Below are 122,888 nucleotides of genomic sequence, written 5' to 3'. Positions count from 1 at the left end.
GGTTGGCCCATGAACCTGCTGCCGCCTCGATTCACTCCTGGGAGGACTCTTGCAATTTTGAGCTCCGGGTGCCGTCGAAGCCCGGGACCCCCTGTGCTGGCTCTTCTGTAGCGGCTGGCTTTGGTCCCGCCGGCTAGCTACGGTGCCCGGCCAGGCTCAACTGATCGTCCTTTCAAGCTTCAAGTATTTTCAATTTTTCAATTCATTAGCTTGAAATCTTATATTTATTTCCCCCATTCTATTCTCATGGCCCTGCGACGCCCGCGTGTTGCGCATTTATTTGCTCCCTCGGTGGTAAGAGCCCAACCTCTCTCCCATCTACATGAACGATTCTTCGCTAAGTGTGGGGGCTAAGTTTTCTAGCCTTATCCTAGCCTTAAGTTGAGCCTCGGGTGCCGTCGATGCCCGGGACCCCCTGTGTTGGCTCTTCCGTAGCGGCTGGCTTTGGTCCCGCCGGCTGGCTACGGTACCCGGCCTGGCTCAACTGTGGACGGGGATTGTTGGCTCTAGAGTTTTCGGCTCTCACACTCGTGTGAAAGTAATCGTCCATGTAGAAGGAAAAGAGATTGGAAGGAGGCCACCGAAAGGAAAGAGCAAACAGAATATGTAGCGTGGGGACACAGGCTCGTGGAAATCTGACCTCGTTTGCTAAGTGGTCACAGGCTTCCCAAGATGGTTCGGAACCCATGGTGGGGGGCCCTCTTCGAGCTAAAGGTTTGTGTTTGCTTTATTCATACAAGCAATTCTTTGCTATAAGTGTGGGGGCTACGATTCCTAGCTCTATCCTAGCCCTGCGTCGAGCTCTGGGTACCGTCGACGCCCGAGGCCCCCTGTGCTATCTCTTCCGTAGCGGCTGGCTTTGGCCCCGTCGGCTGGTTATGACGCTCAGCTTCGCTTGATCGTAGGCGAAGATTGCTGGCTATAGAAAGTTCAGTCCTCACACTCGCGCGAAGATAATCGTTTGCATAAAATTATTATTGATTATATTTATCTCTCGCCCATCTCTTCCTCGCGGTCTCGCGGTACCTATGTGTCGCGCGCCGGTTTGCCTCCCTTGGTAACAAAAAGTTTGTATTCGCTTCATCCATTCAAACAACTCTTTGCTTAAAGTGCGGGGGCTACGATTCCTAGCTCTATCCTAGCCCTGCGTCGAGCTCTGAGTACTGTCGACGCCTGGGGCCCTCTGTGCTAGCTCTTCCGTAGCGGCTGGCTTTGGCCCCGCCGGCTGGCTACAGCGCCCAGCTTAGCTTGATCACGGGTGAAGATTGCTGGCTATGAAAAGTTCAGTCCTCATACTCGCGAAAATAATCGTTTGAATAGATGAAGTAGAACATGAACAGAGGTTAACAAATGGCAGGGGCAAGCGAGGTACGCGGCGTAAGGTCACGGGCCCGAGAGAATATAACAACGTTTGCTAAATATATACAGAAAATAAGTTTACAGCCTAAAGTACGGGCTAGCGAGTCGCCCTCAGGCTAGGCGAAAAAGGCGCATGGGTCCTAGTGTCAGCAAAGAAAGAATAAGAGATCGGGCCCACAAATCATCAAACTAGGAAAGTGCCGTCAACCTTGACCACCTGGGGAAGGTTTTGGTCAGGACTAACGCCGGGGGCTACTGTCGATGATATGGACCCGGGGGTACAAGTTTAGAGGGAGGAGGCTACCCCCCCCCCCCCGATACCACGTGGCCCTCCCCCGAGGGGAGTAAGGCCCGAGGTGGGGTGGTGGCCACTCCTTCCCCAAAGACTAGTCGGAGGAGGCTGCCCCCCGATGCCACGTGGCCCTCCCCCGAGGGGAGTCAGGCCCGAGGTAGGACGACGGCCACTCCTTCGCAGAGACTGGATGGAGGAGGCTGCCCTCCAATGCCACGTGGCCCTCCCCCGAGGGGGGTTGGGCTCGAGGTAGGGCGGCGGCCACTCCCTGGCCGAGACTAAAGGGAGAAGGCCGTTCTAGGCGCCACGTGACTCCCCCCCGAGGGGGGATCGGGCCCGAGGTCGGGCGGCGGCCGCCCTCTCCCGTGACTAGGGGTCGGGCCCCCCCGACCCCCTCTCTAGGTCACCACGTACGGTGGGTTAGGTGTCCGCCTCCAGGTGCCCACCTACCCACATTTATGGCGTCCCGAGCGGTCGCGCCACGCCGCATTTAATACGGCGTGCAGTGCACTCAACCGGTCTGTGACCGGTCGAATGACCGATGGGACTGGCTAGTGCGCCTGTGCGCTGCTCGTGTGTTAGACGGCGTGCAGCCTGACATGTCCCATCAAATAGTGATGGTGAGAGGTTCTCATCCTCTTATCCCAGCCGGAGTCGGTCCTCCCGCTCTGGTCAAAGCAAGGCTCCCGTTTCCCGGTGTAATAGGAGCCTAGAAGTCTTCACCCATTAAATGGTGACTGACAGGGGCACCCCCCATGTCAGGCGGCAAGATTTGACAGGCCCCATCATCAAGACGACGTGCGCTTGGCTTCCCAAGTCAAGAGACAAGACATGCATTTAATGGAAAGATTATAATACTTCTCCACCGGAGTTAGGTTAGGTTGTTGGGCCCATGTGGTAACCCCTTGAGGTATAAAAGGAGGTCTAAGCCTAGTGGTGGAGGGGGGACTTCGGAGCGAACTGGCACTTGGGTCTCGCAACCCCAAGCACTTGTGTTCTACATTCAATCAATCATGCACAGGAGTAGGGTATTACGCTTCTCAGCGCCCGAACCTGTATAAACCTCTTTTGTTTCATCGTCTTGGGGGGCCTAACCCCCTTAAGATCACACAGCTCTGCTCACCAAGCCCTCGAATCTCACCCGTTGCCCCTGGCCGAACTCACAAAGGGGGCCTCACGGTTCCCTGGTGGAGGAGTTCATTCTCCGACAGCGTGAAATGTTCAAAATACCCTTGGGACCACATGTTAACGACCAAATTTGGTAATATCAGCATCGGAAAAGAATATTAGATCGAAGCGAAATCGAAGACGAAGATCGTTGTGGAAACAGAGCAAAAATCGGCTACAATCTGAATCGGCTACGGTCAGGATCGGCAGAGTTCGAGTCAGACAGGGCTAGCCGATACAGCTGATTCCAAGAATACGACTCGGTGCACATCATCGGGTTGAGTTGAGGTGCTTCAAGGTGATTGCCGCACATGGATAGAGTCCTGAGGAGGCAATTGTATCTATTAATTAAGATGTTTTAAGTAATTTCCTTAGAGATATGTTTGGGCAAGACTCTGCCGCAAAGACTTATGGTATCTTAGAGTTTGTTAGAGATAATAGTCGTGTCCGTTATGGACGTATCTTGTAATTCTCGGGTATAAATAGACCCGAGCCCTATGTAACTTGGGACGAACACACACACGCTCAATACAATTTCGGCGCATCGCCACCCTTTTTGCTTTAGTTTTATTTCGACGAGTTCTTGATTTCGGGTTGAACTGCATCGGTTTCGATCTTCAACAAAAGGTAAAACTTGTTATGACGACTTGTATTCTCGGGATTAGTGCTTCCATCTTTATGATACTCTGATCTCGTTTCTGTAATTCGTCGAGTTATCATATATCTTACATAATCTCCGGCAATACCGCTATTTAATCTACAATCGGCTAACATCTGTCGGTAGAGGGCAGCCGATTAGGTTAGATTGCGACGTTGATTTAGATTATATAAGATATCTACCACTCTATGAAACTTCCAACGGCTTGATTGTCTAGATATTGTTCTTCTTTTCATACTTAATGCTGTATCAGTTTAGTTTGATCTATTAAGTCGTGCTTAGAATATCAATCTATAGCATGCCTTTTGGTTGCCGATTAGGGTAGTATTGGAGTTTCATCCGATTTTACCTGATTTAACTATATTTGCCCTATATGCTTTATTGACATGTTAAATCTACCGTTTATTTTAGGATCTTAATGCATTTAAGTATATTAAGCTTTTGTTTGATGTATTCTACCTGCTTTAATATCTTAGTATAGAGTGGTATCGGGGTATTAGCCGATACATGCTAGATCTATCTGATCGACTATGCTATGAACATATATAGTCCCATTATTAATATATATTTCGATCTAAGTGATTTATATTGTCTCGGCATGGCGACCGATCTATCCCAATCACTTGATTTAAGTATATATCGATATAAGGAGTATATATTGTTATTATCTACAGCCGATCGATTAGATTTAGTTCCTTCTTATTTATTCATGAATGCCGATCGATACATATGTGTCATCGGCTCAAAGATAAATGATATGTCATCGGCACCTAGCCGATCGACTATCATTTATAGATTTAATCGCGATTTCTTTGCTTCTATTTCTTGTTGATTACAGGATCAAATCAACTGGCACGCTAACACTCGAAGGCGAGCTTTGGACCTGCACTGGAGTTAAGCAGATCTCCCAGGCCTCGTGTTTTCTGTCAACACTTATCTCTCTTCTTTTCTCTTTGTATCTTCCTCCTTCCATGTTAGCTCTTTGTCTACGAGGCGAGGCGGGGCGTGGAGGCCGGAGCCATGTTTTCGCTGCTGCTCCCGACAATGGCCGACGCGACGTCGTCGACGTTGCTGGGCATCAACTATGCTGCATCGGCAACAACCATCAGCAACGAACGTGCTCGCGTAGCTCGAACTCGACAAGTAGATGTTCCGTCACCACCACGCGCAACCTCGCGCGTGCTCGAGTACGATTTGCTCGAGCCGACCTACGCCGACGTCGCCTCGTGATCTCCTGCTCGAGCTCCACCACACCTGTGTTGCCCGCTGCGCATGGCCGTGGTGGGTGGCGACCACGCCGGCACGTCAGCGCCAGAGGCGTTGGCGTTCGTGGGAGACTAGGCGTTCCTCCTCGAGCGCAACTCGTCTGGCGCCAAGCCCTGCGGCGGCGCCATCCCGCTTTGCATGCTCAACGAGTTCGCCATCCCGCATGTCCATGTCAACCACTTTGTCACCCGCATGCGCGTCCTCTCGCCATCCAACCTCGCCGCCGACTTCTCCTACGCGCTACCACCCAGCGCCCCCATCCCCATGCTCCGACACGAGATGCTCGACTCCGTCCTCCGCCGTCGCGCCGCCTATGCCAGCGCCACCCTCGTCGCGCCGCCGCCGCTGCTGCTCTTGCTACTGTCGTTGCCGCCGCTCTTTGCTGCTTCCGCTGCTGTTGCTGCCGCCGCTACTGGCTGTATCTACAGTTGCCGCTCGTGTGGGGACGGTGTGGACATGGCCTCCTCGGCCTGCAGGTTGAGGGAGAGAGGAGCTTCGGCTCCCTGTCGGTGAAGAGAGGGGAGGGGAGAGGGAGAGGGAGAAAGAGTGAAGAGAGATAAGAGAGCTGACATGTGGGCCCAAGGGTAATTTTGACATTTCACGCGATTTCTCTCTCCTCTTTAACCAGAAATTATTATTTTAATGGACGCGGTGTCTGTTGGCAAATAACATGTTTTGAGAGTGTTTTACCCCAAAAGTGACTTTGTGTGGTGTCCTGGAGCTAAAACTACGAAGTCATAATGTCCTGTAGCAAAATTTGCCCTACATGTAACAGAGGCACGTGAGCTATGACACAGCCTGGTGTTTGGTGACTAGCGCCCTCTCCCGGCCCAGTGTTTACCGAGACAGTTTAACTTCAAGCCCAAAACTCAATTTGCCCTAATCTGGGCCGCAAAGGCTCTGATCGAACGGCTGTAAGATGGCACAAGGAGGTTCGGAGTTAAAAACAAGGAAAAAGTCGACTGACTTTGACTCTCTTAAAAGTAAACTGAATCTAATTCGTACCCCTTAACCATAAACCGGATAAGAAGACTCCCCGATCTATTGAAACCGGTGTAATTTGACTGCACTAGTGGTTTTAGAGGGTGGTTTCGCTGACGTGGCGGTGTTAACTTAGCCTTCGTCCCACGTGGTGTTAACGTGGCGCTTATGTAATATTAGAATTAAAAATAGATATGCGGGACCCATTTGTCATTTACACGTAAAAAATACAATGGACCCACTGACCGTGGGGCCACATGGTCATCATCTCTCCAACCCTTCTTCTTTCTCCCACTCTCCCCTTATGTCTCTCTCTTTCTCTTCCCGTCGGTCGTCTGCGAGGAATGGGATTGGAGCGGTGGTGGCGGGTGATGGAGCGGCGGACGGGGGCGGAGTGGTGGCATCGGGAGAGAGGGTGGGGAGGCACTTTGGGGTGGTGCTGGCGCGGATGGAGGCGAAAGAGGAGGCGGCAGTGGCAGCGGAGACGGCTACGGTGGCAGCGGCGGCGGGCGGTAGCCGGAGTGGTGGCGGGGGGCAGGAGAGTGGGCGGGAGAGAATGGGACGGTGACCATCCGTGCAACGGAGATGGCTTAGCGACAACCCCGTGACACCAACGGACGGAGGGAGAGCGGTGGCGACGCGACACTCCAGAGATCTGCGATAGCGGCCCCGCAAAGATCTGCGACAGCTACGACCTCGCGGCCGCCAGCAACGGGAGAGAGAGGGAGGGACAGACGCGAGCGGGAGAGGGAGAGAGAGGCCACCCCGTGCGCCCTCGCCGTCGTCCACCCCGCGTGTCGTCGGCGTCCCACGAAGATCCACGACAGAGACGACCTCGCGGCCGGGGTGGGGGACGGGGAGGGGTCGTTGGCGCCGGCGTCCGGATGCGACATGGCATGGATCGCCGTCGATTACAAGAACACCGCCGCCACTTCATGACGTGCTTGACCGCAGCGCCGTCGCATCCTGACAGCCAGTCTGCCACCTTCTATCCGCTGATCCGCTCTGTTCCCCTCAAGTACTGGCCGCATCGCTGTATAGCAGGTGGTGACTGCTCCATGTGTCCGTTGCCGCCGTAGAATGATCGATGCCATGGAACGCACAATCTGAGGAGGTAGGGAACCACACATCGCCGGCGACTTCCATTGCCTGCTAGGCTGCCAATGTGAACGAACGGGCTCTGCACGTTCTTTCCAAGATGAGGTGGAACCGGTTGGTTAATGGTTCAGAAGGCGCCGTCAGCCATGGCCATCGCCCATCGGCGAGGAAACGAGGCGGGGATGAAAGTTTACGTCCCATATAAAAGCCAACGCAACCTATCACGTGCATGACATGTGGGGTCCACAAACTATTCACCATCGGATCGCTTATATGGGCCGCAAAGGCCCTCATCGAATAGCTAGCTGTGAGATGGCCCAAGAGGGTTTGGAGTTAAAAATCTACCACGTGTTATAATACGTGCAGTGTTTTTTTTAACTTTTACCATATAAAACGTGAAGTTTTCTAAAATTCATTCATAAATTTTACACACACATGTATGTGTACACTTTAGACCTATAAAAAATATTTTATATATACATATATATACTTTACACATACATACGTGTATAAACTTTATATGTATACACGAGTTCGTACGTACACATGGACTCTCAAAAGTGATTGGCAACTGACAGCTAAGGACTCTTTCGGTAGGACTTTAACTTCTAAATTTAGTTTTAGGAGCTGGGTCTAAAGTGAAATTGTGAAGCAGCCTAAAAACAACTCTATAACTTTAACTCATTTTGTGAGAGTATTTCAACCTGGTTCACCTTTTTAGGTGGAGCTGAAATCGTTTGGTTGGGCTTCACTATTAAAAGAGATGGAGTTAGCGAAGTGAGCCTATCTCAACTGGTTAATTTCTTTGCAGTGGAACCAATCCACCCGGGTTTAAATACTATATTTTACACGGGTGATCGTATTTACAGTTAATTAATTTTTCAGTGGTTGACATACCCATCGACAACGAGTACTTAGGGGTAAAGTGTGCGTATATGCGTTTATAGGAGTGAGTATATACACACTGCAGTGTTTGTTTTTTCAAGAAAAGAAGATGTGGAGCTGTAGCGGAAAATTTGACACCCAGAACTTAAATATAGCGTTTTCGCGGTTTCGCCGCGAAAAACCGAGCCCCCGGCCCCCCGCTCGCGTCCGAACGCCGAGACCTGGGTGCACCGCGACGTGGCCAGACGCCCCGCTCCCGCGCGCCGTGCCGAGACGCAGACCGCGCCGCAGCCGAAACGGATCCTCCGCATATTCTGCCGGATCCCGCGGCCCCCACCCCATACGCCGGCACGCGTTCCCAACACCGCAAGCCATCCTGGCCGTCCGTCTCCCGTCCCCAAACCTCACCCTGATCCAACAGCTCTCGATCTGATCGTCCCCACACCGCACGCTGACCTATTTAACCCCAACAACGCTCGTACCATCACGGCATCATACTCGCTCGTACGAAAGTTTTACGAAGCGAAAATCTCGAGCAGAACAGTCCAGAGAGGATATGGACGCCATGACCAAGCAGGAGATTTTGCTCGAGAAGAAGCGGGTGATCACCGTCCAGGGCCGCGACAAGGCCGGCCGGCCCATCGTCCGCATCGTCGGCAAGAACTTCCCTGGTACGGTGGCAGAAACACGTCACACACGCCAGTACGTTCGTGTTGGGCTCGTGACGCGAGCGGGTGTTTCGTTTTTGTTGGCGTTGCAGCGCGGGAGCTGGGCGGCGGCGGGCACGCGGAGGCGGCGCTGAAGGGGTACGTGCGGAGGCGGGTGACGCCGGCGATCGGGGACGCGGAGTTCGTGGTGGTGTACATGCACTCCGGCGTGGATCGCCGCGAGAACTTCCCCGGCGTCGGCGCGGTCCGGACGGCGTACGAGTCCATGCCGGCGGCTGTCAGGGAGAGGCTACACGCCGTGTACTTCCTTCACCCGGGGCTCCAGTCCCGCCTCTTCTTCTCCACCCTTGGCCGGTTCCTCTTCAGCTCAGGGTACATACGTTACGCGCGATGTTAGGCCGTACTAGAGATTACTCACTCTGGTTCTATATTAATTGACGTTTTGGACAAGATTGAGGTTAAACTTTTATAATATTGATCATCAATAACTGTCAAAATATTTAGTTTAAAAAAACTAGAAAAACATATATAGATTTGTCTTTCAAAATACTATATAAAAATAAACATGCATTTATTTATTGTATATATTATAATAGAAAAATAAGGGAAAGGTATATCTTGTAGAGAGTATCATTGTCTAAATCGTCAATTAAAATAAAACCGGAGGGAGTATCGATTTGCTTACTAAGCGATTTTTGTGTTATTGTTTTTTTTTCCTGAAGATTGTATGGGAAGCTGAGGTACGTGAGCCGGTTGGAGTACCTGTGGGCGCACGTGCGCAAGGGGGAGCTGGACGTCCCGGAGGCGGTGCGCCGGCACGACGACGAGCTCGAGCAACGGCCGCTCATGGACTACGGCATCGAGGCGAGCGAACGGTGCGGCGTGTTCGACGCCGCGTCCATGGACACCACCGCGTCACTGCATTCGCTGCGCTGCGCCTCCTAGTGGGCACCGGTCGTCAGTCGCGGCCACCGGTAGTTGCTCTGGTTTCGATGACCATTATAGCTGCTCTGTTTTGGTGTACCTGGGAACTGGAAAGTCTGTACAAATCGGAGTGTTGGCGGGAAGTGCGCGAATGATAAGATGAAATGGTCCGAGTTTTGTCAGATTCTCGGGAACTTATTTTTGCGCTAAAATAATACGGCATGAGAAAAGATCCGGTTCAAGAAATCAAGATGCACGCGATTCGTCGGTTGGGATTCATCCCGCCACGTTGTTTGAGAACTTTCCACCAAGACTCGGGTGTCTCTGGAGCACCTCCAAAAATGGCCCAAAACCACACTGCACACCTCCGTCTCCACCAAAGCATCGCCGCCATCTCAACCACATGAACATGGCCAGGAGCAACCTCCTCTGCTGCCTCGGCACGCGGCGTGAAGATAATGCTCGGCAACGCCAGACGCGGCCCACGCCTCGGCCTCGCCTACGCCGGTTGATGAGCGGGATGAAGCGTGTCTTCGGTCGGTCTCCTCCGTGCGGCCAGACGGCCGTGGCACCCGACTCCGGCATCGTCGTCGTCGAACCAAGGCGTCAGACGGCTGCGCGTCGTGTGGGGAAAGGAGCGCGCGACGGAGGTGTCAACAACCGTGAGGAGATCTCAAGAGAGGAGGCCGCGGCGGCCACCATCCAGGCCGGCTTCCGCGGTCACCTGGTACGCGCGCACGTTAACCCGGCCGCATTTACCGCTGCATTTCTGCAAAGGCTGCCACGATGATTCAGAAAGGCGTGTCCGTTCATTTCAGGCGAGGCGGGCGTTTCGCGCGCTGAGGAGCCTGGTGAAGCTGCAGGCGCTCGCGCGGGGCTCGTACGTGCGGAAGCAGGCGGGCGTCGCCATCCGGTTCATGAAGGTGCTCGTGCGGCTTCAGGTACGCGTCCGCGCCCGGCAACTTCTCCACAGGTCCAAGGATCAGTAGGTGGAATTTAATAGCGTCGAGCCTTCCATGTCTAGAGATTTATTTATTTTGTTTGAACTTTGAACGAACTTGTCTAGAGTTCAATGGTAACACCTGTTCTGGACCTTCTGGTCTCTGTTTTCTTGTGTCGAACGACAGAACGCTCATTTTTTGTTTCCCCGAAACAATATTAATAAAAAAGTTTCATTTTTGTCAGTGTCCAGGTCGCCTTTGTAAATGAACCATTTCATCTTAAATTTATCTATTTTTACTACGGTTGCCTCCCCTTTTCCAGCACTATGATGTATGCTGCCCAGTTTCAACTGGTTTTTTTTATTCGAGAAACAAAGAAGTGCATGCCTATTTGTAAATGCAAATGCCAAATCCTTCTCAACCTTATTCTAGGCGAAGCAAATACCAGGGCAAAAACAGGAAACAAAAGCATCTGCCTTCTTTTGTTAAGACAGGCCAATGCCTGCTTAACCTATCCAGAGAGCATAAAAATTCCAGGTAAAATGAGATCTAGTACTGTATGCTGCAAGCTAACATTAGATATTTAGATCGATATTCTTGTATTTTGCTGTCAAAATTGCATTCATCTTTTGATGCATTAAGTCATCAAAATTATTAAGTAGCAACATGTCTAAAGTTCTCATAAGAAGTACCCAAACACATAACACTACAGTTACAGGAAAGCACAAGCGGTGGCTGCAAGGACAGTAAGACGGCCTCTTGCTATTTTGGCAAGCTGTCACAGCTCAATCCACTCAACCGAATATGCCCTTGGCAAGAAGGAGATGGAGGAAAGGAGAAGGGCACTTCAGTTACAGTACTACGTCACCTTACTCAAGAAATACGGCTGCCTACCTAGCAACTTCAAACCATAATCTCATCACTGAACTGATCAGGCATGTTTAACTTGGTACTGCATTTCAAGAAGAATTAATACGTTATCCATGTTGATGGCATCCTCAAAGACTGGATCATTGGCGCATTCCGAACGTTGATGTCGAGTGGCAACATCCGGTATTCGATGTCTAGATCTTTCAAGATCTTGATCATTTCTTGGAGCAATAGCTCCCTCCTCTCGAATCTCATCCCCATGTCTTGGAAGTTGATCGTGTGACGGCACCATATGGATACCTTTAGCTTGTTTGTGTCATCCACGTCACGGAGAACAACCATGGATCCAGGGTACCAATGTTCTTTCTTGTTGTCAAGGTAACTGAAATTTCAAATGACATGATTGATAACCCTAAAGCAGTCAATGTAGTACATTCTTGTGCATGGAATGTTCAGGAGAAAAATGATTTAAGACAATAAAAACTGAGGTTAATGCATTGATACTTACTGCATTAGTCTTTCCTTCATCAGGGCCAGTTTCTCCACAGGCGTAGCGACATGAACAGAGAAATCGACTGCATCTCCCATATCAGGACTCCTGTAGTAATTCATGATTGGTTGGATGGCGAGCTGGCTGTTCGGATAATAGACCTTCAGGTTGTCGTATCGGAGGAAGATTGTCGTCATGATGTTCATTTCCTCGACGACTACCTGAATTTCGCAACAGTTTAGAACCAAGTCAGACAGTGTGAAGCAATCATACAATGCAGATAGAACAATGAAAAGAATTGTAACCTGCATCCCATCAACTTCACAACGATCGCCAACATCAAAAGGATGCATCACAAACAAGAACACAATCGCCTCAAAGATGGTCTTCAGAGTGTTGCCAAACATGAAAACCGCAACAAGAAGCTGCGAGCTGATGAAGACGAAGAAGCGTGACGTCGCGATCCCTAGAATGGAAAGCCATAGTGCAATCACAATAACCACAACAACAACATTGGCCATCTGGTGGAGCTTGTTCACTGCAGTTTTTGTGTCGTTGAGCGTTAGAGCAAGAGCTTTGCGCTCTCTGAACGCGCTTACCTGCATAGTTCACATGACAGATTAAGCATAACATTTTGTGTCTCTCAGATTAAAAGGAGCTGTGACTGTGTCAAGATTGACAATATCATTACCACCCAGTTCTTGAGTGACCTCTTGCTGACCCTGTTGTGCTCCTGTGCGCCTTCAAAAAGATCCATTGCTTTCAGAGCTTCCTCCTGCCTCATGAAACGCATCAAATCCGACAAGTATATGTGCCTGCAACACGTTGACATTTCAGGAATGGATAGGCATATAGCCATGAAATTTGATAACAAGATTTTGTACATGAAAAACAGGTGTAGCACTGGTGCGCTGCTACTCACTTGGAGTGAGGCTTGGCGACATTGTGGAAAATCCTCTTGGCAGCAACCTTGGCCTCGTACTCGCTGTGTATCTGCGTGGCCAGCTCGTCCTCTCCGGTTGCATGCTTGATCTGCTCGTCCATGGTGGTCAGCGCCCCGTAACGAACAATCTTCATCAACCTCTTCATGCTCCAAGCTGAGATGTTCTTCTGGCTAAGCCTGTGAAGCTGGTCGATCGTGATCCCGTCGTCGCAATGGCGGTCGGATTTCTGCTTCTGCAGCTGCTTGTTGGCCCCACCTCCTGCTCCTCCTCGCTTCGACGGGTTCACCGTGAGGCGCCCGCTCTTGGCCGGCATGGGCGGCTTGCTCGGCATGGCCGTTGCTTCGAGCTCGCTGGGGATGTTGATCCCGGCGCTCTGCAGCCTCTGCACCTCGGCGAGCATGCGGCTCTCGTCGACCAGCGGCGGGCCGGAGAGCGTCTCGATGACGTACTGGTTGAAGAGTGCGTCCTGGATCCGGTCGAAGTAGGTGGAGACGTGGAAGGAGGAGGCGAGCACCTTGAGCAGCAGCGTCTTGACGAGGCGGATCACGGTGGCGACGAGGAGGCAGCAGAGCACCTTGGTGACGTAAGGGAGCACCAGCGTGTGGGAATCACGCTTGGCGTCCTTATCGAAGAGGAGGTGCCACGAGATGAGCGCGAGGCCGAGCCAGAGCACGTTGCGCACGGCGCGGCGCACGCCGTAGACGAAGTAGAGCACCTTCTTCCGCAGCAGGAAGTTGCGCTCCACGAAGAAGACGCAGATGCGGATCACCCAGCCGGAGACGAGGCGGCCGCAGATGAGGACGAACACCAGGAGCTCCCACTTCCAGAGGTGGAGACCCGAGAGCTTCTTGTTGGCGAGGCTGCGAATGCTGAGGCTGCAGACGAGCGCGCCCATGATGACGATGAGGCCGACCCATTCCAGGATGAGGAGGCAGTCGACCGTGTCGCGCTTGAGGTCGGCGGCGAGGCCCTCGTCCACGAACGGGTCGTCGTCGTCGTCGTCGAAGGCGCCGGGCTTCCCGATGGGGCCTGACAAGCCGATGAGCCCCGACTTGCCGATGAGGCCCGACCGGAGCTGCCCTGACTTGGGCGGCCCCTTGCCGACGAACGACTTGCGGTCGTTGCGCTCCGCCTCGGTGGGGTGACTGATCGTCGGCGGCGGGGGATCCATTAGCCGGGAACGCGTCTTGCTCCGCGCCAACAGGTTGTTTCCGGTGGACATCGACGTGCAGCGGATCACCTCGGCCGCCTCCGCTGTGCTGCAAGCCTGGTTCCTGCTGTCGCCGGCGTAGGAGGAGGTGGAGGCCGACGACGTCGACGGGGAGAACCGCTTGTGCGGGTCTTGGAACGAGACGCGGAGCTCCCTGGAGGCGTTCATGGACGTGGGCGCGCGCGGCGGCCTCCTCATCTCCTCCATCTCCAGGTCAGGGTCGAGCGCCAGCTCGCCGCCGGCCGCCGCCTGCTTGCGCAAGAAGCTGCCAATGAGACGCGTGGGCGGGTCGTCGCTGCCCTCCCCGCCGACGCTCATCGCCGGAGACGCGGGCGACTGCGGCGGCCGGTTCTTGAAGCTGAACGACTCGCCGTTGCCCCCACCGCCTGGCGAGGACGACGCGCTCGACACCGACCCGGACCCCGGGACCACGCCCCCCACCGCCACGCCGCCAGCGCCCGGCGCGTTGGCGGCGTGGCTGCCGCCGGCGTGGAGGTCCACCGGCACGTGGGCCTCGGGCTCGATCTTGACGACGACCTCGCGGCGGTGGGCGTCGTCGTGGCGGCGGTCGCGGTCCGGGTCCTGGTCGTGCTCGAAGTCGAACGAGCCCGACCGCGACGACTTGTCCGACGCATGCGACGTGATGCTGCCCTTCCCCCGCGGATCCATCGCGCGGCGGGAAGGCGAGACCGATCAATCGATCGAGACCGGGCAAATCTAATCAGCGCCCCCGAAACTCGCCGACGAGGCTCGCCGGCTGGCGTGGGTGGACGCGCCGGAGGGACACAGGCATCGATCGATCGCGCGCGTCGACGCACGCACGCACCAGCGGCGGCGAGAGGTGTGCTATTTCGAGGAGGAAGGCTTTTTGGCTCGGCGGGGAGGGCGGCGCGAGAGCAACGGGGTGATGAGCAGTGGTCGTCTAAGCTACCCGGGCGCGGGAGCGTCGCGGGCGAGGATTATATATGCGTGGGGGGGAGCGGGGCATGCATGCGCCGGGCCGGAGACTGCTCGGAACTCGGAAGGAGGGAAGTGATCTCCGCGACCAGCGGCGGCGCACTGTGCTGGTCATTTTGGGCCTCTCGCTCGATCTCTTCATTACGGCTTGAAAAGAAAAGGAAAAGGGAAAAAAGAAAAAGGGAGAGGGGCTTTCGTTCTTCCATTGATGTGCTTCGCGGGATCTCACGTGCGTTTGACCCACTTCTGGGGCAGAGATCCTCCGGAAACCCGTTGCTGATAGCAAAATGTGTCGAAAATTTGACTCCATATGTCCAGTTTTAAGTGTATTTGTGATTTTTTACGTCCAACGTTTAACTATACGTTTTATTTAAAATTTTATCATGAATATTATTTTTATTGTTTTTACATGATAAAGCATGAATAATACTTTATACCTAACTTATTTTTTTAATTTTTTTAATAAGACGAACAGTCATACATTGGACACGGTGTCAGGATTACGGATAAACTATACCCTCTACCTTTGGATGTACGCTATACGGTAATATGGTACATCTGCGCGCGTACGGACGTTCTCTATATACGCTAAGGAAATCCATCACGAAGTCCACTAATGGAAAGGTTCCTACCCGTATAGGACTGGGTCATCACTATATCATGCAGGGTCCGATGTCTCCAAGTCCTACTTGGAGACCACCTGATCTGCGATATAAAAGGGACCCCTGGGAGGACCTAAGGCATCGAATCTTATAGCCAACACAACGACCACAGCCTACGAAGCCGGAGCCTACAGGAGCCAAGTCGCCGGGTGATCTAGTCGAATCAACTCGACTACGATCTCGTGGGTATCGTCGAGTTCCATTTATTCCCTTTGTAATTTGTGGTTCTCTCCATATAATCCCATATTAACTGGATTAGGGCTATTACCTATTGAGGGGCCTGAACCAGTATAATCTATGTCTCTTGTTTCCTTGATGTCGTACTACGTAGATCCTCGTACCAGTGTACCCCAATACCCTCTATATCCGGTCTACGGGTACCCACCGTCGACACACGGAAACCCACAACAAGACTTGAGTTCCGCCATCCTACCGTGGGAGATATTACTACTTCTATAGAGAATTCTGAGATTACCACTATTCTCCTTTCCTCTTTGTGAGGGAATTTGCTCCGGTCCAACTATAGATAGCCAAACGGGCCGCCCGGCCCTACAGGGCCCAGGCATAACTGAACCTGGGCCGAGGTCAGCCGGGCCGTGCCCGGCCGGCCCAAAAGCATGACAACCCATCCTGCTTCTCAATGGAATAAGTCCCTTATCTCTTTTGGGTTGTCTATATGGCTGGAATAAGTCTATGATGCATCCCTCTTCTCTTTGGACCATGCCTTATATGTTTGATTTAAGTCTATTTTGGATGCTTCAACTATTTTTCTTTGATCGTTCCGTGCCGAGCCGGCCCACCGTGCAAAGGCATCGGCCCAAGCACGGGCCAACTGTCGGCTGGCCGACACGGGCCCAACACCAGTCATGCCATGCCGTGCTTGGCCCGGGCCGTGGGGCCTTAGGCCTTATGATCATCTATAGGTCCAACAAGTGGTACCTTGAGGTACCAAATCGAATCTAACCGTCCATTTGTGATGGACAGGATGGGTAGCATCGACAGTCGTCAACCCCATTATCGTTCTCCAAAGACTTCGCTGACGTAGGGGTAGCAAGGGCTTCACCAGTGCCATGTCTGGAAAGGAAACATCTCCCCACCTCCTCTGCAATGGTCCACTGTGCCAACGGGCTCGCCGTTGAAGAGACAGGCAGTGAGATTCGTGGCATCGATGACCGTTGTAGCGAGAAGAGCGCCGCCGAGGAGCGCCACAAATGCGATGATATCACGAAGATACATGCGATGAGCTCTGCAGCATCGAATATTGTTGTGGTGAAAAGGACTCTTGTGAGGAGTACAGAAAGGGTGGTGGCGGTGCCCTAAACCTAAGGATTGCGGCGGTGACAAGAGGGCAAGCACGGTCAAAAGTGACGACTTAGGTTTCAGATTTTTGCAGTTGCCGCACTCAAGTTGATCCAGTCTATACTCCCATGCAAAATTACGTTGATGCCCTTTGCACTTACTTGTTCAACCGTGGTACGACCCGTTGACCTCGATGGTACCTCACAGTACCACCATTTTTAATCCATTGGAGATTCAATTGTCCATATTCGGTACCGCACCATCCTATTAGACCCTAAAAAATCTCTTTTATAAAAAAAGAATTTGCTCCGGTCCAACAAGTGATACAAAGTTACAAACGATGTGAGCTATAAAAAAAGACCACGATCCATTGATTGTTATGGATGCGAGTTGCTTTTGCTGCTCTTTTGGCCCATGTAGCTACAGTGGTTAGCAGGCCCAGTACATGATTGAGAAAAGGAATAAGTTCACTTTGGGTTCCTCTATTTGTCGCTCAGTCCGAATTTTGCTCCTTAACCGCAAAACCAGATACGACCCGTCCCCTAACTTACCAAAACCGGGCAAACGAGGTCCCTCGGCGGTTTTGATAGTGGTTTTGGCTGACGTGGCGCCTACGTGGCTAATTTGACTCGGTCTTTATCTGACGTGGCGCTTACGTGGCAATTCGATCAAAAAATAATAATAAAGCCCGTGGGACCCACATGTCATTTTCACACATAAATAGTATTTAAAAAGTGGGACCCACGTGGGCCCCACATGTCATCCCCCCTCATCTTTTTCCTCCTCCCTTTCCATCTCCCCTCTCTCCATCTCTTTCCCCTCCTCTCTCCAGCCTCCAGGCGCCACAGCTCACTGGGTCACGGGGAGGTCCGACGGTGGTGGCCGGCGACGCAACAGCCGCCGCCGGCGGCGAGCTCCTCCTCTCGGCGCAGCCGTGCAGCTGCGCGCGTTTTTGACCCCGCCCGCGCGTGGCTGTCTGACGGCGTGGGCGGCACGAATGGATTCATGGATCTAATCCCGTGCCAGCACGTAACCCCCCCCCCCCCCCCCCCCCCCGCCGCGACACGACGGCGAGGCGGCGACGGCTGGCGACGTCGCTCTCATGCCTCAGCTCGCTGGGGTTTTGAGTTTTGACCACCGGAATGAACTTTGTTCCGATGCAGTTCTTGCTAGTAATGCCTTTACCTACTCACCTCTCGTCAGTAACTGGTAATTGCTAATTGCTCACAGATCATCACTTAGCTGCGGATGGCCATCATTGATTCTCAGTGTAGCACTGTGTTTTTCGCAAGTTGCAATGCAACAGTGTATGAACTCGAAGCCTGTAAATTACTCCCATGCATGCATGGATCGCTTGTCGATCGACTAATTAATTAAAAGGTATTGTGCTGCATCATATAGATCATGGCTAGGCCGTAGTACATTGTGTAAGCACAGGACTTGTACAGTTTCTCTCATGCAGTCAGTAGCATTTACACGCGTACGTTAGTACGAGTACTCAATTGACGGTAGCTCGTATGATTCAGCCGATGTGTCAGATGGAATCGATCGCCTAATCTTGAGTTCTTGACCCCTCTTCGACGCCGACGATCGATCGAGGCATCGAACTGACTCCTCACATGGCTAGCTAGCTTAATTGCGATGAAACTGAAATGATATTATTTGATGCTACTGCTAATTTTCTCTCTCGATGCAAATTAATGCTGGCAGTTGAAGATGTACTCTCTCTCTCTCGCCGGCATCAGAGCGACGTCGTTGGCCGTCGCATCGCGCGGGAGGGGGGGGAGGGGGGCGCTACGGATAGATCCATGAATCCATCTGTGCCACCCACGCCGTCAGACAGCCACGCGCGCGCGGGATCAGAAACGCACGCGGCTGCACGGTTGCGCCGAGAGGTGGAGCTCGCCGGCGGCGGCGGCTGTCGCGTCGCCAGCTGCCACCACCGGACCTCCCCGTGACCTCGTGAGCCGTGGCGCCTGGAGGCTGGAGAGAGGGGAGAGGGAGAGGGAGGAAGAAGATGAGGGGGGATGAGTATGACATGTGGGGCCCACATGGGTCCCACTATTTTTTTTTATTATTTTATATGTGAAAATGACATGTGGGTCCCATGGGCTTTATTATTTTTCCGGATCGAATTGCCACGTAAGTGCCACGTCAGATGAAGACTGAGTCAAATTAGCCACGTAGGCGCCATGTCAGCCAAAACCGCCGAGGGACCTTGTTTGCCCGGTTTTCGTAAGTTGGAGGACGGGTCGCATCCGGTTTCGTGGTCAAGGGATGAAAATCGGACTGGGCGACAAATAGAGGGACCCAAAGTGAACTTATTCCTCGAGAGAAACGCTCGGGCAACAGGCCAATTTGGGCAAACAGGTTCAGTTTGGTCAAATTGTAATATTGATCTGTTAAAAAAAATGAAGTGGAGCTCCCTCTACTCCGCTTTGGTCACTGCTAACTTCAGAGCGAAAATTCAGAATGAAATTCTGCCAAGCAGAGGAGAGCAGAGCAGACACCTTTGATTGCTGCTATCTACCTACCTGCTCAAGCATCCACCAAGGTAATCTAATTTAGTGGAACTAATGAAGTTATCTATGCACTTTCTTAGCCAACAACATGTCAGCATCCGAGTACGCTGCAAAATAACAAAGGCGACACTCTTTTTGTTGTATGCTAGCGATGACTCTTGTGTAGAAAACTTGTTTTTTATCCCTTGGATAGTTTCCAGGTAGAACTGTTTCTTTATCTTAGCAAAAGTGAGGACAAAGATATGTAACATCAGTTTTTAGTTGTAAGGTCGTTTTCTTACACTTGTTTTCTTTTACCTGTTTCTTGTTTGTTTGATCCCTCGTATTCACAGAACTTGGTTGCCTCTGGACACTTCAAGCAAGTACAGGAAGGGGAAAAAAGATAGAGTAATACTTAAGAGCATGTACAATAGCAGGCTATATGCCAACTATAAACATATTTTAAAGAGATAAAAGGAAGATAGAGAAGAGCAGCAGGCTACAGATCTGTAGCCAGCTGCAGCACGGACTCTAAGTCGTAATATGTCAATGACAGGTGGGACCGAGTATTAATAGTATAGTAAGCAACTATTGTATGAATTGGCTATAGATGATTTGGAGCTAGTAGTGGGCTATACTATTAAACTTACTCTAAGAGGAACTAGCCTTTTTTAAAAAATAAAAACAATGTTCAAGAAGGCCATATTTTGTACATTTGAAGATACAGTGCACAACTGATGTATACATAAGATGTTGCAAGGTTAATCAATTCAAACAGATAAGAGTGTATATGCAAGAAGATTGTTACGTGTGCTGAACAGTATAATGCCGAATAACATTCGTGATACCATCACAGAAGTGTTGGCAATAGCTTCTGATATATCATTGCAAGCACCAACTAAAATTGTTTTTTTTACAATGAATAATAAGTTAAAATGGCCTGCTTTCTATACCACGCAAGGCAACAAGGTTACAAAATGATTAACTTTAAAGTACCATTCAGTTTGGACATACTTATACACTTAAAAACAATGTAGTTTATTCCACCCATAGCATTGCTGATGCATATACCACTTGCATATTTTCTAATTTGCCAATATGCCTCAGCTTATCATTGGCTTGCCCATTTAGAAGATTGCAAAAGTAGTAGTATTATGTTGACTTGGAATCGATGAGAAGAAGTTCATGCATCTCTCCTGTGGGATGTATTTGATGGCGTGCTTCCTTCTGCCGTTCTCATCCGTGGATGTCATTGCTGGTTCATTCAGATAAGCATAAGTGCTTTTTCTCCACCTGCACCCAGGGAGGCAAGATGGTGGTCAGTCATATCCACAGCTATTTAATTAATTCTTTTTTGAAGACTAAGTAATTAAGATTACTTCTGATAGGATGCTAAGGTCGTAATTGCACCAGAATTTTAAGCGATTGCACATGCACACGAAAATAGCCGTCTTGATCCTTAGAACTGTTACAAAAAAATCTTAACGCGTTGCTTCTTATTTTGACTAACTACACGTTGAGCTTGTTAGGTTCTTAATTCTCACATCCATATAATTCTTCTTGACTATAAATTCCACTATAGAATTGTAACAGGAAATCCAACCGTGGAAATGGATGGAAAGTGGGATACAGATTGTTTTCCACATTGGACCATTATCCAACTTCCAAAGAGGATGTGGAAACGCACTATTTAGAAAGGGACGCACTCTGCTATATCAACTTCAGGAAATTTGCAGAAAGAACGGATAGCATAACTCTAGGAAATTTGCAGAAAGAACGGTTACCAATCTTTGATGCCAATCCTTCCCTCAGTGCTCTTGGTGGCAGCGGCGCCGTTCGTGGTGATGTCTCTCTCCGCCCTTGCGCTGTCACCTTTGATACCCTCCTCAAGAATCTCCCTTATCATTTGCTCGAAGATCGCATAATCTTCAATCTGCTTTTCAAACAATTCAGACACCACAAGTCACAGTATTTTTGAACTCCAAATTCATGGTAGGATAATTTGGCCTGTATCTGCATCGCAGATTTTTATTGCCTTACATGCGTCGATTTATCTGCTATGCTAAATACCATACTGAACTTTTTTTTGACTAAGAACCATACTGAACCTGAGCTGGTAAAGGAGATCAGAGGACGAGATAGTGATTGGTAATACAACAAATTACGATTGATCAATAAGAAGAAGAACTGACCATAAGTGTCTTGGCTTTGATTCTTGCAGCTTCCTTCTCGGCGGTGAGGCGCTGCTCCTCTTCTTCCATCTCCTTTCTCCTCCAGAACTCCTCGATCTCTGCCCTTGTGATGCTGTAAACCGGGATCGCCATCTTCTTGTGGGAATATGGGCTATGGCCGGCAGTTTTGGTGTGTCCGCAAAGGTGTCACCTGCTGTCTTCCTTGTTCTTTCTAAATTGTAAGTTCAGGCTCAACAGGGTCATCTGATATATATACACCAACTCTTCAAGGCTTCATGTGTAGGGTGTTGCCTTGCCCACTGAAAAAACCTAGTCACAACTCACAGTCATGGCTACAGCAACCTAATCTTCTAGAGGAATACTACTAGACTGGGTCCCTTCTCGTCTACTCTTCTCAACCAACGGTTATGCAACTAGTGTTTGCTTACATGTTAGTTGGTAGAGTCAGTGTCTTCTAAAGTTAACCAAAGTAATAGGTAGGATTAGGAAGGTGCTTTGGGGTAATAAAGAATAAGACTCAAGCGTGTGTCAAGAAACAAAACGAACCCCTGGATCACACTAGCTTGCATCAGCATACTAGTATTTCTTTTTTCTACTTAGTCAACCACATCTATTAATTTGAAAACGAGTGCAGTTGAAATTCCATACGGCCTTACCGGCATACAAAAGGTTCACATATTCTTCCTTTTTAGTTTTGGTTTAACACAGTGTTCCTTCGTTTTTGTTACTAGGCTTCAAAAGAAACAACGAAAAGCTCCTTTTGTTTTCTGGACTCGAAGTTAGGTCTTCACAAATATATATTAATTAAGGACAAAGAAAGACCTAGACTGAGTTTGCATCAAGAATCATGATGAACCCATTCAGGCCTTCACACCACTCTAGTGCTGCAATTCTGAAAACCAGTTTACTTGTTATATACAACCACAGCTGTTTAATCTGAGAAGAATTGATAACTGAAGAACTGTACCGGTCGGTCACCAAGGGTACTTATTACTGTACTTTCTTACCTTGGACTGCAAACACCACACATATGCTAGCCTTCAAAGGAACTTTTGTATATTGATATCCGTAAAGAGAAGAAAAAAAGGTTTTATGACGTATATTGGAGAGAAACACATGAATGGACTATTTCCTTAGTTTATCTTTTTGGCCTCTTTTCCCATGGAAATGATCTCACTTCGGATTCATGCCCCCAACCCATCCGTGTGGGCGACGAAGTACACTGAACTTCCGAATCGAGTTTGACTCTCCGGATGCTTTATCAGAAGCGCAATGCGGCGTCCCGTCACGGCATATCGGTCCGAAATGGTGCGCGGTGCCCGTCACGGGGCAGGTTGGCGCTGCTGCGTCTGCTACTCTCCCTGCTCAGGCCACGCGCCGCTGAAAGAGATTAGTAGTGGAAGAGGTGGCATCCGCCCGCTCTCTCGCGTAGCGTAGACATCAGCTGAGCCCCTCGCCCCTAGCCGATCGACGCGGGGCGCCACCGGCGGGCGGCGGGCGAGGCGGCTCCGGGTGTTAGCGATTGCCAGAGCGCGCGTCACCGCTTGCTGAGGCCAGAAGCCGTGAAAGCACATGCCACCATGTTAATAAAACGTCTTTTTGAGTCAAGATAGACTTACCAGGTCATTACCTCCAGCCCATAGTTGATTCCGCTCTGAGTTTTGTAAGCCGGAATATCTTCTGGGCCGGCTTGGCTCGTCACATTACTCCGGCCCACTGTTGATTCCGTTCTGAAAAGGGGCGTACTTTGTTAGTGCTGCCTGCGCCTGATTCTGACGATGTTACCGAAAGCTAGTACAGCATATCCCTCAAGTAAAATGGCTATTGCTAGATCAATAAAAGCACGTAGTGCTATGTGTTTCTACACCTCCAAAGCCGAATAAAATCGGCTGTCGCACCGCCGCAAGTATATTGTACTGCCTGCATAAGGTGAGATAGCGTGATCCCGAGGCTTTCTTTGAATCTTCCTTTCCCTCCGGAGATAACCAAACAAGGCATAAAGCTCAAAGCCCGGACCAAAAGCAAACAGCGAAACGAAGGGGTAGGGCATCACGTCAAGCAACTCCGCTCCCGCCGCCCACCGCCCGCGCAGAGAAAGAGAAACCCTTCAAAACCTCGGCTCCTCGTTCTCCCAAACCCAACTCACCATTCCACCCTCGCTTCGTCTCGGCGCCACCCCAGGAGAAGGAAAGGAAACGAGGAGGCTTTGCAATGGGCAACTGCTTCACCAAGACGTACGAGATACCCATCACGTCGGGCACGATGCGGCGGCCGGCGTCGACCGCGGAGCGCAGCAAGGCGCGTGGCGGCGATGAGCCGGGGACGTGGCGGCGGCCGAGCTTCCCGAGGCACGGGGCCCCGCCGCACCGGCCGCCGACGGGCTCGTCTTCGGCGGCGGGGGCGCTGTCCCGGAGGGCGTCCGGCGGCGGCGGGGAGATGGGCCCCGTGCTGCAGAGGGCGATGGTGAGCGTGCGGTCGCTGTACCAGCTGGACCGGAAGCTGGGGAGCGGGCAGTTCGGGACGACGTACCTGTGCACGGAGCGCGCGACGGGGAACCGGTACGCGTGCAAGTCGGTGTCGAAGCGGAAGCTGGTGCGGCGCACCGACGTGGACGACGTGCGCCGGGAGATCACCATCCTGCAGCACCTCAGCGGGCAGCCCAACATCGCGGAGTTCAGGGGCGCGTACGAGGACAACGACCACGTGCACCTCGTCATGGAGTTCTGCTCCGGCGGCGAGCTGTTCGACCGCATCACGGCCAAGGGGAGCTACTCCGAGCGGCAGGCCGCTGCCGTGTGCCGGGACATCCTCACCGTCGTTCACGTCTGCCACTTCATGGGGGTCATACACCGCGACCTCAAGCCGGAGAACTTCCTGCTCGCCAGCGCCGACGACGACGCGCCGCTCAAGGCCATCGACTTCGGACTCTCCGTCTTCATCGAAGAAGGTCAGGGTCGCGATATCACACATAAGCTACACTACCTCTTTCTTTCTTTCTTTTCCCCCCTTTATCAACACCATGAGTTAATTTGGCTGTTAGAAATGCACGGGTCTAAAGAGTAGAAACGTACAATATCAAAGCAGATGCAGAAATGCATCGATCATGCATGTTGAAAGATCTTGCGAGAGATAATGCACGTACCTTAGCTCGCCATAACAAGATATGTACAAGCTAAGGTAAAATTTCCCCAACAACAAAACAACAAATGCAGGTAAAGTGTACAAGGACATTGTCGGAAGTGCTTATTATGTGGCGCCAGAAGTGTTACAACGAAATTATGGGAAAGAAGCCGACATCTGGAGCGCTGGGGTGATATTGTATATCCTTCTATGCGGGACGCCCCCATTCTGGGCAGGTAAATATCCATAGTACATATTTACTCTTTGGCTAATTTTGCTACATTCTATCAAGTATATCGTGGAGATAATTGTCAAATTTGAATATCTGCGCAGAGACAGAGAAAGGCATATTCGATGCTATACTGGTCAACCAAGTTGATTTCAGTACCAGCCCGTGGCCTTCGATATCTGAAAGTGCAAAGGATCTTATCAGACAAATGTTACATAGAGATCCCCAGAAGAGGATTACTGCATCGCAGGCCTTAGGTAGCACACCTGAATTGTGTTTCGCTATTCTAATCTGCGGTTATGAATGTAAAATTTATCTGCAACTGTATATATACATACAGTGTAGCCAACTCTTTAAATGGATGTCTCCATGCTGCAGAACATCGATGGCTCAAAGAAGGCGGTGCATCTGACAGACCTATCGATAGCGCAGTCCTATCAAGAATGAAGCAATTCAAGGCAATGAACAAGTTAAAGCAATTAGCTCTTAAGGTGAGAATCCTCCTTAACAGGGATAACTACTATGCTTTGGCTAAAATCAAATTGACACGCTGCCTCCTTTCATCTCAAGGTAATTGCAGAGAACCTATCACCAGAGGAAATCAAGGGCTTGAAACAGATGTTCAATAACATGGATACAGACAGAAGTGGCACAATCACGGTTGAAGAACTGAAGGTTGGTCTGACAAAGCTAGGATCAAGAATTAGTGAAGCCGAGGTTCAGAAGCTTATGGAAGCAGTAAGATCATTTGCTTTTGCTAACTCTTCGCTGCAGGTTTAGTTTACAAAAGGATTTTACTAGTGATACTGTGGTACAGGTTGACGTAGACAAGAGTGGCAGCATTGATTACTCGGAGTTCCTCACAGCTATGATAAATAAGCATAAACTGGAAAAGGAGGAGGATTTACTTCGTGCATTTCAACATTTTGACAAAGATAACAGCGGGTAAAATAAATTTTGTTAGCCAATGCACATCCTTTTATCTCGTTCAGCACCATGAATAAAGAGCTCTAAATTGACCAACACTGGAACTTGTTCTGCGCAACAATCATGTTCATTGTGTAACGATGTCTAACACATGCTTTCCTTGCATCATATTTTTCTTGCTATAAACTCGTTTGTTAAAAAATCAGTATATATTAACAAGAGACCATGAAAAACAATTCCAGGTACATAACAAGAGATGAACTGGAACAAGCCATGGCAGAGTACGGAATGGGTGATGAAGCAAACATTAAACAAGTACTGGATGAAGTTGACAAAGACAAGGTAAAGCATACCTAAAGTATTTTATTTTCACTAATTAGGGTCATTCCCATGGATTTAATTATTTCCTCCATCGAATTCACAGGACGGGAGAATTGACTATGAAGAGTTTGTGGAAATGATGAGGAAAGGAATACAAACCTGAGGAAACTCTCTGGTCTCTTTGTGAATAAATTTGTATAGACATGTTCGAGTATATGCTGCAAGCAGATGAAACGCAAAAAAGTTAACCCCAAAAGCAGTTGCTTTGGCTGTTGTGGTTTGATCTAGTATGTGTATTTGTTGATAACCAGTATGCAAATAAAAACATATATAGAATCAAGAAATTTACCTACCGCAACTCCAGAAGACTGGATATACCTTCTTTTCTACTTTTTTAATTATTGCTAACTTAATTCAGTTGAAGCGTCAATGACAAAGGTCTGTCAGGTCAATATGCACAACAGTAAAAGAAATATAAATCTCATGATCATACTAAAAGCTGACTTGACCTTTTTTTTTTATGTACGAAAAACTGGTTTGACCTATAAGGGGAAAAAGGGAAGTGAGAACTGGCTTGACCTTTTTTCTGAATGAGTTGTAGAGCATAAATCTCATGGTCATACTGAAAAGCTCCCAGTTATGTGATTAGAGAAAGAACTCCGAGAAAGGAATCTGAGTCTTTAATTCGTTGGCTCTTCTATTGAGATTCCGTGCTGTCTCTATATGAGGCTCGTCTTCTTCAACTGCAATTATTTTCGCAAAGTCGCCATCACCAAAATAGTCCACCACCCTATTAGCAGCTTCGAGTCCAGTCACATATGCCTTTTCCTACATAAAAGTTCTAAATTCATGAATAAATTTGTAATGACTCCAAAGCATTGTGTGACATATTACTCGGTCACCTTTGAAAAGGACCCATGTCGGTTCACTATCCAATCACCAGCAATAAACAAATTTGGTAAGGTAGTTGATCCTCGCACTGTGTACTTGTAAGAACCTGCATGTAATGTAATTTTTATGGCATATGCATCACAGTAGGTATTTCGAAGAGGCAAGAAAGACAGTGTAAGGTAAATTAGAGCGTTATTTTATAAATACTAAAGATGCTAGTGTACAACTGTGCACTGAAAGAGATCACAAGTGTATGTTCTGATTATGGAACCCTATCACATAATCATTTTACAACCAATGCTTGATTATTTTTATCAAGCATGATGCAGTTTAACGAGCTAGCACGGGTGTAAGTCTTGTCATCACGGGTCGTTCCCACGAAGAAAGAGCATCAAGAGCAATATTCCTGTAGGCACTTGTACTGCAATAAGGTTAAAGTTTGACTTTACCTGGAAGGAAGTGCATTGTAGATTTAGGAGATCTTCTGACCAATTGTTGGATCACGGTAGCCTCCTCAAAATCCTGTATGCATTTGATAAGGTGTGATGAAGCCTCAGAAACGATCTGCTCATCATTCAGTGGCAGCAAATGGCTAGCATTGTACTGCAACAAGAGATTGATAACAGTAAGATACCTCCTGGAAGGAAGTGCTTTAATTTGTTATGGGGTAGTTGATTTAAAGTTGAAACATACAAATTCAGCCTCCACAATTGTTGTTGATTTGTCAGCATAATCATCATATATTGAAGTAAGGTCAAAGAATGTCCACCTAGATGGATCATCAAAACCAGAACAAACATTGGCAACCTTTGGAATTGTGATCTGGCATTTCATATCACCAAAAACAAAATATGTGAGAACAATGTGTATTACTTCTTGGCAAATGAAGTATATTTTGTCACTTGCGATTACCTTCTTATCAAACCATAACTTTATAGAGACCACATCAATCGTGGACAGATGAAGAAGATTAACAAATTCTTGCCGAGACTGTAGAAACGGACTACTCCATAGAAGAAATTCAATAGTCAGAGAAGCACTCAAATATATGAAAATAAGACATGTTTCAAGTGAAGAAAAGTGCTGTTCCTCAAGCAGTACGTATTTCTATAGCAATCTTAGCTTCCAAGTTACTGAGAGTAATTAGTGGTGAAACAGGCCCAAGATTCTTGCAGTGACTACCTCTGTAACTTGTATATACCTGTTCTTGATGATATATTGTAGCGAAGAGAGTCCATTAGCCAAAACAAATGCATCTGCCTCATGTACCTCCTCTCCACAGACAATTCCAGAGATACATGCAGTGTCCTTATTTATGGCCAAACTTGTTGGCACTCTGTTTCCATGGAATTTTAAGCCTTGCAGTTCCAGTGATTTCAACCAAGGAGAGAAAATTATGTCTTCCACTTCCCCACGGCACAACAAAAAATCAGAGTTTTCCTGTAAATTTGGGAATTTCTGAGAAATCATTGGAAAGAGCTTTGTTGATCAACGTAAATTTGAATGAAGATAAGAAGAAAGAAAAGGGGTAAAAAGTAAGGGCAAGACAGAACAGAGAACCTGATGAGAGAGCATATAGTAATACAACATCCCCAGTGTTGCAGCTGCACTGCATTGCTCACCTGGAGCAAACAGGGCGGCCTGAATTGCTGGTTGAAAAATTTCCTTGTAGAGTTTTTGAGAGCAACCGAACATCTTAAACAGATCTCTTGCACTCACTGCAGGAAATATGACAATAAGACATGAGGAAGAAATGATCTACTATAACTATAGCTGTCAACTCTTATAAATTGTGCAATATGTACTAAATTTCCTCACTTGCATCATATTTCATCCAAGCAGTGTCTGTGTTGTTGAAGTCAATGACTAGATCAAAGCAACAAATAAGTGGTTAGAACTGAGGCCATTAGCATTTAAAGACAGAACCTGGACAGATGGACGTGCATACCTGCAGCCATGACAGGAATCGATGTCAACCTATCAATTAAAGGAAGACTTGGGAACTGTAACAAAGAAAAATTAGGATAGTATGAGAATATGGGGTGGTTGGGACTGGAGAGATAGGTAGCAGCGAACACATCCAGACGGAATAAATCATACTTCTGGATATGTTAACATTCCAAAGGGAGCTGGTAATCGGGGCTGGTCATGAAAAATGGGAAATTCCACCTGCAAGTGGTCAGAACAATGCAATGCTATCAGAGTTAAAGGAAGAATAATGTCCCTCAGATCATTTAAATTCAGAGCAAAGTTCGGCGTGAAACAACATGATACATGGGGATGGATTGTTACAACATGGCATGCTATCCTCTAATTTTGTGCATGTTATCCAAATAGTTATGAGGAATTTTGAAAGAAAAGAAAACTAACAAAATAAACCTACCACAAAAATATAAGGCTAAATTCAATATGCACATGGTAGAAGAAAATTATTCCTTCTGTAATTCAGATTTTACAATCTTATCAGAAAGCTACTAAAATATACAGAGAAAAATACTAGTTTGTTTCGTAATCAAACTAGGTAAATCCATGCACATCACAATTTTGAGGGCATTCAAGCTGAAGAAAAAACGATTTCGCAAGTAAAACATAGAGAGAGAGGTACTGCAAGCCCTTGTGAAGAGTAGTATGCAGCTTTAGTCCACCCTGTGAAAGGCGAGATCCCGAGCTCATCCACCAACGAGAAAATGTTACGGTATGGGTACCAAAACCCTATGTGCAATGCCACGATTCAAGGATTACTGAATCAGAACTGGCACACCAAGTTTTAACAGTTGTAAACTGAAAGCTGAAGAAAATTTTACCTCTGAGACCAATCTCCTCGGTTGGGCCGCTCTCGGCCCCCAGAAGCGTGACCTCGTATCCCTGATCAATGGAAAGTACAGTGATGAAGAACAAAACCCACCAAAACTTCTCTGCTCCACGTACTGGCAGATGCGTATTTGTCACTGCTGTTTCAAAAGAGACGGCGAAGGAAACAAATTTTGGGAGAAAATTCCGCCGCCGCGAGTGCGCCCACACGAGCGGATAATGCGAACGAGCGCGGTGCCCGCTACGAATCGAGAACGCGAATGCAGCAGGAGCAATCCGGCGCCACGGAGCAGCGAGAGCAGACCTGTTTGACGAGGTGATGCGCGGCGGCGAGGCCTGCCCAGCCGGCCCCGGCGACGGCGACCTTCTTCCGCTGCGTGTCGACGGGCTCCGGGGAGGCGTCCGCGCGGACCGATCTCCCTCGACGACGGCGGCAGCGGAGAGAGGGCGGAGGGAACCGGCCGCCGGCGACGGGCGCGGTGGCGATAGGCGCACACCAGCACATTCCTTCGGCGGGAAGATTCGGGAATCGAGGAGTGGAGGAGCTCCTGGGAGCGAGCGAACGAGTGGCCTGGTTAATCCCCCGCGATGTGTTCGTCTGTGTGCCCCACGGAAAGTGAACATATATTTCCGTTTATGCATATATTTGTAACAGATAATTGGACTTTCCAAGAACAATTTGGTATGCAAGGCGATTAGTAATCGGTAATACTAAATTGTGGCATATAGATAATCAACATAATTATTTCAGATAGATTTGTATAATTAATATTCTAGTTTTATATATAATGTGTAAATCGCATGGGATTCATATGTCAACGACGACATCATTTGAAATTTCTCTCCATAATTTTTTTAAGATAATAGAATATAATTTTTGTCCATAATTGTTATCCTAGAATAAGTTAAATCATTTATCACCCTGTAGCAACATTTTTACTCGAAGAAAATATTAAGTTATGCAGTGAACAACCCGATTAACAAATACTCTGTAGCAACGTTCTCTAATATATTTGTTCTTTTTCCCACAATATAAAAATATAGCATTATTCTCTAATCTATTTGTACTCCATGTTCTTTCATAAGTTGACTTGAACAATGGTTCAATGGGTTATGGTTTATATAATCGTTCCACATCATATCAATATAATGTACATGTAGCTGATATAACGATTTATCCGTAATAATAGTAAATAATTAATGATTTAGTGTTATGGATGGTATTATATGCAGTGATATACTGTATGTGATCTATTAGATCATCTGTTAATTAACCCATTGCATTATTTTCTTCTTTTTCTTTTTCTTTTTCTTTCTTAACTTCACATCATTAAAAATCCGGCTAGACATCACACACAATTATTCATTCCCCTACTCGTGTCCATGTTTTCAGATTATTTACAAGATTTCCCCTGATTTTTTCTTGCTTATAGCTAATCATTTCTTGACGGTGTTCTTAATTCTTCAATAATCAGCCGTTGGCAACAACAGAAACTATAGAGCAGTCAACTCTACGCCACGCTGAGGTGAACTGAACACCCTCATCGAGGGATCACCGAGTGACAATGGCGACCATTCTTCTTCTTCTTCTTGGGTTGCTTGTCGGCCTCCCCCTCCTCCGCGCCCATGGCGTCACCGGCTCCGCGGCCCCGACGCCGCCGCCTCTGCCGGTCCTCCCCGTCCCCTCCTACGCGCAGCTCCAGTGGCAGCTCTCCGAGATGGCCCTCTTCCTCCACTTCGGCCCCAACACCTTCACGGATTCCGAGTGGGGCTCCGGCCGCGCCGACCCGGCCGTGTTCGCGCCCTCCGCGCTCGACGCGGGCCAGTGGGCGCGCGCGGCGGCGGCGGGAGGGTTCGGGCGCGTCGTGCTCACGGCCAAGCACCACGACGGCTTCTGCCTCTGGCCCTCGGCCCTGACGAACTACTCGGTGGCCGCCTCGCCGTGGAAGGGCGGCGCCGGCGACGTCGTCGGCGAGCTCGCCGCCGCCGCGCGCGCCGAAGGTATCGGGCTGGGGCTGTACCTCTCGCCGTGGGACCGGCACGAGCCGGTGTACGGCGACACCGTCGCGTACAACGAGCACTACTTGGGCCAGATGACGGAATTGCTCACCAGGTATGTCAGCGATTGCGTTCGAATTGCGAGATTATTGTTGTATTCGTCAATGGGGATCTTGCAGGTCGACTACTGAATTTTGGGTTCAGGCTGAGGAGAGCTTCGATCCAGATGTGGCTGTGCGCTTGTGGGAACATAAACTAACATTGCATTTCTGCATGATCCTTTTCAGAAATTGGTGATCAAAAGTAGTTATGTTTATTAGTGGGTTTTTTGATTTGGGAGTAGTCAGTGCTTAATTTGTGTTGTTTAATCAAAGTCGCTACACTTTTTTCATGAGTCACTACCCTTATTCCAATTATCTATGATGATGGAATGTTTAATCACTACGCAATTATCTATGAAAATGGAATGTTTAATCCCTACGCATTTATTGTTTTGCTTTGGACTTCGAGTAAACTACATACACTCGATTTGATTACTGTACACGATTTCTCCTGTGTAAAGATTCTGACTATACAAGTGCAGGTATGGAGATGTGGAGGAAGTTTGGCTTGATGGTGCAAAGGGAGAGGGCAAGGACATGGATTACATGTTTGATGCCTGGTTTGCACTTATCCATCAGCTCCAGCAAAGGGTTGTCATCTTCTCAGATGCTGGACCAGATACAAGATGGGTAGGAGATGAGGCAGGGGTCGCAGGTTATACTTGCTGGTCTCCTTTCAATAAGAGCACGGTGACGATTGGGCACATCATTCCTGAGTAAGTAACAGTATTATTGAGCTGGGGAAAAAACAGAGTGCTGTTTACTTCTATTAAGATCCTAATCAATCATATCCCTAGTCCCCTGGATAAAAATGCTAGAATTGGAATTAAGTAACTCTAATAGGTCTGCAGAGTACCTAACTTCTTAAAAGGCTTTTCTAGTTATCTAAATTGTTCTCCCAAATCACATCAATGGAAATTTCAATTATGTAATGCAAATATTTTTTGGGAACAAGACAACTTTTTACTTGTGGGAAGATAAAATTGTATCATGCATAGGACCAAAACTCCAAGCATTCCTTCCAACTGTCTGCCGTGATAAGTTTAAAGTTTAAGCAATTACTGATGTCCTTGCAAAAGTACCTAATGATGACCTCTCAAATGAGTAACTAATTGTAACACTCAAACAATGTGGTTTTCTTCTCTTTGAAGTTAAGGAAGATTACTCATGACAATAGGCTGTTGAAATTATTTGATTAGAGTGCTACTATTCAGCATTATTTTAGTGTGCATGCGTGACAGCGACAGCATGAGTAAGAGACTACTATTGCAAAGCCTGTAAAAATTAATTTCTTGTGTAGCCTCATCAATAAGGAAAATTTACAGTGCAATCAATAGTTTCAGTGGTATGTGGTTTAGACTTTAGATGTTACATTCCCTTAGAGAATGGAATTAGCCACAAGAATGTCCACAGAGTTCAATGAATCCTTGTGCAGTACAGAAATTAGAATGGTGCCCTTGGCTCATTAACTAATTATAGCAGTGATGGACTTACATTTTTCTAGTATGAGATATATTTTGTGCTTCATCTTTATTTTGGAATTTACATCTCATATGAAAATTCTACAGCCTGGACTATTTTGGATTTGATAAACTTTTGATGAGGTAGAGATTTGCTTGTTATTGACAAGCATCCTACATTTCAGAATTCAACAGTCTATTTACTAAGATGCTAACTTCATTATCAGATATTCACGCTGTGGTGATCCTTTTGGGCAAGACTGGGTTCCTGCAGAATGTGATGTTTCTATCAGGCCTGGTTGGTTTTGGCATGCCTCAGAGAAACCAAAAAATGCCACAACTCTGCTTGACATATACTACAAATCAGTTGGTAGAAACTGCCTACTCATATTGAATGTCCCCCCAAATTCGTCTGGCTTAATTTCTACTGAAGATATGCAAGTCCTTCAGGAATTTACTGAGATTCGGCAGACAATTTTCTCTCAGAATTTTGCTGCAAATGCCACTGTCACAGCAAGCACCGTGCGCGGTGGCCTTGGCAATCAGCAGTTTGCACCCTCCAATGTTCTTCAGGAAAGCATATACTCTTACTGGGCTCCAGAGGAAGGGCAGAGCTCCTGGGAAATGCTCTTTGATCTCGGACAATCTGCTTCATTCAATGTGATCCAGCTTCAGGAGCCTATCCAGATGGGACAACGTGTAATCAAGTTCCGTGTGGAAATCTTGGTGGATGAATTGTGGCAAACAATTGTTGAAGGCACAACAATTGGTTACAAGAGGCTGTTTCAATTTCCAGTTGTCGAAGGTCAATTTCTGAAGCTATCTATTGACGGTGCAAGAGCAGATCCACTTATCTCATTTTTCGGTGTTTTCACGGATTCATTTTCAGTCACATATAGCTTAGAGAATCATGAGAAACCATCGGTTGTTAATAGTAGTGAAGTAATAATGTTGAGGACAGACCATTCTTTTGGCAACAAGAGTATTGCCACAATGTAGTATTGTAGTGGGGTAGTACAGTTATGTAAAGTGGTATTACTTCATGAGCATATTGAAGAAATCGATTCAGAATGTAAGAATACATGCATGTTGATTTGTTGTTGTAATTCTTCATCAACTGGATTCAAGAAGCCAAGGGCATTCAACAATGAACCATGTGTATTAGTGTATATATGTTATCACTTACCAGTCAGTTTTGATTGTTGAAGAATCCTCAACTAAAAGGTAAAAACTCTACTTCCTGCAAATCATGCATATTTTTATACTTGGCCATTCAGAGGAAATCACTGAATGGTGCTGCAAGAAACTTCTGTAGTACTTCCAATCCAGAAGTGATAGCATTATATACATGCGGCAAGAATAGTTTAGTTGAAGCAAACATTCCTATTAATTATATCATGGATTTGGGAATCACTTTTGCACCCCAATCCCAATGCACATACTCCATCTGGTTCTATATTAATTGATGTTTTGGACAAGGTTGAGGTTAAACTTTTATAACTTTGACCATCAATAATTTTAAAAATATTTAATTTAAAGAAACTAGAAAAATATATATAGATTTGTCTTTCAAAACACTATAATAAAAGTAAACATGTATTGTATATATTATAATAGAAAAATAAGGTCAAAGGTATATCTTGTAGAGCGTGTCATTGTCCAAAGCGTCAATTAAAATAAAACCGGAGGGAGTAGAGTAATGTTAAGTGAAGTTTGGCTTAGATTTTTAGTGGCATTTAAAACAAAATGAAGTCACTATTAGTACATAATCAATTGAGTATTAATTGTACATAATCAATTGAGTATTAATTATTATATAAACTTGAAAATGTATTTGTTTGTTTTTTAAAAAAAAACTTATATATAAAAAACATTTAAAAAACAAATCATTTAGCGGTTTAAGAAACATGCTCAAGGTTATCGGGGGTAAACAAGCGAGTAGCATCATCCAAACTTACTTTCAAGCTCAGCGGGTGAAAAGCATTCATTATGTCATCCCAATAGTTTGAAGAAATTATTTTAAGGTTTATCTGGGATCAAAGCCTGTCCATCTGACAAGGCTTGATGATGTACAGCGTGGAATTACGTATTCTATCTCAGAAGACGGAAACCAGTACAGCGAAACGGACCCTGGAGCCCCCGACCGTCTTCCACCTCCCGCTAGGTCCCGCACAGCCGCGCCGCGCACCCGACCAGATAGATGGCTCCGACTCGCACCGTTCCCATCCCCATCTAAACCCCCACCAGATTTATCGAGCAGGCGCGCCGGCTTTGCCTCCGCCGCCGGCGACCATGTCTGACCAACCACCTCCCTACACCCCCCTCCCCCTCCTCTCCTCCTTTCCCCCGAACCCCTACCCCGACCAAACCCCCGATCCCGCGTCCACCCCCACCCTTGTCCTCCCCAACCCCGCCTTCCCCAACAAGCGCAAGCGCACCGGCTTCCGCCGCAAGCTCCCCTCCGGCTCCCCCGCCGCGCCCGTCGCCGTCGCTGCGTCTCCTTCCGCCCAGCCGCCGCCCCGCGCCTCCGCCGCCGACGACATCATCGTGATCAACCGGGAGCCGACAGCGGAGGCGGTCACCGCACTCACCGCGGGCTTCCCGGCGGACTCCCTCACCGACGAGGAGATCGAGGCGGGCGTGGTCTCCGACGTGGGCGGCATCGAGCAGGTGAACTACATCCTCATCCGCAACCACCTCCTCACCAGGTGGCGCGAGACCTTCAACTCGTGGCTCGCCAAGGAGTCCTTCGCGACGCTCATCCCGCCACACTGCGACCACCTCCTCAACGCCGCCTACTCCTTCCTCGTCTCCCATGGCCACATCAACTTCGGCGTGGCGCCCGCCATCAAGGAGCGCATCCCCAAGGAGCCCACGAGGCACAACACCGTCATCGTTGTCGGCGCCGGCCTTGCTGGGCTCGCCGCGGCACGGCAGCTGGTGGCGTTCGGATTTAAAGTGGTGGTGTTGGAGGGCCGCAAGCGGTGCGGTGGCCGTGTGTACACCAAGAAGATGGAAGGAGGTGGACGCTCAGCTGCTGGTGACCTTGGCGGCAGTGTGCTTACCGGCACATTCGGGAACCCGCTGGGCATTGTGGCGAAACAGCTCGGCTTGCCGATGCACAAGATCAGGGACAAGTGCCCACTTTACAGGCCTGATGGGTCACCAGTTGATCCAGAGGTAGATAAGAAAGTGGAGGGTACATTTAACAAGCTTCTTGATAAGTCTAGTCTTCTACGGGCATCAATGGGGGATGTGGCGATGGATGTCTCGCTTGGCGCTGCACTTGAGACGTTACGGCAGACGGATGGCGATCTCTCTACTGACCAGGAGATGAACTTGTTCAATTGGCACTTAGCAAATCTGGAGTATGCTAATGCAGGGTTGCTGTCAAAGCTGAGCCTTGCATTCTGGGACCAGGACGATCCGTATGACATGGGCGGGGATCACTGTTTCTTGCCTGGCGGCAATGGTAGGCTTGTGCAGGCCCTGGCAGAGAATGTGCCGATTGTTTACGAGAGGACAGTGCACACTATACGTTATGGAGGGGATGGGGTTCAGGTGGTTGTCAATGGTGGGCAGGTGTATGAAGGCGACATGGCGCTGTGCACTGTTCCACTTGGGGTTCTGAAAAATGGTGGCGTCAAGTTTGTACCTGAGCTGCCACAGAGAAAACTTGATAGTATTAAAAGACTAGGCTTTGGGTTGTTGAACAAGGTTGCAATGTTGTTTCCTCATGTTTTCTGGAGCACTGACCTTGATACCTTTGGACACCTGACTGAAGACCCAAGTCATCGTGGAGAGTTCTTTCTGTTCTATAGTTATGCAACAGTGGCCGGTGGTCCATTGCTGATGGCACTGGTTGCTGGTGAAGCTGCCCACAACTTTGAAACCACACCCCCTACTGATGCTGTCAGTTCTGTTCTCAAGATACTGAGAGGTAAGACCTTTATCTCCTATCATCAGTTTTTTTTTAATACGCTACCATCAGAATTTTTTACTACCTTATGTAAATGGTCATCTAGCGATGTAAAATCTATCATCGTATTTTAGATCACTATATGACTATATGCATAAGGTGGTACTTCAATATGCCTCACCCAAGTGACTCTTTGCAAGTTGCAACAGACTCTTTGTTCCATTAACCTCATACCTCTGCAACTGCACTGAAATATATGTAGACATGTATGTAGTATGTTGTTACAATAGGTTCGACTGCTTAAAACCTTGGTTTTTTGTCTAAAAGGTGAATGTTGTGTATCTCAGGTATCTATGAACCTCAAGGTATTGAGGTCCCAGATCCTCTGCAGAGTGTTTGTACTAGATGGGGCACAGACTCCTTCAGTCTAGGTTCGTATTCTCATGTTGCTGTTGGAGCATCTGGAGATGACTATGACATACTAGCTGAAAGTGTTGGAGATGGGCGGTTGTTTTTCGCTGGAGAGGCCACCACGAGACGTTATCCAGCAACAATGCATGGTGCTTTCATCAGTGGTCTGCGGGAGGCTGCAAATATCACTCTCCATGCCAATGCCCGAGCAGCAAAGAGCAAAGTTGAAAAAGGTCCATCAACAAATACACAGGCCTGTGCTGCTCTACTCATGGACTTGTTTAGGCAACCAGATTTGGAATTTGGCAGCTTCTCTGTCATTTTTGGTGGACAAGCTTCTGATCCAAAGTCCCCAGCCATTCTGAAGGTGGAACTAGGTGGCCCTAGAAAGAAAGGTGCAACTGAAGGGGGAAAGGCGGACCAGCACCACTCAAATAAATTGTTGTTTCAGCAACTCCAATCACATTTCAACCAGCAACAACAACTTTATGTCTACACATTACTATCACGACAGCAGGCTATGGAGCTAAGAGAGGTTAGAGGAGGTGATGAAATGAGGCTGCATTACCTCTGTGAAAAGCTTGGTGTGAAATTAGTTGGCAGGAAAGGTCTTGGTCCGGGGGCTGATGCTGTGATTGCATCCATTAAGGCAGAGCGGAACAGCAGTAGAACTAAAACTAGGCCCTCAAAATTAAAAATTGGAATCCCTAAATCTAAATCTTGAGTTCCTGAATTAGCTGCATTATGATCTAGAGTTACTGATACTTTGATTTAGAAGCTTGACCGCATGATTTTTCTTTATCCTGTCAATCGTGTTTCTACCTGGTAATCATGCTGTTTGTTCGCATGAAGCTTCTACTGAGCGCTGGCTTTGTCCCAGAACATTCTGATATCACATTTTTGGTGATTGTTAGATGATACAACGGTACTAGTTAGATTTTTGAGATTTCCCAGATTTATATGGCACCTGCATCTGAAGGGTATGCGAAGGTAGCAAAACCTGCTTGTATCGGCAGTCAAACTATTTACTTATTACTGAAGAATCTTATAGTGAAGATTACCGGATTCACAAATTGTAGTAGGAGTAGTTAAGCTGATGTAAATGATTTGGTGATTGAATGAAACATATTTGCACCTTCGTTTCAAAAAAAAAGAAAGAAAAGTGAGGTGTTTGTCTAATTGTCTTCTATTCTTAGCTCCGGGCAGGAGTATAAGCGATGGAACTCTGCTCAGGTACTCACAGATGCGTTACTGTTGACATAATAAGTGGCCAGTCCATTTCCACGACACATGATTAGCAGAAATCTGCAGCAGCACCATCGTACAAACTGGACGATACTAAAAATGTTTGCATCGTAATGTCGACGGTATTCTTTCTCAGTTTTGACATAAGCATGAGAGAAAAACCGGTACACCAATTCTGATATATAATGGTGTATGTCACTAAAGATGACCATGATCAACATTACAAACACCAACATAAACCTTGAATTGGCTCAGAGGTTGACAACAAAGCACGAAAGTAGGATAAAAGAGAGAGAGAAAATATTGTGCATGAGACCAACAGCCCGGCAAATCCCTATCAAGAATGCAACCATAACCGGTCATGCAGCCTCTCTTCTCCTGTACCAAGCATCTCATCGACCTTCTCTCCATCCCGGTAGAAATGGAAGGTTGGGGTGTATCGGATGTTTTGTGTTGTTTCTGGGCATTCGTCAATATCAGCATAAATGAAGGTAAGATTCTTGAATTCATTGCTGAACCTGCAGAAGGGTGGAAGAATCTGACTGCAAACACGGCACCTGCATAAACGGAGGGAATGAGTAATTCACAGAGTTAAAGAGATACAGTATCCTATATGTTGTTAACCAATACAGGATTGCTAGGAAAAAAATCCTGGGCTAAACAAATTTGACTTTACACATGTTAATATACAGCAAATGATGACCGATTTTCTATAGCTGTTAGGTGGTCATATTGAGGTCAAACCAATGCATAACATAAATCTAGTCAGTCCTAACTCCTTAGGCAGCTAAATGTCCAATAGTCCATCAGGATAATCAATATTACAGGTTTAAATACTCATACTTGTGCATACATACTCAAATGACAACCGCTAACTCCTAACAGCTGCTGATTACTCAATTGAACTCAAATAGTCACATCAGCAAATATGAATACTAGTATGAAGTTACCAAATAATCCAGAGATTGATGAACCGTTATTTGCACTTCGTAATATATAATCTTCACATCGCTGGATCGTAAACTATGAAGTGACACATGGCGAGAGAGAGGTTACATACCATGAGGCACCATAGTTGATAACAGCCTGCAAAAGAAGAATCCAAAAATTTCAATCAAAATAAATTCCTGGACTTCAACAAATGTTCATCCATACTATAATCACATCAGCATAGTGCATTTACTCATGTTTTTCATTATCATTTGCACCGAAAGCAATCGACCCGGATGATTCAATACGACAGTATGAACACCATACACCAAATTTCTAGAATAGGCTGCGGGCAGGAGGGCTTTGTTTGTGCAGTAGCTAAATTTAATGTGAAAATCACTTAACAAAAAAAAACACAAATTATCCCAATTCAATATTGTGCCTACCAATTGTACCCAAGGACAAAAACGTTGGCAGCCTCTAAACCTGTTCAAGCTGACCAGCATCGGATAATACATGTTGTTCCATGCGTGCTCTTAAAGGAAGGAAACAGAGAGGTGTCGCCGGCGGATGCAGGGGGAGGAGCAGCCATACTTACGGGTGATTTGGACGATTTGAGGGAGTCCAGCATCTGCTTCAGCTGCTGGTCGCTGCCGGCGCTCCGTAGATTGCCGTGTGAGCTGCCCGGGAGCGACAGCCCAGTGCCCTCCAGGCCTGTCTTCTTGGCCTCCCCCTCTTCCATCCTTCCAGCTTTGCTCCCGCTGTTTGGTGTCAGGATAACCAAATCCTTGTTCTTACGACTCAAAACAAACACATAAAAGAAACAAAAAATTCCTCCAAATCTAGGAGACGGCGAGCGCGAGGGGAACCTTGGAAGGCGGAGGCGGAGAGCGCGCACACCGAGAGAGTAGGACGGGAAGAAGGGAGGGGACGACGGCGAGCGGCGCCGTGGAGGTGGCGCACCGCGCACGACGGCAACGAGGCCACGAGGGGATCAGGGGGCGGCGTGCGGCGGTTGGTTGGACTAGTGAAGTGTTCGGGACATCGGCGGCGAGCCGCCGTCCTCCTCGACCGTCGCGGCCCCATCAGCCTGGACATCCGATCTGATCCAGCCCAATAAGCCCATCATGTGATTTGTTGGCAACTAGGCCCAGAAAGCCCAAGAGCTCCTCGCTACGCATCGCAAGTCCGCAACACAAAACATACACACACACGCAAGCGCACGCGGCTAGGCACGTCACCAGCAGAGCAGGAAGCCCTCCTACGTCCTACCAGTAGTGTTTTTATTTTATTTTTTTTTTGCCGGGGCAGTAGCCTCTCCATCCTTCGGCCCGTTTGATTATAGAGAGTTTTTAAAAAGGGATTGGGAGTTTACAGGGACGAGGCTATTAACTGTTTTGTTTTGTTGGGATACATGTGAATTTTGGTGGGATGGGGATGGGAAATTGAGGGAGGAATTCTCTCCTTTTCAATACCTGCGTAGGGGTGTTAATTGGGAGAGAATTTCTCGTTTATTTTGTCTACACGAATCTCAGCCATCCGTTTTCATTAATGATCTAATCTTCAACTGAACTCTCTATCAATTTCCACCACCTCACCAAACAAGATACTGGGATTAAAAATCAAATTCTCATCTTAATCTCACCATCAATTCCCTCGTGTAAACTCCTAATCCTCTTCTCTCACGTTGCCAAACAAATATAAGGGATTTTGATTAGATGTGGTACATCAAAATTTTATATTTAGGGACGGAAGGAGTAGTTTATTAGTACTAGAAATGACACAATCACACAAACTACGCGACATTCTGTACGATCTGGGAGCTATACGCTTTTGTGAAAGGTTGGGACGTTGGTCGTTCGGTGACCCAACCCCTCCAAACCATCGTCAACCCGGGTGCTAGCTGGTGCTTGACACGATCACACGCCTCCGCTTGCTGACGCTCCAAAGGCGACCATGATATCCCTATCCTTTGCCTTCGTCAAAACCACCTCACACCCCCAAAGTCCCAAAACTAGCCCAGACAGTCCGAGAAACCGTTGGTCAGTTGGCCAGTTTCACTCCCCCCGGCCATCTACTCGCATCCGGCCCTGCCGTCATCTGCATGATACTGGCACCTCAGAGCATATTACTATCACCAAATCGCAGTGGAAAGCGTCGTAAAACAGGTCGATCTACTGGCTGATCCTTTTAAAACTTGGCGCGGTTAAAATGCGTCGAGCTACTAGCAAACAACCGGCGGCCGTACGCGCGCCATTGAAATCACGGCTTCAATTCGGTGTGCCGCCCGCCGATGCATTGAATGGCGTAGGTGAGAGCCGCAGCGACCGGCAGGCAGGCAAGCGACGCGCGCGCACTGGCCGCGCCGCGCCTTCGATCGATCGACGGCCACCCAACGGCCCCTGCCGGCGATTTATGGTCCGCCCGGACGCTCGATATATACTGTACCGAGCATGCACTTGCAGCTGGAGTAGAGTGGCATCCTGGCAACTCTGTATATATATATTTTTCCCTTCTGTATATTAATTGCCATCCATCGCATTGCTTCTCGGGCAGGTTCTACTCCTATATATCGTCTCGCTTCTCTCTCTCGATCTCAGGTCAGGGGCGCTAGCTGGCCACTGGCGACTCACACAGTCACACACACACACACTCTCTCGTCCTTGCTGCTAGCTATCTATCGCTGCTTGCCCCGGCCCATGCATGTGAGCTCACTTATTATAGATCGATCGCCATAGCCTAGCTTGGTGGTGGTGGTGGTGATGGAGGCGGGGACGTGGGCGGTGGTCGTGGCGGCCGTGGCCGCGTACATGGCGTGGTTCTGGAGGATGTCGCGCGGGCTGAGCGGGCCGAGGGTGTGGCCGGTGGTGGGGAGCCTGCCGGGGCTGGTGCGGCACGCGGAGGACATGCACGAGTGGATCGCCGCCAACCTCCGCCGCACGCGGGGCACCTACCAGACGTGCATCTTCGCCGTGCCCGGGCTGGCGCGCCGCGGCGGGCTGGTCACGGTGACGTGCGACCCGAGGAACCTGGAGCACGTCCTCAAGTCCCGGTTCGACAACTACCCCAAGGGCCCCTTCTGGCACGGCGTGTTCGGGGACCTCCTCGGCGACGGCATCTTCAACTCCGACGGGGAGACGTGGGTGGCGCAGCGGAAGACGGCGGCGCTGGAGTTCACCACGCGCACGCTGCGCACCGCCATGTCGCGGTGGGTGTCGCGGTCCATCCACAGCCGCCTGCTGCCCATCCTGTCCGACGCCGCCGCGGCCGGTGGCGGTGGCGGCGGCGCCACCGTCGACCTCCAGGACCTCCTCCTCCGCCTCACCTTCGACAACATCTGCGGCCTCGCGTTCGGCAAGGACCCCGAGACGCTCGCCCGCGGCCTGCCGGAGAACGACTTCGCCTCGGCGTTCGACCGCGCCACCGAGGCCACTCTCAACCGCTTCATCTTCCCGGAGTGCGTGTGGCGGTTCAAGAAGTGGATGGGGCTCGGCATGGAGACCACGCTTGCGCGCAGCGTCCAGCACGTCGACCGCTACCTCTCGGCGGTCATCAAGGCGCGCAAGCTCGAGCTCGCCGCCGGCAACGGCAAGGGCGACGCGTCGTCGGCCACGCCGCACGACGACCTCCTGTCGCGCTTCATGCGGAAGGGGACCTACTCCGACGAGTCGCTGCAGCACGTGGCGCTCAACTTCATCCTCGCCGGCCGCGACACCTCCTCGGTGGCGCTCTCCTGGTTCTTCTGGCTGGTCTCCACCCACCCCGCCGTCGAGCGCAAGATCGTCCGCGAGCTCTGCACCGTCCTGGCCGCGTCGCGCGGCGCCGACGACCCGGCATTGTGGCTCGCCGCGCCGCTCAACTTCGAGGAGCTCGACCAGCTCGTCTACCTCAAAGCGGCGCTCTCGGAGACCCTCCGCCTGTACCCCTCCGTGCCGGAGGACTCCAAGCACGTCGTCGCCGACGACGTCCTCCCCGACGGCACGTTCGTGCCGGCGGGGTCGTCGGTCACGTACTCCATCTACTCCGCGGGGCGCATGAAGACGGTGTGGGGCGACGACTGCCTGGAGTTCCGGCCGGAGCGGTGGCTGTCGGCCGACGGCACGAAGTTCGAGCCGCACGACTCGTTCAGGTTCGTGGCGTTCAACGCCGGGCCACGCATTTGCCTCGGGAAGGACCTCGCGTACCTGCAGATGAGGAACATCGCCGGCAGCGTGCTCCTCCGCCACCGCCTGGCCGTGGCGCCGGGCCACCGCGTCGAGCAGAAGATGTCGCTCACGCTGTTCATGAAGCACGGGCTCCGGATGGAGGTGCGCCCGCGCGACCTCGCCCCGATCGTCGACGAGCTCCGCGGCGCCGGGGAGTACGCCGCCGCGGCGCGCGCCACCGCGGCCTGCGCTTAGAAGATCCCGGGCGTTGGACGAAGTCAATTGGAAATGGCAAAAAAATATGTAGATAGATGAGAGTCCAAGATAGTAATTACTAAAGGGTTTGTATGGTTGGTGAGGTCATTTAAATCACTTGCTTTTACAGTTCATTACCAGTCGATAGAGGAAATGTCTAAAGAAAACTCCAAACCTAAGATTCTTAGATCATGTAGTACTATGATTTTGGTTGTGCAGCCACCAAAATTAAGGAGCAATAATTAATAATTAATCTCCTGTGTGTAACCCAAACTGGCAAGTCCAAATTCGTCTGGGCGGTTTGTGTTAATGTGCCGCCAATTGTTGTTGGATGGTTGCTTGTTCAGAGAGCTGAAACATGTCGATCAATTGGTTAATCTCTCTTAATTTTGGGCATTTTAATTGTTGATAGCTACTCGTCAAACACTTCATTGCATGCATGTAGTGGGTGTTCACGGTTCTAGCTTCCTCTCTCTCGATGGAAGTCTCGATCGATCGACCATGTCGATGAACATGAGCAGTACAGCAGTCGCTTTCCATGTAAACACTCTAAATTTTTTCTCTAAACTTTCAACTTTTCCATCACATCAAAACTTTCCTACACACAAACTTTTAACTTTTCCGTCGCATCGTTTCAATTTCAACCCAACTTTTAATTTTGACGTTAAACACACCCTAAAGATCGCTCAGGACTTTCTTCGATGCATTTGGCATTTCGTCGATCTAATCATTTTTGCAATCGGCGTTTCAATGCTGCTGCTGTCTGCACCGTCTTCACTGGTGAGCTACCTGCAATACCAACTTGCCAAGTTTCAATGAATAAACTGGCTGATCATGAAATCTGCTGATGGCGATGTCGCTTGACAGCTCTTTCTCTGCGGGTCATTTTACAGTACCTTTTACTAGCGATGGCAGTAGGGTAGTATAAATCAAAACTGACCGTTGATTTATACGATAATTTTTACTTTATCCTGTAAATTGTAAGGGTATTTCTGACCATTTATCTATTAGAGAAAGTTATATCGCCGGTGTAGCCGCCGAGAAACCCGGAAGGGTCAACCTCCCATTTGTGCGACCCGTTGGACGGCGTCGGCATCGCCGATTATGCTGGCCACATTTCTTGTGTGTGCTCTGCCGGCGAATTACTGCCGCATCGAAGACTGGTCCAGCTGCCGTCTGATAATTTTTGGCCATCGCGGAGACGAATTGGGACCACCTATACATTTGTCGACAAATTTTCTACTAAAAATATAACAGATGTAATTATAGTATAATCGTAGTGTAATTACAATGTAACTTGTATGTAATTACACTGTAACTTGTATGTAACTACAGTGTAACTTATATGTAAGTTTCACGTAATTTTGAATCGTTAGATCTATTACAAGATTTGTTCTATGGAGGAAGAAAAAAATCACATCACACACATATATGAAAGAATTTGTTCCCACGACCTCTATTTTACTGAAATAACATGTTACCGAGAGATTCTTGAAAGTTACATACAAGTTACATTATAGTTACAGTGTAATTACATGCAAGTTACAGTGTAATTACACTACGATTGTACTGTAATTACATCTGACAAATATTAGGGGGAGAAATTTGATGACAAATATCTAGCAAAATCGGACGAATTAACTGGTACTCCGTAATAGAACTCCATCACTCATGAATCAAGATTAAGTCTTCATTAACGGCATGTGAATCTAATTACAATCGAGTTAGCTTGTGCGGATTAAAACGGCTCCTGGCCGGGCAGCTTCTGACCTCGTCTGGCTGGGCTTGCGCGACACAGCCACAATGCGCTGAACCAGCGAGTGCAAGCATCAAAATTAAATCTGTATATGGCAGTAGAGGAAGGCCGGAAGAGCGACGGCCACCATACGGCGACATAGATGCCGATCTCATCACATCCTGCCTTCGCCGCCGCCGCCTTCTCACCGCACATTTCGAGCCCATTCCATCTAATCACCGATAAAGCGTAATATTACTGTGTTTTTTTCTTTACGGTTTTGCCCTCCACGTGGTTTCTACTGCACATACTACTACTGACAGTAGAAGAAGATCAGGTCCATTAGATCGATAAGAGTGGACGGCCAGTATTACTCTAAGGGTACCTTAAAAATATCCTTCTCTGCCGTAGTGCCGTTCCCCATCTTTCATTGGGTATTTGGATGTGTACGCCTGACGTTGCTGTCGCGCGGAGTACATGCAAATACACAGGAGTAGTTAATTAGTGTATTGAATGAAACCATTATCTTTAGCCAAAATATCACGGCGAGATCGACGAACGATGGAGGAAACGTCTAGTGTTTTCCAACTAGCTCCAAAAGATGGTGGCTAGATGATCTGGGTTAAAAACCTCATCCCTTCTAATTATTTGATATTATATCATTCTCTAATATTCGCGTCTTTTTTAAATCGATGAATGATGAAATGACATCCCTTTTCTTTTGTGTAGCGAGTGAAAGTGTAGTACTTCAAAAGTTCTCCATTAGTAATATTACATTCTCAATGCTGAGGACTTATTCGGTTTGAAGGAACATGAAAAGTGAAAGAATATAAATGTTTGCGCACATCAATCCATAGGAATTTTTATAAGAAGTTTGAGTGTATGGAAAAATTTCCATGTTTCCTCTATACAACTTGTAGAAAAGTAAATTTTTCTTTGGTTTTCCTATACTTTAATGCTATAAACCGAACGACACTCACATGAATTAATCCCTAGGAATTCAAATCCTCTGTTTTTTTCCCTAAAACGAACAAACCCTAAGTATATGGCAACGCTACAATGATAGAATGTAGATGTGTGAGAGATAGATGGTGTAGTGTAACACGATTGCCTAAAACACAACGTGATCATCTAAGGCTCTAGTGCTCTACGCTGGAGTTACTAAGTGAGAAGAAGATAAGCGTAAGTTTTGTGATCTCCATCATTAAATAATCAATGGAGTAGAACATCAAATACCATGGCGCAAGTTTTGTAGATGTTATGATTATTTTGATCCATCACTTGGCGACTTGAACTTTGCTGACTTAGGTTCTCTAAGGCTGAGTTTAGTTCCAAACTTTTTCTTCAAACTATCAATTTTTCCATCGCATCAAAACTTTCCTACACACACAAACTTTTAACTTTTCCGTCACATCGTTCCAATTTCAACCAAACTTCCAATTTTAGCGTGAACTAAACACACCGTAAATCAATGAACCAATTTTATTGCACCATGTAGCTATAACCTTACATGGTTATGCTACCACGTGTTGATATTTTAAAACCGGTGAATCAGTTATACTCTTTTGCATGACTATCCATAATCCAACTACTAGTTTCGTCTATACTCGGTTTAATTGTACACCGAATCACCAATTAAATTCAACTCTTTTTATTTTTTTTAGATTTTATAGATCCAACAAAAAAATTTATAGAGGAGTTCATCATAATTGCTCTTTGACATTTTGTTAAAAAGTTAATCTAAAATGTTTGCCGTCGTACAATTGTGAAAGGTCTATTTAGAACAAAGGTATTAAAACACAAAAATATTAGAAACATTTCTCATACACAAATAATAGTAACGATAGGCATGCTGATGGCATTGTACATGTGGGGGCCTCCTAGCTAACGCGTGCGCGCGGCTAGCGAGCACTCCTCGCCTATTAACCTACTCTATTAACACTTCTAGTTAGTATACTTAACTACCTCTATCAGTTAATACACTTAACACTAATGATAGTAATTAGAAAAGATTTTGGAGATTTTTTGGGAGAATTTTTTACTAACAGATTGAAATTTTTTTAAGTTAGATTTGAAAATTTTCGATTTTAGTTTTAAACTTTAAAGTCAAATTTTGAAAACTTTCAACTCAGATTCGAAAACTTTCAACTCGAGATTTGAAAACTTTCAATTTCAGATTTGAAAACTTTCAACTCGAGATTCAAAAACTTTCAAGTCCAGATTTAAAAAATTTGAAAACTTTCAATTTCAGATTTGAAAACTTTCAACTCGAGATTCAAAAACTTTCAAGTCTAGATTTAAAAACTTTCAAGTCCAGATTTGAAAATTTTTTAAAAATTCAAATCGAGATTTGAAAACTTTCAAGTTCAGATTTAAAAATTTTCAACTCAAAATTTTAAAACTTTCAAACTCAAATCATGCTAAAGATTAAAAAAATAATCAGAAAAAAGTGGAAAAGAAAACGAAAAAAATCGCTACATAAAAACGGAAAAAAAACGTCGAAGGAGGGGCGCGCGCCCGGTGCTGGGCCCCATGGGCCTGAAACACGCGCCGCCGGCGCGCGCGCCGATTAGCGATCGCCGTACATGTGTATTCCCTCTGTATAAAAAAAATATCAAATTCTATACGATCAAAATAGACGAGGTCAAGGAACCATTAGATCCAGAAACGGACCGTCTCGATGAAGCTACCGTAGTCCGTAGCAACGGCGCCTTATATACATCCCCTCCATATCGAGGCTCGAAGCGTACTCGGTACTGCGGTAGCACGCCTGGGAACACAGAACACAGGGGGAAAAAAAGAACCGTTGCTACCCCGATGCGCCGAAATAAATCCGCAAAAAGCTTTCGAAAAACAAATTTTAAAGGCGACAGGAGAATAAATCCCCAAAGCGCCAGCGGGATCTTCTGCGCCCCACCACATCGTCCTAGCGGACGGCGGGAGACCGGCCACAGGGAATCCCGTGCCGCACCCGATCCCACCTCCACCTCCACCTCCACCGTCGCCTCCCCCTCCTTTCTCCTCTCCGAGCGAGCAGCACAAGCCAACACCACTCTCCTCGAACAAAACCGCCTCCTCCTCTCCTCACCTCGTCGGCCTGGGCCTTTTTCCGTTGCTACCCTCCTCTCCCCCCTCCCCTTTCCGATTCCCCCACTTTCCGCGAGCTCCTCCTCTCCTTTTGCCCGCACCATCACCACCACCACCGCCTCCAGATTCCCCTCCGGCTTTCCCTCCGCCTGTCGGATCTCCCCCCCGCCGGCGAGCTCGCCTCGCCGTGGTGGCGCGCCGGTAAGGTATGCTCGCCTCCTTCCTCCTCCTGCCATTCCGCTCTGCTCGCTTCGTTTTTTGGGGGGTGGGTTCTGGTTGTGGACGCTGCTGCTCGCGCTGGGCTGGGAAGCTGGGATGGTAAATTTCGTGGGTGAAAGGGGGTGCTCGCCGTGGATCTGAGGCGTGTGGATTTGTGCTGAGATCTGAGCGCGCGGTTGGAGGGCAAAATCGATTGCTCCCGAGAGGTGGTAACTGGCTGCGCTTATGTAGGTTCGTCTCGAGGGTACTAGAGTTAGCTTGGACTTAGCTCTCGTGCGATGGAATTGCTGGGAGTTTACGATTGCGACTGCTGTGGTTTGACTTGTGGACGGGTGCCGATTCTTCTGCGGATGTTAACTATCAGGCCTTAAGTCGCTGTTAGTTCGTTAGACTGTAGTGCAATCAACTGGGGTTCAGGTAAGCATGGAATTCTCTCAGCATCAAAGCTCAATAGTACACATGGCCAAACAGAACACTGGGTTTCGTTGATTGTAATTCAGCTGCAAAAGTTCACCTTACACCCAGAAACCTGGTGCTCTATCACGAGTGGTGTATTTTGTATGTATCGCCACGAAACTTTAGGTTATGCAGTATACTGGGGGGCTTTATAGAATGTAATGTGTAATTCCAAACAGAACCTACTTTGGCTATCATCCAATCGGTGGCAAATGAGTGTGGTCTTTGGTACATGGCTGGAACCTCTAAACTCAGTGAGTTTCTTAGGTCGCTAACCCCGGTTGGGTAAGGTGTCATTTAAATGTAAGCGTTGTATGTGTTTGTGGTGAGTGGGGGCGTTTCAGCTCCCATCCCGTGTTTCCTCTTCTCTCTTAATGAAATGATATGCAACTCTCTTGTGTATTCAAGAAAAAAAAAACAGAACCTACTTTAGGTTTAGGTGTATATGTTGCCTTGTACAATATGCATGTGATCCTTCCCATGTGAATGAGCGACTGAACCATGCACGCAGGCTATCACTATTGGTGATACATTTGAAGTTCTAGGAGGCACCACCGATTATGCCGTTGTGTTTTACTGAAAACTGTGACCTTGACAACTCCTTGAGTGAAGTTTGAAACATTATTTATTTCTAGCACAGTGTTATGCCATTCAACCAAAACATACTTGATATATTGCACTCCCATGGATGATTGATGGCAGTGGAGATAATTTCTTTATCTAATTTATGACTGGCTTAAATAAGCGATTGGTGTGGTTAAGCAATAAAAAAGATTCTTCTTATAATTGTAGTTCATTTTGCATTGAGTTTGCAATGGTTGCTTTTACTGATTAAAGATTGAGTTGAAAGAATAATCATAAAACACTCATAATGCTATGGGCAGTCTGTTTCTGGTGTTGAATCACACTAATTACCTAGGAAAAACATAAATGGAATAACCCATTGTTTTTATCCTGCAATTTTTTCATTAATAGTAAATGCTAAAATGTCTGTTACCATATGTATTTCAGCCTTTTGGGGGTAAAGAAGGTGCCTGACACCACCTTGTGGTCATCAATTTGTCTGCTTCTAGCTCCATTGCCAGTGCATTGCGGAAGCTGGGGGTTCTATATGGGTTGTTAAGAAAATCGTGCGCTACACATGTTAATCTGATTGGCAGAATATGGTAATTATCAGCTTGAATAACACCGTGATTAGTACCTAGCCAATTAGACATACCACAAATTATTTCATATTCAATATGCCACCATGGTGGGGGAAGTCTTTCTCAAAAGATGCTAAGAAAACCACAAAAGAAAACCTCATCGATACATTTCATCGGTTGATAAGTCCAAATGATCAAAAGGGAAGCACGAAGTCGAAACGGAGTTGTAGACGTGGCAATGATTCATCTGTTGAAAAAAGCTGCCGATCTACCACAGTGTCACGTCCTACTTCACCGTCAAAAGAAGTTTCTCGCTGCCAAAGCTTTTCAGCTGATAGACCACATGCCCATCCCCTCCCTATTCCTGGAGTACGTCCTCCAGTGACTCGGACTGTTTCTGATATCACTGAATCAAAGCCCATATTGGAAAAACGTGGCAAGCCACCACTGCTTCTACCACTCCCTAAACCCAACCGGCCTCCGAGGAGGCATGGAAATAGTGAGGTTGTTTCAGAAATAGTGGTTGCTTCTCCCTCTAGTAACTGTTCTGATAGTGATGATCATGGGGATTCTCAGCTTCAGAGTCCTGTTGGAAATGATGCCGAAAATGCAACACTTGTTACTTTAAAGAACAAGTCAAGGTATGCTTCTTACTGTCGTGCATTCTTTATGCAGCTCTTCATTTAAACATGCTCTTACATGTCTTTTGTTCTCTTTCTGAAGTAATGCGCGCAAAGAATGTCCTGGACCTATTACGGCAAAGAATATGAAGGAGATACACAGACCAGCTAATCAAGTACATGGTAGCCATATATTATCCACATCACCAAGGGGTGTCGCAGCTGACAGTTACCAATCCAATTTACAAAATCCCCGCCCATTAGTTCTGGATAGTGCTCCCAATAGTTTGATGTCAAGTCCTTCTAGAAGTCCAAGAAGAATATGTCCTGATCATATTCCAACTTCGGCCTTTTGGGCAGTGAAACCTCACACAGATGTAACTTTTGTTGGATCTGGTCAATGTTCCAGTCCAGGTTCAGGGCAAACATCTGGGCATAATTCTGTGGGTGGTGATATGCTAGCCCAGCTCTTTTGGCAGCCCAGCAGAAGTAGCCCAGAGTGTTCACCAATTCCAAGTCCAAGAATGACAAGTCCTGGCCCTAGTTCGAGGGTGCATAGTGGAAGTGTTTCACCATTGCATCCAAGGTCTGGAGGGATGGCCCCTGAATCTCCAACAAACCGTCATGATGATGGGAAGAAGAAGCAAACTCACAAACTTCCCCTACCACCACTGAGCATCTCTCACAGTTCATTTCATCCAAATAACTCCACTCCAACTAGTCCTATTTCAGTACCTCGCAGCCCTGGTAGAACTGAGAATCCACCAAGTCCTGGGTCACGATGGAAGAAGGGGAAGCTAATTGGCCGTGGAACATTTGGTCATGTATATGTTGGCTTTAACAGGTAAGAATATTCCTAACTTTGAAATTTCATTTTTTTTTAAAAAATCATATGACGTACTATGAATATACTAAGCATCTTGGAATTTTTGTAAGATCTTAGCTAAGACACCATGTAACTCGGAATATAGCTCTATTTTGGCTATCTTACTGTTCTCTATTCTGGGGGAGGGGATTGGGGCCATGTAACTTCGGTGTCCCCACAATGATTTGTCCTCCTAATGTGGTTTTACCATTTATATCAGTGATAGTGGTGAAATGTGTGCGATGAAAGAAGTTACCCTATTCTTGGATGATCCTAAATCAAAGGAAAGTGCAAAGCAGTTGGGGCAGGTATAGTCTGTTGATTGTGCTTTAACCTACAGTTGCAAAAGAAGTTCAGATTATGTCTTTTCCTGTTCAATATATGATTCCCTGTTTTTCTTTTTTTGTTTCTCAGGAAATATCACTATTGAGCCGCCTACAGCATCCAAATATCGTACAATACTATGGATCAGAAACGGTATAAATGCTGCCTTCAGTCTGTTTACATAGGCTAGGTTTTCCTTTGCTTGGAACCATTAACTCAATTATTGTTTCCTGTTTGGTCATTATATAATTATTTTTTTCCTCCCTTTACCAAGGGTAACAAGAAGTTGCATGATAGCATCTAGGATTTCATTAATGAGTTATTTATGTACCACTTTTGATTTTCTTTTTTGGCTTCACTTATTATTTGTGCCCCAATACAGGTTGATGATAAGCTTTATATATACTTGGAGTATGTATCTGGTGGATCTATCCATAAACTTCTACAAGAGTATGGACAGCTTGGTGAACAAGCAATACGCAGCTACACACAGCAGATACTTTCAGGGTTGGCTTATTTGCATGCGAAGAATACAGTCCATAGGTAGCAATTTCTTTGGTTTTCTCTCTTTTCTTTGGTTTGTTTGTATCGGTGGAATTATGGTGTAATTATAAGTCCTGTTCATCACAATTTTGCAGGGATATTAAAGGTGCAAATATACTAGTAGATCCTAGTGGTCGTGTTAAGCTTGCAGATTTTGGAATGGCAAAACATGTAAGTTTTTCTGCCCACTTTAATTTTTTGAAAATGACTTTTGTCAATTGAACTTTATTTTCCGTGTCATTCCATTTCTGCATCTATGCCTCATATCATAGTCACAACTGTTTGAATTATATCGAGCTCTTCAAAAAATATATAGCAGTATCTATATCAACTTGATCTTGTAGCTCCTGTCACTGGTTAATGCATTGATTGAGTACTGCTGTTAAGGGTGCTTGAAACCTTGCTAGCCCCCTCACTCCTGATAAGTTACAAAATGCCTTTTGTATAATGTGGAAGTATTTTACTCATTAATACGTATTAAATGTGTCTTTATGCAGATCAATGGGCAGCAGTGTCCTTTCTCCTTTAAGGGTAGTCCATATTGGATGGCTCCAGAGGTATCACTGAAAATCTTTACTTGTTAATTTTTTGTTTCATGCATATCTTATTGCCATTTCTGTACATCACATACTATGCAACACATACGCAGGTTATAAAAAACTCAAATGGGTGCAACCTAGCTGTTGACATATGGAGTTTGGGATGCACTGTCCTGGAGATGGCTACATCGAAACCGCCATGGAGCCAGTATGAAGGGGTTAGTATTATACTTCTGAGGCACAGTTTATTTGTTCTATAATATAGATAACCTAATTATGGTGATTTTCGCCATGAGTGAATGGGATATGGAAATGTTCTTTTCATGAATTCTTTAAGAATTTATCACTGTCTGATGTAGAATGTTGAAAGATCATTTACTTGCATGCAATTTTATGAAAGGTGCTTGAAATGTAAAGACTTCCTTCTTTTGACTCGTAATGAGACTTGGAAGTTTCACCGAAGCAACTTTGGCATGAACATTTCCCCTCTTTTCTTTCCTGCAGATTGCTGCAATGTTCAAGATCGGAAATAGCAAGGAACTTCCACCAATACCAGATCACCTTTCAGAGCCAGGCAAGGACTTCATCAGAAAGTGCCTGCAACGTGATCCTTCTCAACGTCCCACTGCAATGGAGCTTTTGCAGCACCCATTTGTTCAAAAAGCAGTATCACTAGAGAAATCTGTTCTTTCTGAACCATTGGAACATTTGGCTGTTATATCTTGTAGATCGAGCGCCAAGGTACCACTTGAATACTGCCATAACTGACATAACATGGTTACATGGATAATTCATGGCCTGTTCACTTTGCTTGGTATTATTTGAGTTTTCAGATGGCTGCGCATACAAGAAATATTTCCTCATTGGGATTGGAGGGTCAGACAATTTACCAGAGAAGAGGTGCAAAATTTTCTTCAAAACACAGGTACATCATTTCCCAATTTGTGTTTATTAATAGTATTAGTCCTAAGTCCAAACAATGTGTGCAATAAAGCAAGTACAAAGTATTATCTGTTAAAAAAATGGCTAATCTAAGTTGAATGAGTATCCTAGCACTAGTATGAATGAGTATCTCACCACTAGCCATATGGTAGTAACTTGTGTTCTCTTCAGTGAAACTCAGTCTTACCTGGAAAATGATTTGCGGTGAACTTCCCTATATATGTGCAGCCTCTAATCCTTAAATAACTTTACAGTGATATCCGTATACGAAGCAATATATCTTGTCCAGTTTCTCCATGTGGAAGTCCTTTGCTAAAATCAAGGTCCCCACAACATTCCAATGGCAGAATGTCACCTTCTCCTATTTCAAGCCCCAGAACTACTTCAGGCACCTCCACGCCTCTGTCTGGTGGTAATGGTGCTATTCCTTTTAACCATCTGAAGCAATCAACCTACAGCAACGAGGGATTTGCAATCCCATCAAGAAGCCCGGATGATCTCTTTGCCAGCCGGCCTACAGATCCTGATCTTGGGCAATTTATTCGAGTGCATCAAGTCTCTCAGGGGCTTCAGGAGAGGGTGGTATCTGAAGCTGACATTCTAAGCCCTCAGTTTGGAAAGAGACTTGGAAATGTTTTTGATTTGCGTGATAAGCTGTCACCATCTGAACGTTTCACACATCATGCCTTTGTGGATCATGTGAAACTAAATCCTTCATTAGACTTGACGTCTGGATCTCCACACCTTGGACTCAAGCATGGTAACTAATATCAAGAATCAGTATTCAGATGGCATTTTTTGGAGCTTCGAAAGGTAACTGGTGGTTTGGCTGCTTTTTAGCCATCCGATGGCTTGAAGTGTATCATAGTATGAGGAAAAGAAAATCACTAATGTCTGTAGAAGCTAAAGTTGGCAATGGATGGAATCTTTGTTGTCATCAACACAATTCAAGTTGGCAAAGGTATGCATGGTCACTTGTCACAATTCATAACTTTCTATTATACGTTAAGTCAAGACTGTCCTACATCATTTGCAGCTTTAGTCACTTACTATTAGATTAAGAACTGGTTTATTGGCATTCTAGTTGCTAGATTCACTCCCTTTAAACGTCAAAGCAACATGGCTCACAATGTTGTTTCCTGAGCTTGTAAACTCAACGTGGCCAAAAGAAAAGAAAAGAAAAACTCTGATCCCAGCTCAGATGGTAGCACTACTGGCTAGTGACATTTTTTTCCTAATTGCTGGCATGGGGCTTGCTGCCTTGCTGTCTATTATCTTGCTGCCTTGCTGTGTATAATCTTTGTTCGGTGTAGTTCTGAAGCACTTCACCTGTTAGCAGCTTATAGAATCTCAGGTGAATCAGGCACTTTGAGAGTTCAGAATCCACATTTGAACCTTTTGCTTCAGTCGTTATATTTATTTTCAGGACACTGAAGTTTGTCTTGACCAATAGCTCTTACTAATTTTGTTCAATGTAAATAGCAGATATCGTCCATTCCTGTTAGGCAGAACTCCCGGAAGCATACTACAATTGGCGTACTAACATCTGTCAAATGACAAGACTGTATATTGGTACCCTACAGATTGAAGGACCTCCGAAGTAGTAGTTCGCCGCATGTATACTCCTCTTGCCTTTATATGTAACTTAATTTTCTATTTTCTTCTTGGCGTCCTGATGCCATTGTACAGAGGAACCTCAACTAAGAGCCAAGATTTTGCACAGGAGAAACAGTCCAGCCATTCAGTATCCTCTCTCACACAATATCTCACCTGAGGTTGAAACTACTGCTGCAAGTCAAACTGCATACTGAAAGTATTTTGTAGCAGAACTCAGCCAATGAGCCAACTTATTCACTGTACCAGTTACTCTGGAAATTTATACAAAGAATCAGATCCTTGGTTAAACTAGCTTCTCCCGCATGTACATGTTCTTCAGATCTGCACCGTGAGCTATCTATAAGACTATAACCATTACCTAATTAATGTGTAGACTTTCTTGCAGTTGTTACTGAGACTTGTATGCTTAGTTCTTACAAGCTTGAACCGTGCAGCTAACAATGTAGCAGCTGCTTATCATCATCAGGTCATGGTGAATTGATGATCCGTGAAGCCCACATGCACAGAGACGAGGCGGTATCTCTTGCAATTTATGTTGGATCGGTGATCTGGTCCTCTTCACTGAGCCGTTTGCTGGCATTGGAGCGGTCCCCAGAAGACAGAGGTCCAGCCAGCGAAACCTTGCAAACAACGCAATACCTCCTCTTCAGGTTCCGGCCAAATCAGTGCGGTCTGTCTGTGGGCACACGGGGGGGTTCATCGTACCAAGCCACCGTGCAGTGGCCGCAAACATGAACCAAAATGTAAACAAAGGGGAAGGTAAAAAGGGGGAGAGATCTTCCGCAGCTAGGCTGTTTGCAAGAACCAAACAATCAGCACGGCATGTGCCACGGTGTAAGTTTTTGTAGTGTTGCGTTTAGGACCAGAGCGCCCACACACACAGCCCCAACCCCAATTGCCAACGGGCAATGACTCACATCATTGTCCTCTCGGCCGTCACCACCAACCTCAATTCGCCGAGATGTTACTCCATCCACAAGCTGCCAACCACAGCCCAGGTGTGCTGGCAGATTGGAGTAGGCTGAATAGCATCACGATCTCGATGATGCAAGTGTGACAGATAGCTCAGAAAGAGAGGTTTCGTCTCAATTTGGAACCCAATGATTATTCTTCTCGACACCCACTATGCCTTATCCCTTTTGATGTTAAGGTTTTGTGGATAGCCGTGTTGGCAATTGCAGAAAGATGGCAGCTGAACCGAACTCCAATAGGAGGAGGATAGCTTAATTTGCACATAGTAAAAGAGGGATACACAACTGAGTACTGAAATTACAAGTCTGTGTTCAGATAAAAACAGTAGTACAACAAACTTGAAGAGGAACGTCGACTCCACAATAATTACTAACAAAGCAGGCAGCGGGAAACAGCCGCGCCCATCAGAAACAGCTTGCTCTGGATTGGCATCTTGACAGTGATAATAGCTGATGCAGGTTACGACCTGCTCTTGAATGGAATTGCCCTGATGACCACCTGGTGGTAGATGGCAGCAAGGGCAGCGCCAATGAAGGGGCCAACCCAGAAGATCCACTGCAGAACCAGCAAATTGCAGCGGGAGTTAGTGCTTGTAATTAAGTGCCATTGCTCAATCATGTCCTCACTAATGATGTAGACTTATCATACAGTAATAGCCAATTGAGTCATTGTCAGAGATGGTAGCAGTTGCCTGCTACACTGAAACTAGTCCCTCAACATTTCCCTTCAGATGAGGGTGTTAAGCTAAGCCTATCTATAATTAAATAAGCAACAAATGCTACCTCACCATGCTTGCACCTATAGAAGTCAGCTACAGCTACAGAGCTACTGAATTATTGCTAGCAGTTAAGTAATATCACATATAATTTCAACATGGGGATATGGCATCAGTTATCAGATACAAGGTTCTTCTTTTACTACAACCAGCTATCCTATATATTCCTAGAATACCTTTGTGCATCAATTTTAAGTTACTGCGCATTAACAGATGATGCAAATCGAACTGTCAAATATATATATATATATATATATATATATATATATATATATATATATATATATATATATATTTCTACATGTAAGGAGGGAGAAAGGGGTTGGTTTCAGTGAATTTAAACTCACATGGTCATCCCAGGCATGGCCCCTGTTGTAGATGATGGCAGCGCCAAGGCTCCTCGCTGGGTTGATGCCGGTGCCGGTGATGGGGATGGTGGCCAGGTGAACCAAGAACACCGCAAACCCGATTGGCAGTGGGGCAAGGATCTGTGGAAGATCGCGCAAATTAAAACAAAAATCAATCACTCAGAAAACAGTAAAAATACTTCCATCTCTGAATCTTTACTGCAGTAGTAGTTGGTATACTAACCGGAACGTGGGAGTCCCTGGCGTTCCTCTTGGCGTCGGTGGCGGAGAAGACGGTGTAGACGAGGATGAAGGTGCCGACGATCTCGGCGCCGAGGCCGTCGCCCTTGGTGTAGCCGGGCGCGACGACGTTGGCGCCGCCGCCGGTGGTCTCGTACAGGCCCTTCTGGAAGCCCTTGACGACGCCGGCGCCACAGATGGCGCCGAGGCACTGCATCACCATGTAGAAGAGGGCCCTGGTGAGGGACAGCTTCCTGGCGAGGAAGAGGCCGAAGGTGACGGCCGGGTTGATGTGGCCGCCGGAGATGCCGGCGGTGCAGTAGACGAGGGCGAAGATCATGCCGCCGAAGGACCAGGCGATGCCCTGGATGCCGACGGTGGCGCACTTGGAGGTGGAGTTGTTGACCCCCATGACGGTGAGGACGGTGATGTAAAGGAAGAGGAAGGTGGCCATGAACTCGGCGATCCCTGCGCGGTAGAAGGACCACGACTTGAGCTCCCCTGGCTCGAACAGCGGCGCCGGCGGCGGCTCCTTGTAGTCCTTGTCGTCGGAGCCCTGCGCCGCCGTGCCGATCGGCTGCCTCTCCGAGAACTTGTTGGCTCCCAGCCGGACATCCTCCTCCTTCCCCTCCATCTCTCTACTTTCTCTCTACTGCTTCTGCTGCTGGCTTCGCTCGCTCGAGCTGGCTGGGTGAGGGTTGCAGTGGTGAGTGGAGAAGCGTCTTATAGCGGGGGATTGGAAGAGTCGTGGAGGTGGTTCTGGAAGGACGTGACGGCGGGGAGTGGGTGTGGGGGACGGTGGGCAGGGAGGACGACGGAGGAGAGCGGGACGAACGACGTACGTACGATGCGATGTGCTGTCGTGTTGCCTGCCGCTGTTTTAACGTTTTTTAGAGCAACGGCAACGGTATCATCCCTGGTGGATGATGGATGGGTGCAATATTGGAGGGAAACCGGGAATGGATGGTTAATTTCTCAAGTGATCAGCCATAACTCCTATGCAATTCGGTCACGGTTGTTTGCTCCCTGATGGTCCCCCTTACGCATCACTCTCATCTAGTTCATAAATTTCGGTTGAAAATTTGAAATTTCGGTTCTATCTTGAGGTCCCCCGGTCGGATGTGCTTTTGGACAAAAGTTTTGAATGTATTTGAATTTCAAGGTGTTTGTGACACTAGTGATTATGGTTGATAAAAAAAATTGTCCAATATCAGTGAAAAATTGCTTGAGTTTTCAAGAAAAGTTTGAAATTTATGCTCTGATTGGCTGTTCTGTTTTTCCTTAGCGAGATGTGTGAGTGTATTTGACATTCTTCGTGTAACCATGAGAATTTTGACCATCCTTAAGGGTAGATAAGTTCCAAATCCGGACCATCCATTTAGGTAAATTGTACAGGCTCATTCATAATTTTTACGGAATCGCTAACCTTCATATGGCAGAAATTTGGAAAGATTTTCGTCGAATTTCAGACCATAGGGTCCATGCCAAGATTTGTGTCGGCTTTCTTCTCCTCTAGCTCTAGCAAGGCAGCAACGTCCCCCCATCAGTTAGGGTTCTAGGTTATTTTTGGGATGGGAGGGGGTAGGAGGAGGAGGAAGAGGAAGGGTTTTCCCAAAGCTTAGAGAGATAACCGTGTGTGACGGAGGATGACTGACAGGGGCAAAACAAACCCACTGGTTAGGAGGCGGCAATCGGGGGGTGACGGATCCAACGACAGATAGCCACTAGAGACATGGAAGATGGTGGAGCAGGGGCACCTTATTGCCGCCGGCTTGAGAAGGAACATAGGGCAGGGGAGGGCAGAGTCAGAGAGTGGAGATAGGGAGGAAACCAGCCGAGGGGCCTTGCCAATGCCATTGGTGTCTTCCAACCAGCAGGTGAGACCGTGTGGCGACACACTAGGGGTAAGGAGGCGGTGGCAGCGATGGTGTTGATGTTTGCGGCGCTCACGTTGGGAAGGTGTATAGTAGGTTTTGTAAAAAAAAAAGGTGACTAAGATTATGAGGGTTTCCTAACAAATGTGATATAGATGAGTTCATATAACAGGTATATACAAATTTCTCAGTAAGTTATCTGTACCTGAAATTTGACACATTGTACGTGCCATACATGTGAAAAGTGCGTGAATAACATGTTACTATTCCGTACGTAGCATGGCAGAGTGAGCTGCAATGGACCATTTGTGCAAGACAATTGGCAGTAGTACTAGTGTAGTACGAACACTTTGTACTAGAGTCAGTATAATAGATCTTAGTACTTCTGAAAAAGAAAATATCGCCTGGAGCTCCCTGTCAAAAGAGCACGGTGCACGGTAGAACCGCTTGATTTGCTGAAGAGTCTTCTCAAATTTGAAGGCCCTGTGCAACTGTTCAAAACTGCAGTGCATATATCTCCTCCAGCATCCTAATCAGGCCCCCACTATATGTACAGGCGATCGTATGCACACGGTGCAATCTGTAAGGCCCGAGATAGGCGTGCAGAGTCGATCGACTCATCGACGTAGTCCCGGTGAATGATTGAGCGAAGGTTCTCGAGAAATTAGGCAGGTTACATCGTGAAAACGCCGTCGCATCTCCGGACGATCGACCGCGCTGAGACTGACGGAAGAGAGAATTCTGGTGACTTTCTTTTTCTCCTCTTCTGTCTTCCCTTCATTTGTTTTCCTCCTCCTTTCATCATTTTAACAACGAGTAAACCAAGTAACTATATGCGGCAGTGTTGTTTTCTGATTAAGGAATTGTAGCGCCCGTTCCGTCGTGGCGCCTAGCGGGAAAATTATCTCTTAAAAACCCTAATTGCGAAATTGGTTTCTTTGATTGTTGTCTAGTGTCCGTGCCATCTCAAGATCTAAATCTCCGATCTATCGTCGAGTTCATTTCCGAATCCAATTCCTTCCAAATCGAATCCCTCCGCAAAAGTCTAGTTTGCCTCCCCCGGGTTCGATGGGCCGAATTCCGCTCGGCCCATCTCTTCCCCGGCCCCCTCTCTCTCGGGCGCTCCCCCCTCCCTCTCTCTCTCTCTCTCTCTCTCTCTCTCTCGCTCCCTCCTCACCCCGGCGCGTTTCCCCCCCCCTCGCTGCTCGCGCGTGCGAGAGCCGCGCCGAGCGCCCCCTCCTCTCGCACGAGCTCCCCGCTCGCAAAGCCGGCCCCGCGCGCCGTTGCTCGCGCGCGCGCCCGCGTGGTTTCCTGCCCGAGCCGCGTCGTCTGCGCCGTCCGCGTCGCCCGGTCCCGCTGCCCAGCCGCGCCGCCCGTTGCTTCCCGCGCGCGTGCCGAGTGGCCGACCGCCTGCCTCGCCGCCGCCGTCACCCTCTGCCGCGCCAGCCCGCGCCTGTCGCCCGTGTCGTCGCGCCGCTCCAAACCACCCCACCGTCATCGCCGTCGTCATCGCCCGGCCCCCGCCACTCCACGCGTTAGCCTCCAAGGGGCGGAGGCAGAGAGCCCCTCTCCCTCTGCCGAGTCGCCCCGCTCCCTCCTCCTTTTCCCGAATCGGCAAAGGGGCGAGCCCCCTTTCTCTCCCCCCCCTTTTCCTCTTTTTCTCCCCTTTTTCCCCTCTCGCCGGCGTCACCTCCTGTCGCCGCTTTAGACGCTAGCCGGAGCGCCAGCTCGCCGGCTTGACCGCCCATGTCGGTTCCCCTCTCTCAAACCGACATTGCCGCCCATTTAAACCCGCCTTCCCCCTCCCTTCCTTTCCTCTCCCTTTCGCCTCCTCACCGTTGCCGCCGCTCCCGTGCTCTGCCTCGCCTCCGCCGTCCATCGCCAAGCGCCGGGAGAGCCGGTGCGTTCGTGGACGCGGAAGGGGACTCCGGGCGCGCCCTCTTCTTCCTCTTCCTCAGCCCGAGGCCGGAGAGATCACTCCCGCGCCGTCGGCCTCTCGTCACTGCGCCCCGTCCCGCACGGTAGTGTCTCCCTCCGTTCTTCCTCCTCGCTCCATCTCCTCCCCCTAGCTTTCGGTAGTAGCTTGAGTAGACTCCCCGTAGTTAGCCGGCGCCGCCCCAACCGTTGCCGTCGCTCGCCGTGTGCTCGCCGCCGTCGCCGCCCGAGCTCCGTAGCACCCGCTCGTCGCCGGCCTCGCTCGGCGTAATTCCGCCCAATCCGACGCTAGCGTCGAGTTCCCGAAGCCGCGTAGATGCTCTCACCGCCGGGAATCGACCTCTCGTGACCTCGTCGCCGTTTCCCTCTTCTCCCGCCACCGGTTGCCGCCGCCGCAACCCGCTGCCGTCGAGCAAACTCCGGTGAATCCGAGCCGTTGGCTCGCCTCCCCTTGTCACGTGCAACCGCCCGGTGTGCTCGCTGTTGCCCGTATCGCCGTGGTTCGCTCCGCCGCTCGCCGCCGCCGCCCGCCGTCCATTCGCGGCCGGGTCGCCGTCTACCTCCCGCCGGCCCGCGTGGCAGCCACGTAGGCGCCACGTCGGCGACAGCTCAGCCAGACCGGGTCGAACCGACCCCGGTCAGCCCCTCCCCGTGCGCGCGTTCCACCGCGAGCCGAGAGGCTGCGCGTGGGCCCGCCGCACCCGCGTCCACCGCAAACCGCGCGCGTGCACCGCGTCCCTCCCCCGCCCGCGCGCGTGCGCCGCATGCTCCCTCCGCACGGTGAGCCAAGCCGCTGACAAGCGGGTCCCACCCGGGACCGCGCGTGGTGAACCCGGTCCACCGGCTCTCTCTCTCCTCCCTCCCGCGCGCGCGCGAGTTTGGGCCGCCTTGGGCCGGCCGGCCCATTTAGCTCGGCCGGACCGCTCCATTCCTCTTGGGCCGCGCCTTAGCCGTCCGAGAAACGTCTATTTTCCCTCCCTTCCTTCTTTTCTTTTTCTTTTCCAAAAAGAATTTAATTAAGTCCTTTTCCTTTAGATCAAAAATTCAATAATCGTAGAAATTCAATATCTTCTCAACCGTAAATCCGTTTGACTCCGTTCAACTTCCAAAATTCCCTAAATCTCGAGATCTATCTAATGGCACGCTTAGAGGTCATTAATAGGGCTTTATTTTCGTCGTTTGTTGAGTTGTTCCGTTTCGCGTTTAGTTTCAGAGCCCGAAGACCCGCAGTGCGAGGATTTCGAGGATCAAGCTCCAGATCTCGAGCAAGGCAAGCCACCCTTGAACATCTTGAGCCTATATTTGAAATTTAATTATGTTGCTTGCAAAATATTATGCATTGATAGGATCGCACTTAATCTTTTGTCCCATCTGCAAGGCAGATTGGCGGACCTACTAGACTTGTTGCATTTGAACCTTCCATTGTTAATTGCCATACTATGTCCCCTTGTAACCACCCAGTTGCGCTTCGATAATCGTGCACTCTGTGCGAGAATCGACGGTCGCCTTCAAACTTAAAATCTGAGTAACAACTTGGGTAAAACTGGAGTTTTACAAAAGACTTGGAAAAACCCGACACCTGGGTCGGTGCTTGTGAACTAAATGAATTTCCAAAACCGCGGACCGGGGAACGTACCAGGTGTACGGTTTCCCACTCTTGCACCTAAGGACCGTTTCATTGGAATTTTATCCAAACATAAGACAAGTACGACCACATGGGTGGAATGGGACACCCCTGGCTGAGTAACTAGCTTATCAGGGGAGCCTTGATGCCGAGAGACATGTGGATTCGCCGGGGTGGTGTCGGGGAGGACCCCTGGGCTTCCTGGCACAGTATGGTCTGGGACCTAACCTGTTGTTGGTCTGGGACCCCTCTCGTCGGCATATGGTAAATCTGTGTCGGCTTTCGAAATGCCTTGTCATGAAAGCTTGGAGGTCTCCCGACGTGGCTGATCCCCACGGGCTGGATGATCCGGGTTAGTAATGTCATGTGGGTAAAGTGTACCCCCTCTGCAGAGGTTAACAAACTGTTCGAACAGCCGTGCCCACGGTCATGGGCGGATGTGAGGTGATTCCTAGCGTAGTTTGGTTTGACTACTGCTTGTGAAATTGCTGTGTGAAAAGGGGTTCGGTGTTTGAAAAATATGCAGCTGATGGGATCAGCTAGGCCCGGGTGGCCATTTGAAAAGTTGTTGGCCCGGGTGGCCGTTTGAAAAGTTGTTGGCCCGGGTGGCCGTTTGGAAAGTTGTTGGCCCGGGTGGCCGGTTGAAAAAGCTGTTGGCCGGGTGCCAACCTTGTTTCAATTCTAAAGACTGATACATTGCACATACTCCGACCGGACGAGACGCACTGTTTCATCCGTGTCGTTTGAGAAGCACTCACTTAGTTGTTTTCAGAAAAGGGTTCAAATAAAATCAATTGCTAAAACAACAGCCTTCCCTTGAAGCCTGCAATAAACACCTTATTTCCCCTGGCTTGCTGAGTACTCCCGTACTCACCCTTGCTCTATATAAATAACTTCCCCCCCAGTTGCTGAAGAAGATGAAGCGGATCCTGCTGATGAGGAGTTCTTCCAGGAGCAAGCTGGCTACGATGAGTTTTAGGGTTTCGGCCTAGATCCCAAGTCGCGCCTGTGATGATTGGTCCAAGTCCTGGCTTCCGCTTTCCTTTTGTAATGCAGTTGTGAGCTCGGGGTCTGTCCGCAGCCCAACATGACTGTACTTCTACTCTATAATAAAGAGACTTCTGTTGCTGTGATATTCTGTCTCCCTGTGATACCAGCACTGTTTCCTGGGACTGGTATCGATTAACAGGTTAATTTGGAGCGTCACGGGCTAGTTCCGGTCGGTACTAGTTCGGGGTGTGACAGGAATGAACTGATGAATGATTATATTTCTAAACTTGCAATATTTTAGGACTAAGGAATTAGGTCTTTGCTACAACAACCATCAGAACATATGACTAGTGAAAGGACACATAGCCTAATGGTTACAGTGACCTGAGTAGCATCCGAAAGTTCTGAGTTCAAATCTTTATAGGAGTGAATTTTAGATTGGGTTATTTGAGTGCTAATTCCATGTTTGATAGGTAAGTTTCTATTTTTTTTTTAAAAAAAAATACATATATCCGGTTGGATATAGAAGCCGGGTAAAAAATACCCTTCTCTGTAAAAAATCAAAGCATATGACCCTAACCGCGGCAAATCACCTGATTAGCGTGGATCGGCTACAACACTACCGATCAAGCCCATATATTTTTGCAAAAGCTTTTTATATATGAATTTTTATATTTTTAGGAATTATTTGAAATCAATTTTAAAATCTTATAACAGTTATAATTGATTCATTTGCTATCAAATAATTACTCCATCCGTCCCAAAATATAAGCATTTTTACCGCTGGACACGGTTATTAAGAAAGTAGTTAAAAGTGAATGGTGGAGGGTTGTGATTGGTTGAGTAGTGGAGGTAGATGGGAAAAGTGAATGATGGAGAGTTGTGATTGGTCGAAAAGAAAATTTTCGTGGAGAAATTGTTATATTTTAGGATAAATCTTAAGAGCTAAAATTGTTATATTTTAGAATGGAGTGAGTATCATATTTAGCAATTGTCCGCTTGTGCAGGCGCGCGGTATGCATGGCCTATCATTTCACGCCAACGGTCTCCCAACCTGGTCGTATCTCACCACATCTCGCGCCACCGGCCAACCCACCTCCACCACAAAAAAACGTCTCTTCCCGTCGCTCTCTTCACCTCTCCAAATTCCACAACTCCGTCGCTCCCGTAGGCCGTAGTACGTAGTAGCAACCGGCCAACCCCTAGGGGACGGCGCCGATCGACTACGTAAGCGAAGCTGAAATTGTGGTGTTGGGGGGTTGGTTGGGTTTCCGGTGCATGCACCAGCTAGCCTCTGATTATTTTTTTTATGAGCCTAATTATCAATGTCATCATTTAGTTGGATGATGTATTTTGTGGCCTGATGATTGGCTATCCAGAGAGGAACTGGAGGGATTAAGCAGAGAGATAATCGTAAACAAATCTATCGGAAGGCCTAATGAGCATCACTCAACGACCACTGGTTGTGGCTTAATTATTTGGGATATGGAGAGCGACATGCAGGCAAGAGGGTTTAATGAGTGAGTGGAATGTTTTGCTATGGTCCAGACCATCCTGGGTAGTTTTCCAGAATTCAACCTAGCTCTTTGCTGCTCGAGATACTTGTCGCAATTTCTTACAATCTTGGTTGATTAATTTTCCATGAACACCAAACAGAAATGAGGAAAAAAGAACCCGTTATTGTGGTACACTGCCGCAGTTCACAACAATCTGGTACTGGTAGTAGTCTGGCGTAACGAGGCTGCAGATAGCAAGCGGCGCAGCCTGTCCAGTGACAAGCTGACGGGGGATCAGTGAGTAGCCGTATCATATGTGTCGTTCTCATCCGGATGGTAGGGGCCATGATGCATGTGAGGAGGAGGACAACTCACCAGTCGTGCCCCCGGCTGCCAGCTGTCGCACACGAGCGGCACGTCGCTGCGTCTCCCGCTCCATCGCAACCGCCCATCGGCTCAGCTCGCGGCGAACCCAGGCCATTCAGGTAGTACGTGCAACTGCTGTGCTGGCTTTGCTTTGCTCTTGCCAAGTTGCCATGGCTCACATAGTTGGAGGTGGATTCACTGCAAGATTCGACAAAAAAGGTTGGTAAAAAACTGAGGCACGGAGGCCGCAAATCGCACCGTTTTCCTCAGTATCTGCACACGCGCGCGGATGGCGACGAGCGGCCGCACGCACTGCCGAGCTGAGCTGCAGTGGCCACCACGCTCGCCGGCCGGGCTCACTGTGTCGCCGCTCGTGATGGCGTGCAGGGAAAAACCGGCCGATTCCTCACGTTTTCGCCTCCCGAACCTTCGGTCCGGTGCGTCGTCTCTCTTCTCAGCGACAGCGTCGTACCGAGTTAAAATACTCCTATTTTCCAGCTTTGCCATGTGATACTGGCGATGGCAAAGGCTGCGATATCCCAGAACCGAATCCCATGAGGAACACGCAGGATTTGAGAGACTGGGAGGATGAGGATTAGCCAGGCGCTGTCACAGCCCTCGTGCTCCATAGTACTGTACGCAATAAAGAAAATGAATAGCACTGCTGATGATGGCTACAGTATTAACTCGTCCTGAGGTTTCTATACTTCGCCGACGTGGAAAAAGCTCATACGGTACGTAGTACTTTGATCAGCTTGACAAATGGCAATCGAGCTGAATTGAGTGATGGGCTGATGGCGATGGAAAGCCCGCCGTTGAGACTCTGAGGCTGCTACTCTGGAAAACAAAAGGTAAGGACAAGAAGCGTTGCGCTCACTTCAAACCAATCTTCTAAAATCGCTTAGGCCCATAAGAGAGAGCTTTGCGTAATGGGCCTCCTCGCTTCCTAACTGACGGCCCACATAAAATATGAAGACAAGCCCAAATTTACCCTAACAGATGGGGACCACTTTTCTTTTTTTTTCTTTTTTTTTCAAAGGGCAGAGCCCTCCATTTCCATTAGTATAAATGACAGTTTAAAAAATAGCAATGCTACACGTACTAAATTTTTCTTACTAAACTTTTACTAACAATCATCTCAACCGTTTGATTTAAGTAGATGGAAGTTACAAAAATTCTAGGTACACTCATAGCATGACACATCAGTGTTAGTAAGAATTTAGTAAGAAAAAGTTAGTACGTATAGCCTTTTCCGTAGGCGTTGGTTCCGGAAAAAAATTTCGGCAGGGCCGCACCACGGCTTCTCGTGCGGCTGGGGACGGTTAGACTTCAAGCTGCGGGCCGGCGGCTTGAACTCGTCGTGATAGGCGTAGGCTCGGTCTAACAAAAATCATGATAGACGTGGCTCGCGCGGGTGGCAGCTGGACATGCGTCGCCAGTTCGCATGGTACCGTACGAGAAGCGTGGCTTTTTTTCTGTTGGTTCCACGTGTTGCGCTTCTCCGAAACGTGGGACCTATTAGTTACGCAAGACACTTCCTTCTCTAAGGAAGAAACTCCCAATCGGGTGCCCGGTTGTTTGTTAAAAAATCAAACGGTAAATGTTTTAGTTGACCACCGGTAAAACATTGAGATATATATACGGTGAAAAAAAATCAGTCACTGAAATATTTTTTCTGAAACACAGTGAAGACACACGTTGAAACATATTGTTATCGCGTATGAAACATTGAGTGCTGACAAACTGAAATATATGGTTTTTTTTCATCAGAATATAATCATATGATATTCTGTTATAAAGATTTAATTCCAACAAATACAACAGTATAATCGGATCGTATATTAGATAAGTAGTTTATGAGAAAAATTATTTTGAAAGTCACTGAATGCATGCATGTATGGATAGGTGAAGAGGAGATAGAGTATGTGTAGTTAGTTGTGTGAATTTTTTGAAACATGGTAAAGGCATACATTGAACCATGTCTCTATCATGTATGAAACATTGAGTTCTAATAGTTTGAAACACATGTTTTATTTTTATTAGAATATAACCATGTGATATCTTGTAAAAATTCATATACAATGAATATAACGGTGTAATCGGATCATAGATCAGATAATTAGTTTACGAAAAAATATTTAAACAAAGTAGGAGGGAAGGAATAAACTAGCTAGCTCCTAGCTGTAGCTTTGTGCATGAGTATCACGCCCAGAAATTCCCGAATAGAATTCCAAGCAGATTGTGCATTAAAATCCCTGTCCAGGACCGGCCGGGGTACACAAACGACAATGTTGATATTCAGATCCACATCTTACAAACATTATAAAAGTCTTACATAAATGCAGCGGAAAAAAAAAGACAACAGGAGCTAAGCCTTGACTAGAACTGCAGCGGGAACACCACTCCACAGGCATCCTCGACGGCACGGACGAAGCCTACTCCTCAGAGAAACCTCCATCTGACACATACTCGTACTCTGGGGTTGGGAAAAGTAGAGCAAGACTGAGTACTACCCATTGTACTCAGCAAATCATACCGGAATAGGGGTATGATGCAGAGAATTATCAAAGAAGAGCTAGAGTAGTTCATTTGCATAAAGCGAGCATTTAAAAGCAGAAGTTGAAAGATTTAAACAGTGGTAATAATTAATTAATATTAACTATCCACTGTCCAACGCTATCCTACGTTGCAACAGGCCCAACCATCCATCTAAACTATCCAAATTCAAAAGATTACACTAGGGTGAGACTAATCACGGTGAATCTGGTTGACCGCCCATAACCGCGGGCACGGCTATTCGAATAGTTTTACTCTGATCAGAGGTGTACAACTGTACCCACAAGACACAGCCCCACGACACGTTTCCGTGCGCCGACATGCCACCACGACATACCGGAAAGAGGCCGTGACAGGACCCTTCGCACAACCCCCTCTAACCAGGCAGCGGGCAGTCCCCTCTCGTGCCTAGGTGAATCCGGAAGCCGCATAGGCCGTCGCAGGGCCCATCCAAACTCCATCACGCCCACCCTTGCCTGGATGCGTCGGCTAGAGGAAAGCTACGCTACAAGCCCAGCCGTTGCCCACGCTGGTTTGTGGTAAGTACGATAAGTTCTTCCAGGGCATCCCGCGAACCGGTCCTTAACTGCCATGGGTGCGACCAGCAAAACCATGCACCCACAGCCCACCATGTGATTTATTTTAATTAACCAACACCAAAGCGGTGGCACTAATCCAACATTACCATTAGAACCAACAGTCTAAACATTAATAGGATTCTCCCCATTGTGCACTAGTTGAACTAAGCATGGCTAAGCAATCCCTAGTCCAATCTCTAGTCATGTTATAACCCCGAGCTGACAAAGAGATATGGTACAACAATAGCATGGCTATGACAATAGGTAAACACCCCATAGAAACATTATAAAACAATGCAATATTTGAAGGAAAACAATAGAGCATTTGCAATATAGGATCAACATGTTCAAGTGACAAGCATGACTTGCCTTGCTCTGCTGCTGGAGGAACCTCGGCGACTATTTCGAAGTACACCGGAGCGTCAGAGGAACCGGAATCTAGCGACATACAAGACAAACATTGCAAACAGGCTAAAGACTACTGAAACAGGGAACAAAACAATTTTTAATGGATTCTACACATTTTTCTTGATTTACTGAGACTTGAATGGGCTTAAACGGAGCTCGGATGAATTAGTTATGAATTTTAGAAGATTCACTGTGTTTATTACTATAAAAGAAAAACCTTAAATTTATTGCGCAATAAATCCCAGGGCTGACGTCAGCACGGGGGGAGAAGGCGCGGCGCCGACATGCGGGGCCCACCGGTCAGCGGCTCGGGAGAGGGAGGAAAGGGGCGCCGGCAAGTGGGCCCACTCGGCAGCGACTCAAGGGGGGAACGGTTCACCGTGGACCGGGACCACGCGGGTGGTCCACCGCCGGTCCACGGGACCGACGGCCCAGATCGCCCTCGGGGTTGATCGGACGGGCAGCGGCGACCCGGCTCGGCTTGGCTCAAGGCCGGCCCACCGGCCACGGCGATGGCGACGGCGCGCGCGCGCGAACGCGTTGCCGGCGACGGCAACCGGTGGCGGAGGCGACGGCGCAAAGGCGACGCGAAGGCGGCGGCACTAAGTGGCGGCTAGGAAGGAGAGGGAGGGGAATAGATGGGAGAGGAAGCCTCACCGAGGGTGGCCGCGCGGAGGAAGACGACGACGAACGGTGACGGCAAGCCACGGGAGGACGACGGCAACCGGCGGACGGGCTTCTGGGTGCCCTAAGGAAGGAAGAGAGAGAGATTAGAGAGAGGGAGATGAACCACGGCGACCGGCATTCATGGCCGAAGGCGGCGGTAGAGGTTGAACTCACCGGAGCGCGAGGGGATGCGAATTCCGGCGACGAAACTCAACGGGAAAGGGGCGGCCGGGGTGGAGCTTAGCCTCGCGAACCTGACGGCGGCGACGGCGCGGTGCGGCGGCGACCCTAGCGGCGGCTAGCGGCGGCCGGAGTAACGGAAACGGCGGCGGCGGGTGGTTGCACGTCGCGGGAGCGATGGGGAGCACAAGGGAGTTCGGCGAAATGGGGAAAAAGCGAGAGGGGGCGACGGGGAAGCCTAAATAGGGGAGGGGAGCCCCGGACGTGGCCGGTAGGGGCGAGATTTCGCCGGCCAACGTGAGGAGTGGGGGAGGAGAGAGAGGCAGGATTCGAAAATCGAATCCCGGCCATCTTGGGCGCGGGCGCGGGCGCGAGAGAGGGGGAAGTAGGTGCGGGAGATGCGGCGCACGCGCGGGCGTGGCTGACGTGGCCCGGAGAAGGCGGAGGCGTGGACGCGGCGGCGGTTGCGGGCGCGGCGGCGCCGGCTGGAGGAAGGAGACGGACCCGACAGGTGGGGCTCACCTGTCGGCGTCCCGGGGAGAGAGGGAGGGGCGGCTTGGGCCGGCCCACAAGGAGGAGGGCGCGCGCGACGGGGTGGACTGGGCTGACGGCCCAAGAAGAGGAAAAGGAGGGAAAAGGAAAAAAAAAGAAAAGGAGGAAAAGAATTTCCCTGGGATTTAAAATATTGCATGCTCGATTTTAAATGGTTAAAATTATTTCGAGAGCTCTGAAAATTCCACTAAAAATCTTGTTAGTGAATTTCGACATGTAGAACTCAAGAAAAATTCCACATGCCAATTCCGATTATTATTTGCATTGATTTAATAGGGTTTACTCTTGCTTTGCACCGGTATTTTCTTAGGGTCTCTTATTAATTCAATTTTAGGCTTAGGAGGAGAACTTCAGGGTGTGACAATGAGCCTGATTTTTGTTGGTTCAATCGGTCTACCGGTTCTAGGCATTCTCCCTTTTGTTTTTTTTAAAGGAAAAGGCTTACGTACTAACTTTTTCTTATTAAATTCTTATTAACACTGATGTGTCATGCTATGAGTGCACCTAGAATTTTTGTAACTTCCATCTACTTAAATCAAGCGGTTGCTACTTGCCCTTTTCCCGAGCTCCAGCAGGCCGCGGCCATCAACCCCAACCCGCCCCCCTTCGCGCGCGCCAACCACCTCGACGGCTCGCCCCCCTTGCTCTCCTCAAAATTCTGTTAGACGATTGGGCTGCTCATGCGAGGCGGCATGCGGCGATTCCGATCCACGATCGTCGTCATCGCTGAGGACGATCATGGGGCGGGAGACGGATTCCCGGAGGACGATCTGGGGGCGGGAGACGGATTCATGGAGGATGATCTGAAGGCGGCGGAGCAGTTGATGCAGCTCCGATGTAGCGGCGGTTGGCAGGAGGAACAGGCCGACGACGACGACGACGACGGCGGCGACTGGTGGGGCTGGAAAAGGAAGCGCCCGCGGTACCGGTCGCTCTCGGAGCTCTAGGCGAAGGACGGCGGCAGCAAGCGGCGGAAGAAGACTAAGAAGGGAGAAGATATTGGGGAAGAAGCAGCGTCAGAGTATTAATTTGTGAACACGCGGTAAGCCTTTACATAAATAAATTCTGGAGAACTCCCTCTAATAATCTCGTCGTAATTTGTAAACCCGTAATGGAGAACTCCCTCTTTTTTTTTTGAGAAGGGTGAACTCCCTCTAATAATCTGAATCTCGTTGTAATTTGTAAACCCGTAATTTTATAATCCGTGTTGTATAATTGTATTAAGATTAGGAGGTTGGAAACTTGTAATGGAACCCAACGTGGAAGACAAATAAATCGGAGGTTATGGTGTTAATTTTACCGGAATTGCTAATTTTATTAGCTTTATGTTTGTATGTAGCTAGGGTTTCTTTTTTTGTGCGTGCAAATTGGGATTTTATCTTTGCCTTCCAAATTTTCATCTCTTAAGAAACTCAGATAACCAAATACATAAGAGAAGCGATCTGTTTACCATATTATCCTGTCCGGAGGTGCACCAGTTGTCCAAGTAGCACACATTTTGCTATGCGCAAAACCACTAATCAGTCCAGATCTCTAGGAGTAAAATTCTGTCAAGATCTGTACGTGGTGAAGGGGCTGTTCACTTCGACGTCATTTTCAACATTACCAAATTTTGGTAAAGTTGCCAAAAAAGTGGCTATATTTAGTTTGCTGCCAAATTTTGGTAACTATATAAGAAATTCTGCCAAAATTTTGGCATAGTTGTCAAAATTTTGGCAATGCTAAAATTTGGTAAGGTTTTTTTTCATCAAAGTGAACAGGCCCGAAATGTCCTTTCTTTCTCTAGAACAATTAATGAAATATCCTTTCGTGCAGTAGCAGAAGTGATGAAATGATGAGGAAATTAATCGCACCATCCTCACCTAGCTCATTGTGCCCTTGCTCATAGGACACTAATTTCAGACTTTCATTTCATGCCGCAATACCAAACCATGAAACCAGCATTCCTAATTAACCACACTGCTATAATAAATCAATCATTTTTTTCTCCTCAGTTTTTATCCATCTTCGATTTGTCAGCGCAAAACTTATCATGTGGACTAGTGCATCTCTTTGCCAGTTGCTGATAGGTTGTCCCATAATACCGGTGCATTTCTTCTGAGTTTTGGAAGTTTATGATGTCTGTAACTGCTGCTTGTGGAGCCGGTTTGAGTCAGTACAGTAGGTTTAGATTGGAGTTCGGGTAGTCTCGTAATTGTAGTTTCAAACTCTTCATTGTAGTTTCAAACTCTTCCTTTTCTTAGCAGCTGAAAGAGAGTGAGACGGCACTATCTAAAGTGATTAACAGCTACTGGAAGATAGTGAAAAAAGAGGTCGGAGTTCTGGTAGTTGCATACTTGCAGTCCTATTTTGTGAATTATTGGTTGTAGTTGCTTCCCTTATTGGTTACTGACTTCCTGATTTGTCAACAAATCAAACTTAATAAGATAAGCTGAATTACATATCTACCTACAGACCTTCTATATTTCCAGCTTTGCTGCATGCAGACATGAATGCTCATGCTCCAGTGCAACATTATATCTACGATACTTCTTTTTATTATGTACTACCTCCGTTTCAGGTTATAGACTTTCTAGCATTGCCTCTATATGAATGTGGACAATGCTAGAAGTCTTATAATATAAAACAGAGGAAATAGATTTTCTCTCATGGGAACTTTAGTTTTGAAACTTTATCTCTTCTCAGATTCTTGTGTGTTTTCTGTAGTGTATTTATCTTTGTTATTTTTCTGTGTTTTAGAATGCTCTATTTTGCATATATATATATATATATATATATATATATATATATATATATATATATATATATATATATATATATATATATATATATATATATATATATATATATATATATATATATATATATATATATATTTCTACTCTCTTGTTTTACAATTTATATATAATGACTGTATTGTCATTTATAAGGTACTTCCTCCGTTTCACAATGTAAATGTAAGACTTACATTGTGAAACGGAGGGAGTACGGTATAAGGAGGTGTTTTTTTCCCGTATAAGCTTTAATATCATTTGCTTCAAATGTAGTACTCCGTACATTTCAGTATGAATAGTAAATCTTCTCCTACGTACTGGAGTAGTAAAGAAGCCTTCAAGTCAATCTTCCAAAAGCCTTTTGGCCCAAAAGAGTATCACCCTGGTTACTGGGCACTATACTGTGTTGGGATTTCGGTATTACCGGTTTTGTAAATCAAGGTATACGTTACATGTATTGTGATTTAGGGACGAATTTTAAACTAGCACAAGATAAAGAACATAAAATGAACTTATTCCTTAATTTATCGTGTAATGGACCGATGATCTCGACTCAGGTGGCCCATTGAAGAATAGAAGTCTGATGAGTCGCCTGGCCTCCTCGGCTCCTCGCACACGGCCTAGAAAACAAATAAAAAGCCCAGCCTAAGTTTACCCTGACAGATGGGCCCCACCGACCCCCCGAGCCCTTATCCCATCGTGGAAACCTGCGACGTATGCGGTCCACGGCACGTCCAGGTCAGAGACTCAGAAACAACGGTCGCCGTCGCCGCCGCCGCATGTTTTAAGGCCGGATTTCTCCCACCGACAGCCTGGGCCCACGCACCCCCCGAGAGAGGGGTGGGCCCCGCGTCTCCACCTCCCGGAGCCAATGGCAACCCAAGCCGCCGGCTCGGTCGGTCGCCCCGCCGGCGTTCCTCCTCCCCACCAGCTCAGCCCTCAGCCACCAACCACGCGCGCGCGCCGCCGTCTCGTCTCCGGTCCCCTCGGCGCGCGACCACCCAACCACCTCGACCCTCGGCGGCGCGCAAGGGCGGCGGCGGCGGCGGCAGGCGGCTGACCGCGAATGGAGCTCCTCCCGCGTGTGGGTGTGGCCGCCCCCGGTCCCGGACGCGGCGGCGCGTCGCCGTCCCCGACGCGCCGTCATCGCGCGCCCTCTCACCCCGTGAGCACCTCTTCCGCGAGAGCGCGAGATTGATCGGTGGATGATGCTAGGGGCTACAGTCAGCGGGAGTGGAAGGGCACGGTGTGTTCGATACGGTGCTAATGGTTGACGCTGCCTGCAGATTCTGAAGCGATCGGCGGCGGTTTGCGGCGCAGTCGCCGTCTGCAGAGGAGGGGCTGTCGCCAGGAGGAGCCGGTGGTCAACTCTGGTGACCGCAGCATATTAGTAAGCATGACAAACTGAGTTCTATCACGGTTTACCTTTTTTTTTTCGCTGTACTGTTACAGTCTTAGTGGTTAGAACAGGAAAAAGGTTTCAAATCCTGTAGAAGGATATTGATTCACACTGTGCTTGTCCTGCTACTCAAGACAAGATTAGGCGAGACTTATATGCGGGTTAACGAAAAGAGGCTGTTGAATCCAGTCCACTATTAGCTTGATGGAACATTTAGGATTTGACAGTCCATCTATTCAGGTGCGCTCCGATTAGCATTCGGGTGTCCCATTGACATGTGGGCGGAAAAAGAGGAATCATAACGGCTAAACAATTGTAGCAAACAGTTTCTGAACTTGTTGTCCTTTGCCTGACCCATCATCACATTACGGGCAGTGCCTGTTTTTGTTGGATTATCTGTTCATTGTGAGCTTCATGCTTCAGCACAGGAACTGCTGAACTGGTCGACTTTAACTGGGAAACTCTTGGGTTTCAACCCGTGCCGACTGACTTTATGTATGTGATGAGATGTTCCGAGGAAGGGGTGTTCACCAAGGGTGAATTGGTGCCATATGGGCCAATAGAACTGAACCCAGCAGCTGGAGTGTTGAATTATGGTCAGGTTAGTTGAGCTCTTAATTCTACCTTGAAGAATCACTATCTGATTGTTGAGCAGAGCTGTACTAAATGAGCCTTGTCCATTTATTCTGCTCCATTTTGTTTGAAAAGCTCTAATGCACTTGTAAAATTTCTATAGGGTTTACTTGAAGGTCTGCGAGCACATAGAAAAGAGGATGGATCAGTCCTTCTATTTCGTCCTGATGAAAATGCTTTACGGATGAGAGTAGGCGCAGACCGGTTATGTATGCCTGCACCAAGTGTAGAGCAGTTCCTAGAAGCTATAAAGCTAACAATTTTAGCAAACAAGCGCTGGGTAAGGACATTTTGTTTCTTCAACAGTGATAGGCGCCGTGGTGCGCACATCTTTCTCATGAGCTATGCGCTCCGTTGCAGGTACCCCCTACTGGCAAAGGTTCTTTATATATCAGACCGCTGCTGATTGGAAGTGGGGCTATCCTCGGTGTTGCACCAGCCCCAGAGTACACATTTGTTGTCTTTGCTTGCCCAGTTGGGCACTATTTTAAGGTTGGCAGCGTTGACTTAACTTTCCTGCATATTCATTTTATCTGGTTATAGTTGCAAGATTACTGTCTTGTTTACATTCAGGATGGCTTATCTCCAATCAGCTTGTTAACCGAGGAAGAATATCAGTGTGCGGCACCAGGTGGAACTGGTGATATAAAGACTATCGGAAATTATGCTTCAGTAATTACCTTTTCTTTTCTACAAGCTGAGTCTCTACTTTATCATCTGATTCCTCATAGAGGACACAGTACACTATTCCATATCTTTACTCTACGGGCATGGTTCTCCCAATTTGAGTTTGGCTGCCAATGTATATTTTTATGTCTGAAATCAAATTCTTGTTCTTCATTTTCATTTGACATCTGTATACAGGCCGTTTATGCTAAAGAAAGAGCTAAGGAGAGAGGTCATTCTGATGTTCTTTACTTGGATCCAGTGCATAAAAAGTTTGTTGAGGAACTTTCGTCCTGTAATATATTCATGGTGAAGGTATGTGTACATATGTACTGGATTTGTTCAAATTGACTTCCTTTGCAAGTCTATCTAGGAAAATACCAGTGTAAAGCAGTTCCAAGTATAGCTCAATGATGTCTCTTGCAATGATGTTGTAACTTGTCAGCATACTTTTTGGATTTCGTTGAACGGGCTGAATAATTTTATGGCACATAAATTATCATTTGATAGACATGGCATTAGCTTATCTTCAAACTTGTTAGGAGTAGCAAGGAATGATGTGTTAAGTTCAGAATCCTCCAAATTATCAGATGCTACATTGTCAGATAATTTTTATATTACTATATTTTGTTCTGAGAGCTAAACAATGTAGCATTGCCTTTTTGCTGGCAGGACAACATTATTTCTACTCCACTATTAACGGGAACAGTTCTTCCTGGCATCACAAGAAGAAGTATAATTGAATACGCCCGTAGCCTTGGATTTCAGGTAACCTAAACATGAATGCCCATCCTCTGCTAACACTGCCTCTGTAACCATGGTTCAGAATATTTGTATCTTGGAAGTTGGAACATTCTGCACACCACCTTTTCTTTCCATATTGGCCAAAATATTCAGACTTGTTTGAAATTTTTGAAACTTCGTTCAGAATTCAAATGTGTTTTGAAAGATCTTGATGAGATCTCAGAAGGTCCTGAAATTTTTTGAGATCTCGAGGGTCCTGAATTTTATTGAAACTCAAGCATGGAAACTGGTGTCAACAATATGAGATATGAACCCAATCTTGTTCGCTGATATATTTTTTTTCAGGTTGAAGAGTGTCTTATTACAATAGATGAGTTGCTTGACGCTGATGAAGTTTTCTGTACTGGAACTTCTGTGGTACTATCCTCTGTTGGTTGCATAGTGTACCAGGGGAGAAGGTAAGTACTTCAGTAATTCACAACCTCAGCCTTTGAAGATATTCTAGCTGGAATCTTTGAGATGTTGAATTAATCATAAGAGCTTGTGAAGCTAGTAGACATTCCATACAGTGAAAATGTACACCTGTAGTACTATCAACAGAGTACAATGTCGTCTCATAAAAGGAAAAAAAAAGAGTAAAGTAACCGGTAGCATATTTCATGGGGACTGTGTTAGTATACCAGTTTCACTAAATGGAAAAACTTAGCATATGTATCCACCAAATTATTCTCCTATTTTTCTTTATCAGTGATCCATGTCATACAAATTCTGCAAATACGAACAAATGCAGCATTGAGAAAGGGCTCCTCCGTTCTATTAAATAATTGTTACTCTATATTAAAAAAAAAATCAGTTCTCATGCATCCGCTATCCATTACAGAGTGGAGTATGGGAACCAGAAGTTCAGAACTGTGTCTCAGCAACTCTATTCAGCACTTACGGCTATCCAGAAAGGCCTCGTGGAGGACAGTATGGGATGGACTGTGCAACTGAATTAGTAGCCTGGTCGTTATGGACGGTCTTAAGGTTCTTCCTGTCAAATAGTGCTTTCTTGTTTGAAGCAGCAATAAAGAAATTCACCGAATTTTCTCATTTCAGGCAGTATAGAATAGAGAATCACCTCTTGTGCATATGCAGGTACACACAGTATACAAATAATCTGGGGCCCAGAGATAGAGAAGCATGAACTGTTTCTTCTGACTCTATTACCTTTCTTACTGACCATACTTCCAGTGTAAATAAGTGCTCCTTGCTTATCCGAGGCCATATTCCGTGCATCAATTCGGCCCATAACTTTGTCGTCAGCTTGTCTCATGTGTATTCAGGACAAAATTATTGGCACTATTTATTGGACAATTAGGTGTGTGCGTATGGAACATTGCTTGATTATATTTTGTCAGGTGGCATCACGGCAGGCATGAAACCATGCTTGCCAAGTTGCCGATAATGAATTTAATGACTACAGCTCACTTGCACATTTTGCAACAGCATGCCATGCACTGTTACTCTGAAAAAGAAAACCCTACAATACCAGTCTATTTCCCCCCTGATTCCTTGCCCTTTTGGTTAGTTTAGTTTGAGAGTTACTATCTCATCATGAGCAAGACATGAAAAAAAGCTGGAAAGAATTAATTTATATGTACTCACTGCAGCTCTAGATAACCACTGCCGAACCGTTCGCAAGGATACATCATGCCATAAGACAAAATTAGCTCACCTGCTGCGTGCTCTTGACTTGTGAAAGGAGATTGGCAGTTGCATGGGGTCGGTTTGGACTTACATACTGCAAGTCAGCCAAGCCTGCAACGCTAACACCCTAACAACCAGTTCCACTCTTAAGCACGGAAATACAGATGGTGACAATCTTGTCCTTGGTAATGGCCGGCTGGTGAGATGTTCATTTCCAAAGTACAGATTAACGGAGGGGAAATTTCCTACCCAGATAGGTGCGTGACCTTGTAGCGTAAACATTGGCTCACGGGCAAGGGGCAACATCACAAAGCCACTTTTAGATTATTCTTTGTAATAAATAGGTAAGAATATTTTTTAGGGAATACCGTTCGGCTAGTTCTATTGATATGATTATATCGTTTATCAACATATATACTTATGATAAAGCCAGAGGGTTCACTTACCCAAATACATGAATTTTCAGAAATAAACAGGTAAGAGTTTGCAAACAAGTTAGCCTAGGATGTATTTGCAACCTCTTCTCCCAACCCATCTTCCTCGTTTTCTGCGCGCATCCTTTTCAAACTGTTAAACGATGTGTTTTTTTAAAAAAATTTCTATACGAGAGTTGCTTAAAAAATTAAATTAATCTATTTTTTTTTAAAAATTAGCTAATACATAATTAATCATGCGCTAATGGACCGCTCCGTTTTTCGTGCGGAGGGAAAAGTTCCCATCGAGCTCATGCGAACATAGCCTTAGTATTTTTTTTAATCATGCTGTAGTTTTGTAATTTGCGGTTATATGTTCATCATGTAACAACCGGTTGTAAAGTAAATACCGGAATGAAATTTATTATAAAAACAAATTAGCCTTGTGTTCTCACCGATCAAGCATGCGTTCGTGGAGGAGGAAGAAACGTCGCACGAAAGCATAATGATACGAGAAGGAAATTTTATGCAATTCCGGGTTGTTGAGTCGAGTGATGGATGGATTGAATAACAACGACACGACATCACGATCGCATTTCGTGTGCTGTTGCATCGGCGTGGTTGGGAGCCGCGATGTGAACCGATCGTCTACCGGAGAGACACCGGCCGCGGCCGTCGCCGTCGCACGCTCGCACTCCGGCACGGAAGGCTTCGTTTCCTTCGCGTGGGTTCGTCTGCTTCTGCATGCAACAGCGGAACGGCACGCGAACGTACAGTGACCGGTGGCCACGAAGCCGGCGTATTTGTCTATGCGCCACGCCACGCATGCATTCCACGGAGGAAATTCCTGACCTGATGTAAGCTGCTGTGTATGATATGCATCATCCATCACGCACTTGCTGATTCCGCTGCTCGTTCCTATTTTATTCCGGCTTACGCCTGACAAAAGCCCCTGAACAGAAATTCAGAACATACTGAACAATCACACCGCGGTGTCATATACTGTCATCACTATATAGCATGTGTGTACTTTGAAAGAAAAATGATATGTATGCACCAACTAATATAGTACGTTGTAATTATTCTAGTTGGATGCAACCACACGGAACAAAATATTGCACCAGGCGTCGATCTCTGACGAAATTTGTCAATGAATTTAGAAGACGAATAATTCAAGGCGGGCATGGTATACAAAACCGACCGAACTTCACGGCTTAGGAACACAAGCAACAAACAACTCGGTTTCTCAGTCAAGTTTGAAAGAAAATTCTTACATTTCTGACAGAATTTGATCGAATTTCACTGGTAGTCAACCGGTTTTGTGTGTGGGTGAGGGGTGGTGGTGTTGGGGGTTGACACTGGCCGGGGAGGTTGAAGCGTCCATGGCGGCACGCGAGAGACGCGAAAACCACCAGCCGACACGAGTGCACACACGAAAACGACGGCTACTGGCAGTCCAGAGAACGTCGCCCTGAACCAGTACATCCTGCTCTCATCAGATGGCTGATCGGACGGCTCTCTGATCTCCTCGCTACTTCCTCCGTTTCATATTATAAGACTTTCTAACATTGTCCATATTCATATAGATGTTAATGAATCTAGACATATCTATATGAATGTGGATAATGCTAAAAAGTCTTATAACCTGAATCTGGTACATTTTTCTTCCCGTCTCTGTCACCGAGCTAAATGTATGTTCCTTTCAGATTTACACGTACATGTATCGGTTTTGCAATTGTGTGTGTAATACGAGGACCATTGTTTGTTTTCGTTTGGGTAGACAGCTGAACAAACCGAAAAAAAATGGACGCTACTGTAGTTGGAAGAGACCCAATAATTGAGCGATGTTGTCTCTGAGACATGCCATGGAAATGTTTAGTCGTTTGTTATTCATCCTAATCCAACCGATTTCCGGCGAATCTTCTATTAGTTGGTTTGTCACAATCCTTGAAATTAAAGAATTGGATATGACGGCTGTTGCTGTTGTGCAGTAATGCCGGAAAAATATTTCTAGTGGCCACTCGTTTCAAACTTCTAATTTTCTTCTTTTTTTAAAAAAAAAAAATCAATGACTTCCAACGCTGCCTTCCTGTCGGCAGGCTTCAAATGTTGTTAATCCACGTACATGTACGCACCATTTCAAACCGGGCAACAATTAAAGTTGATATAATCTCGAAAGGATAACAAGATATGGAACAGGGAATAGAATATTTATCTATTCTAAAAGTGTTCATTGCAATCAGGTGTAGCCATATATGATACCCATAGAAGGACATCTCGTGATACTTCAACTGTTGAAAGCGTGTGCTTCTAAAAAGAACAGAACACACTGTGCAATGAGGGCGAAATGCAGTTACATTACCTATTTCAAGCATCTACACGATGCCTAAGTTAGACATATTTAGAAATTATTCGTTCGTCATATATAGGTTCCCAATTTAAAATTTCCACCATAATAAAGATACTACCATGAAAGGGCATAGCGGTATAAGTTTAACATGAGCATATTTGCTATATAAAAACCACAGCACACATATTGGATTTGTAATGGAAGCGTGTTACTTTGGAACTAGTACATTGATTTAAGTCCTGGTTTTGTGATAGTTTCGAATTATGTGAACTTTACTTATGAAATAAATATAGTTTGCTTTCTGCAAACTAATATCAGTAAATATTAGTAGCTCAGTTACTGTGGCGCAAGAGAAGGAAATAAACATCATTCGATTGGAAACCTAAAGAAACTATCTAAAAAAATATACAAGCAAAGTAGTATTGCTCACTTGAAATTTTTTGCTAATGATTTATCTCTTCGCATTTCAATATTTTTCCCTCACTGATTTGAAAAAAAATTTATGATACTTAGTTATGTCATGCATACGTCAAACCAATGGCAGAGACAGGTTCTCAACCCGGTGGGATCAAAATACATAAATATGTAACCATGTGGGATCAATCCATACAAAATTTCATTGTTTTATGTACTTTTTTTGCTAGTTTTCACATGGTCAAGGTGTATCTTGCAAAAACATGTGGGGTTAGCCGACGCCACAATTTTACTCTGGCCCTGCCATTGCGTCAAACCAATCGCAAGAAATGTGCGTTCAGGAATTAAAATATGTGTTATTAGTTATTGAGCATCCATAATCAGAGGTCACGTTTATGACGAAAAATGGTTGAAAAAAAATCATGAAATAGTTTGTGTGAGTTATTGGACACCTCCTACAAATTCTAAGTACATGCAAATTATTGGTGTGTCATAAGTGTAACATTTTTAATGTGCATGCTGGTTTCGAACCCTTGCCTTTGGGCATAAGAGTAAAGTTTGCCGTTCGTCAATCACAAGCGTCCATTTTATACCTACGATTAGATTTTGCTGGCCCGTGCATGCCTCCTAACATTCATCTTAAGAGAAAATTAGTTGAATTTCCCACGCAAAAGCTAAGATAGAATTATTTTTTGCCATGCAACGTCTCTAGTTTAAAAACACAATTGTACTATTCCCAATAATTTGTACTACACCTTATCAATCTACCGGTATAATTCGATCCCACATCACAATGAATATTTCAGATATGGTAGTAAATTTTAGCCCTTATTGGATGAGATCAATTATCTATTAAATATAGACTAATAAAAAATATAATTCTACTTTCAAAACTACCCTTGTATGCCATGTGTTCTTTATTCTACTGGTACAAGACGGAGAGCCTAAGATAGAGACAAGAATCAAATTCTTTTATTATTTTTTTCTCCGGCGAAAAATCAAATCCTTATTCTTTTCTTTTCTTTTCTTTTTTCCTTTCCCATCCACTACGTGTTGAGCTTGATCAAGCTTCTCTGACGTAGAAAAAGAGGGAGATGCCAAGATAGAGACAGATATCAAAGTCCAATGCGGCAATGCCCCCCTCCATTAATCTGCGAAAAAAACCTGAAAAGTACAAAGCAAACCACCCTCCGAATCCTACCTTCTCCTTCCTGGAGAGGAAGGAAGAGAGATAATCGGAGCATATGATGAGGAGATGGTGGTAGCAGGAGCAGTGGTTGGCGGCTTGGCGCGGCCACAGAGGCATCCCATTCCCACGCGGCCTCGCCCAAGAATCCTCCTCTCCGGCCTCGACGCATGCTCCTGTTTTTGGAAGGAAACGAAGTGAAGAAAAAGATCAGAAAAGGCAACTAGAATTCCAACAGCCTGTTCATTGTTCTGTGAAAAAGGGGCAGTTCTTTTGCAGTGTGTATCCATTTATTCGCTGTTTCTTTTGGTGGTTTTTTTGGAGGCGGAAAAAAAATTCTGTTCGGGTGCCTGTTCCTGCGTGTTTCGAGGGTTTGCTCAGAGGAAGCAGAGGATCGAAGGGGGAAAGATTGTCTCTCTTTCTTTTTTTTTTCGCATTTGGGTTCTGAGATTGTTCCGCAACAGGGACCTTTCTTGCCTGTGAGATTCTGAATCGCCCGAGGCTGGAAAGATTGAAACTTCACGGCGAGGTCTGCATGTTTGGCTGAAGACGGAGGGGGATAAAGGAAGCAGAGGGTCGGTCTGATGATGCAGTTCCGCAATCTTCTTTCCTTTTGCGTGTTCAGGTCTTGATGAGATATATTCCTTCCTGTCAAGTTTCTCAATTTTGACGTGAATTCCGAGTCCGGGGCATCTTGAGGAAACCGAGGAAGCACGGCAGATACAAGGGTTTCTGTTGGGGCTATCGGATCATTTCTCATCTGTTTCTGCTTATCTTCTCTTGGTTTCGCGATTGCTCGAGATTCAAAGATTGGGTTTTGATTGTCTGGAGATTGAAGAAGCTAGTACCATTGTTGGGTACTTGGGTTCACGGCTCAAGGGTCAAAGAAAAGGGGCAGACATGGCTGTTCAGATGATTTAGCAGGTCATTGTGTAGGAACAGTTGTCAGGCGCCACCTTGCTTTTTCCTGTATTCATCTGGTCTGGGTTCTTCGAACTAAGGTAACATAAGCATTACCCAATATCAACCTTTTGTTCATCTGGGTGATTGTGTTATACTGTGGTTGACATACTCCAATAGGGATTACTGAGCTGTTTTAGGCATTAGCCAGCGCCTGCAGATACTATACAATGCAATTTGGACATTTAGTAGCCGTTCTTTGCATATGGGGAAGTGGAACTATTCTTAATCCTAGGATTCTGGGTTCACCGACAGGACAACTGTTCCTTTCTTGACAAGGAAAAGAGAGGAAATAACTTTCAAATCTTCAGAGTTTCGTCATTTGGCATTTTTGCCTCTTTGTATGGCCACAAGAAGTTTTTGTCTCTCTAATTTAATTAGGTTTCATTAAATTCTTATAGCATGTTTCTCGTTAGAAAGCAATTAGATGTAATGCCGTAATGCGGTGAACTTTACATGTTTGCATTTGTGGGGTCCAATGTGGTTTCTGTCTCTTCTTTCTTTCAAATTTTACCTCTCTTTTTTTTTTTACTTTGGTTTTACAATTAGTCTTGGACAACTGTATTAGTTATGTAAGTAGATTCTGCAACCATTCAGAAGTTGGTAAGAGATCATGACCAACTATGAGTAGTTGATAGGGTGGAAGCTCTTTCGCCATTTGCATGTCTAATTTGTACTGTTTACCAATTCTAACATGGTTTTCTATGTTTTGATATTCAGGTTGTAAACTTGCCTGGTGATTAAACGAATCTGTCTGACAATGTTCTCCTCTATCATGGCAAAGAAGAGTTACAAACAGCGGTGCAAATCTGAGAAGGTCCATATGGGCTGTATGTCGGGCCTCATCCACATGTTTGACTTCCGTCGCAGTCCAAAACTTATTTCAGATGGGACGATTAGGAGGAGTTCAGGTGAGGAATTTAAGTGGAATGCAATGTCATCTGAACAAAAAGAATGATGTAAGCTGCAGTGTAATGATATTGCTTATGATAAATTCTGTGCTTCATGCAGTCAGAAGTGACCTGAAAGGTTCTGAAGATTTCCATGGAATCATCTTTTCTGATGTAAGTCATCCATATATACCTATTTCATCTGTTTTTTGTATCTGAAAGTTCAAAGTCACATGTCTGTTTCACAGAGACAAAAAACATGCGTTTGCGCTAGCAAAACTGATTAGAAAGGAAACAAAGACTGAAGTTTAGTTCCCAAATTTAACTTACTGTTGCTTTTTACTTGTTGGACAATTTGTTTTTCATCATTATGTTACTTGTTCTACAAGTGTACAGTGTTACAATTGCTTGATTCCTATGGGCAAAATGTTGATTGTCATCAACATTCTTGAATACTTGTAATGTTGATGTACTAATAACAGATGCTTCTGCTGGCAACTGGAGTAAATAGTACTGTTAAAGCATTGATATGAAAAGCTTTAGTATATGTACAAAGCTTTTCAAGACATTTTTACGAATATTTAAGTGTGATTAGCTGAATTACCTACAGAATCTCATGGCTGGATTTGAAAACAACTGTATTTTCTATGAGACTCGAGTGCCACCGATTGAAACATATAGTAACATATTCACTTTGTTTTAGCAATTGCAAACAGCTTTATTAGCTTTTATTATATTACAGATGAAATAGTTTCTATTGCCAAATATATTAATTAGAATTCTCACAGAAAAGGTTACAAATAAAAAATATTTGTCGTATTAGTTTTATGGAGGATTAAATATGCATAAGTATTTGTATCCAGAAATATTTGTAGGCATTTGAAGATAACATCTGAATATAGAAAACCAAATTTATTTGCTTGTCAGGAGGACAAAGACTATGGGGTTAAAACAATTCATGCCAGCAGGCCAAGTATTAAAGCACTGATGGAAGAAGAGATGGCCAGTGGAACGCAGATCTTGAAGGAAACACAAAGGAACATATTTGGGATACGTTCTGATGATTTGAAGTCTGTGAACCTGCAGGAAGGATCTGATGTTGACCTAGACTTGGCTACAAGTCTCATGGAATTATACAGAAATCATAATGGCAGTCGCGATATTATCACTTCGGAAGTATCAGATCACTCTTCCAGTTTGATTGACAAAGAGCACAATACTGATGCTAGTACTCATCCTAAACAAATCTCCTGTAGTATAGAGAAAGCACTTGAAGCTGTGGCTGAAGCAGTAATAACCCATCAATCTGCAAACGGGAAATACACAAGCAGCAGCTACGAAGCTAGGCCCAATGAATTTCTTGATGCATTACAATTGCTGAGCGCAAACGAAGAGTTCTTTCTGATGCTTCTGAAAGACCCAAGCTCTAGGATGTTGCAATGCCTGCAGAACCTGTACACGGCACTAGGAAATCCCATGTTAGAACTGGCAGAAGATGACAAACAAACAAAGTCGAAAGTTACCATTAACAGTCTAGAGCAGTCTGAGGTTTCGAAATACAGCGTGCAAAAAACACATAATTTTTTCTTGAAGGAGGATAAGCTAGTCATGAGGAGACCACCAAAACTGAATGATAGTCCTCGTGGCGTTAGCAGAATAGTAATATTGAAGCCAAGTCCTGGAAGAAGTCAGACTAGTCTGATTTCAAGTAGTGCAATGTCGTCACCAGTACAAACTCGTGCTGATTTGCAAGGTCAGGAACAAAGTGACAAATATGCTCGCCATTTCTCACTTAGAGAGCTTAAAAGGAGGCTAAGGCTTGCCATTAGTAACAATCGAAAGGATGTCATGAGTAGTACTTTCCAGAAAGATGATTCAACACAACAGTTCATTCTCGAGAGTATGTCGACAAGTATGGACTCTTCTGAATGTGAAAAGGCTGAGAAACCCTCAATAGTTGACAAGAAAACAATCCCTGAAGATAGTGGAAGTGGCATGGGGAATGATGCCACTCATTGTGCTAGCTCTTTCTTCTACGAAAAAGCTAAGAAGCATCTAATCGAGAGGCTAGACAATCAAAAGAATGACACTTCTCAGATCGTACACAAATCAGAACCCTTTGGGAAATTACTTTCATATTCGGAGAATGATACGTTTTCTCAAACTGATTGTCCTCAAGAGGATGTTAAACTGTCAGAGGATTCGACTGCTTCATCAGCATTACTGACGACTGAACAAGAGGATATTTCATCAAATTCTGACCCACCAATGAAGTTTGGGGAGCTAATACCATTGGACACCAGCACATCGGCTAACACACAGCTGGATGAATTTAAGACAGACCATGCCAGTCATCCAGTCAAAGAGGGCACTATCTCGCAGGAGTTAACTAGTGAAGGTATATTGTTGTCCTCCTGTTTATCTTTTTAGTTTTCTACTTCCTTGTTTTCATCTAATATATACACCAAATGTTTGCAGGGATTGACAGCATGAATGATGCAACAGATACCCCCCAAGTCTCTATTCAGATCGAAACTTCAACTGAAAGCTTGGAACAAATAAATACCGACCAAGTAAGCCATATGTTTTTGCAAATTGTACAAAAAGTTAAGTTAGTAATTAATTTTGCGTCTAACTTTTCTTTTACTCCCCCGTGTTGAAGTGCTTCGCAGAAGAGTCACAAACCATGAATGCATTACCAGAAGTATCCCTGCACACTCCAGAAAAAGTTAACGAGCAATTCAATCATAGTCCATCGGCAGTTGTTGGATTAACCAAGCCATCCATCTTGACATTTTCTTGCTCCCCGGAGAATGCAGATGACAAAGAGGAGAGACTGAGCCCTCAATCTGTTCTAGATTCTTTCCTGGGAGATGGTATCAGCCCCAGCCACAAAACTCGAACGCAAGGTATTGAATTCAAAATAAGAACTTCCCCTTTTGAATTTCCCTTTTTTAAGATAGTGGAAGTACCCTTTTGTATTTTCTTGAAAAATCCATGGTAAAGTAGCACAATTTTATTGTGCTTTATGCAGATGAATTGTCCATGCCAAGCACAAGGATTCTGTTTAAAGAGGATGACACTCCCTCGGGAACCCCAACTTTGCAAAACACACCACAAGAAGCTATTTTGGATGATAAACAGGCAAGGCTTTCCTTCATAAAGGTTGTGCTTGAGGCTTCAGACTTCTTGTCTGAGGAAAGTTCAGAGATATGGTATGTGGACGGATCACTGCTTGACACATCTGTATTGGCTGAAGTAGGAACTTTGTACTGCCTGACAGACGATGCGGTGTTTCTCTTTGATTGTGTGGAAGAAGCTCTTTGCAAGATCAGGGATAACTTTTTTGGTTGTGACCCTTGGGTAGCTTATCTGAAACACAGTGTGAGGCCAGCTCCGGTAGGAACAGGGCTCATTCAAGAGGTGGATAATTGCATCGATTCTCTTGTCAGTGATGAGGTTCCAAGTACATTAGATCGGGTGGTGCTGAAAGACCTGGAGAGTGGATCATGGATGGACCTTCGGGTTGATACTGAAGAAGTTGCTATAGAGGTGTGGGATACTTTGCTTGATGATTTACTGGAGGAAATGGTGTTTGACTTGTGGCTTTAAGATTGTTTTGTTGCCATCCGATGGAAACTGATAGAGTTTATAGTTCGGCACTTCGGCAGGATTTTATTCACCAAAAACCATAGTACAAAAAGCTTTGAAAAAGTGAGTGTGACAGATTTAAACAGAGTGTATACAGCGCAGTAGAGTTAGGCTTGCCTGACTGTTTGCATCATACTATAAATCTTGACTATATGTGGCTCCTAACACTAGGAATTTTTCTTCTTATTAATGCTTCTTCTATCATTTCTGTTCTCTGTACAGGTGTGAAAGTAGGAAGAATAAGTTCAGTTGTATATGTACTGCCTAATTATAGTTTTTTTTTTCCTCATGAAAGTAAAACAATTTCCCTTGTTTATCAGATACACCATAGTGCTGCTCCATTTTAAGCATTGCTTGCATATACTCTGGTGAATCATCTCAGCTGTCATCACAGTTGGTAAGTACCAATTGTGATCACACTCATGGCAGACAATTGAAGGGACCCTCGCAATGAAAGTATGAAACACCCAAACATTGCTTGCTACTACTTGCTAGCTTAGCTAGGCCAATAGAGTACTGTGCTTTCCTTGTGCTAGTATCTTCCATTAGTCCTACATGGCTACATTCTAGTATTGGCATAATGTACATATTGTGGGATTTGGCCATGGACCCTTATATTTTGATATCCCGGACCAAGGCAAGGCAGGATGAACAAATGATGATGATCATCAGATCTTCCTTGCAGACTCATCGGCGAAAAGAACGTCGTCTATACACGTCACTATGTTGTAAGCCAGGCTCTCCAGCACCCTGGAGTAGCCCTCCAGGATGGCTTGCCCAACGTCCTGCACGGAGAACAGCAGCAGCAGCAGCTTCGTGTTAGTGTTCGTCCATGGCGATGATGTCGCGACACGTCGTTGCTGGTGATGGGTTGGTGTGGTTACCTTGTTGTACTGGATCTTGCTGGCGTCCAGGGTGGTCTGGGAGAGGCCGGGGAAGCGCTGCTTGAGGCAGAGCAGGACGTCGCCGGCGCGGCTCGCCAGCATCACGTTCTTGTCGGACTCCATGAGCTCCTTGACGGCGCTCCACGGCGACCTGGAGTGCCCCTGGCTCGCCTTCCGCCGCCACACGTGCATCGCCGCCTCGACGCGGTCGGCCGCCTCGAGGGCGTCGTGCTCCGACGAGATCTCCAGCCGGTCCAGGAGGTACTCCGGCGAGAACTTGCCCGGGAACGACATGTGCCGGTAGATCAGGTCGCCCACGCTCGCCCGCCCGCACTGCACAGGATCAGAATTCAGATTCTTGGGAGAAATCCTCGAATTGGAAGATTTGAAGCTCTTGTATCGAGAAAGAGAAGGGGGGAGAGAGAGAGAGAGAGAGAGAGATTTTTGATGTTGCTGTACCTTGGGAAGCGTTTGCTTGTACAGCTCAGGGATGCGAATCTCCGCAAGAACGCCATTGTTGATGGCCATGGCCGCCTTGTGGATCTGGCTCGCACAGTCGTGCTTCTGCCGCAGGTCTCTCCGCGCCGACTCCGTCAGCCCGGGCTTGGTGACGCACGGCACGGGCAGCCACCACTTGTCACCGTCGCGGTGGCTCACCGGACGGCACGGCGCCGCGGCGGCGGCGGCGCAGCTATCCTTCTGACCCTTGTCGTTCACGTACCAGAATTCAGTCTTCTGGAAGCTGTCCAGAATCTCCTGCACGGCAACAAGCAAAGCAATTTCACGATGAACAAGAAGCCAATCCATGGAGTCATGGAGATGAACATAGCGCGAGCAGAATCGGGTCTTACGAGAAGCATGTCGTCGAGCTTCTCGAGGGCGGGGAGGTTGACGTAGATGTCGGACCTCGGCCTGGTCGCCATCACCTGAGACGAAAGAGGCGGGAATGCGTCCATGGATTAGTGACGCGCAAGAGAGCTTTTGCCTTGAAGAACATGGACGAACACCTGCAAATTCTCACCTCCCGCACGGTGCCGTCGGGCATGATCTCCTTGGAAGGGAAGAGCTCGACGATGTAGTCGCACACCGAGAGGAGGCAGTCCATCTCCCGCCGCCACATCGACCTCTTCTCCGCCAGCAGGGGCTCCAGCCGGTGGCAGCCGCCGAACACGGTCGCTGCGAACAGAGGAAGCAACAGATTGACATTGAGCACGCTCGTGTTCTACTCTGTTCCTAGCTGCCGCTGAAGATTTCATCTCTGAAAACGAGATTACGCGTACCGACCATAGAGGTTGGTGATGGCATTGGAGATGGCGACGGCGGTGGAGACCCCCTTGCCGCTCCCGGACATGTCCTCGCCGAGCAGAAGCTTCGAGAACCTCTCCTTGATCAGCTGCAACTCTGCCAATTCAACCCATCTATAGCGCATTAGGGAGAATATCCAAGCCAAGAAAGCAGCAGAGATCTTTGCCAGCCTCAATGCGGGTGGTAGGAGGACGTACCGCCGTCGCCGGCCTTGCGGTCACGGCCCGCGCCGCGCCGCGCCGCGCCGAGCTTCTGCAGCAGCGGCGGCGGCGGCGCCTTCGCTATGCTGCACACGGGCCACCGCGGGTACGGCGAACCGTACGGGCTCCCGGGCTCGCCGCTGCACTCGGACGACACGTCCGACGAGGCCTCCCGCCGGTGGCGGCCGCGCCGCCGCTCCACGTCGTCGATGTCCCCGTAGTCGTCGCGCGCGTCGACCTCCGAGCTCTCGTCGCACGTCGTCGACGGCGTGTCCATCCTCGCATCGACCGATCGGCACACCGAGTGCGCTCGCGGTGGCGAGGCAGAGGCCGCAGGCAAGCGAGTGCGCTGCTGCGCTGGGTGCAGTGGAGAGTCAGCGGCTGTCGACTGCGGAAGAAGTGGCCGGCAAGGGGAGAAGCGTACTACGTCGTGCCGTGGCGTGGCGTGGCGTGGCGTGGTGAGGCCCCACGATGACGGCGATGAGGTAAACGGGTCGGGCGCGCTTTATGCCAAGAAAAGAGTGCGATTCCTCCCCCTCGCTTTCCACGATGCCCCCCCCCCCCCCCCCCCCTCCTCTTCGCGCGTAAATTCCCTTCGAAAATGCGTAAACACCGAAAAGAAATGTGCACTGCAGTGCAGATCACTGCACTCCCTGACGCTAATACCAGAAGCACTGAAGCAGCAGAATTTTTACAGAGCTCTGCCGACAGATGATCATACTCCTACTAATGACGCTGCAAGCACACACTAATGACAAAATCGACGCCACCATTTGTCTCCCTTAACCAGCGCAGCTACTTAGAGCAAGTTTAATATTATAATCAATTATTGGCTTCAAATTATCTATAATCGATTAAATAGCCAATTCATACGATTACCTATAAACATATACTATATAATTGTTTGGTCCCACATATTATACACGTATATATTTTGGAGCTTGTGCTATAGCTGGCTATAAATTTAAAGCTCGTTACTTTTCTCTTTTCTCTTTTATCTTTTTTAAGTATGTTTATTAGCGGGCTCATAGTCTGCTATTGTACTGCTCTTAGTAGTACGGTACTTGTCACTAAGCTAATTATGCCTGCCGGCTCACCAATGGCTGAACAAAGCATGGGGACTCAACACTAATCCTGGCGCTTTGAGCAGCAGCACGCGTTCGTCTCGCAGCTAAACTAAACACAGCCATGTGGCCGCGCGGGGGCAAGGATTAGATAGCACGGATGTCATGTCACTCACAAGCGGGCCTCCTCCTTTATCTGACACAAAGTGGCGAGCATGCCGGTCAGAATAATGGCGACATTACGGACGGCAAAGGCGAGGTGAAGGCCCCCCCCCCCCCCCCTTCCGTCTCCGGCTCCGGTGCCTTTCCGATCATGACACCGGCAGTTGCTTGCCCCGAGGAGGTGAGTTGCCCGATCGAATTGCCCTCGCAAAGTCTCCATTTTACTGCCACTTTTGCATCTCCGTCTCCATTGAAAACCTTCTTTCCTGTTACTGCACTCTCTCTTGCAGATAACTCAGGAGATCTCTGCGTAATTCAGGAGTACAAGTGTTACAGCGAAGCAGGCAGGGTATTTCTTGGTTGTCACAAGCTGTAACAGGGGAGTAGTGGGGAGAGTTCATGCAGAGGAGAGGACGAATAAAGCAGAGTTTTTTTTTTTTAGCTTGGTCTGCTTGGGGTGTGCTCGGCTGGTGAGCTTAATTAGCTCGAGGAGGTTAGGATAGTTTAGGATTATCGTAAGCACGCTTATGCCAACTCTTGATTGGGCTGTATGGCGCATGATGAGCCTACGATATAGCGCCACGTGCCTATGGTCGTTAGCTGCTAATGACATGCGTGTGTGTGTGCTAATGAAATGGAATGAAATGTGTGCTCAACTTTGGCTGGCTTTCTCTCTGAATTGTGCTGTCTGTTTGTGGAACCTAGTAGTAGGTTGTAGATAAACTTGATTAGGCAGGATTGAATTGTTTACTTGTAATATATGTTTACAACTTAAAATTCCTACTGATCAGGCATGGAAATGATCCGATGAAAAATCAAAAACATCATCCTTTGATGTACTTTATAATGATTCCTGGGCAGAGCTTTACTTTAGCCTTTTCACCTAAACAATATTGAGTGTTCAAAAAAAAACTCACTAACTTAATTTAAAAAAGACAAACTTACTTGCAAATTAAACCACACAAATTATATCATTAAATCTAGAATAAGTAGTTGGGTAAGTGGATACAGTCACGTTAGTCGATCCATTTGTAATACACAAAAGGCTACATGTGTGAAGTTCGACATTTATCTTGCTTAATTATAGTAGTCGTGGCAAGGTTTAATTTAATTTGCAAGCATGCCGACACATATAATCAGACTTAGATCTAAGTTTTCATTATAAAATAAATAACAATAACAATAATGTACTGTCTATCCATGTCAGGAGAAATCCTGATGTCACATGTGTGGTAATGTGGTTGAGATTTCTATCTAAAATATTTGGGTCTCGATCTGCCCTGTGAAGTGCACACACACAATCATATTTGTATGTAATTACATAGCTGAGATGAGATGACAGGATGAAAGATACCATGCACCATGGGTATGACTGCGTGGAGCGTGGATTCCATGATTAGTTCTCAATCTTATTATTAGTATTCTGGGGAGGTATTCATGTTTTCTTGTTATTCGTTAGTACAAGCCTTGCTAAACTTAAAGTAGAGTTCAGATCGAAAAGGCATAGACGTATGATAGGGCGCCCACATGTGTATGAGCGTAAGTTTAGTGTGTGTGCATTGTTCGGAAACTATAGGCAAACAAACGATAAAAAATAATAAATAATAGATCAATCACAAAAAGACACGAGATTTAACGTGGAAAACTCTCTCAAAGCAGGAGAGAAAAAACCACAGGCGCTAGCCAGCAAAATATCTTCACTATATCAGGGTAAGGTTACAACGCCGCACGATGGTTTACAAGATGTATATATATGGTGGAACTCTAAAAGGGATGATGATTCATACCCAATCCTACCGGCGACGGGCCTCCGCTCCACTATGGCAGAAGCTAGTCTTTATTAAGTGTAAATGAATTTGGATCCATAACTCAACATGCATCGCATTTGTACTCGAAAAAAAATGAGAGATCGAAAAAGTTTAGACCAAGCATCAGGGAATTCTAAGACCCTCTTTGTTTAGTCTTATAAGCTAACTTATAAGTCAAAATGTCTAAACCTAAACAAACAAGCGGCTTTTTCATTTGGCTTTTTTTAAGCCATAAGCCACTCTAACACTATTAAACCAAAAACTAGGTTGGAGAAGCTTTTTTGGCTTATGTGAAATAGATGCATGACTCTACCATTAAACTTAGAACATTAAATCTACCAGCTTATAAATCATATAAGCCAATAAGCTAACTTAAAAATCTAAACCAATAAACCTAAGCCCAAACAAAGAGGGTCTAAATAACCTCTTCCTAATTATCGTGGAAATCAAATTTATTGTTTTTGTTTATTTCTTGATCGACAAAGCTCCTACCTTTCTCTTTAAAAAGATTGATTCTTATGAATCTCCTACTTTCCAACATAACTTAGGTGGTGTTTGAATCCAGGGACTTAACTTTAGTCTCCATATTTATACACTAATTTAGAGTATCAAATATAGACTACTTACAAAACTAATTACATAAATGAAAACTAATTTGCGAGACAAATTTTTTAAGCCTAATTAATCTATAATTAGAGAATGTTTACTGTAGGATCACATAGGCTAATCATTGATTAATTAGGCTCAATAGATTCGTCTCGCGAATTAGTCCAAGATTATGGATGGGTTTTATTAATAGTCTACGTTTAATATTTATAATTAGTGTCCAAACATCCGATGTGATAGGGACTTAAAAGTTTTAGTCCCATATAAACAGGTTCTTACTGTAACAAATAGGTGGAATGGTCCATGGCCAACAAAAAAAAAATCTCCATGCAAAAACAATTGTCTCTTCACTGCGGACTCAATGAAGAAACTGGTAGCCACCACTGTCTCCCCTACGGTCCTACCCCTTCGCTCGCAATTTCTGGGCAGCAATCTCAGTTCAACAATTTGGGATGTTCGAGACCTGGGCCATATTCCGCCGCCAACAACCCTTTCATCCAAATTTTTTATATAATTTAGACCTTTTAAAAAAACTAGAAAAGTAGCCCGCGCAGTTACGCGGACATTTTATTTAAGCCATCATAATTTTTTGTTATTAGGATTTTGAATATTATGATTTTCCCTTGGTGAAAGATTTCGAAGATTCCTTTATAACACATGATTTAAAAAATTATAGGAAAATATAAAAGGTACATAAATAGGTTAGAAATACATGTGTAAAATAGAGAATAAACGAATTTTGGATGGAGTACAGAAATAAGAGGAATTTCAAAATTTGTTAAACCCATATAGATCAAATCATCACCTATCAGAGCATAAATAAAATGCAATTAACCAAACAACCTTTGCATTTAGCAGCTTGATTGTCTTGATCCCATGCGAAGGAAAAAAAACATGCGCATGTATCTTATTTCTATTTTCTCTTAACATATTTAGGCAGTAAAACATTAAAATCGTAATTATATTCTATATGACAACGGAGTCCAGCATCATACCATTATATTTATTTCTAAATGTGTGCATTATAACTTGTCACATGTTGTGAGTATTTCCTTATTTTATGATTTTCTCTAATTCATTATAGTGTCATGTAATGGTTAGGAGCATTTCTAGGATGCCTAACAATAGTTTAGGAGTGTTCGTAAGATGTTTGATGGACTTAAACTTTCCTATGTTTATTTGCTTGGTAACGGTAGGATAGGAAATTTTCCTTCAAAATTACTATGACCTATTCGTGCAAACCAAATTAAGGATAGTATAGTCATGCAATCAATAGGAATCCTAATCGCACACTGTTGTTTGTTTTTCATATAATTCAAAGGAGCTTTGAATTTTAATTGTAAATCCCAAATATAGCTTTGAGCTGAATTCAGATTTTTTTTAATGGTGTATTGTTTTCGGATTTCACAAAGAAAACTAAACAAAAGAGAGGGACGTGGGGCCTGCGTGAGTACGTACATACCGTACCTATGTGCATCTAGATGTTGAGACTTTTAAAGATAAATTTAAATGGTACTTTTCTAAGATAGATCTAATGGACGGAAACAATGGGTCTACCAGAATAAATAAAAACAACGGTTAGATTTTTTTCTTTGAATTTCTGGGATTTATTATAACGCCACGTGACGGTTTAGGAGCGTTTGTAGGAGTACTACATCACAGCTTGAGAGCGTTTATAGGAAGTTTATCATAGGAAGTTTGTAGGAAAATGCGAGTGCGGACATCTATTTATTTCTAAATGTTAAAATCTTTTATGGTTGGTATCAATACTTGCCTATCATTCGTTGATGTTTGCCCACTTTTGTCCTTTATCGGTACTTGATAATGCACGTGACCATTAAATGCCATCTAATAATTGGCGCGCTATGTACGGATGCCTCATAATGTAACTTGACGATTGGTGGATAGTAGTTTTTATATGAAACTTATATACATAGGGATTAGTAGGGATATACGATTGATATATTTGACTATTCCTGATTGACATGATATTTTATATACTATATATTTAGTAATAAATTTAAGATTGAGTTCTAAAGTATTTATCAGATTGGCTACTCCCTCATTTATGGTGAGCATGTTTCCTAAACTATTGTGCAAAGTATTCTAAAATATCAAATAAATCCATATTCGAGTTTATAATATTTAATACTTAATTAGTCTTACACTGATGATATGCTTTGTTTCGCGTGTCCGAGGTAAGCTCATCCAATGAGCTAGAACGAATGAAGCCTAAGAGATAAAAGGACATCCACATGGTGTCAAAAAAAATATATGATCATTAATTTTCTAAAAATACATGACTAAAGAAACATATAATATATAAAAATACATTCATGATAAATTTGTAATGTCATTTAGAAATATCTATTATGTAGTAGGGAGTGAGTAAATTTTTAGAATGCTACTCACAATTTAAGTTGTTTTTATTTTTAAAATATAAGTCCAATCTAACTTTGTTTGTAAGTGATATACAATTATATGATCTTCATTTTTAATTTATTAATATTTTTATGGATGTTTCCATGATATGCGCTATTTAGAATAAAACTTAAAATAACATATATTCTTACATATTAAAACATATATTTTTTATGGAGTAGTTAACATGGACTTTTTAGTTTTTCATCTAATGTAAGTATAAGGAGGGAAAAAAAGAAAAAGACATAGGGGATATGTATGTACGGACGTACTTAAGTACGTACTACAGGTACACTGGGACACAGTACGTCCGTACAGGCACACGAGGACACGGGGTAATGTGGGATTATTTAAGAGATAAACTGATTTAGTATTTTTTTTACAAAATATAAAAATCTAATGGTAATAATGGTTCCACCAAATTAAATGAAAATAGAGTATGTTTAATGGACTAAGCTTACCTACTGTTTGCCGTAAGAAAAAAAAAGACCATTTGTATGTAATTATACGATAGAAAAAATAAAGCCAAAAATCATATGTACGTACTAATGTTGCAAAGAAAATTGATAGGATTTCCTACAATTTAAATATAAAATATATTACTTTACAAATTTATGCAAATATACGTAGTTAAATTAGACCTATACTATAAATATAAAATATCCAATCAAAGATATGTGTTGTTAAATAGATCATTAAAATATCTATATGATTTTCCTTATAAATGTGTTTTATTTTTCTACTTATTAAATATAGTTAGTTTGGATCTTGAATTATAAATTTTGTGGTAAATAATCTAATAACGTACGTGGATAAAATATTAGTTATCACAAAATATATTTTCATTATTGAGGAGGGGAGCATACGTAGCACCGTACGTATATGGACAGTCATGTGGGCCTTTTCTTTTGGTTAGCAAATCCAACGGTAGAAAATTGTGGGTCCACCAAATTTAAAGTAAAATCGATGATTAGATATCAAAGCAGTGTTTATAGAAGAGCCACGTGTCGGCTTGAGAGCGTTTTTAGAAAGTTTAATGGATTTTTAGTATATAATAAATAATTTTATTAATGGACCTTCCGGGAAAATATTTTTAAAAACAACCTTTTCTTCCTCCCGTGCTTCTGATGCCTTAGGAATTATCGATACAAAGTGGTTTAAAAAAATGAACAACCTTGCCTCCAGCGCATGCTCCGAGCTGCATCGATGAAGCAACTATCTGTGCAGAACGTATTTGGCGGTCAGACCAGATTGTTGTCTCTGCCTGTAAACAAACTCTCTTTCTCTCTCTCTCGCCCTGTCTGTTCTCAAAATATTTAATGGCATGACGCTGTAGTTTGCTCGAACTTTGTATTCAAACTCCCTCATATCAATGAAAATTTCAGGTGGAAAAGCTCTCCCCTCCGGTAATTTCTAAAAAAAAGGTGGAATGATGGATATTTGTGTATATTTCTCGAGCTTTTAAATGGGCCTTTTTTTTTAAAAAAAGAAAAACTTTCTAGTATGATTTCTTAGAAAATTGTTTAAATCTATTTTTCATCTTTATAATATTTAATTTATTTGTTTGAACCTTTGAATAATTTCCACAATTTATACAACTTCGTCCATTCAACACAAAAGGCAATTCAACATAGTTAGACAAAGCGCAACTTAATTAAACTTGCGTGGCACAACAAATTAAACTCAATCCTAAATAAATTAGTATTGTATAGCTGTGTTTCCTTTCAAAAGTAAGCATAGTGTTATAATAACAATGGTAAAACAAAAATATGTACTACTGTACATCCTTTCTTTTTATAAATTGCTATATTTAACAAATACTAACATTAGGTTAAAATATTCCTTTTTAATCACTTTAGTTGTTCATTTTGAATTGCTTCGATTTCCTTTTTAGACATGTAGTAATTAGCTTTAGAATCATCGAAATAATGTAAATCATGAAAACCAGAGGAATATGCTTATATTATGATATATAATTTAAATCCTAGAGATATTTATATTTGGGAGCAAAGTGAGTATTACATAGCGAAGTTGGTTTCGAGGGCAATTCCGCTAGTATTTGAGCGAGCTTAAGATTCTCATAAACAATTGATTGGTAGCCGACTTCTAGTTTCAGTATAATAAAATTAGTATAATAAAAAATTCGAGGAAAATTTGAAGAAGTCGAGAAACTCAACTACTAGTTTCAGTATATTTTGGATTATATAAATACAGCTTCTCTTGGTAAAAAAAAAAAGCTAAAAGAAACTCCCCAAGCCCAAAGAGCTGGTCCAAAGTCAAAACAAACTAGCGCCAGCGCCAAGCATCTTTGTGCACGTCAAATCGTGTCCAGGCCGAGCGCTGCAGCGCTGGGCCTCCCTACAGGCTCCAGGCCATGTTCTGTGCAGAAAAGCAAAAGGTGTAGCGGGCCTACATGCAGCCCAGCAGGTGCAGATATCTTACTTTGGCTTTTGGCTGTTTAGTTCAGCGCAAAGTTTAGATTTTTGTTGAAATTGGAGATGATGTGACTGAAAAGTTATGTGTGTATGACATGTTAATGTGATAGAAAATAACTGAAGTTTGGATCTAAACTTTAAATTTAAACACAGCCTTTTTTCCTCTCTCTTAATTCTTCGTCTCCATTGAGATTTGAGCATGGCTTTCCAAAAAGCTGAAATTGATAACCAACTGATCGATCAACTCAGATTATAACCTCGAGCAAACCCATCCATGCAATGATGCAACAAACACTACTCAGCCTCGCGATCGTTGCCGCCGAGGCCGCGCCCAGGGAAGGTGAGCTCGTCGATCGACTCGATCGTCGTCGTGTTCATTGTTGTCCACGTCCAGGCGCTGGAGACGCCCTCGTGTTCTTCACGGGTGACGATCGAAAGGCGTGGCATAATCCTTTCCGTTCCTCTGGCCGGACAGAAGCTAGCTACATGCATACCTGACCAACTTACCAAAATGTTTGAGGTGAGATTACCACCATCTCACAGTTTGACAGTTAACGTGATAACTACAAGGTATATTATGATTTTAAAAATTAAAAATGTTAGCGTACGTGATAATCACGATGACCTCACGATATTATAAACCCTGCTGCCAACCCACTTCGCTTTGGATCGGAACACAGCGCGCCCGACACAATCCAACCAAATCGCCATGGTCGCCGGCTCGCCGCAGCGTAAATGTTCGTTTTCTGTCGGGGCAAGCGGCCGGGGGAGCGGCTGTTGCGACGTGTGATCTGGACCGATACCAAATGCTTTTACATGGGCCTTGATAGGCTAGGCTCGCGGAATCGCCAGTATTGGGCTGCACAAAAAGGCCCACTATAACTAGTTAGGATCAGAGAATTAGGCGACCTTTGAAAGAAAAAAAAACTGGGGATAAACGAACCTTGTTTCTATACGAAGGTTGATTTCGGCGGTTAGATCTAAGCTCCGACTTGCTAAGATGATCGACAAATTGGGTCACCTTTCAACAGACAGAAAAATGAGTTATGTGATCCAAACGAAGACGACGTACACAATGCCATTTGGCTATGTAGCATTCCCTCCGTTCTTAAAAAAAAAAAAAGGCAACAACGTATTGGAGGCGATATTTTTTTTTAGTACAACGTATTGGAGGTGATATTTTCTAGTACAACGTATTAGAGATGATATTTTCTAGTCTATCCAGATTCGTTGTATTAGAAAATATCACATCCAATACTATGTTGTTTTTTTAAGTACTATGAGGCAAACATCGCATATTCACGCACGGGCGGCTGCCGCTCCGTTCCTGCAGCAAGATCCCATCACAGTGCGGCAATTCCCAAGCAGCCATATGTGTCTGTTTCGCTCCGTTTTTGTTCATTAACCCGGTCTTCAAATTGCCAATTTTACCGTAGCTCCAAGCCTCCAATCCTCGCATATTGTCACGGCCTGAAGACCAGGCAAAAGCCGGCCAGCTTAATCTGACAAAGCGCTTAGCTTTATAAAATGGCCGCCAATTTGTGCAAATGCTGCAGAGCTCAGAAGTCGTATCAGAACGAAACCCGCCATGGATGGCTTCAAGCTCTCCTTGCTCTCCTTTCTTCCGTTCGTTTTCGTCCTCGCGATCGCCGTTGAAGCGACCGGCGATGAGATCGGCACGTTCATCGTGCACGTGCAGCCGCAGGAAAGCCACGTGGCCGCCACCGCCGATGACCGGAAGGAGTGGTACAAGACGTTCCTGCCGGAGGACGGCCGGCTGGTCCACGCGTACCACCACGTCGCGAGCGGGTTCGCGGCCAGGCTGACGCGGCAGGAGCTCGACGCCGTGTCCGCCATGCCCGGGTTCGTGAGCGCGGTGCCGGACCAGACGCACACGCTGCAGACGACGCACACGCCGCAGTTCCTCGGGCTGAGTGCTCCGCCGCCGCCGCAGGGGAAGCGGTGGTCGTCGTCGTCCCACGGCGGCTCGGGAGCTGGCGCTGGCGTCATCGTCGGCGTGATCGACACCGGCGTGTTCCCGGACCACCCCTCCTTCAGCGACGCCGGAATGCCGCCGCCGCCGGCCAAGTGGAAGGGGCACTGCGACTTCAACGGCGGATCGGTCTGCAACAACAAGCTCATCGGCGCGCGCACCTTCATCGCCAACGCCACGAACAGCTCTTCCTCCTACGGTGAACGGTTGCCACCGGTTGACGACGTCGGGCACGGCACCCACACGGCGAGCACGGCGGCGGGAGCCGCTGTGCCAGGCGCTCACGTGCTTGGTCAGGGACTCGGTGTCGCGGCGGGGATAGCGCCCCACGCGCACGTCGCTGTCTACAAGGTGTGCCCCAACGAGAGCTGCGCCATCTCCGACATACTGGCCGGCGTCGACGCCGCGATCGCCGACGGCTGCGACGTCATCTCTATATCAATCGGCGGCCCGTCCGTACCGTTCCACGAAAACCCCGTCGCCGTCGGGACGTTCGGAGCCATGGAGAAGGGCGTGTTTGTCAGCATGGCTGCCGGCAACGCTGGCCCAAACGTGAGCTCCGTGATCAACGACGCGCCGTGGATGCTCACCGTCGCCGCGAGCACCATGGACCGGTCGATACGCACGACGGTGCGCTTAGGGAACGGGCTCTACTTCGACGGCGAGTCGCTGTACCAGCCGAACGACTCGCCGAGCACCTTCTACCCACTGGTCTACGCCGGCGCGAGCGGGAAGCCGTCCGCCGAGTTCTGCGGCAACGGCTCGCTCGACGGCTTCGACGTCAGGGGCAAGATCGTCGTCTGCGAGTTCGGTGGTGGTCCTAACATCACGAGGATCATCAAAGGCGCGGTGGTGCAGAGCGCCGGCGGCGCCGGCATGATACTTCCCAATCACTTCCCCGAAGGCTACACTACGTTGGCCGAGGCGCACGTCCTCCCGGCGTCGCATGTTGACTACGTCGCCGGCTTAGCCATCAAGGCGTACATCAACAGCACGGCGAACCCGGTGGCGCAGATCCTCCCCAGGGGCACGGTACTCGGCACGACGCCTGCTCCGGCGATGGCTTTCTTCTCCTCCCGTGGGCCTAGCGTTCAGAACCCCGGTATCCTGAAGCCCGACATCACGGGCCCCGGCGTGAACGTGCTCGCCGCATGGCCGTTCCAGGTTGGGCCATCGTCGGCGCAGGTTTTCCCTGGACCGACCTTCAACATCATCTCCGGGACATCCATGTCGACGCCGCACCTCAGCGGCGTCGCGGCGTTCATCAAGAGCAGGCACCCGCACTGGTCGCCGGCGGCGATCAAGTCGGCCATCATGACCACCGCCGACATCACCGACCGCTCCGGGAACCAGATACTCGACGAGCAGCGAGCGCCGGCCAACTTCTTCGCCACCGGCGCCGGTCACGTCAACCCGGAGAGGGCCGCCGACCCTGGCCTGGTCTACGACATTGCTCCTTGCGACTACGTCGGCTACCTCTGCGGCCTGTACACGAGCCAGGAGGTCTCGGTGATCGCGCGCCGGCCGGTGAACTGCTCCGCCGTCGCGGCGATCCCGGAGCACCAGCTGAACTACCCGTCGATCTCGGTCAGGTTCCCGCGGGCGTGGAACTCGTCGGAGCCGGTGCTCGTGAGGCGCACGGCGAAGAACGTCGGGGAGGTGCCATCGGAGTACTACGCGGCGGTCGACATGCTGGACACAACCGTGACCGTCCGCGTGTTCCCGAGGACATTGCGGTTCACCGGAGTGAACCAGGAGAAGGATTTCACGGTGGTCGTGTGGCCGGGGCAGGGCGGCGCAAGGGTGGTGCAGGGCGCAGTGCGGTGGGTTTCGGAGACGCACACCGTACGGAGCCCGGTCTCTGTCACCTTCGCCTGATCATATATCAGAGATTCAGAGACGGTAATACTTCATCCGTCCTAAAATAAGTATAGCCATGGTTTTCCACGTCCAACTTTAACCGTTCGTCTTATTTTAAAAAATTTTAAAAAAATTTAAAAACATAAGTCACAAGTAAAGTCTTATTCATGTTTTATCATCTCATAACAATAAAAATGCTAATTATAAAAAAATTTTAAATAAGACGGACGATCAAATTTGGACGCAAAAACTCATTGCTGCACTTATTATGAGACAGAGGTATTATCACGCGTTACGCGCATTGTGATTTCTCGGTCAATTGGGATCCTTCTTACTTACAGTACTTATTGTTGAAATTTTAAACTTACAGTTCTGGTGTTGAAATACCAAATTGTAGTCATCTTTGGATTCTTAGTTTGTTTTGTTGGTATAGCCGTATAGTAATTCCGAAATCGAAATTAATAAATATAGTTAAGTACTATACTATACTATTAAGGTTCATCCCCACACGGGTCTCCTTTTAATATGAGCGGTTATAATTTGGTATCTTTTTTATTAAAATGTGACTTTACTTCTCAGCTACATTCCAAATAGCCCTGAAAAATTATGAAAAGAATTGGCAGGATAAGATACAAGAGTAGTATTTTCTGTACAAACTACAAAGAAAGAACAAACAATATAAACTTACGAGGTGTTCATGATTTTCATTTATTGAGTTTTACTCAAGATCAAGAATGGGGACGGAAAAAGATTTTTTTTAAAAAAAAGTAAAAAAAAAACATGTCAACTCAAGAAATCCTTATTAGGCTCCGTTTGGCATTAGCGGTGGATTTTGGTAATCTCATTTGGTTCAATATATAGTTTTTAACATGTTGGTGTCTTTTTTTTTAGATAATGGATAAAATTCGGCCTCTATATCCAAAGTGGATATACACAATCAAAGTTTACACGAGTGCATACATTCTAAAACTCATAATTGAGAAACATGAAAAAGAACAACCGAAAAGAAAAACTAGAAGACTAGCTCTAATCTTTTCTTCCCAGGTTCAAACTTAAAATAGATGCGGAGCTAGCCCGCCCTTCCACATGTTGGTGTCTTGGCAAATTGCTTCAGCTCAAGATACTCCCTCCATTCCAAAATATAAGGGACAACCACCCTTAACCCAAAGACCAAGAAATAATTATTATCATATTGTAGCTTGGATCATCCTAATAAATATTAATGCATGCATCCAATATGATTAGATAACTTGAGAGTGGATGATTTAAAAAAGTAATAATTTAATGTAGAAGATATCATAGTTAATTGCATGTTTGCATGTATGTCTATTATGAAACATGTAATAAAAATAGTTGTGCCTTATATTATGGAATGGAGGGAGTACTTATTAGGCTCCGGTCCGTTTGGCATTTGGGATGGATCCTGGAACCTCATTTGGTCCAACAGCTTTATTTTAGTATTTTGGTGTCTTGGCAAACTGCTTCAACTCAAGATCCTTATTAAGCTCCACTTGGCATTCGTGATGTTGCAAACAGTAATATTATGAAAAATATAAACAATAGGAGAAATAATGAAAGTTGGATAATATATTTTCTCTATTCGTAATTCAATTGGCAAAATAAACTACAATAATGATTATATGTTTTAAATTTTCACATCAACTTTAAAATATAATCACAGCATATATAGCATATATAACACACCAGCATCTATTTGAGAGGAGTGTCACGTCTGCATCTATTTGAGAAACAGGAAAAAAAGAATAAATGAACATATATCATGATTAAGGGGCCGGGGATGAAATCACATCTCGTCCCCTGGAGTACAAAATCAATGAATGGTCAAGATCAGCCGCGTGCACTAGTGGTAAAAACAGCAAGAAAAACCCGTCACCCCACTTCCGCGGAGGAAAGGATTAATTCGCTAGCCTCCACATACATGAGCCTAAACCTACCGAGCGAAGAGTAAAGCACCATCAAACGTTAACACGCGTGGCAATCTAGTAATCATCATCAAGCTGCTATCTCTTAGGCTCCGCTCGACCAGTGCTCTACGCCGGTGCAGCCCCCATGGAGGCGGCGCTCTTGCCGCCGGTGCCGGCACAGACGAGGATCGGGCTGCGCACCACGTACTTTTTCCCCGACACCCACTTCAGCTGCCCCTCGATCGTGCTGGCCGGCGCCTTGCCGGAGGCCGTCTTGACGGTGACCGTGTAGTTCAGCACCTCGTTCAGCGCCCTGAACTCCAGCTTCGCCGGGTTCACCTCCACCGCCAGCGTCGCCGGCACGTCCACCTCCACGGCGTACGTCGAGGTGGCCGCCCCGACGTTCGTCGCCGACCGGTTGATGCTCACCTCGTACGGCTCCATGTCCAGGACGGCCGTGATGGACGGGTAGTTGAGATCCTTCTGATCGACCTTGGGCATCTTGGCGCACTCCACCGCCGGCCCCGGGTGGATGATCGAGTTCACCTTCTGGTCCTTGTACCCGAGCCCGCAGAGGTAGGGGATGTAGTCCAGCGACGACAGGTTGTACACGAGCCCCGGGTCGATGGCTTTCCGCGCGTTCACGTAGCCGGCGCCGATGGCGTAGTAGGTCGCCGGCGCGCCGTCCACGTCGGTTATCGGCTTCCGGAGGTTGTCGGTGTAATCGGCCGTCGTCATCATGGCCGACTTGATGGCGGCCGGCGACCACGTCGGGTGCGCGTTCTTGATCAGCGCGGCGACCCCGCTGATGTGCGGCGCGGCCATGGAGGTGCCGGACTTGATGTCAAACTTGGGCATCACTTCCTCGGCCCCGAGCGCCAAGTCCTCGATCTTGGGGACGCCGGCGAGGATGTTCACTCCGGGGCCTATGATGTCGGGCTTGAGGATCCCCCTGCTCCGCCTGTTCGGCCCCCGCGACGAGAAGGGCGCGGCCACCGGCGACTTCGCTTTGAACACTGTCCCTTTGAAGATGAAGTTCGCCGTCGGGCTCGGCGTGCTCCGGATGTAAGCCTTGATCTTCTGCCCTATCATGAATGGCATCTGCACCGTCGGGAGGACGTGCGGCCTCGGGACGATCACCGAACCGTACACCTGAGGGGCGATGACGATCATGCCGGCGGCGCCGGAGCGGAGCACCAACTTGGCCTTCGCGACGCTCACGTCGCCACCAGCATCGCAGATGATGATCTTACCGGTGACATTCATCGCCCTCAGTACGCTCTCGGTGGTGCACATGCCGTCGCCCACGTCGTGCACCAGCGGCCGCATCTCGGCTCCGAAGTCCTTGGGCTCGCTGAGCGACTCGCCGTCGAGGCTAACCCCGCTTCCAAGCTTCACGGTGGCGACGAACCGCCGGTCGGTGGTGCCTGCCCCCACGGTGATAACCCACGGCGCCTCGTTGACGACGGTGCTCGGTCCCGGGCCGGTGTTGCCGCCGGCCGCGCTGACCAGCACGCCATGCATGGCAGCGCTGTAGCCTCCGAGCGAGACCGGGTCGTCGGAGAAGTCGCCGGCCTGCTCGTCGCCGAGCGACAGCGACAGGATGTCGACGCCGTCCTCGAGGGCGTCGTCCACCGCCGCCAGTATGTCGTCGCGGTCGCAGCCCTTCTCCACGTAGCACACCTGGTAGAAGGCGATGTGCGCGCGGGGGGCCATGCCGCCCGCCGTGCCGACCGCGTAGCCGGAGACGTTGGCGCCGGGCACGAACGAGCCGGCCGCCGTGCTGGACGTGTGCGTCCCGTGCTGCCCCTCGTTGATCGGCAGGACCGGGTCGCGCAGCCCTTTCCACTTCCACTTCGCCGACTCGAAGTAGGAGCGCGCTCCGATGAGCTTGTTGTTGCACACCGTCTTGTTGAAGTCGCACCGGCCGCTCCACTTGGCCGGCGGCGGCTTCATGCCCGCCCCGTCGAACGACGGGTGCCCGGCGTAGATGCCGTCGTCGAGGATCCCGATGATGATGCCCTCGCCCATGTTGCTGGTGTTCCACACGCCGCCGCGGCGGGCGCCGCCCATGAGGCCGAGCAGCTGCGGCGTGTGGGTGGTCTGGAGCTGGTACGTCTTCTCCGGGTCGGCGCGGATGAACCAGTCGTTCTTGGACATCTCCTCCACCTCCTCCGGCGTCAGGCGGGCGGCGAAGCCATTGACGACGTTGCGGTAGGAGTAGATGAGCCGGGACACGGAGGAGGGGTCCCTCTCCAGCGCCTCCTTCGCCATGTCGCACACCGACGCCACCAGCGACGCGTGCCAGCTCGACACGTTCTTGTACAGGTTCGTGTCGTACGCGTACGGCTTGCGCACGATGACGAGGTAGTTGCTGTGCAAGCCGGTGTCATCGTGCCCGGCATGGCTCGCCGCCGGCGTGGCCGCTAGGGAGACGGCGAGGAGGAGGACGGCGGCGCCAACGGCGAGCCGCGGCAACGAGCACCGCCCATGGTTACGATTGTCCATTGAGTGCGGCAGCTAAACGAAATGAGGTCTAGGAGGGAGATGTCCAAGATAACTAACGTTACATATTGGACGCTTCTTCTCGCGGTCTAAAAATGGTCGTATATGTTGTGTGGTCAAACGATAAGATGCTTAATATAGAAATGGCATGCAAGGTCATGGGGATCATCTATCTATGTTCTGTGACCAGGAGTTCCATTGAGCTTAGCATGTTGTTCCTGGTCTCACAGCAGATCTCGTGGGTTTAGTCCACGATTAATTAAGTACTTCACTAAGACGCGGTCAGACTTGGCACATTTTTTAAAATTCATATTTAACTTTAAATTTCTCATATACTATAATGTTTGTAGTAACAAAATCATATTTTTTAACGAACGAGCAAGCTGCCAATTTCATAACAAAATCTTAATCATATAGTAAAAGTGAATGTAAATGATAATCCAATGATATTATTTTCATTACATAAAATTTAATTTATAATAAAATATTTATTGGTTAAATATTTAAAGAGTTGAATTTTAAAATGTGTGCGCCTTAATGAGCGGGACGGAGGGAGTGTTAGCTAAATAAGTGGGAAAAATGGATTAATATAATTTTTTAAAGCAACTTTCTTATAGAATGTTTTTGACAAAACATACCGTTTAGCCGTATGGGTAACGTGTGGATGAAAAACGAGGAAGTAGAGGATATGAAAGTGTAGAGAGGAACACAGCCTAACAATCCATAGAACAAATCTTATGATGTCTCCGCCCCAAAATATAAGTAATTTTGGATGGATATGTCTTATTTTTTGGGACGGAGGGAGTAGCAGATCAAACTGGTTACTGGATATTAATTGAATTTTCTTTTTAAGAAAACTACTACATTCTATTCCGTAATAATTGTATTTCTATCATTTAAATTTTATATAAAAGAATTATATTTGTAATAAGATGATCCCGTTCAGTTAGTTACTTAAACAGAAATTTCTTGCCTTGCACTTTTATCTTTTTCATCCTCATCTATCTGAACCTTTCTTTTTATTCTATACACGTAGTGTTACCGTGGTCAGTATTTATAATTTTGATTGTTGGATCGAAAACCATACGATTGCCCTGAAAAAAAAAAAGAAGAGAAAACCATACGATTGAACACGGCAACGAGCAACACGTTGCTTGTACCGAGAACCTGAAAATGATGTGCCCAACCGTCGCCATGCGAGCAAGCGACGCCCACGTCAGCCGAGATCCCGCCTGGCACGATGCGACGTGCCACATTTGCCCGCGGGGCAAAGGGGACCACCTCCCCCACGTCCCCATCTCCGCCGTCCCCCTCTCGCATCCAACGGCTCGCCACCTCTCCCTCCACGCGCCTCATCTACCCGAGAGAAAAACCAAAGCCAGCACACGCATCACGCACAAACCTCTCGCGCTCTCGCGTCGCGTGCCTCCTGTCTGCCATGTGGGCATCGCCGGGGAGGCTGCCGGCGACGATGGCGGAGGAGGGAGGGGACGACGGGGAGGCGGACGTGGACGCGTCGTCGTACGGGCGACGGACGACGACGGCGCGCGGCGGGGGAGCGGCGGCGATGGCGTCGTCGTGCTGGGGCCGGCTCGGGCTCGCGGCGCTGTGGCACAGGCTGCGTCAGCTCAGCGTGGCGCGGCGGAGGCGGCGGCACGGCGGAGGCGGCGGCGGCCGCTCCATCCTCGGCGCCGGGGGGCTCAACTACGACCCGCTCAGCTACGCGCAGAACTTCGACGACGGCTGCCTCGAGCCGGACTTCACGGTCACCGCCAGGTTCGCGCCACCGCGCAGCGCCGGCTCGCCGAGGCTCCCGCCCGCAGCGCCGGCGGCGGCCTCGGCATGACGAGTCGTGGCATGTGGTATTTAATCTTACTTACATGGTTTGTTTTTGCCATAGCTGTAGCTTTGTTCGCCCAGTGGTAAACTGTCATTACGTACTCCGCATGTTTTTTCAGATGAATGTACATACATGTCAGAATTCAGATGAACGGATCATGGCTTGTAACTTGTATTACCTCCGTCCCAAAATAAGTGCAGCCATGAGTTTCAGCGCCCAACTTTGATCATCCGTCTTATTCGAAATTTTTTTATAATTAGCAATTTTGTAGTTATAAGATGATAAAACATGAATACTACTTTACTCGTGAATTATGTTTTAAATTTTTTTCAAAAATTTTTCAAATAAGACGAGTTGTTAAAGTTAGACGTGGAAAACCATGGCTGCACTTATTTTAGGACGGAGGGAGTAAGTAGATTATTTTGATATAGTCTAGTATCAGTTTCGATGAAGGAAAAGGAAAATCTTTTCACTGAAATAATCTTCGCATAGGCTAGCTAATCGCGATCTACTCTATATGTTTTCAGCGTTTTGTGCAGACTTGCAATGATTTTCACTGAAATGATCCCCTCTGTCCAGCAAACGAATTTTGGCAATCCGAACAAAGTTCTATCAAATTTCACCATTCCAAATACTCAGTGACTTATTGAGTACCGAGTCATAAGCGGTGTGTTGAGTACTGAGTACTGAATAGTGACTTATTGAGTACTGACCCTTCTTCTGTTCTTCATCTACGTTTCCAAATAGACTGAACACACGCTGCTGAAACTTCCATCTCGCTTTACGCAAATTGTGCATACCTGATCACAAATGCGGCTTGATCGCACCGTCTATTTCTTCACCACACTACATACACATAAACAAAGACTTATGCCTACTGCTAATGTGGAATTTGTTCTTGCGTCTCGATCAATCATATACTAGTTGCACAGAATAGTACTATGATTCTTTGGTGGCTGTTTCTGTTAAGAAAAAAGGGTGATGAAAAGAGATGGGAAAGGATATGCCAAATTGTTGGGGGAGAGGGTTTGCTGCAAATTCCAGGCTTCCTTTTAGGAAGGAATATTCTCGCAAAAAATCATGGTTCCAGTTATATCTGACTCACGTCAACACGCAACCCGGAGAAATATCAGCACCATAAAGGCCACCGAATAAGTGGTGCTTAAAACTTGCAACACTAGTAGTATTCTGTTGCTACTTGCGTTGTTAGGAGTATTCGGTGAACACAGCAAATTGATAGGAGTATTCTGTTGCTACTTGCGTTTGCTGGTTATATAACGGTCGATATGACTGAAGATTCAGGTGAACGGAGGAATTTAAAAGAATTTTAGAGAAACTAAACTAAACTATAAGAAATTCCGTTTGATCTCCACATTTCAAGGAGCATTCAATCTTGTATTCTGAATTTCACAACTCGCTGCTCCATAGACCCTCACTAGAACAGATTCGGTCATCTGTAACGGGTCTAAGCCTCATCTCTATCGGATAGCGGCCCAAGCAAAAGTCACTGATGTAAGAAAATATATCAATCGGGCATCCGGCTGTCACGGATGACACATATCTTAATCTGGCCAACACTATAGCTCGTCACGGATAACTCTCATCTCTAACGGGCCTAAACTATAGCCCGTCACGGATGGCTCTCATCTCAATCGGGCCTAAACTATAGCCCGTCACGGATGAGTATAATAAAAAAAAATAAATTTTGTTTTTTGGACACATTTTGTCCTCACTCATGTGCACCCGGTCAGGTACCCATCCTAAAATTGCTCCACCCTAAGTACGCTTAACCTCAAAGTTCTTTGGGGATTGACTTCCAAAGAAGTTAAACATCCATGCACATACACAACCATCAATATATTTAACACAACCACATTCACATAACATCTATTTTGATTACATATTTCACATCCATTCACATATTTCACTAGCAAAACCGAGTTAATTGGATCAAATATATATTTAGCAAGTATTAGAACTCATTGAGGAGGCAAATTAGCCTTATAGGCAAAAATAAATTTTGAATTGAATTTTATGATACTAAATAAACTCATATGAAAAAACTGTCAAAAACAAAGTTGTAGAACTCATTGAGATCTACCAATTTTATTTTGGTCATATCTCCATCCGGGTTTGATTAAACTATATAAAATTTGAATTTTAAAATACAAAAAATTCAAATAATTTTTCGGGTAGTAAATGATTTTAAATGGAAAATTGTGAGCAACAGGAGGGCTATTCTTTGCCTATTTGCGGCCTGTTTTTGGGCTATTTGGCTTGTTCGTAATGATTGGGTTTTCGAAGATAAATTGCTAAAAGACGTGATGCAATTACCTCATAAGGTGATGTCGTTTTTGATGCAGTGGAGAAATTTGGCGCAACAGAAGCTGATTGGGGAGCTGGATACGGTTCAAACATTACTGCGTGCCAGCATTCACTCGAGGTCCAAGGGGATGCGGCAAGTTCCAGGACAGTGGAAGGCGCGGTTCAGGCTTAATCTAGTTTCTCTTTCTCTTAGTGCATTCAGATGCAATCTCTCTGGCTTGTCTGGCTGTGCCAGCAGCATTTGCTCTTCTCTCGAACTGGCTTACCCAGTTTTTGTTTTTCTTCATTTTGCTGTATGAACCTCGTATGCTTTTTATGAAAAGCTGGGCCGAGCGCCATCGTCTAAAAGAAAATTTAACTTGTTTAGTTCACACTGAAGTTTGAAAGTTTGTTTGAAATTGGTACGATGTGATAGAAAAATTATGTGTGTATGAAACGTTTGATGTGATGGAAAATTGAAAGTTTGGAAAAAAAAATTTAGAACTAAACAGGGCCACAGTATTATTGCGGTTGATCGGCACTAGTACTGACATGCGTGTCCAGGGGCAGGAACTGTGTTTTCTCGAAGACTTTCAAAATCGAATTCTTCCCCGTTGTGGCCTTGTGGGTCCCACTCATCCAAAGTCCCATCTCTCCCCCCTCCCAAATTGAATCCGCCTCTCCGCTCCGCTCCGCTCCTTCCGCTCGAGCATCTCTCTCTGGTCTCCGCTCGCCGCGGCTTCACGTGCTCCAAGCTCCCCCCCATGGCGGGCGCCTCGCTCACCCCAAGCCGAACTGGAGCCCAGAGCAGCCACCGGAAGCGCAAGGTCCCCGCGGCCGCTGCCGCCGCCCCGGCCCGGGAGGACGAGGCGGCTGAGGAGGAGGACATGGAGGAGCTGGAGCGGGAGGTGGACCGTCTGGGCCGCCGCCTCCTCCAGCACCGCCGCGAAGACGCCGCCCGCCTCCTCAACGCCGCCGCCTCCCGCCTCACCGCCCTCCGCCCCCGCCTCCTCGGTATGCGCGCTTCCGGCGTACTAGGGTTTTCGATTTGTTCGTCCCCTTGTTGGTGTTCGTATAATTTGGGCGTGATTAGTATAGTAGGTCTTGGGGTTTATCGTATATACGAGCAATGCTAGTGTTACTTACCACCAGTTAGTTAGGGCTCAGTTGATTTGGAAAGAAGAGAGGACGACTTATCGGATCTAAACTGCGATTTGACATTTGGTTTTCTTTGGTTGTGATAATCGGTGAATTTGGTCCCTACCCCCTGGTTGACAGTATGCATTGAAAATGTACCTTCCCTTCCCGTATCGGTAGATTCCTGTTCAGTTACCTAGCAAGCTCGATGATTTCGGCATCAAACCTGTTTGTTGATGATAATTATTTGCACCAGTCACTAACTGTAAACCATGAAAGTATGTTGTTGAAGTGTTAGACATAGAAAAGTGAGGCTTTTCCTGTTCCTGTTCTCTACTGCAACCTAATCTAAGTATGTGAAAAATGACTCTCAAGTTTGCATTGTCCCAGTTTAATTGCCATTGCCATCAATAAGTAAAAAAAATTAAAAGAGCAAATTAACGTAGAAGATATAGATGGCAATTTCTCTTGGTAATTCCAGTGTCAGATGCTGACAACATTATGTACATTGCAGAAGTTACAACTGCATCGCAGCATATTGCTGGAACACCAGTTGCGAAAGTTGACCAAGAGAAGAAGGAAAAACTAAGGATCGTCAAGGCCAAAAGTGAGGCGAATATTGGGGCTATGCCCATGGTGTTGAAGAGAATCGGTGAATCTATCGCAAAGATCGAGAAGCTTGAGCATTTGAATGTGAATATCCATCCCGTTTTCAAAACTAAACGGTAGTGATGGACTGATGGTAACATGTTCTTGTATGATTCATTATGCATACCATCTGTAGCATTTTGATGGTAAGTCTTTGTGTTGATTCAGCAGTATACCATTTGTAGCATTTTGATGTTGGAATAGGCTGATTCAGCAGCATGTAGTTTGAAAAGGGATTCAACAGAAGTTTGTAGTGGGAGTTTCTACTAACAAGACAGCTTTAGTTAGGCGTGGCTTGTAATATGTTTTCTACTTGTATTTAATCAGAAAGCAACATGTAGCTGTTTGTCACCACTCTTGCTTGTAAGGCTGTTGACAAAATCCCAACCGACCATTGTGATTGTGTGGAATACTACAACGTTGAATTTGTAGGATTTTTTTTTGTGTGATTTGCTTTCACTATCTTAAGTACTGGACATCCACGGCTAGATTGATTCTGGATGTAAAATGTCGTGTGTCTACATGATGATGACATACTGTTTGTTTTGACACTTCAAATATTGCGAGAATCCTTCACGAGGAGCTGCTTGTAACTGGAATATTAGTAAATCTCCTGAGCGTCACAGACAAATTTTACCCGTGCTTTTCATATCAACTATTCAGATGTGTGCTTAGACAAACTTCTTATCAGATGTGTACTTATCCAACCATTTATGCTCCATGAAGGCTTAAATTGAAATAATTGAAGGCTTTATTGAGATAAAAAAAAAGCGATACCAAGTTCTTCGCTTATTTTTCCCGATCCAATACATACGTGGTATGTCAGTAAGCTGTTCGTGAATTACAGAACCAGTTTTACCATCGTTTTTTCTTGCTACATATATGCAGTATGCTATACTTCGGCTTCACGTCTACGTGTTATAGACTTCCATTGAAAAGGAAAATAACTGTGAAAGTGCCAAAAATGAAACGATAATACTGCTCTTCTGCACCTCTCAAAGCTTTGGCCTTGGGGTTTGTGACGGTTGTCCTGGCGTCTTCGCCCTCCTAATCAGCGCCTCTTGGGTCAACGACATGACGAGCTAAAGCAGTTGCGAAGACATCATAGTAAGTTGATAAACATTTCCATCACAGAAGCAATGCAGAACTGAACTAAGCTTTGAAACAACGAAGGCATATACCTCTCCTTGTCGGTTGAACATTCGCCCTGTAACAAAACCCCGCCCACCGTGTGCAGATGGGCTGTCGATCTGTGTTTATTAAGGGAAGGTGTTGCCATAAGAACCTCAAGCAGAAATTTAGTTTTGTGTATCATTTGAGAGGTAAAAATCAATGGCTTACCACATATAAAAGCCAATCATCAGCTTTCACAGGCTTGTGGAACCAAATCCTGCAGAACAGTAACAAACAAACGGTTTACTAGCGAGTTGTATTAATTAAAATCGCAGTACTGGGTGCGGTTTGCTGAAACATACGAGTGATCAAGACTGAGTGAGTATGTCTTCAGACCCTTCTCCCTATGAGGATTTAGGCTGACACCAGAATATAGTAGATCCGAAGCATATGCTACAACACACCTGTAATACCATGGTTTAATGTCGTGCCCAATCATCTATAATACAAGAAACACGGTATAGTGATTAGATGGCAAACCTATGCAGTGCTGGATCATCAGAAAGTTTTCCTCTGGCTCTAAACCAATAATTTAAGCTGAAAGAAATTGGATACATTTTTTTAGATAATGGAATAGATGCACTAATGAATCAGAACAATGTATTAAATTGCAATGTAGCAGGAAATGCGATAAATTCTTGCACAATGGAATTAAAATTGGATGTTTTCACAGTGGAATTTAGAATCGTGAATATGAAAGTACACAAGAATTTCGTGGTAAACTTATCAGTTATCACCAACTAGGGGAGGAGAGAAGGTATGAGCAGGCTGCACTGAAAGAAAACACAGTGTGTACATACCTTGGTTTATGTTGAGATGCTGAATCTTCACAAAACCTCATTTCTATGGGCCAAGGTACGAACTTTTTCTTGGCAGCTGAGTTCCTATATTGCCTGCAGATGACTAACAGTCAAGACTTTGCCAGGTGGCATGCGACTGTGGCACGAACCAAATACAGTTATAATTGAAGCTTAAGAAGATAGAATGCTTGATTTACTAAACGTGAGAAATACTACCAGATAATTTCTAATTTATGTAATACCAGATGCTAGATTCATCTGAGTAATGGTGACAAATATAGTGTCCGAGAAATAAATGGTGACAAATATAATGCTTTCTCAATAACATAAAAGAAGTTTATTCTGAAGATTAAAGATGAATCATCTGAGAACTGCATTAGCTAGGAAACTATCATCATCAAATATATGGTTGGAAGTCATGAAAATTACATTGGGAAGCGAGGATCAGTAAGTCTTCTTTCCCGTATCTCTTCCAGATTCAGGAGCTGCATTTGATTACCTATTAATTATCAATTCTTCTTTCCCATATACATTACAGGAAAGGAAAAAAAATTACCTCTTCTGGAGGAGGAACATCAGGCATGATTGCAGCTTGATGCTCAAACCCTAATTCGTCTTTCTGCAACATAATTGATCATGCAGAAGTTAGATACCATCTATTCTTCTGCTGGCAGATTTAGTCTCACGAACCTTTTGGCTTAATGTATAAAGTAGTATAAACATGAAAATACACATTTCCTCAGGATTTAACAAGAGTTCAAACAGTTCGTTATCGTTGACAGCGTTCAGTATGAATATTGAATATTGCAAAAAGAACATTCTACTGGTCCCTCTAGTCACAAAAAAAGTTTATAAACAATGATGTGGTCTCCACAACACAGTTTTGACCACTACCTTTACTGTAATATATTGTTAAAAGTGTAGTTAAAATTTTACTCCCTATGGTCATAAATATTTGACGTTTAGGACAAGATTGTCAAACATTTAAAACTTTAACTATCAGTTTTATATTAGAATAGGCTTACCAAATCTAGTAAGTTCATGATATTAAGATATTATTTTTAAAAATAAATCTGTCTATACCCATTTTTTGTTTTTAAACTAAGCATTTGAGAAGCTATTCATGGTCGAAGTTTCAAAAGTTTTAATAATTCTTGTCCTAAACACCAAATATTTATGATGGGAGGGAGTTGAGCTTGTTTGCTTCTTTGCCAAACCCAACCTTACCAAATAATGCACTGCTACAAAAATGTCGCTCATTTGGTTTGTAGGAATGAAGCCACAAATTTGTCATTGCCAATTTTTTTTGGTTTGGTTAACTTAAGCACTAGCCTAGTCTAAAAATTTTGGTATCACTCAAAACAGCCACCTCCACCAATTTTTTTGGCTTGCCAAATCTTGCCATTGCCAAAAAATTGGCAAGGCTAGCAATGGAAGAGAACCAAACAGGCCCAAAATGGAAGCCATCGAGAGAATCAAATGCTTGATCAATACTAATATGCCAAAATTTTCCTGAGGCTGTACATTGTTCACAAAACTGGGTACCAGAAGGATAAACACCTGGAATGAAGCAATCAAGGTGAAAATGACAAGGCCCTTTTGCTTTGCCTCCACTTTTCTGGTGGCAAAGCTTGTTCCATCGCGCGCCCGATGAACCTGATATATTATTGGCACTACAACAGAGGACAAAACAGAAACAGACATGATCAGATTTATTCTTTTTTTCAAATAAATAAAATTACACTGCATAATTATTTGCAGCTTACTAAGATGACAGCTCAAAAGATAGACTCATAAAAAAGTTTGCACAAATTAATCCACTGCTCATTTCTAAGTCAGGGACAATGCATAATTTGGAAGGCAGAGTAAAGCTTTGTCTTAAACCATCCTTTCTTGATCTAATAGACTAGTGGTTATCAAAGTTACATTTTGTTGGCATTGGTTTCTTCTTAGGTCACCTCTTCGTGATATGATAGACTAGTGGTTCCCAAAATTGCATTTTTTGTTGGAGTAGTTTAAATTCAACTTGATTGAGAAGAGAACTACTACACAAGCTTAGAGAACTTACAATTCTTGTCTCCTGCGATAAGGAAAATTGCGTGCAAACTGTGCACCGCTTTTAGGCAGTCAACGGTCTTGGATGCTGCTGCTAGTGCCTACATGAGGGTCCAATAACAAACAAAGTTCAGACATAGTGAAAATCTTTGACATGGATGTGTGTACTCTTTCTAGTGTTTGAACTTTCTTTTGGGAGTGCATGAGAATGAGTAGTGGAAAAACAATTTTCATGGACAAACAATTTAACAATTTAATCAGAAGATTAATATACCATTGAAGAAAACATGTTTGAGCAAAATAATGCTGTCCTATGTGAACCGCCTTTACAATGTTTTTTCCTCCTTTGGCACTTACATCCATGCTATTACAAAAACTGGCCCTCTGTGATCAACGAGGAAAGTCCAAAAGTTTTCCAAAAAGCAGCAAAAAAATGATTCAGAAGCATGTTAAAGAAGCTCCCTTTTTTATCTTTTATTTTTCACAAATGGATTCATGCACTTCTACTTAAATATGAATGTTGCAACATAACAGAAAAAGGAAGTGGTGAAATACAAACATCCAGCAGATATTGATAATAGAAAGTAAGATATTTTAGTTGGAACATGCCTGTCCTATCAACTGTCCTCCAAAAACTTGCCTAAAAGTCGGAGCTCCTGGCAAAGTAAACCCACGGAAGATATCGACCTAAAAAAGATAATGATTACAGTGAGAAAGTTTACAGACTTAAATTTGACTTGCTGTGACAAAATATTTTGCCCTTTCCACTTATAAATAGGAGGTGTAAATATGAAACTGCAAATCCACCTTAAATTGTCTCTTTTAGATGATGTAAATGAAAGCCTGATCTATTAATAATCTAAATCAGGTTAACCTCTAATGGGTGATACTTAACACGCTGTTGGTGGTAAAAAGAATGGTAGAGCTACAAAATTAGCGTATGTAGTATATAAGTCATAAGATCTTACGAACTAGGATACCTGATAATTTTTCAGCACAGTAATCATACTGTAAAGTGATATATACCTTTACAAAACAGAAACATCACAACACATTTAGACTTACCTCCAATGGCTCTAAGTGCAAAATTTGTTCTAGCAAAGAATGGTTCTCAGGTGTCTCTTCTGCACTCCAAATGGTCTTTGGTTGCAACAAGTGTCCATATTGATTTGGCAATACGAAGCAGGTCAGCTGCAAAATAGGATACTAACAATAAGCTGAAGCCAGAAGATATTTATTATTACAGTAGGGACACCATCAGCTTATACTGTTATTAAAAATAGAAACATGAACAAGGAACCTTTGATACTGCAATAACATTTACTTGATGCACAGAACTATTGGTTCCTACAAAACAATGCAGAATATTAGAATAGTACGCAAACAGAGCTGCTCCGTATCTTATAAAAAATGGTTTATATACTTGATAAAAAAAAAGGAACTACTATAAAAATCAGAAGTCATGTAATGATAGTTCTTACCATAACCAAAGTAGTCATACTTATTTAACACATAGTCAGGGCGGTTTTCTTCTTCTGTGTTTGCAGGAGCTGAAACCTCAGCCTGCAATATAATGCAGATGGAGAATTAATACTGAGAATTCCATGGCCTCTGCTTCATCAGTAGATCACAAGGATAATGTAACTGATCATATAAACTATGATAATAACAAAAAAAAACATGAGAGTAGAACAGTTGGATTATATCATTCAGTTATGGCAGGAGCAAAGGAACTGGCTATCAGGACAACAATGATACTCTGAAAGTGTGAAACTACAAAGTACAAACTGATCCTTCACCCCAAGTCCCAGCATAAATGATCATTGCTGCAAAATATGACCGAATATTTTTTTAAAGAACAATTCATCAATTGTTCCAGCGTGGTAGTTGGAACAGCCACAAACAGTACTAGTCAATGAATCCGGCTGACAACTGGCTAAATGACAGCTTGCATATTTGTTCCCAAAGTATGGTAATCATAAAAGCCAATAAATGCTAAGCAAAGAAATAATATACTCCAATTCATACCTGCCCATCCAATATGATGTAAAGGCCATCTACAGGGTCACCTTCACGAGCAACGTAACCACCAGGTTCTGCAAAATTCGAAAAGTATCACAACGAACAGACATGTAATCAGCTTGATTCCAACTTGAAACCACATTCACTTTCAGTACCAAAAAAAGAAACAACACTTCTCTAGAAAGGGGATAATGCCAAACATGCGTTGAGAACTAAAAATCACTAAATCAGTGAGAGGAAGTGAGGTAGGTGGCAGGCGTAGGTGAACACCCAGGCTTGAGTCCTCGCTTGCAAGGATTTGGATGCCTGATCTTCGTTATTGAACTGATACCAATTTTCTCTCAAGCATTACATGTCAAATCAATGTGTACTATTGCCAATGATATCCCCAGTTCCCCATGATCTATAAAGAAAATCTATAACATTGTTATTGTTCTAAAAAAAATGAATCTTATAGTAGCTAGCTTGGGCGTTGAATGGAAGCACCCTATTATAGGGGGTGATGCTCTAAGCCTCTAATAGTCACCTTTTTAAGCAAGTTGATTAAACCTATACATATACATACACAGCAGCAAATCAAACATAGCCAGCGAGCTCCACAAAAATCGGGTACGCAATTGGAGAATACCGCTAATTTACTAATCTAAAAAAAAATCTCCCACCAACGAGCATCAGGAATCCGCCGCCGCCACGTTCACCATAACCACCAACCAATCGAAGGTCGCAAAAACTAGAGCGAGTGATACAGTGATGGGGACCGTGTGCTACTCACCGTAGCGCTTCACCAGGACGGCGTCGGCGATCCTGCGGATGGAGGAGCTGGGGAGGCACTGCAGGAGGGGCACCTGGCCGAGGAACTCCGTCACTGCACACCAATGGCAACCACCCCTCGGATTAGCCAGGAGCGCTCCTAAATTCGGCGGGCTCTGCGCTGCTTTACCTTCTTCCCGATCCATCTGCGGCGGCGGCGGAGGAGATGGAGGCGGAGGCGGAGGTTCTCGGCGGCGGGGAACGCCCGGGCTCCGGCACGGCGAGGCGGTAGCGTGGAGAGCGAAGGAGACAAAAATCTACCACAAAATTTAAAGCGAAGGAGATCGACTTGTTGGGAGGAGACGAGGGAGAGGAAGAGGAGAACACGAATAATTTTATATTTTGTGTTTTTATTATCCACGTGACAGATGTGGATATCGCGTCTGTGTGGTCCAATTTGTCAGGTGGGAGTGGATGGAGACTTGCAGCAGGGGTGGGTTTCTTCGAGGTTTCTTTGCCTGTCAGGTGGGACCGGATGACCTGTCAGTACAGTTCGGCAGTTACACGTGTGGACATAACCCCTCCATGGTAGAATAAAATTATTTGTACTCTCTGATTTATTCGAAAATAAATTTATTTTTAGTAATTATTATATTGTAGTTTATAAAACCATGAGATAAATATATTAAGATTAAATAAAGTGGTAAATAATTACATTTGAACTCGATAAAACAAATGTATTTAGTTTTTTTTATATATTGATATATGTGGTACGAGTGAAAAATAAAATCATTTTGAGACATAAAGATTGGAAGAATAAACTAGTTGAGTCGTGGTCTTGCGCATGTGCTAATCGTGTATTCGTGTGTAGTAGTATATCCACCAGGACTCCAAATGAACGTTATTTTCAAGGAAAAAGTACACCGAGTATCCCTCTAACTTGTCATCCAGTTACAAAATCGTTCCCCAACCGTAAAATCAGATATCCAGCTTTTCTTAACTAACCAAAACCGGTCACAATAAGTTTTTTTTGGTTTTGACCCCGGTTTTTTTCTACGTGGCGACCGAGTCAGCGTGGGACCCACGGGCCCCCACATGTTAGGCTGCCACATCAGCCTCCTCCTCCTCCTCTCTCTCTCTCTTCCCCTCTTCTCTCCCTCCGTCATCTCTCTCTCCCTTCTTTGACTCAGCCGGGCGGGAGGAGGAGGGCATCGGCGGCCGGCGACGAGCGACGCGGCAGCGAGGAGCAGCGCGCGGGCGGTAAGGGGAGGAGCGGCGCGCGGGCTCCCCCGCCGGCTGCCACCCACGAGGCCCACGAGGCAGAGGAACGGCGGCACCGACACGGCATCTGCCTCATCGGAGGCGAGCGCAGCGGCCCCACCCTCCTCGACCGCGAGGCGCGCGCGGCCGCCGGGGCGCATGAAGAGGGAAGTCGGGCGTAAAG

The 122,888-nt window shown here is 46.1% G+C and overlaps 20 protein-coding genes and 2 long non-coding RNA genes across 36 annotated transcripts; 13 read left to right on the top strand and 9 right to left on the bottom strand.

Moving 5' to 3' along the window:
* Positions 1-8,194: 8,194 nt before the first annotated feature.
* LOC4336656 (uncharacterized) lies at positions 8,195-9,480 on the top strand. Its single transcript, XM_015779725.2, has 3 exons — positions 8,195-8,377; positions 8,467-8,746; positions 9,097-9,480. Exons 1-3 carry the CDS (start codon positions 8,263-8,265, stop codon positions 9,317-9,319), a joined length of 618 nt encoding a protein of 205 aa, XP_015635211.1. The 5' UTR covers positions 8,195-8,262; the 3' UTR covers positions 9,320-9,480.
* LOC107277016 (protein IQ-DOMAIN 21) lies at positions 9,480-10,482 on the top strand. Its single transcript, XM_015779726.3, has 2 exons — positions 9,480-10,025; positions 10,117-10,482. The coding sequence occupies exons 1-2, from the start codon at positions 9,702-9,704 to the stop codon at positions 10,285-10,287; spliced, it is 495 nt and encodes a 164-aa protein (XP_015635212.1). The 5' UTR covers positions 9,480-9,701; the 3' UTR covers positions 10,288-10,482.
* A 359-nt stretch (positions 10,483-10,841) lies between these two features.
* Positions 10,842-14,850, bottom strand: LOC4336655 (mechanosensitive ion channel protein 6). 2 transcript variants are annotated; one of them, XM_015778273.3, is made up of 5 exons: positions 12,522-14,850; positions 12,291-12,414; positions 11,905-12,198; positions 11,618-11,820; positions 10,842-11,521 (listed from the first exon to the last, which is right to left on the bottom strand). In XM_015778273.3, the coding sequence occupies exons 1-5, from the start codon at positions 14,420-14,422 to the stop codon at positions 11,500-11,502; spliced, it is 2,544 nt and encodes an 847-aa protein (XP_015633759.1). In that variant the 5' UTR covers positions 14,423-14,850; the 3' UTR covers positions 10,842-11,499. The 2 variants fall into 2 exon arrangements, with proteins under 2 accessions (XP_015633759.1, XP_015633758.1); XM_015778272.3 differs by having other exon boundaries at positions 10,842-11,491.
* Positions 14,851-20,031: 5,181 nt separating this feature from the next.
* On the bottom strand, positions 20,032-21,584 carry LOC136351271 (uncharacterized). The gene is made up of 3 exons (XM_066309562.1): positions 21,365-21,584; positions 20,957-21,105; positions 20,032-20,465 (listed from the first exon to the last, which is right to left on the bottom strand). Exons 1-3 carry the CDS (start codon positions 21,494-21,496, stop codon positions 20,300-20,302), a joined length of 447 nt encoding a protein of 148 aa, XP_066165659.1. The 5' UTR covers positions 21,497-21,584; the 3' UTR covers positions 20,032-20,299.
* A 1,491-nt stretch (positions 21,585-23,075) lies between these two features.
* LOC4336652 (uncharacterized) lies at positions 23,076-30,259 on the bottom strand. Of its 9 annotated transcripts, none has more exons than XM_015780487.3 (17): positions 29,968-30,259; positions 29,657-29,717; positions 29,458-29,564; positions 28,953-29,021; positions 28,801-28,855; positions 28,671-28,718; positions 28,413-28,570; positions 28,054-28,292; positions 27,765-27,855; positions 27,546-27,674; positions 27,302-27,455; positions 26,864-26,958; positions 26,541-26,789; positions 26,311-26,401; positions 26,121-26,179; positions 25,052-25,147; positions 24,572-24,892 (listed from the first exon to the last, which is right to left on the bottom strand). In XM_015780487.3, exons 1-13 carry the CDS (start codon positions 30,166-30,168, stop codon positions 26,607-26,609), a joined length of 1,590 nt encoding a protein of 529 aa, XP_015635973.1. In that variant the 5' UTR covers positions 30,169-30,259; the 3' UTR covers positions 24,572-24,892; positions 25,052-25,147; positions 26,121-26,179; positions 26,311-26,401; positions 26,541-26,606. The 9 variants fall into 9 exon arrangements, with proteins under 9 accessions (XP_015635963.1, XP_015635973.1, XP_066165658.1 ...); XM_066309561.1 differs by having other exon boundaries at positions 24,980-25,147; positions 26,315-26,401; XM_015780486.3 differs by having other exon boundaries at positions 26,315-26,401.
* Positions 23,504-26,317, top strand: LOC4336653 (calcium-dependent protein kinase 12-like). The gene is made up of 8 exons (NM_001419795.1): positions 23,504-24,311; positions 24,577-24,720; positions 24,818-24,970; positions 25,092-25,204; positions 25,284-25,451; positions 25,531-25,658; positions 25,883-25,982; positions 26,065-26,317. The coding sequence occupies exons 1-8, from the start codon at positions 23,576-23,578 to the stop codon at positions 26,122-26,124; spliced, it is 1,602 nt and encodes a 533-aa protein (NP_001406724.1). The 5' UTR covers positions 23,504-23,575; the 3' UTR covers positions 26,125-26,317.
* An 843-nt stretch (positions 30,260-31,102) lies between the features above and the next one.
* On the top strand, positions 31,103-34,368 carry LOC129457440 (Alpha-L-fucosidase). The gene is given in 3 exon segments (NM_001419775.1): positions 31,103-31,776; positions 32,245-32,478; positions 33,450-34,368. Coding segments are annotated over 3 exon segments (1,554 nt in total). The 5' UTR covers positions 31,103-31,228; the 3' UTR covers positions 34,222-34,368.
* A 1,084-nt stretch (positions 34,369-35,452) lies between these two features.
* Positions 35,453-38,432, top strand: LOC4336650 (Flavin-containing amine oxidase domain-containing protein 3). The gene is made up of 2 exons (NM_001419773.1): positions 35,453-37,162; positions 37,489-38,432. The coding sequence occupies exons 1-2, from the start codon at positions 35,515-35,517 to the stop codon at positions 38,274-38,276; spliced, it is 2,436 nt and encodes an 811-aa protein (NP_001406702.1). The 5' UTR covers positions 35,453-35,514; the 3' UTR covers positions 38,277-38,432.
* Positions 38,433-38,846: 414 nt separating this feature from the next.
* On the bottom strand, positions 38,847-40,743 carry LOC4336649 (thioredoxin-like 3-3). Its single transcript, NM_001419754.1, has 4 exons — positions 40,597-40,743; positions 40,326-40,488; positions 39,858-39,883; positions 38,847-39,354 (listed from the first exon to the last, which is right to left on the bottom strand). The coding sequence occupies exons 2-4, from the start codon at positions 40,467-40,469 to the stop codon at positions 39,135-39,137; spliced, it is 390 nt and encodes a 129-aa protein (NP_001406683.1). The 5' UTR covers positions 40,470-40,488; positions 40,597-40,743; the 3' UTR covers positions 38,847-39,134.
* A 1,428-nt stretch (positions 40,744-42,171) lies between these two features.
* Positions 42,172-44,397, top strand: LOC4336648 (cytochrome P450 86A8). The gene has a single exon (NM_001419753.1). The coding sequence runs from the start codon at positions 42,490-42,492 to the stop codon at positions 44,125-44,127; it is 1,638 nt and encodes a 545-aa protein (NP_001406682.1). The 5' UTR covers positions 42,172-42,489; the 3' UTR covers positions 44,128-44,397.
* Positions 44,398-48,907: 4,510 nt separating this feature from the next.
* LOC4336647 (mitogen-activated protein kinase kinase kinase YODA) lies at positions 48,908-57,746 on the top strand. Of its 4 annotated transcripts, none has more exons than XM_066309556.1 (14): positions 48,908-49,155; positions 50,636-51,410; positions 51,493-52,233; positions 52,475-52,562; positions 52,669-52,731; positions 52,961-53,121; positions 53,217-53,292; positions 53,619-53,678; positions 53,771-53,878; positions 54,165-54,401; positions 54,494-54,585; positions 54,857-55,563; positions 56,088-56,547; positions 56,686-57,746. In XM_066309556.1, exons 2-12 carry the CDS (start codon positions 50,866-50,868, stop codon positions 55,368-55,370), a joined length of 2,685 nt encoding a protein of 894 aa, XP_066165653.1. In that variant the 5' UTR covers positions 48,908-49,155; positions 50,636-50,865; the 3' UTR covers positions 55,371-55,563; positions 56,088-56,547; positions 56,686-57,746. The 4 variants fall into 4 exon arrangements, with proteins under 4 accessions (XP_066165653.1, XP_066165654.1, XP_066165655.1 ...); XM_066309557.1 differs by having other exon boundaries at positions 56,669-57,746; XM_066309558.1 differs by lacking the exon at positions 56,686-57,746 and having other exon boundaries at positions 48,908-49,150; positions 56,088-56,507.
* On the bottom strand, positions 57,295-59,253 carry LOC9270874 (probable aquaporin PIP1-2). The gene is made up of 3 exons (NM_001424524.1): positions 58,558-59,253; positions 58,314-58,454; positions 57,295-57,746 (listed from the first exon to the last, which is right to left on the bottom strand). Exons 1-3 carry the CDS (start codon positions 59,185-59,187, stop codon positions 57,651-57,653), a joined length of 867 nt encoding a protein of 288 aa, NP_001411453.1. The 5' UTR covers positions 59,188-59,253; the 3' UTR covers positions 57,295-57,650.
* Positions 59,254-66,587: 7,334 nt separating this feature from the next.
* On the bottom strand, positions 66,588-67,275 carry LOC136356086 (uncharacterized). Its single transcript, XR_010740767.1, has 2 exons — positions 66,848-67,275; positions 66,588-66,755 (listed from the first exon to the last, which is right to left on the bottom strand). It is a non-coding gene; the product is annotated as an uncharacterized lncRNA (long non-coding RNA).
* Positions 67,276-75,459: 8,184 nt separating this feature from the next.
* LOC4336645 (branched-chain-amino-acid aminotransferase 5, chloroplastic) lies at positions 75,460-79,372 on the top strand. 2 transcript variants are annotated; one of them, XM_015778131.3, is made up of 11 exons: positions 75,460-75,717; positions 75,839-75,942; positions 76,375-76,552; positions 76,688-76,864; positions 76,945-77,076; positions 77,158-77,256; positions 77,449-77,565; positions 77,923-78,018; positions 78,340-78,452; positions 78,875-79,020; positions 79,132-79,372. In XM_015778131.3, the coding sequence occupies exons 1-10, from the start codon at positions 75,619-75,621 to the stop codon at positions 78,990-78,992; spliced, it is 1,233 nt and encodes a 410-aa protein (XP_015633617.1). In that variant the 5' UTR covers positions 75,460-75,618; the 3' UTR covers positions 78,993-79,020; positions 79,132-79,372. The 2 variants fall into 2 exon arrangements, with proteins under 2 accessions (XP_015633617.1, XP_066166006.1); XM_066309909.1 differs by having other exon boundaries at positions 78,875-79,372.
* A 4,598-nt stretch (positions 79,373-83,970) lies between these two features.
* On the top strand, positions 83,971-89,870 carry LOC4336644 (uncharacterized). Its single transcript, XM_015780642.3, has 7 exons — positions 83,971-85,047; positions 85,727-85,917; positions 86,018-86,070; positions 86,824-88,294; positions 88,375-88,469; positions 88,559-88,805; positions 88,931-89,870. The coding sequence occupies exons 2-7, from the start codon at positions 85,767-85,769 to the stop codon at positions 89,506-89,508; spliced, it is 2,595 nt and encodes an 864-aa protein (XP_015636128.1). The 5' UTR covers positions 83,971-85,047; positions 85,727-85,766; the 3' UTR covers positions 89,509-89,870.
* A 128-nt stretch (positions 89,871-89,998) lies between these two features.
* Positions 89,999-92,422, bottom strand: LOC4336643 (rop guanine nucleotide exchange factor 3). Its single transcript, XM_015780643.3, has 7 exons — positions 91,934-92,422; positions 91,716-91,832; positions 91,453-91,607; positions 91,283-91,357; positions 90,891-91,187; positions 90,432-90,764; positions 89,999-90,332 (listed from the first exon to the last, which is right to left on the bottom strand). Exons 1-7 carry the CDS (start codon positions 92,211-92,213, stop codon positions 90,216-90,218), a joined length of 1,374 nt encoding a protein of 457 aa, XP_015636129.1. The 5' UTR covers positions 92,214-92,422; the 3' UTR covers positions 89,999-90,215.
* A 769-nt stretch (positions 92,423-93,191) lies between these two features.
* LOC136356085 (uncharacterized) lies at positions 93,192-93,834 on the top strand. Its single transcript, XR_010740766.1, has 2 exons — positions 93,192-93,343; positions 93,453-93,834. It is a non-coding gene; the product is annotated as an uncharacterized lncRNA (long non-coding RNA).
* Positions 93,835-102,020: 8,186 nt separating this feature from the next.
* Positions 102,021-104,303, top strand: LOC4336642 (subtilisin-like protease 4). Its single transcript, XM_015779734.2, has one exon. The coding sequence runs from the start codon at positions 102,021-102,023 to the stop codon at positions 104,301-104,303; it is 2,283 nt and encodes a 760-aa protein (XP_015635220.1).
* A 1,738-nt stretch (positions 104,304-106,041) lies between these two features.
* On the bottom strand, positions 106,042-108,912 carry LOC4336641 (subtilisin-like protease). Its single transcript, XM_015778917.3, has one exon. The coding sequence runs from the start codon at positions 108,716-108,718 to the stop codon at positions 106,337-106,339; it is 2,382 nt and encodes a 793-aa protein (XP_015634403.1). The 5' UTR covers positions 108,719-108,912; the 3' UTR covers positions 106,042-106,336.
* Positions 108,913-110,066: 1,154 nt separating this feature from the next.
* Positions 110,067-113,251, top strand: LOC4336640 (uncharacterized). The gene is made up of 2 exons (XM_015779577.3): positions 110,067-110,577; positions 112,919-113,251. Exon 1 carries the CDS (start codon positions 110,154-110,156, stop codon positions 110,559-110,561), a length of 408 nt encoding a protein of 135 aa, XP_015635063.1. The 5' UTR covers positions 110,067-110,153; the 3' UTR covers positions 110,562-110,577; positions 112,919-113,251.
* Positions 113,252-113,553: 302 nt separating this feature from the next.
* LOC4336638 (uncharacterized) lies at positions 113,554-115,091 on the top strand. Its single transcript, XM_015781563.3, has 2 exons — positions 113,554-113,873; positions 114,511-115,091. The coding sequence occupies exons 1-2, from the start codon at positions 113,624-113,626 to the stop codon at positions 114,723-114,725; spliced, it is 465 nt and encodes a 154-aa protein (XP_015637049.1). The 5' UTR covers positions 113,554-113,623; the 3' UTR covers positions 114,726-115,091.
* A 286-nt stretch (positions 115,092-115,377) lies between these two features.
* On the bottom strand, positions 115,378-121,808 carry LOC4336637 (acyl-CoA hydrolase 2). Of its 2 annotated transcripts, XM_015781562.3 has the most exons (17): positions 121,635-121,808; positions 121,467-121,559; positions 120,701-120,768; positions 120,154-120,235; positions 119,973-120,019; positions 119,738-119,863; positions 119,282-119,359; positions 118,686-118,773; positions 118,178-118,290; positions 117,174-117,236; positions 117,047-117,102; positions 116,618-116,710; positions 116,298-116,354; positions 116,120-116,221; positions 115,986-116,034; positions 115,826-115,894; positions 115,378-115,726 (listed from the first exon to the last, which is right to left on the bottom strand). In XM_015781562.3, the coding sequence occupies exons 1-17, from the start codon at positions 121,648-121,650 to the stop codon at positions 115,640-115,642; spliced, it is 1,287 nt and encodes a 428-aa protein (XP_015637048.1). In that variant the 5' UTR covers positions 121,651-121,808; the 3' UTR covers positions 115,378-115,639. The 2 variants fall into 2 exon arrangements, with proteins under 2 accessions (XP_015637048.1, XP_015637047.1); XM_015781561.3 differs by having other exon boundaries at positions 121,467-121,808.
* Positions 121,809-122,888: the final 1,080 nt, after the last annotated feature.

The sequence above is a fragment of the Oryza sativa genome, chromosome 4, assembly GCF_034140825.1.
Source record: "Oryza sativa Japonica Group chromosome 4, ASM3414082v1".
Classification (NCBI taxonomy): domain Eukaryota; kingdom Viridiplantae; phylum Streptophyta; class Magnoliopsida; order Poales; family Poaceae; genus Oryza; species Oryza sativa.
Note: the sequence above shows the minus strand (reverse complement) of the source record. Positions and strands in the feature narration are given on the sequence as shown.

Coding starts and splice junctions, on each gene's coding strand:
- LOC4336656 (XM_015779725.2), top strand. CDS start 8,263: ATGGACGCCATGACCAAGCAGGAGATTTTGCTCGAGAAGAAGCGGGTG. Junction 8,378..8,466: donor CGTCGGCAAGAACTTCCCTG/GTACGGTGGCAG, acceptor TTGGCGTTGCAG/CGCGGGAGCTGGGCGGCGGC. Junction 8,747..9,096: donor CGGTTCCTCTTCAGCTCAGG/GTACATACGTTA, acceptor TTTTTCCTGAAG/ATTGTATGGGAAGCTGAGGT.
- LOC107277016 (XM_015779726.3), top strand. CDS start 9,702: ATGAACATGGCCAGGAGCAACCTCCTCTGCTGCCTCGGCACGCGGCGT. Junction 10,026..10,116: donor CCGGCTTCCGCGGTCACCTG/GTACGCGCGCAC, acceptor CGTTCATTTCAG/GCGAGGCGGGCGTTTCGCGC.
- LOC4336655 (XM_015778272.3), bottom strand. CDS start 14,422: ATGGATCCGCGGGGGAAGGGCAGCATCACGTCGCATGCGTCGGACAAG. Junction 12,415..12,521: donor GTCGCCAAGCCTCACTCCAA/GTGAGTAGCAGC, acceptor AACGTGTTGCAG/GCACATATACTTGTCGGATT. Junction 11,492..11,617: donor ATGAAGGAAAGACTAATGCA/GTAAGTATCAAT, acceptor TTGAAATTTCAG/TTACCTTGACAACAAGAAAG.
- LOC136351271 (XM_066309562.1), bottom strand. CDS start 21,496: ATGGCGATCCCGGTTTACAGCATCACAAGGGCAGAGATCGAGGAGTTC. Junction 21,106..21,364: donor TCAAAGCCAAGACACTTATG/GTCAGTTCTTCT, acceptor TTTGAAAAGCAG/ATTGAAGATTATGCGATCTT. Junction 20,466..20,956: donor AGGATTGGCATCAAAGATTG/GTAACCGTTCTT, acceptor CCCTGGGTGCAG/GTGGAGAAAAAGCACTTATG.
- LOC4336653 (NM_001419795.1), top strand. CDS start 23,576: ATGGGCAACTGCTTCACCAAGACGTACGAGATACCCATCACGTCGGGC. Junction 25,659..25,882: donor TTTGACAAAGATAACAGCGG/GTAAAATAAATT, acceptor AAACAATTCCAG/GTACATAACAAGAGATGAAC. Junction 25,983..26,064: donor ATGAAGTTGACAAAGACAAG/GTAAAGCATACC, acceptor TCGAATTCACAG/GACGGGAGAATTGACTATGA.
- LOC4336652 (XM_015780477.3), bottom strand. CDS start 30,168: ATGTGCTGGTGTGCGCCTATCGCCACCGCGCCCGTCGCCGGCGGCCGG. Junction 28,856..28,952: donor GAATGTTAACATATCCAGAA/GTATGATTTATT, acceptor TCTTTGTTACAG/TTCCCAAGTCTTCCTTTAAT. Junction 28,571..28,670: donor TTGGATGAAATATGATGCAA/GTGAGGAAATTT, acceptor TATTTCCTGCAG/TGAGTGCAAGAGATCTGTTT.
- LOC4336650 (NM_001419773.1), top strand. CDS start 35,515: ATGTCTGACCAACCACCTCCCTACACCCCCCTCCCCCTCCTCTCCTCC. Junction 37,163..37,488: donor TGTTCTCAAGATACTGAGAG/GTAAGACCTTTA, acceptor TGTGTATCTCAG/GTATCTATGAACCTCAAGGT.
- LOC4336649 (NM_001419754.1), bottom strand. CDS start 40,469: ATGGAAGAGGGGGAGGCCAAGAAGACAGGCCTGGAGGGCACTGGGCTG. Junction 39,884..40,325: donor TCAAATCGTCCAAATCACCC/GTAAGTATGGCT, acceptor CTTCTTTTGCAG/GCTGTTATCAACTATGGTGC. Junction 39,355..39,857: donor ATCAACTATGGTGCCTCATG/GTATGTAACCTC, acceptor CCGTTTATGCAG/GTGCCGTGTTTGCAGTCAGA.
- LOC4336648 (NM_001419753.1), top strand. CDS start 42,490: ATGGAGGCGGGGACGTGGGCGGTGGTCGTGGCGGCCGTGGCCGCGTAC.
- LOC4336647 (XM_066309556.1), top strand. CDS start 50,866: ATGCCACCATGGTGGGGGAAGTCTTTCTCAAAAGATGCTAAGAAAACC. Junction 51,411..51,492: donor ACTTTAAAGAACAAGTCAAG/GTATGCTTCTTA, acceptor CTCTTTCTGAAG/TAATGCGCGCAAAGAATGTC. Junction 52,563..52,668: donor GTGCAAAGCAGTTGGGGCAG/GTATAGTCTGTT, acceptor TTTGTTTCTCAG/GAAATATCACTATTGAGCCG.
- LOC9270874 (NM_001424524.1), bottom strand. CDS start 59,187: ATGGAGGGGAAGGAGGAGGATGTCCGGCTGGGAGCCAACAAGTTCTCG. Junction 58,455..58,557: donor CCAGGGACTCCCACGTTCCG/GTTAGTATACCA, acceptor GATCTTCCACAG/ATCCTTGCCCCACTGCCAAT. Junction 57,747..58,313: donor GCCATGCCTGGGATGACCAT/GTGAGTTTAAAT, acceptor CTGGTTCTGCAG/TGGATCTTCTGGGTTGGCCC.
- LOC4336645 (XM_015778131.3), top strand. CDS start 75,619: ATGGAGCTCCTCCCGCGTGTGGGTGTGGCCGCCCCCGGTCCCGGACGC. Junction 77,077..77,157: donor CAGTTGGGCACTATTTTAAG/GTTGGCAGCGTT, acceptor GTTTACATTCAG/GATGGCTTATCTCCAATCAG. Junction 78,453..78,874: donor ATAGTGTACCAGGGGAGAAG/GTAAGTACTTCA, acceptor TATCCATTACAG/AGTGGAGTATGGGAACCAGA.
- LOC4336644 (XM_015780642.3), top strand. CDS start 85,767: ATGTTCTCCTCTATCATGGCAAAGAAGAGTTACAAACAGCGGTGCAAA. Junction 85,918..86,017: donor GACGATTAGGAGGAGTTCAG/GTGAGGAATTTA, acceptor TGCTTCATGCAG/TCAGAAGTGACCTGAAAGGT. Junction 88,295..88,374: donor GCAGGAGTTAACTAGTGAAG/GTATATTGTTGT, acceptor AAATGTTTGCAG/GGATTGACAGCATGAATGAT.
- LOC4336643 (XM_015780643.3), bottom strand. CDS start 92,213: ATGGACACGCCGTCGACGACGTGCGACGAGAGCTCGGAGGTCGACGCG. Junction 91,833..91,933: donor CCGCAAGGCCGGCGACGGCG/GTACGTCCTCCT, acceptor TTGAATTGGCAG/AGTTGCAGCTGATCAAGGAG. Junction 91,608..91,715: donor TGCCATCACCAACCTCTATG/GTCGGTACGCGT, acceptor CTCTGTTCGCAG/CGACCGTGTTCGGCGGCTGC.
- LOC4336642 (XM_015779734.2), top strand. CDS start 102,021: ATGGATGGCTTCAAGCTCTCCTTGCTCTCCTTTCTTCCGTTCGTTTTC.
- LOC4336641 (XM_015778917.3), bottom strand. CDS start 108,718: ATGGACAATCGTAACCATGGGCGGTGCTCGTTGCCGCGGCTCGCCGTT.
- LOC4336640 (XM_015779577.3), top strand. CDS start 110,154: ATGTGGGCATCGCCGGGGAGGCTGCCGGCGACGATGGCGGAGGAGGGA.
- LOC4336638 (XM_015781563.3), top strand. CDS start 113,624: ATGGCGGGCGCCTCGCTCACCCCAAGCCGAACTGGAGCCCAGAGCAGC. Junction 113,874..114,510: donor CCTCCGCCCCCGCCTCCTCG/GTATGCGCGCTT, acceptor TGTACATTGCAG/AAGTTACAACTGCATCGCAG.
- LOC4336637 (XM_015781561.3), bottom strand. CDS start 121,650: ATGGATCGGGAAGAAGGTAAAGCAGCGCAGAGCCCGCCGAATTTAGGA. Junction 120,020..120,153: donor GTATGACTACTTTGGTTATG/GTAAGAACTATC, acceptor ATTGTTTTGTAG/GAACCAATAGTTCTGTGCAT. Junction 119,864..119,972: donor ATGTTATTGCAGTATCAAAG/GTTCCTTGTTCA, acceptor CCTATTTTGCAG/CTGACCTGCTTCGTATTGCC.